Here is a 144,179-nt window from a genome sequence, read left to right on the forward strand (position 1 = left end):
ATTTATATATAATTTATATATGTTAGAAACAAATGTATATTATAAATATGTATTTATATTCACTTATATTTTATTTATAATGTACTTATTGAGGTATAATTGGCATAGAAAATTTAAAGTATAAATTTTCATAAATTTTGACTTATGTATACCCTTGGGAAAACCATCACTAGAATCAAGATAATGAATATATCCATCTCTCCCAAAGTTTTCTAATGCTCCCTTGTAACCTCTCACTCCTGTCCTTTCCTACCCATCCCAAAGCAATCACTTATCTATTTTCTGTCACTGCAACTGAGTTTACACTTTAAAGAGTATTATGTAAATAGAATTATAAAGTATTTAGTCCTTTTGATCTGACTTCTTTCACTCAGCAAAATCATTTTGAGATTCATCTATGTTGTTGTGTAATATCAATAGTTCATTCATTCCTATTGCTAACTAGGATTCCATTGTATAAGTGCATCACACTTTTTATCTGTTCACCTCTTGATGGACATTTGGGTTGTTTCCATTTTTTTACTTGTATAAACTACTATGGACATTTGTGGAATAGTCTTTGAAGCACATATACTTTCTTTGTTCTTAAGTTTGTATTATATGGCAGGATTACATAGTATATGTATGTTTAACACTTTAAGAACCTGCCAAACTGTTTTCCAATGTGGTTGTTCCATTTCACATTTCCAACATTTGATATGGTTGGTGTTCTAGTTTGCTAATGCTGCAGAATGCAAAACACCAGAGATGGCTAGGCTTTTATAAAATGGGGGTTTATTTCACTACACAATTACAGTCTTAAGGCCACAAAGCGTCCAAGGTAACACCTCAGCAATCGGGTACCTTCACCGGAGGATGGCCAATGGCGTCTGGAAAACCTCTGCTAGCTAGGAAGACAGCTGGCATCTGCTCCAAAGTTCTGGTTTCAAAATGGCTTTCTCCCAGGACGTTCCTTTCTAGCAAGCTTGCTTCTCTTCAAAACATCACTCCCAGCTGCACTCCGTTTCATCTCTGAGTCAGCATGTTTATATGGCTTCACTGATCAAGGCCCACCCTGAATGAGTGGGGTCACACCTCCATGGGAGTATCCCACCAAAGTCACCACCCACAGCTGGGTGGGGCACATTCCAAGCAAATCTAACCAGCACCAAAACGTCTGTCCCAAAAGACCACAAAGATAATGGCATTTGGGGGACACAATACATTCAAACCGGCACAGTTGGTCTATTTGACTTTTGCAATTATAACAGGTGTGCAGTGGTATCAGGATGTCATTCCATTAGTGACTAATGATATTGAACATCTTTTCACCTGCTTATTTGCTATGTGTATATATATATATATATATATATCTTGTGTAATGCCTATTCGAATCTTTGGCCCATTCTTGTGGTGGTACTAGGTTGTTTTTCTCTTATTAGTGAGTTTTGAGAGCTATCTTAGTTTCTTAGAGCTTCCATAACAAAGTACCACACACTGGGTAACTAAAACAACAGAAAATTCATTGTTTCATAGTTCTGGAGGCAGGAAGTGTGAAATCAAGGTGTCAGCAGGGCCATACTTCCTCTGAAGTTTGTGGGGAAGAATTTGTTCCCTGCCTCTCTTCTAGCTTCTGTCTGTGGCTTGCTGGCAATCCATGGTATTCTGTGTCTCAGTCGTCACATGGTATTCTTGCCTCTGTCTGCCTCTCTGTGTCCAAATTTTCACTTCTTATAAGGTCATAAGTCATATCAAATTAAGTACTCACTCAGCTACAGTGTTACCTCATTTTAAACTTGATTAATTCCATTGGTAACAACCTTATTTCCAAATAAATTCACATTCTGAGATACTACATATTAGGGATTTCAAAATATCTTTTTGAGACACAATTCAATCCAAAACAATAGCTCTTTATTTTGGATGTATGTCCTCTATGAGAAATATTGTTTGCAATTATATTTTTATACCTATTCCTTATCTTTTCATTCACCTAACAGCATGTTGAAGATCAGAAGTTTTAATTTTTGAAGTCCAACTTATCAATTTATTCTTTCATTCTTAAGTCCTTATTTTGCCATGTCTAAGATATATTTAACTTAACTCAATGCCACAATGACTTGCTAGGTTTTCTTCTAAAAGTTTTGTGGTTTTAATTCTCTATTTTAACTTTTTAAAATATGGAATACAGTCATATTAACTGTTTTAAGTACCCTGTGTACTAATTCTAAGATCTGGGTTTTTTGGGGGAGTTGCTATCTATTGATTAATCTCTTCATTATGGGACATATTTTTCTGCCTCCTTTCCTGATTGTTGTAATAGTTAACTGTCTCTCAAGGATCACTTTTTTTCATTGCCTAATGCTCTAATTACTGAGTATTTCAAGTAAATTATGAAATCAAGTCTTCCATACTTGCTATTCTTTTTCTATATTTTTTTTTGGGGGGGGGGGCTATTCTTGTTTCTATTGTATTCCAATTCTTATATCTTTGAATTTCTATACAAATTTGAGAATGAGATTCTCAATTTCTTTAACATCAGAAATGTTCCTGTCAGGTTTTGATTGACATTCCATTGTATCTATAGATCAGTTTGAGAAAATGAACATGCCAACAATATGGAATCATCATTTCTGTAAACTAATCTCTCAATTTATTTATGTATTTTAAAATTTCTCTTATAAACATTGCACTGTTTTCTGTAGTTTGCTTTTAACACTTCTTAAATTTCCATTTTAAAATTGTATTTTTCAGTTGCTTGTTGCTAGGATATAGAAAAAATTTATATATAATTTATATTAAACGTGTTACAACCTCTCTAAATTCACTTATTTGTTGTAATAATTACTTTGTAGATCCACTATGATTTTCTACATACAAAATCATGTTTCTATGAAACTAGATTGTTTTGTTCTCTTTTAAAAATATCTTTATTAAGATATAATTCACATACAATAACTCACCCCTTTAAAATGTACAATTCAATAGTCATATTATATTCGCAGTTGTGCAATCATCACTACCATCTATTTTTATAATATTTTCAGTACCATAAAAAGGAGCCCTGTACCTATTATCAATCATTCTTCATTCCCTACTACTCATACTGATCCCTAGGCAAACAAAAAAATTTCTGTCTCTAAAGATTTGCCTATTCTGGACATTTCATATTAATGGACTTATATAAGTTGTGGTATCTTCTGAGTGTCTTTTTTTCACTTAGAATATTGCTTTTAAGTTTTATCCTTTCATAGTATATATCATAATGTTATTCCCTTGTATTGTAAAATAATATTCCACTGTGTGAATGTACAGAATTTTGTTTCTCCATTCATTAGTTGATGGATATTTGAATTGTTTCCACTTTTTGCCTATTATGAATAATGTACAGTTTTGTACAAATTTTTGCATGGCTGTATGTTTTCATTTCTCTTCGAAGGTTTCATTTCACCTAGGAATGGAATTGTGGTCATATGGTACTTCTATTATTAACATTTTGATGAACTGCCAAATTGTTTTTCAAAGTGTACCATTTTATATTAACATCAGAAAGCAATGTCTGAAGGTTTCAATTTCTCCAGATTCCTGCTAACACTTGTTATTATCTGTCTTTTTTACCATAGCCATTCTAGAGGGTGTGAAGTTATATCTCATTGTTGTTTTTTTTCGCATTTTCCTAGTGACTGAAAATATTGAGCATGTTTTCATGTGCCTACTGGTTATTTATATATCTTCTTTGAAGAAATGTCTATATAAATCATAATATATATAATGTCTATATAAATCATAATATATATAATGTCTGTATAAATCATAATATATACAAACTGGCACACCATCTTAAATATCAAGTCTTCCAGTCAATAAACTTGAAATATTTCTCCATTTATTTCAAGCTTCTTTCGTTTCTTTCTATAATGCTTTTCAGTTTTCAGTCTACATATCTTACACTTATTTCATTAAATTGATTCCTAAGTATTTTATTATTTTGACACTAATATAAATGGAATTGTTTTCTTCTTTTCATTTATGAATTAGGCATTAATAGAATATAGAAATACAATTTATTTTTGCTTATTGATCGATCTTCCTACGTTGCTGAAATAATTCATTAGTTCTAATAGTTTTATTGTTGGATTAGGATTCTTTAGGATTTCCTATAAACAAGATCATGTCATCTGTAAATAGAGATATTACATCTTCCTTTCCAAACTTGATGTCTTTTATTTATTTTTCTTGCCTAATTAACCTGGCAAGAGCCTTCAGTACAATGGCAAGAGCAGCCATCCATCCTTATCTTGTGCCTGATTTTAGGGAAAGCACTTAATCTCTTATCATAAAGTGTAATGTTAGTTATGGGCTTTTAGATAGATGACTTTTATCAAATTGAAGAAATACCCTTTTCTTCCCATTTTATTGAGTGTTTTTACAATAAATTGTGTTGGATTTTTTTTTTTTCAAATGCTGTTGCTGTGCCTTTTGAGGTGATTATGTAGTTTTTGTCTTTTTTTCCTATTAATTTAGTAAATTATAATGCTAGCTTTTGGGATGTTAATTCAACCTTTCATTCTTGAGATTAATCTCACTTGGTCATTATGCATAATCTTCTAATTTTTTGCTGGATGTTATCGTAATGGCATAAAAAAATTATATTTGGTGCCTTGTCACCTTGCCTGGTCCAGTTACAAGGTCCCTTATCGAATGAACACCCCAACTAGCCCTGCACAGGGGGTAATGGTGACCAGTAAAGCCTACACCTCTATGTGGTTTGGATGATGGAACTGACCCTAGCTTCTCCAAACAACCCTTGTGGAACTTCTTCTCCAAACAGCCCTTTGCCACTTCTGCCCTTTTGTACCACACAATTAAAAAGCAGAGCAGGTACTTCCATATGGCTTGGATGAGAAGAAGTTGCCCTTAGCTTCTCCAAACAGCCCTTGCCACTTCTGCTTTTCATGCAGTATAGTTTGAAACTTCCAATCCTCAGTATCTGTAAGAAAGCGCTATACTTCCCCTCTGGGTCACTATAAAGGAAGAGCCTAGGACCCACATGTCCCTCTTCACCCCCTCCTCCACTGAAGCTTACAGGAGCATAGGTTAGGTAAAACCAGTGGACACTTCTACCACCCTCATTCCCTTTCTCCCCTTCCAGGGCCTTTGATGTAATAAAGCTGTACTTTCATGCATTCTCAGCAGACTGGCTATCTATGTTTGCACTTCATCACCCAAAGAACTTTCACATAGTTTACTAAACAGTTGTTTGTTAGTAATTTTTGGAAGATTTTGAGTGTATATTCATAAGAAATATTGGTTTGTTGTTTTATTACCTTGTGAAGGATGTCTTTGTCTGATTTGGGTATTAGGGTAATGTTAGCTTCATAGAATGAGTTGGGAGATATTCCCCTCTCATATTTATGGGAGAGTTTGGAAAGGATTGGAATGAATTATCCCTTAAACGTTTGTTTGAATTCACTAGTAAAATCATGTTGTCCTTGGATTTTCCTTGTGGGAAGTTTTGAAATTCCTCATTCAATCTCTGTACATATTTTTAGTCTATTCAGATTGTCTATTTTTGAGTTGGTTTAGGTAACCTGAGTCTTTCTAGGGGTTTGTCCATTTTAATCTACTTTACCTAATTTTTTGTCACTTAGTTGTTCAAAATATTTTCTTCTGATCATTTTTATTTCTGAAAAGTTGATAGAATTGCCTGTTTGTTCATTCTCAATTTTATTAATTTGACTCTTCTTTCTTTTATTCTTGGTCAGTCTTGCTAAAGACTTGTCAATTTTGTTGATCTTTCAAAAGACCTTACTTTGTGTTTTAGTGATTATCTCTATTTGTTTTTCTAGTTTCTACTTCATTCCTTTCCGGTAAAATATTTTTTTATTTCCTATCTTTTGCTTCCTTTGGATTTAGTTTTCTGTCCTTTTTCTACTTTTTAAGATAGAAGGTCAGGATATTGATGTGAGATCTTTACTTTTTAGATGTAGGTCTTTGCAACTAGAAATTTTCCTGTAAGCCTTGCTTTAGCTGTATCCTATAAATTTTGGTATGTTGTATTGCACTTTTATTCAATTCAAAGTATTTTCTATTCCTCTTGTGATTTCTTCTTTCATACATTTATGTAGAATGTGTTATTTAAGGTAGATTGTTTAATTTCCACCTATTTGTGTTTCCCAATTTTTCTTCTGCATTTGATTTCAAATTTAATTCCATTGTGATCAGAGAACACATTTTTGCATGATTTCAATCATTTTAAATTTAGTGAACCATTTATTATGCTCTAGCATATAATCCATCTTGGAAAACATATATGTATTAATAAAAATATAAAAATATAAAAGCAGATAATTTACAATGTAGCTGATTTAGGGGTAAAAGGAAGAATATAAAAAATAATGAAATGAGGAGGAGCTGAGATGGCAGCATAGAGAGGAGTGGAAGACTGTTAGTCCCCCCTGGAAAAAATCATAAATGACCAAAAAACTAGTAAATAAACTGGAATAACTGTGGGGAGACAAATGTGACTGTCCACTCATTATCAACCAACCTGAATTGGGAGCAATGCCTGAGATCACAGTATAAAATCTGTAAATAAAACCTGTGGACCTGTGCTGAAAGCCGAGAGCCGAGAGCCCCTCCCTCACAGAAGCCTCGCGGTGCTAGAGAGCAGCACTCTTCGAACAAGCTAGTGTACCTCAGCCAGCCCCAACTGGGGTTTTAATGTTAACTGAATACAGACAGCAAATCCTCAAGAAGCAGACAGAGGCTTTTGGTGATGACTGACCTTGAGAGTCAAGGGTCATATCTGTCTCAGGACAGGGAGCCCAGAGGATCGGGTGCTATCTCTGGCTAATGAGTGAATCTGGGAGCTTTCTGTCCCTTTCTCTCTCTGTGGAGAAAGCTTCAGCCATTTTCCGCCTGCAGCACTTTGCAGTAAAGAAAGCCTCAGCCATTTTAAAATCACAGCATTTAGACTGGCAGAGTGAGAGAAACAAAGAATTTATTAATATGAAGATGACATCTCTGGATGGGGCATAGCTTCCCAAGAGGAAAGGGAGTGGCTCAGCTCTACTGCCTGCCTTACAGGAACCAGACCCCAAAGCCTGGGGGAGAAGAGCCACAGGCCACATCCTCTTACACCAGTGGTGACAGGCTGACAGGTGCACGTGCCAGGCAGAAAAGCACAGGGTGTATCAATCTTCTAAGAAAAACCATCAGGGAAATATATTTCCTCCTTCTGTGACCTGAGCCTGTTCTCATCTAGGAGAACCTGATTGGGGTGGCCTAGGAGGGCAGAAGCCTAGACAACAGAAAACTACAACTTACACTAAGAAAAATAAAGTTATGGCCCAGTCAAAGGAACAAATGTACACTTCAACTGAGATACAGGAATTTAAACAACTAATGCTAAATCAATTCAAAAAGTTTATAGAAGATTTGGCAAAAGAGATAAAGTCTATGAAGAAAACAGTGGGTATACGTAAGGCAGAAATTGAAAGTTCAGAAAAAAACAACTAGCAGAATCTATGGAAATGAAAGGCACAACATAAGAGACAAAAGACACAATGGAAACATACAACAGCAGATCTCAAAAGGCAGAAGAAAACACTCAAGAACTGGAGAAAAAAACACCTGAAAGCCTACATGCAAAGGAGCAGATGGAGAAAAGAATGAAAAAATATGAGCAACATCTCTGGGAACTTAAGGATGAAACAAAGTACCAGAATGTACATATCATTGGTGTCCCAGAAGGAGAAACGAAGGGAAAGGGGGCAGAAGCAATAATAGAGGAAATAACAATGAAAATTTTCCATCTCTTATGAAAGACATAAAATTACAGATCGAAGAAGTGCAGCATACTCCAAACAGAATACATCTGAATAGGCCTATACCAAGACAATTAATAATTGCATTATCAAATGTCAGACAAAGAGAGAATCCTGAAAGCAGCAAGAGAAAAGCAATCCATCACATACAAAGGAAGCTTAATAAGGCTATGTGCAAATCTCTCAGCAGAAACCATGGAGGCAAGAAGAAAGTGGTGTGATATATTTAAGATACTGAAAGAGAAAAACCACCAACCAAGAATCCTATATCCAGGAAAGCTGTCCTTTAAATATGAGGGAGAGCTCAAAATATTTTCTGACGAACAGACAATGAGAGACTTTGTGAACAAGACACCCACCCTATAGAAAATACTAAAGGGAGCACTACAGAGTGATAGGAGAAGACAGGAGTGCGTGGTTTGGAACACAATTTTGGGAGATGGTAGCACAGCAATGTAAGTACACTGAACAAAGATAACTATGAATATGGTTGAGAGAGGAAGGTTGGGAGCATGTGAGACACCAGAAGAAAGGAGGAAAGATAGAGACTGGGACTATGTAGCTAGTGAAATCTAGAGTGTTCAAAAATTGTGATAAAATGTACAAATATGTTATTTTACAAAGGAGAACAAGCAAATGTCAACCTTGCAAGGTGTTAAAAATGGGGAGACATTGGGGGAGGGATGCAATCAGTGTAAACTAGAGACTGTAACTAACAGAATCATTGTATTATGCTTCCTTTAATGCAACAAAGATGATATACCAAGGCAAATGCAGATAAGAGTGGGGGATAAGGGAGGCGTATTAGACAGTTGACATTGGTGGCATTGTCTGACACTCTACTCTACTTTGATTTAAGGTTATTTTTCCTTTTGTTGCTTACTAGCTGTCTTTTTTTTTTTCCTGTCTTTTTTCTTTTTCTTTTCCCTCTCTACCGTCTTTGACTCTCCCTCCTGCCTTGTGGAAGAAATGTAGATGCCCTTATATAGATAGTGGTGAAGGTGGTGAACACATAAATGTATGACCATACAGAGAACCATCGATTGTTCACTTAGGATGGAATGTATGACATGTGAACAAAACCATCTTAAAAAAAAAATGGGTTGATGATGAAACCTCAAGGGCAATATGCTGAGTGAAATAAGCCAGACACATAAGGACAAATATTGCAGGGTCTCACTGATAGGAACTAATTATAATATGTAAACTAATAGACATGAAATATAAGTTACCAGGATATACAATGAGGCTAAAGAATGGGGAGCGGTTGCTTATTACAAGCAGAATGTTCAACTAGGATGAACTTAAATGTTTGGAAATGAACAGGGGTGTTGGTAGCAAGATGTGAGAATAACTAACAGCACCGAATGGTGTGTGAATGAGGTGGAAAGGGGAAGCTCAGGGTCATATATGTCACCAGAAGGAAAGTTGGAGGTCAAAAGATGGGAATGTATAAAACTGAATCCTATGGTGGGCAATGTCCACGATTAACTGTACAAATATTAGAAATCTCTTCCATGAACCAGAACAAATGTATGATGATACAATTAGAAGTTAATAATAAAGTGGCACATAGGAAAAAAATATATAACCATTGCAAACTATATACTACAGTTAGTAGTATTTCATTGTTCTTTCATAAACAGTAAGAAATGTACTATACCAATACTATGAGTCAACAATTGAGGGGGGTTGGTTAGGGATATGGGAGGAATCGAGCTTCCTTTCTTTTTTTTTTTTTTTCTTTTTTTGTCTTTGGCTTTACTTCTTGTCTGGAGTAATGAGAAGATTCTAAAAATTGAACAAAAATTATGCGTGATGATGGATGCAGAGCTGTATGAGAGTACCAGGGGCAACTGATTGTACACTATGGATCTTTGAATAATTGTATGGTATGTGAACAATCTCAATAAAAATTAAAAAAAAAGTAATAAAATAATGAAATGAATGTCTATAGTAGAGGAATGTAAGTAATATTGAAATGGACAGAACCATAGAATTTATGGTCTGACCAAACAGATTTAATTTAGTATCATTTCCAGATACAGAGCAGGTCATTATTGATCAAATGCATTGAACATTTTTGTTATAGTATCATTAAAAAATGCCTGTTGATTAGTTTTCTCATAATCAAGCTTAATTACACTACAGTACATCCAAATCAGTAACTAATTAGAAAAATGCATGTTTTTTGAGAAACATTTTTAAGCCCATATATTAAGAAGAAATAGGTTAATCTAAGGCATCTTTTTGAAATCATTTGTGCCCATTAAAAATGATATTAGAACTCTGCTCATCCAAAGGGCGCTACAACTCATGGGAAAAATCAAAATAAAAAGTGGGAACTTTACTTAGTGGACACAATGCCCTTTTTTTTTTTTTTTTTTTTTTTTTGCTATTTTTGCTATTTATACTAGTATGTATTATCATCCCAAAATAAAGAGAAATTTTCCCTACATATTAAGAACCCTGTAAAAAATCTCTACATTAATGTTTTAAAAAGAGATCCATTCTCTTGCATTTTTTAGAGAAATTAAGTTTGATTAATAAACTGAGAATACACAACATTGAACATACACTACTTTTAACATCCTATTCATAGATTTCAATTACTTGAGGAACTTCGTATTTTAAGAAATTTGAGTAGATTATTTTACATTTTTGGACAATATCTGCCTCTTGTGTGTCAGTATATACTGCTAGAAAAAAACCATAATGAGTAATTATACAAGACAATTTGGAACTCAGTTGATAAAAAGGTATTTTCACAAATATTTACCCTTTTATTAAGTTATTATTTTCCATATTATATGTGTTCGCGTATCTGAGTAATTAAATTTATGGTTAACCAACATTTAAAAGCAGAGTTTCTAATTTTTAATTCTCTGAAAGCTAACTATGGCATACATTCTTTCCACATTTTTCTTTTACTTTTCTTAAAACTGGAAATGTCCCCTTTCTACTGAATTTTAATAAGTTGCTAACACCGGGGATGCCAACTCCCTTTGTGAGACCATGTTTCTCAAACACAGAGGAGGCATAAATGTTTCTTCTTTGGGATGAATACAGAAAGCTATCACTATTGCTCTTAAATTACTTATACTCTTCTTTATATAAACTGCATTTTAAATTGCCAAAGAAGACATAAAGTCTTTCTTTCATTAAAAAAAAGATTTTATTTTTTTACTTCATAAAGTTAACAGCAAGGCTTCATTAAGCAATGTTAAAACAATCCATATAAGTTTATAACATCCCTCCCACATCCAAGCTTCCTTAAATAACCTTAAAAAGAGTGGATAAATATACTATTTTAGATCCTTGTAAATCTCAAAAATATGTTTAGAATTATTTAATACAAGTCATCTAAAGAATCCTTAATAAGACATTATAAATGCCTAATAAGCCCTAGGTGTTTTAAATGTTTTCTTAGATTTCATATTTGAGAAAAATAATTAAGTAAATTCCTTATGCCCCATAGGCCTTACAGGGAAGTATCCTAGAGAAAAGAAGGTTCAAAGGCAAAACATACATTGAAAGAAAATGTACTTGGAAATGCCACACATGCGCCCTGCTAAGGCTAGTTTAGCACTTATATGCTCAACATATATTGTGCCTTTCCCAGTATATTTCTAATGGGGGGGGGGGTATGGCCTAAATGCCTCAAAAGGAAGCATTTGGCATCAAAAACTTTTCCACTATTATATACTGATAATTCCTTTAAACCTACCAAGAGTTGGAGTAGCTATCAGGTAGTAAGCTAACTATCCTGACAATGCAGAAAAAGCATAAAACTTTAGAGTTTTCTCTATCATTCCTTAACAATTATAGAAGTTGTTTTTGTTTGCATGATAGAATTTGTAGGTTAGAATTTAAGCTATAGAGTCAATACATTTAAATATATCTAAAGACCTTTTGCCTCTTAGCCTTAAGGCCATTTGGATTATAAAGGCTTTGGAAGAGATATAACAAGTAGAGAAAGTAATTCAGTAGTATTGAATTCAAGTTTCTATGAAACAAGATATCTTCAGATATGCCATCAAGCATTCTGGAGGCCGCAGGAATGGCTTAAACCTCAGCATTCTCGAAAATTCAGAACAACTGCAGATTTATTACACTGCAGTTTACCAAAAATAGAGGAAAGAAGATTTATGTTGAGTTTAAGTCATTCTACTATTAGGATCTTTTATGTGTGTTGTTTCAAATAAGTTATTAATTACTCAACAAATATTTAATTAGTGGCAACTATGTGTTAAATATTAAGCTACATACTATTCCATATTGCTGATGTCTGCCCTTAAAGACTATACATCTTGGAAATGGGGTACAGATAAGCAAAGAGATGTTAGTAATATATAGTAGAAAGCATTATGATTGAGTTAACACCAAATGCATTGGGAAATACATACATGGAAACAGTTAATAACATTATTTTCCATAGAAAAGGCTAATGAATATATGATGTCTGAAGATATTCTTGATCATCACAAAATAAGAAGAACCCTGGTTGCATTATGAAATTTACATTTACTACAGTAAAAAAAAAAAAAATGTGTTCAAGAAGCTATATCCCCTAGTGTGCAGAAGAAGTTCAATAGAAGAATGTGTTCTCTATGAATGTTTCTTCAGAATGGACTTCAAGTTTCCCATGAGAATGATTTAATTTCAGGCATTCATTTTTATTACAATCTAATAAAATGTTTAGAGCACATTAGGGATCTTCCAGAAGAAAACATTGTAAATGCATGCAGTCATGAGACTCCGGAGCATGAATTTACATTTGTGTTTAGAGCATCATAGTAACACCTTGTTAGTTGGAGTAGAGTAATGAGAAAGTACAGAAATGACTCATTAAAAAATCTTTGCTAGCTTATGATCCCTGAGCTGGACCAAGGCTTCATAGTAACTCAAATAAGGAGACAAGCTGAGAGAATAAAATCACACATGGCACAAGGTAGCATAGGCAAATTGAATGCTAAAGAGTTTGTACTGTGAATCAGTGTCTTGTCTGTGAAGCAAGTGAATACCATAGCATTATTCATCACATTAAAATGATGTTGCAGGTTTGAATGTCATTGACTTTATAGTTTTGTTTGTTTTAAATTTGTAAATTTTTTAATATATAATCATATAAAGCTATAAATATGAAAATTTTATGTTACATATTTAAACATATTTTAATACAAAATACTTTATGTTATTCAAAAGCTTATCTTAAAACTCTGAGAACTGGGCACCAATGCAGCTGAAAATACTTCCAGAAAGGAAGTTTACTCTCAACTGCTGAAGATCAGTGTCCAATGTTCCCCCAAAATGGGTTGCAGAAGCATCTAGTTTCAGAAAATTTTGAAATGATGGAACCTCTCTGTATGAAACCATGCTTTGTACTGGAAATTGATTCTATGAATTTGACAAAACTCATAAAACTGTACAACATAAAGAGTGAATTTTACTGTGCAAATTTTTAAAAACATAACAGTTAATAAATAAGTGCAAAATTTTATAAGAGACCAATATAGGAACTAAGATTGCTGATATTGATCTCATACACGGCATAATTGGTGAAGGTTTAAATATTCTTTTTTTTTGATTCAATTTCTTTGAGATATATTCACAAACCATACAGTCATTTACAGTACCATTATATACTTGTGCATTCATCACCACAATCAATTTTGAACATTCTCACTACCAAACACAAAAAAGAGTAAGAATAAAAATTTAAGTAAAAAAGAACACGCAAAACATTCCATACTCCCCATTCCTCCCTATTATTCATTTAATTTTTGTCCTCATTTTTCTACTCATCTGTCCCTGGATAAAGGGAGTGTGAGCCACAAGGTTTTCACAATCACAAAGTCACACAGTGTAAGCTATATAGTTACACAATCGTCTTCAAGAATAAAGGCTACTGGGTTGCAGTTCAACAGTTTCAGGTATTTCCATCCAGCTATTCAAATACACTGAAAATTAAAAAGGGATATTTATTTAATGCATAAGAATAACCTCCAGAATGACCTCTCAACTCTATTTGAAATCTCTTAGCCACTGAAACATTATTTTTTTCATTTCTCTTCCCCCTTTTGGTCCAGGAAAGCTATCTCATGATGCAGGGCCAAGCTCATCCCCACAAGTCATGTCCTACATTGCCAGGGAGATTTATAGCCCGGGAGTCATGTCCCATTTAGGGGGGAGGGCAGTGAGTTTACTGGCAGCGTTGGCTTAGAGAGAGAGGCCACATCTGAGCAACTAAAGGGTTCTCTGGGGGTGACCCTTAGGCACAGTTTTAAGTAGGCTTAGCTTCTCCATTGCAGTAACAAACTTCATAAGGGCAAGCCCAAAGATCAAGGGTATGGCCTAAATTGATAGTCCCCAGTGCTTCTGAGAATATCAGGAATTCCCCAGATGGGGAAGTTTAATATTTCCACATTTTCTCCTAGTCCCTCAAGGGGGCTTTGCAAATGCATTTTTATTCTCTGCCCAAATTGCTCTGGGATCGAGGCTTCACACTAATCTGTACAAACCAACTAGATTTCACTCCCTATTCAAAGTTCCATGTATTTATGGTGTTTGAATAAACTAATCATACAAGTTAAATGATTATAGTGTGTTACAAAATATATAGATTTTGCACCATATAAACATCTCTTCCTTTGGTCTCACAGAGAAGTTGAAGTTTTAAAACACCATCAATATTGTCCTTCACCCTTTAGTCAGATTTACCTTGGTCCTAACAAAGTCCATTTCATTCATATCTCTAAGTCTGATCTCTTTTTCAAACTCTTTAACATTTGCTGCATGGGGTAATGCTGATATTCTTAGCTGCCAGACTCTCGCTCTGAATCTCAGTTGTCACACAGATACCCAAAATTCCAGGGACTGACCAAATTTTACACAAAGAGCTCAGCATCTCAGAATATTGAAATAGCTATTACAACTCAGGAATAGATGGAACTGCTATAAGAGCTTACAATCTATGAAACTTTACAGTAAGCCTTCCCCTGATAACCTATGCTCTCAGGTTCAATCCTCAGAGTTTGCACATTACAGTTATTCCATATTAGTGAGGCATTAGAATGTTTGTCCTTTCATTTCTGTTTTATTTCATGCAAAACACTATCCTCAATGTCCATTCACCTAGTTGTATACCTCCGAATTTCATTCCTTCTTTTAGCAGCTCAATATTGCATTGTATGTATACACCACAGTTCACAGTCTGTTCATCAGTCGATGTACCCTTAGGCCACCACCATCCACTGTGAATAGTAAATACTGCCACCATAACTCCCACTGGTCAAAGGTCCATTCATTTCCCTCTTCTCAGTTCTTCTAAGTATATACTGTGTAACAGGCTTGCAGAACCATATGGCAACCTTATGCTAAGCTTCCTGTGGAACCAACACACTGCCCTCCAAATGGGCTGTACCATTCTACTTCCCCCAAAATGGTGATTAGGTCCATCCCTTTCTCCAAATTTTGTCAAGCACTTGTATCCCTCTGTTGATTTTTTAGATTTTTTTTTTTCCAAACACCATATATTCCCTCCTAAGTAAACAATCAATGGTTCCCTGTATAATCACATAGTTAAGCATTCACCACCACTATCTATATGAAAACATTTCCTTTTTTTCCACAAAGAAAGAGGAGGAGGTGAAAAAAGAAAAAAAAAAAACAAAAAGAAATAAAAAAGGACATCTAAAAAGCAACAAAAGACAAAATAAAATTAAAATAAATATAATAAAAAGGTCAGACAACACCAGTGCCAAGAATCCTATACTCCTCCCTTATATGCTCCTCTTATAAACATTTAACTTCATTACATTGCCTTTGTTACAATTAATGGAAGCATATTCCAATGTTACTATTAACTATAGACTCCAGTTTCATTGATTTTATTTTTTCCGAAAACTATCCCATTTTTAGCATCTTGCAAAGTTGACAATCATTTATTCTCCCTCATGTAAAAACATTCTTATATTTGAACATCAAATACACATTTGACTATCTGTGGCCACTCTATGTTTCACTAAGTTGTACAATCCCAGTCTTTATTGTCTATCTTTCCTTCTGGTGTCTTACAAGCCCCTAACCTTCCTCTTTCCACCATACTCACAATCATCTTTGTTCACTGTTCTTACATTATTGTGCTACCATACCCAGTATTGGGCTATACATTTCTGGATCTCTACAGTCAATCCGGTTGAAAATTCTGTACTCCTTCAGCATCAAATTCTTGGTCTTTACACTCTTTCCATCTCCTGGTATCTTCATTTCTACACTCTTTTCTAAACTGCTCTCTCCTCTCTTTTCCTATCTGTCTATATCACTCCCTTTAGTATTTCTTGTAGAGGATGTATCCTTTTCATGAACTCTCTTTCTGTTTATCTGTAAATATTTTTAACTCTCCCTCATTTTTGAAGGACAGTTTTGCTGGATATAGGATTCTTTGTTGGCAGTTTTTCTCTTTCAGTATCTTGAATATATCATGTCACTTGCCTCCATGGTTTCTACTGAGAAATCCACATTTAATCTTATTGAGCTTCCCTTGTATGTGATGGATTGCTTTTCTCTTGCTGCTTTCAGAATTCTCTCTGTCTTTGACATCTGACAGTTGTATTAGTTAGTATCTTGGAGTAGGTCTATTTGGATCAATTCTGTTTGGGGTGTGCTGTGCTTCTTGGACCTCAATTTTATGTCTTTGATAAACGTTGGGAAATTTTCATTGCTTATTCCCTCTGTTATTATTTCTGCCCCTTTTCCCTTCTCTTCTCCTTCTGGGACATGTATAACACATATATTCATGTGCTTCATGTTGTCATTCAGTCCCCTGAGCCCCTGCTCACATTTTTCCATTATTTTCCCCATCTGCTCTTTTGTGTGTAGGTTTTCAGATGTCTGTCCTGTAATTCAGTAATCCTTTCTTCTGCCTCTCCAAGTCTGCTGTTGTATGTCTCCATTGTGGTTTTCATCTCTTCTATTGTGCCTTTTATTCACATAAGTTCTGCCATTTGTTTTTTCAAGCTTACAAATTCTTCCTTATGGTCACTCAGTGTCTTCTTTATATCCTTCATCCTTCATTGATTTGATTTAGAAGATTTGTTTGAACATCTTTAATTAGTTGCTCCAACTCTTGGATTTCAGTTGAGGTGTTACTTTGTTCCTTTGACTAGGCCATATCTTCATGTTTCTAGTGTGGCTTGTGATACCTTGCTGTCTAGGCATCTGATTTTCTTGATTAGTTTATTCTGGAAGTTGTTTTCTCTCTTTTGCCTTGGGTTTTCTTGTTGGTTTTCTTTGATCTGTATATTTCTTTGTCTCTTTCACTGACAAGTTGTCAGATTGGCTCTGCTCCACAGTATTTCCTGAAAATCAGGCACCCATCATGGCCTGCCATAGGGATGTGAGGTAGGCACTGGGCACACCAGCAAGTTCACTGTGTGTGGTTATATAGATCTGCTGGCTTCCAGTGGTGCTCTGTTTTCTGCCAGTCAGCAAGACCTGGGTTTGTTTTAGAGCCCTGCTTTGATAGTTGGGTTTTCCATATTTCTCAGCCAAAACCAGGGTGGATTTCTGTGCAGGGCATGTAGACCAGCTCCTGTGGTCCTAATAAAGGGTCTGAAGCATCTTTTTAAAAGGGTTTCTATTCCCTTGCACTTTCCGGATGGTCCAGCAGAGGGCGGTGTTCAGTAACTTAATCATCCTCAGAGGCTGTTTTCCTCCAAGCACAGGCTGCATCTATGCAGGTGAGCTGAAACTTGGGATTCCTATGCTCTCATTTTACTGGCCGAAATCTAGCTCAGTTTGGGGCTCCACCTGTGGCAGAGAACTCCATCAGCTGAAAGTACTCCAGCATTCCCAAGGCAAGGAAATGGCCACTAGCTGCTACTTCCCTCAAGGGTGGGGAAAGGGCTTTCAGGCCCAGGGCTGGAAATGTAGTCATTATGCATATTTTCTCAGTCTCTTTGTCCCTCACTGACCTGGGTCTTGAAATGTCCTCCCTTGTCCCCCTGGGTCTTCATAGAGTGGGAGTATTTCTCACTGCTATGAGAAAATTTTAAATCTGTGTTCCTGGTGGGGAGGATCCAATCTGCTGACTCTGTACCTTTCCTACATGGAGCCTGAGTAAGGGGGAAGGAGAGGACTGGCTGGTCTGAGACAGAAGATTCCTACCTGGTATTTCTTCTCTTTCTTCAATTTAGCATCTGCAGGATCCTTCTCCAGTCTATATCCTCCTCCAGAGTTTCAAACAATTCAGAATTGTCCTTTTTTTCATTGAGTCTCTGAGGAGTAGTTTTCAGTAGCTGTTTACATCACCATGTTGATGACCCCATTAATTTTTAACCAAATATTCTTAATGATTTTATTTTACTTTAAAGTCAGTTGTGTTTTAAGTTCTTAACCACAAACTGAATAAGTTACCAAGGAATACATTTTAACAAAAGACATTCAAGACCTTAATAGAGGTAAAGCTCTATAGAAAGACAGAAATGATAATTTATAGATTGAGAGAATCAAAATGAAAAGATGCCTAGATTGAGAGAATCAAAATGAAGAGATGCTCTTTTGCCTTAAATTGTTTTATGAATTAAATGTCTTTATTATAGTATTGTTAGTAGTAATATCATTATTGTTATTTGGAATCTGACAAGCTGATTCTAAAGTTTATATGGAAAAGGAATGCTCCTTATTAGCCAAGAGAAGAAAAACTATGTAGGGTGACTCATCCTATTAGTTTCACTTGACCAAGACAGCGTTAACTCCCCTTTATCTTGATGAAATTGGAAAGGCTTCTCCCTGACTCCAGGTTACCAGACTTTCTTCTCACCCAAGACATTAGCTCTCCAAACACCTGATATTCAGTCACCTCCTTCCTCAACGCTTATAAACTCCAGGTGGCTTGGCTTTATACACAACAAAAGAAAACATTCCAAACCAAGTGGTCCTAATTACCAACTCAGTAAATCACTCACCCATTCCAGTGATGAACCCCTCTTAAAGTCCTCTAGCACTTTTCCACTATCCCATTCCAAAATTTAAAAATCCCTAAAGCTCTTTGTCTCTCTCCACTAAGTTAAGTTCTAGTCTTTCTTTCCCTCTGCAACAGTCCTTAAAAAATTCTTCCATGCCTATTTAACATCATCGGGTCCTATTTTTTTTCTTTGACATATTGTGAGTTATCTATTTCTATTAACACATTCCCACAAAACCTAGCATCTTGTTCAAAAAGTATTAGGAATATTACCATGGTGACAGAAGAGTTATGACTCTACTGCAGGGCCCTATACTAGTCCACATCCCATACTCATGAACCCATTCTAAATATAATTTCTATATTTTCTGACATTATCTCACTCTGGGCACTTTCTCTGACCTCATCTTCTACTGTTCTCCACAGCCCTCTCTGTTCTTTAACAAAGCCACCAGGCAATCTCCTGCATCTGCGTTTGCTTTGCTTTGATTTCTGTATGGGAAGATTTTGCCCCAACATTCTTCTATGGAATTTCCTCATTGCATTCAGGTATTGTTTCAAACTCTCTCTTGAAGCTATCATATTTTAGTAGACTCTATCTCTTGTTCTCTTTATTTCTCCTCATAACATATGTGTCTATAGCTTCTGATTTTCCTTGTAAATTTATCTGTGGAACTTCTTTATAGCTTGGTTAAAGTTGTGATTTTTTTTCTCAATTTAAAATAAGAGTTAAAAGGAAATTAAGTACTGCCCTAGTATTCCAGATACTGGATTTTGCCCTTATTAAAACCATTTAAGTTAAAATACATGTCATGATGCCTTTGATTTCTACATGTGATTGTTATTGGCTTGCTTTCTGTTCTTTGTTTTCAAAATCCTGAGATAAAAAGTAAACAAAAAATGATTTTACATTCACTTTTACTACTCTTGAATTTGTATTTATATTAGCCATGCATATATGTTATTTTCTTTGTTCAATATTTTAAAAATAAAAATGGCTCCCAAAAATATAAATAATAATCTCTTCAAATTATTAGCTTGCCATTATTTACTAAAACTAATTTGGCCATTTTATCAGCAGGATACAGGCACCAAATATTTTAAAGACTGAATCCAAAATCAAATGATGCATTAAGTTTTTATAATAGAAAGTTTTATTTGCAGACAAGTTGCCCTGAGGTAAGTGAATAAGGAGCTGAATTTAACATATAGAACCTGTTTTAAATGAATTGCTGGATTCATTCACCCTTAGCCAATACTGATTGCAACCACTAAGTGATTCTGAAGCTAAACTGAAAATATCTAAACTCCTTACCAAGAAAAAAAAATAGGTATTGCTAAGTACAATAAAATGGCCACCTGCATTGGGTATTGCTGGGAGAAGGCCCCTTTCTGAGAAGGGGCATTTTCAGAAGAAAAAACAATTGACCTGCAGGGATTTTCTGAGAATGAAAACACAAGGTTGCTGCTGAACAACACCTGATGATAAAACTAGTTTTGATCTGGTAGCAAGGGCTTATGAGAATGGAAAAGCATACCACAGTTATCAATGTATATCTGCTCCCCATTTAGTAAGACTCCCCACATGTAAAGTGAAAACTTAATGTCAATCAGAACATTTCCTCACTTGCTTCCATATTCACGTATATGAACTTTCCCTTTCCAATCATGAATTGCTCAATAAAGCTGTGAGATCCTAAATGGCCTCAAAAGTTTTTCTTTTATTAGTATCCTGACTCTGACTATTGCACACTTTACAAATTGCTGTAACTTTAGATAATACATAATGGACTTTTTTGCACAGATACTTTTAATGTTAAAGATCTATTTTCTAGTCAATTACTGCATGATTATATCCACTTTTAATATCAAGTACATTTAAATGACCTTTTCTGCTGCATCATTGTCATGCAAAAGAGTTACAATTGCCATTTAAATGCAAAATAGTTTAACTTTGTTTTTTTAGAATATAGAACATTGATTTTAAATGGCAGGCAGCTAGGTTATTTCCATTCACAAGAGTGAAAATAGTGTGATGACTTTTTCCTATCCATAAGTAATTGCTATAATGCTTACATAAGTGCACAAAAGGAAGAATGAAATTTTTAAGCCAGATTAGTTTTAAAAATATGCCTAGTTCTGCAATGCTACATGATTTAAAATTTGGGTGGTGTTTTTAGACATAGGCAATGAATTGAAATAAGAAAAACTGAAACCTTAAAACAATTAAATATCCACTTAATATACTTTTGAAATAAATTGTGCATGTAAGTTTGTAATGGTAGACATCAATCTAAATTAAAAAAATTGATTATGAAAATTTTCACCATTTTTTTGGTTTAAAAAAATATAATTCACCTTTTGTTTGCACCATTATTAGGAAACATGGTTTTAAATGGATATTAAAAGATATAGAATTGCTTAAGGATATTGTGTTTGAACCTACCTGAGCATCCCAGATATCAGCTTTCTACTTGAGGATGAGTGCATTTTATTTCTTTGTTATTGCTATTGGCATTTTTCTGGGAAATATTTGGAATCTTCCCCAATTATTCTGCCAGAGCCTACTACTCTATCTGAGATCCCACCTTAACTAAATTATGAAAATATTCCCAGTGCTAGCCAGTTTTGCAATTAATGTTCTAGTTTCTAGGTAAAGTAATATCTTTTTTTTGCTTTCAAAAGTATTACATGGGAAAAGTGAAGGAAACCAAAAGGTGATAGCAACCCCTATTTATTTTGGAAATTTAAAGACAAGTAACATGTTCTTGATGTTCAAGACCATTCAACTATTTAGAAAGTAAAAAATAGAAGATATTACTTCTCAAAGAGAAAAATATTTCTATTACTGATTTAATTTGGTGGCATTAATAAATAATACCATAAAATTAGATTGACAATAAAAGACCTATTGAGTTTATTAGTTCTATATTATAAAATATTTGGTCATTACTTATGATTTCCTTAATTTTGTATAACCTATTCATATGCATCACTGAAATAATAAAGTTAGTGGTTACAGATGAAAAATGAAAAAGAGTAAACATGGAGGTTTATAAAAATTATATGTCTGTATGTATGTGCATGTGATAATCCATAATGTTTTGATACAGCCATTGGAAATTCAAATAATTTTTCATTGTTAACGAAAATATAAATCTCTATTAATTCTAGCAATGCACTGATGACTATCGTAAATCTTAATGGACCATTGAAGAACATTTACCCTTGTAAATCAATTTATAGTGTAATTTAAATATAAAATCAATTCCCCAAACTATTTATGCTTTGCTCATATAAATATAAATGGAGTCCATTTATCGTAAGAGTTTAAACATGCAGGGAAATTAGAAGATGAGATATTTTATGTATAGTCAAATGCAGTTAAATATTCATATTCTCATGTTTCTACAAATGTAGTGCCAACTTGAAAACTGAAAATTTTGTATAAAAATATATTTAAATGAGTCATTTTATAATTGTGTATTCTGTATTTGGTTACTTCACTATTTCCAAAGTTAGCTCACTGAGGCTGATGGTTTCCATTTTATTCATCTTCCCTAAATGAGCTTTCAGTTGTTTATGTTTTAACCTTTTTAGTCCTCCTGACTGTTGAAGCAAATACCATGCAGTGGATTGGCTTATACAACGGGAATATATTGGCGCACATTTTTGAATCTGAGGATAGCCAATAGCAAATGATAATTCTACATTTAACTTTGAGGAACCACTATATTGCTTTCCATAGTAGCTGCACCAATTTACATTCCCACCAACTGTGCACTAGAGTTCCAATTTCTCTGCATCCTTTACAACACTTGCCTTCTTTTTTTTTTAAGATAGTAGCCATCCTTGTGTGTGTGACATGTATCTGACTGTGATTTTAAAATGCATTTATCTGTTAACTAATTACATAGAGCATATTTTCATGTGTTTATTGGCAATTTGTATGTCTTCTATAGAGAAATGTCACTTCAAGTCCTTGGACCATTTTTAAATTTGGTTGCTTGTCTTTTGTTTTTGCATTGTAAAATTTCCTTATGTTTTCTGGATATTAAACCCATATCTGATATATGATTTGAAGCAATTCTCCCATTCTATAGGTTGTCTTTTTCACTTTCTTGATGATTTATTTCATTGCACAGTTTTAAATTTTTATGAAATCAAATGTATCTGTTGTTTGTTGCTCATGCTTTTGGTGTCATATCTAACAACTCACTGCTGAATCCCAGGACACATAGATTTGCCTCTATATTTCCTTCTAAGAGTTTTATATTTAGGTCCTTGGCCATTTTGATTTGATTTTTCTGTATGTTGTGAGGTGGGGATCTGACTTCATTTTTCTAAATATGGATATCCAATTTTCCCATCATTTTTTGAAGAGAGTATCTTTCCCTCTACAAGCACTTAGCAACCTTGTCAAAAATTAATTTACTGTATGTGTGTGAGTCTATTTCAGGACTTCCAACTATGTTCCACTGATCTATTTGTCTATTTTTATGCAAGTACCACACTGTTTTAATTACTGTGGCTTTGTGATGCAATTTGAAATTGGGGAGTGTGAGGCCTCCAACCCTGTTCTTTGTTCAAGATTCTTTTGGCTTTTTGAGGCTCCTTACAGTTCCATATAAAGTTAAGATTTGGCTTTTCCAGTTCTGAAAAAAGAGGCTGCTGAAATTTTAATAGGGATTGAATTGAATTTGTATATTGCTTTGGGTAATATTGACATAATAATACTAAATCTCCCAATCCATAAATATGGGATGTCTTGCCATTTATTTAGATGTTCTTTAATTTCTTTCAGAAGCATTTTGTAGTTTTCAGTATGTAATTCTTTCATATACTTAGTTAAATTTACTGCTAGACACTTTATTCTTTCATATGATATTCTAAATGGGATTGCTTTCTTAATTTTGTCTTAGAATTGTTCATTGCTAGTGTATAAGAACATAAACGTATTTTTGTGCCTGTTGATCTTGTCCCCTGCCACTTTGAAGAATTCATTCATTAGCTCCAATAGTTTTCTTATAGAAATTTGGGTTTTCTGTGTATAAGATTATATTATGATATTATTTCTTCCTTTCAGATTTGGATGTTTTTAGCCTAAGTGCTCTGGCAAGAACTTATAGTACAATACTGAATAGCACTGGGGAAAATGGGCATTCCTGATCTTAGAGGAAAAGTTTTAAGTCTTTCACCATTGAGTATGATGTTAGCTGTGGGTTTATTCATAAATGCCGTTTATCATGTTGAAAAGGTTCCCTTCTACTTCTATTTTTGTTAGTGTTTTTGTCAATAAACAGTACTGAATTTTGTTAAATACCTTTCTGCATCCTTCATTCTTTTTATGTGATATGTTACATTGATGGATTTTCCTATGTTGAACCACCCTTGCCTTGTATTCCTGGAAAGAATCGCACTTGGTCATAGTGTACAATCTTTTAATATGTAATTGGATTTGGTTTACTAGTATTTTGTTAAAGATTTTTGCGTCTATATTTATAAGGGTAACTGGACTATAATTGTCTTCTCTTGTGATGTCTTTACCAGGCTTTGGTTTCAGAGTAAGGCTGGCCTCATAGAATGAATTAGGAATGCTTTCTTCCTGTTGAATTCTTTGGAAGGGTTTGAGAAGGATTGGTATTAATTCTTTAAATATTTTTAGAATTCATAAGTGAAACCTCCTGATCCTAGACTTTTCTTTAGTGGAAGGAAGGTTTTTGATTAGTGTTTTAATCTCTGTACCTGTTATAGGGTTGCTGATATTTTCCATTTCTTCTTGAATCAATTTATGTAATTGAAGAATTTCTCAGCATTTTTCGATTTCTTCTAGATTATCTAGTTTGTTAGGATAAAATTGTTCATAATATTGCCTTATCATCCTTTTTATTTCTGTAAGATCAGTAGTAATATCACCATTTTCCTTTCTGACCTATTAATTATCTGCATCTTTCACTCTAGCTAAAGGTTTATCAATTTTACTGATCTTTACATAGAGGCAACTTTTTGTTTTTTTAATCTCAATTGTTTTTCTATTCTCTATTTCATTTATCTCCACTCCAATCTCAATGATATCCTTCCTTATGCCAACTTTGAATTTATATTGCCCTTCTTTTCCTAGTTCCACAAGATATAAAGTTAGGTTATTAATTTAAGGTCTTTTTTTCTTTTTAGTGTAGGCATTTATACTTGTAAAGTTCCCTATGAGTACTGACTTCATTGTATTCCATAAATTTTGGTATGCTTTGTCTTTGCTTTCATTTGTTTCTATTTTCTAATTTCCCTTTATGTAATTTCTTCTTTAACCGAATGATTGCTTAAGATTGTACTGTCTAATTTCCACATTTTTGTAAATTTTGCAGTTTCCCTTCTGTTATTGATTTCTAACTTCATTCCTTTGGGATCAGAGAGGTTACTTTTTTTAAATTTCAATACTGCTGCATGTAATTAGACTTCTCTTGTGCCCTAACGTATGGTCTATCTTAGAAAATGACTTGAGTGCACTTGAAAAGAAAATGTAGTCCATTATGTAGATCTATATATGTTAGATCTAGTTTGTTTATAGGGTTGTTGAGGTCCTCTATTCCCCTACTGATCTTCTTTTCAGAGGATCTATCTGGAATTCAAAATGGTGTATTGAAATCTCCAATTGTTACTGTAAACTTTCTATTTGTCCCTTCAATTCTGACCATTTTTTCTTCATGTATTTGGGTATTCTGTTGCTAGGTACATATATGTTTATAATTGTTAAATATTCTTGTTGCATTGATCCTTTTATTGATGTATAATGTCCTTGATTAAAGTCCACTTATCTGATATAAATACAGCCACCTCCAACCTCTTTTGATTTCTATTTACAGGAAATATATTTTTCAAACCTTTTACTTTCAACTTATTTGTACCTGTGAACCTAAGATGGGTCTCTTGCAAAAAGCATATGGTTGGTTGATCAGTTTTTTCAATTCTGCCAATTTCTGCCTTTTGGTTGGAGAATTTAATCCATTTACATTTAAGGAAATTACTGATCTTTTCTTCTGCTTCCTCCAATCTACTCTTGAACCCCTTATTGAATTTTTCACTTCAGTTATTATACTTTGCATTTCAGAATTTTCATTTGTTTCTTCATTGTTTCTCTCTCATTACTGAAATTCTTATTTTGTTCATAGATTGTTTTCCTGAGTTCCTTTAGCTCTTTGTCCATGTTTTCCTTCAGGTCATTGATCCTATTTATGAGAGTTTTTCTAAGAATTTGATTCATAATTTCACAGACTGCACTTTCCCATAATATTTTCCATAAATTTCTTTTATTTCTTGTGACCAATCTATACTTTCCTGTTCCCTTGTATGTTTTGTAATTTTCTGCTGGAAACTTGACATTCTGAGTATTATGCTGTGGTCACTCTGGAAATCTGGATTTTCCACTCTTCAGTCTTCCAAATTAAGAAAAAGAAGAATTTAAAAAAAGAAATGGAATAAAAATTTGATAAACAAAAGGAAGGAAATAAAGAGAGAAAAAAAGTTAAAAAAAAAAAAATGTATCCACAGACATAATACCCACAAAAACACAAGAAAATCAAGGAAAGAAAATAATGAAGCCCTGCCATTCTAAAACCTAGGTCAGAGTCCATGCTCATCCCTTTAGGGATCTAGCAGAACCAAAAACATAGAACAAAGAAAGAAAAAGAAGACAAACAAAACACAACCAAAAGACAAAAGAAAAGATATGCATTTGCTCTTTGTGTCTCTGTAAATGCTGCTTTAAGGCCAGAAGATGCTGTTTCTGAGAGAAACTGAAGTTAGCTGCAGTGGGCCATGAGGGATGTGCCAGATAATCAACACAGGAAAGAGACAAGAAACTAACCAATGAAAAAATGCACTGAATCTTTAAGTTCTATTAGAGGCTTGTGTGAGGCCAGAAGCTGCTGAGGAGGGGTGTGAAAACCAAGGCTAGAGTCTATGCTGTGCTCTCAGGGATCTGCCAGTCCAGGAAATGCCCACACAGAGGGCTGAAACTGAGATCAGCTTCTGTTCTGGTAGAATCCCTCAGACTGACTTTGACCCTCACCCCTAACTTTTAGAGTAGGAGCTTTCCTCTGTTAGCCACAGCCCCAGCTGGCTGCTCCCATAATTTGAGCCATTTTGCAATAGATAAAGCCATCTCCACAGCTGCTGCTGTGGGGCTGAACTGTGGGAGCTGAACACTGACTCATGCTTTCACTTACAAAAGCTGAACTCATGGCAGCCTCTTGCTTCTTCTGGCACTCTTGAAATTGTTTTCATCTAAATGTCCAATCTGGATCCAGGGTTGCCACCTAGTTAATTCTAGTCTTTTTGCCCAGCTCCTTCACTTTTTTAGTGGAAAGAGTAATTTGCAAAACCTTTCTCCTCCTCCATTATACACCTGTGTAACCAATTTTCTCCAAATTTTTCCATACATTTATTCAATTCCAATTAAAATTATGACCTAATTTTCAAGGAAATTGATAAGGTTATTCAAAACTTATTTGGAAATGAAAAGGCTAATAAAACTAGGACTTTTTTTAAGATGAAGAATAACTCTGTAGGGGGAAATTACCCTCTCAAATATCAAGGCTTGTTAAGAAGCCATATTAATTAAGGAAATATAGCACTGATATAAGTATATAGTAATAGACTAATGAAACACAGGCTAGAAACAGAACAGGTAGAATTGTTAAAGCAAATTAGTGAGTAAATTGTGGACAATTTAAAAGTGTTATAATTGGCTATTCATATTGAAAAACATAAAACTAAATCATTTTATATCATTCATAAAAATAAATTCTGATTTAAATTATGGAACAATCAACATGTCAAAAAAAACACACTTTTCCTTAGAGAATTTGCATCTAGCCACTAGCTTACACATTTAGGTTATCTGGGCCAATAGAATTTGGAATTGTGACTAGGTTGGAAGCAGCTGTCTAGATTATTATTCGATATTAATAGTAATATATGTGAATGAAGGTCCAAAGGACTGGATGCTTACATCCCTAAGATTTTCCTATTTTCTCTTTTCCTGAAGCATGTTGTTTAGTGCATCATGGAATTTAGAGCTTTTTGGATACTTAAACTGAAATTGTTTTTCCTTTGAGGTAATGTATATAGATTTCTATTTTTGGATTAATTCATTTATCATTCATAACATATCCCTTGTTTTGGTTTGGTAAAGTTAACAAAATTGAATATACCAAAAATGGTTGGCTTTTACAATGGGAATGTATTAACTTAGAAGTTTACAGTTTGTGGGCTCTCAAAAAATGTCCAAATTAAGGCATCAACAGGGCAATACCTTCTCTGAAGACTGACTACCAGTGAGCTTGAGCTCCTCTGTCAGATAGCAAGGTACATGGCAATGTCTGTTGGTCCTTCTGTCCCAGATTTTGTCGCTTCCAGCTTCTGGCTTCAGTGGTTCCTCTCAGCTTCTCTGGAGTTTTTTTGTTTGTTTGTTTGTTTGTTTTGTTTCCTGTAAGCTTCTCTTAATTTTGTTTCTTGTATTTTATCCTTTTATAAAGGACCCCAGTAAGAGGATTAAGACACACCTTGAATGGAGTGGGTCACATCTCAATTGAAATAACCTAATCAAAAGATCCCATCCACAATAGGTCTTCACTCACAGGAATGGATTAATCTAAGAGCATGCTTTTCTGGGGCCCATAAAGTCTCCAAACCATCACATTCCTCCCTTCTCAATAATATAGTCCAATAGGAAAAGCATCCCATAATGACACCAAGAAGAAGAACCAAAAACAAAACAAAACAAACAAATAAACAAAAAAATACTTCCCTGAAAATCAGTCCTATTTCTCCCAGGTTCTTTCAGGCTTTTTTTGATGCAATAGTGCAAATATTTTAGTAATAACTGCCTGCTTAGTAATATTTCTGTTTTAGGTCCTAACAATACATTAAATTTAATGTGTTCAAGACTGTAAATTACTCTTTCAATTGTTATGGCTTTCAGTATATTTTTTTAAATTCATTTTCTTTAAAATTTATATTATCAGAATAATTTCAAATAAAAATTAAAAATTAGATAAGTTTTGTAAAAGAAAATATTTCTTATCAAATCAGCTTCTTTTTATTTCTTCTCTGAGGTGTTATTTTCCATAAAATTTGACATACTCTGAATGATTGCTAAATAAAATGCAGAGTGCAACATCAGATTTGCATTATCTTTATTTTTAAGTGTTCCATTGATTAATTATTGTATATTTAATGATATTACTGGCATTACTCATAAACTTATCTAGTAAATCACATGTAAAATGCATTAAAGACTAAATTTATGAAATATCCAAATCTAGCCTGTGACTTATATTTTACTTTGCTAAAATTTAACTCAGGTGATATATTATAAGTAGTTCTTAGAATAAATGAAATCAGAATATTAAGGTGGACCCGCTACTTAGTGTAGAACAGCAATATTGTTTACATTTGTATAAACAACTTCAAAGGTCAATACATTACCCTTAAAAAAATGCCCGTAAATCTGTACAGTGTATCCATAATATGATTTCTGCATTTTTTTCATTTTTGATAACTTTATAAATCCCTTTTTCAAGATGAATAACAAGTGGAAATTATTGCTAATCAATATATTTAATTCATGTATATTGATCACCAATTATATGTGAAGTATTCTGCTAGGCTCTGGAGATAAAATTTTCATGTTGCAAAAGGGTGTATTTGCTAGATATTAATCAAGTGTTTGACATACATTTACTATTACAAATCATTGAGAGTGCAATGAGTGCAAACACTGTTATATATAATTGTGATGGGAAACTTATTTTTGGAAAGGATGGACAGATAATGGAACTCTGGCAAGGTGCCATTGAATTGGAGACATGAAGGCTGGAAATGAGTGGACCATGTATATTGTGAGGAAAAGAGCCTTATATACAAAGGGAATAGCATGTGCAGACTCTGAGATGGAGAATATTAAAGCATAGTCCAAGGACTGAAAAAGAAATTTTTAGCTTGAAACCCTGCAAATAGAAATGTTATACTAAACTATATTTTTATCCATTTATACATTCACTAATTAAATTAACATGTAACCAGTGGAGAAATTTTGTTTAATAAAAATAAATAAATACATACATAAATACGTAAGTAAGTAAGTAAGTAAATGAGTCTATTGGAGCCAACATTCTAAAGAAGGCAACCAACATTTAAGTTAACCCTACAATAATGATTTACATTGATGGTATGTAAAATTTTGAGCTTTCTTCTCAAGGAAAACAAATCAACAGAAATAAAAGTAAAACTGTATTAACTTTTTTGAATTATGATATATTTATATTTAATTTTTTATTGCTCTCGTGTTATACTTTTTCATTTATTTGTATTCATTACTTTTCACTGGTCAAAAGATGTTAGTTTTGTTATTGTTATTAAATCATCCATGTACAAATAATGAAGCTTAGGTCCAAGTCTTCTCACTTCTCACTCATGAAATCATAGTGAATAACCAGGAGAAAAGCATCAAAACAGGAAAAAAACTTTTTGGTAAAACTACTACAGAGCAAACCTCCCAGATCCCAAGTTACATGTAGGTGTGGACTGACAACTGACAACTGACAACATCAGAACATGCAAGGAGAGCCTCAATGTTGAGGCTGTACAGCAGAGGATAATGGAGAAGTGGACCAGACCCAGCAACAGCAGTAATCAGCTGGACATATCCACTCCCAGAATGCAGAGACCCTGAGTGGGTAAGGCTGCCAGTAAGACTGAAGTCGATCTTGACTCCTTCGTTAGGAGTAGGAAATATCTGTTGGAAGTGGGATATGGAACACAGAAGTGACAAATCTCAAAAAAAGTCACTCTTTGCTGCAAAGAAAGAGAGCACTTGGGAAGCAGGGCTCTACTCCATTATAGCAGTTTCAGATGAAGACCTTGTGAAACTCTCAGCCTGATATAGAGATACTCCTGAACCAGATTTTGTTGAGTGGCAAAAGAGATTTTTAAAAAAGTTCCTTATTTAAAATAATAAAAGACAGAGTCATGGGAACAGTGAAACCTAGAAAACTCTTGTGACTCCACTTTTCCTTCAACAGGACACTTCTGTTAATAGATAATCCAGGAAAACCCATCCTAGTCAATTACAAATAACAGGTAAAAAGCCGGTCCTCATACAAAGACCCTCTAAGAAAAATGTTTTTAAGAAGAGGCTCCGAACCTCCCTACCTATGAAAAAATATCATCAGAAAAATAAAACCACAAAATAGAAAAAAATTTAATGACATCACAAAAATAAAATGATGAATAAAAGGAATTTCAACTATGAAACAAAACTGCACACACGTACTGGCACAAACTCAATCTGGACACATGAATTCTGACTGACATTTTCAGTTAAAATTCAGGGTTCCATGAATTTTTCCTTAATATCTCTGTGTTACTTCTCTCTCTTTTTACTTCCATACTACCATAAAGTGTATAGATGTACAAGATCGCATGATAGCTAGTAGAAGACAAAATGCTACCACCAAGGGACGACATTTGCAGTAATAGATTGGTATTAATATTGAATATAAGAAAATTTAGATGAAAGGAAAAGATTTCAGTTTGGATAAAGGTGACAAAAGCGAATGAAGATGACAGGAACTGTGACAATTTCAAAAGAATACAAATAAATAATAATGAAAGGAGAGATGGAGAGAAGTTGTAAAGAACAATAAGCTTGCTGATTCCTATTCAGTAAAAGCTAGGAATCCCAGATGTTATTCAAAATGGAAAATCAATCCATTTAAATTTGTAGAGTACAAACCAAATCACTATTAAAAATAATGCTATGGGTTAAAATCAAGATATGAATAAGAGAAAGATGTGGATAAAGCTGAGAAGACAAGTTTATTTTATTATTATTTGTTGTAAAAATCAATAAATAGCATCCAAAGAAGGAGTAGCCCAAGTATATTGCACAATAACATGAGGCAAAAGAAACTGCTATACAAGAATAAATACTTACTATCAATAGGAAAACATTTTAAAAGGGGATTAAAACTGAGTTCCTAATAAAAACATTTGTATCTGTATAAAATATAAATGATGCTATAAAATTCTATAACTGAGACTTTGTCATGTTATCTCAGTAAATGTAAATTAACTAAGGCCAACTATTAAAAAACCAGGTTAGATCATAAAGGAGGGTCAAATTATGATAGATACAATAAACTCAACTAAAATTAACTGATTCAAAAATTAAATAACAAAATTCATTAAGTTAATAGGCAAAATATAAATCAGGACAAAAAAAGAAAATTTAGAGTCCTGGAAGACAATAGAGAGCCCCAAAACTGGGAAAATCAAGAAGTTTTTTAAGCTACTTAAGTAAATGGGGCTAAAACTATATTGACTTGGTTAGTACATTTTCTATAATTGATCTATTTCTGGCAGTTCTGCAAGCTAGTCAACTCTCAGATCTATCTGGGTCTTCATTTTTGTCCAATGGCTATAACTGAAAAAATATAAAATAAATGAAAAATATTTATTTGAACTGCAAATGTTCAAATTATCAATAAATATTAGAATACACATCATAAATGGCACATTGAAATTGGAACACATCTCTGTTGGAATATGGGGACTATATGCAGACAGCATGTGAATCACAATCTAAAGAAAAGAAAACCTGTTATCATGACTATTTTACAGTTTTTGCTACTCAGTCTATGTAAAAGCACTTTTTAATTACAGGCTACTCGAAATCTAGAGCTATTTTCTACAGAGTTCTAAAATATTGGGAAATTAAAAAGATTAGCCAAAGAAACAAAGTTTAAAATTATACTGTAAATACCCTGGTGCATCTCATTTAATTTTGTTTATATACTGTAGAGAATGTTATGAGATCCATTCTATTTTGATAATATTTTCCAGTTTTAAAATTTTTATTTTAGTCATTAAAATTAAATATATATAAAGCAAATATAATTTTATAAATGTACATAATTACCATGCAACCACAAGACAAAGCAATTAAAGGGTGTGGGACTCTGCATTTGTAAGTGCATATATAATGAGGGGTGGGAATATTAATAGCTCTACAGCTTGATTAGGGATTTGTAGTACCATTCAACTTTCCTGAGGAAGTTATGATTAATATACTCAGTATTTAAATGATAGAATACATTTGTATTGGTCATAATATTCTCTTCAAATTTTATGAGTTAGTATACAATTCAGTGAACTAAAAGAAGTGCTAATTATGTTTACTTATTTGGAGCAAGATACAAGAACTGAAAAATGAAAAGTCAAAATATGTGTAGTATTAGAATAACTGTATTTAAATTTGGCTCTAAGTACTATAAATGTGAATATAAATATAAATATATTTGATGTGCGCTCCTCCTCTTTAAGTTTCTGTGCACTTTTGGGTTGTTGACGTTTTAAAAAAAATTCTGTATTCTATAGGTATCTTATTCTCATTGGACTTAACTGCAGTAGACATAACTCTAAAGAAATGTTTAATTTTTGCTTGCATTCTAAATTTTTTATTATTATTGTTCTGTTCTACCAGAACATTTTACTGTAACACTTTACTGTTTAAATGGATTATCACATACTTTTTTTAATTTCAGCTTCATAATAAGCCTTGAATATATCTGCTTCTCAATGTTTTCCCCATATTTCGATATTATATTTATTTAATCTGTTAACTGTTGGATATTTCTGCATTTCTTTGTTTATTCTCTGACCATCTGTCACTCTTCCTTCTCATTTCCTACATCTCTTTCTGCTGTTCTTTTCTGTTTTCATATATGCCATAAACTCAATTTGCACTTGCTTCTCTTCCAATTATGTTGCATTCCTCCTGGGTTCTGTACATCTTTTGTGTCTTTGCATCTTGAGCAGTAATCATATATCAATATGCCTCTCAAGTTTATTAATCTTCTCACATTCTCAGGGTAATGATACTTTGGGAGATGATATAAGGAAGGTAAACCTCTGATAATGACTTTAAGTCACATGGGTACATTTAAATAACTTGTGAGAAAATAAATTTATTTAATGTTAATAATTACTTAAAAACAGGATTGAAATTAAAAACAACATTAAAGAATTTCAAAAGTTATAATTATGGCTTTGTTTAATTCACACAGAAAGTAAAGTATATATTACAAATATTGTAATCACTTTGCATACTAAACACTGCAACTAGAATAATATTCATACTTGGTAATATTGCCATTTTTAACTTATTATGTGAAACACAGACTCATTAAAGCTCTTCCTTCACAAAGTTATGCTTTTGGATTATAGAGTTGTCAATCAGAGTCATCTCTTCTCTGAATTGTCTCTAATTTTGTCCTCATAGATTCTAGTAATCCCATGATATTATTTTTCTGGATAATAAGAGATATTATGTCTACAAAATTATTAGCATATTTCTCCGTGCTATTATTAATATTTGAGAATGTGTTTTAGAATATAAAAAAATTCATATTTGATTTCATCCCTTTACCACCCTAAATAAGATATTTACACATTAAACATACTTGCAAGATAATATTTTTTTAAGGAAAAAAATTGATCAGTGTAGTGAACAATTATGGAATTTTTGCCACCAAGGTTTTTCTTTTGCTGATTTGAAATAAATATCAGAACTTTTATATTACTTACATTTATTACCTCATATTTGCTTCTTCTTGTCTTGTATTAACCTGTGATGTCAAAGGCGATATTACTTAAAATTTCAAGTTAATAAATAAATTAAAATTGAATGACATCAGTGAAATAATCTATCTTGAAAAATCATAGTGTTTGCCTTGTATTCTATCTTGATAGTGTGCAAAATTGTATACATATATACAAAATAAATATATAATTTGATTTATAGTATTTTTAGTCAGGAAATCCCATACTGTTATTTCAAGAAACTTCCAGGATATCATGGCTGTTAAACATGTTTCTTCCAATAAATTGTACTGATAGCCACAATCTTGAGTTGATATCTTGGAAAATAATATGCTTAAAGTGCATTTAAGATGATCAAACAGGGAATAATATAGATTAAATAGCACATGGATTGTGTTTATTTAAAATATGAGATGCTAACACTTATCTGATTCAGAGAAAGCTGGTACAAACAAAACATACTCAACATAATTATTACTTGCTGTGAATTAAGTAAATATGTTTGAGAATATGCATTATACTTATTGAAACTTTAGTACCAAGATTTGTTTTAGAGTCATGATTTAATAAATAAGGTCCAGTGTGGTGAGACACAAGGTATCTTAATTTTAGTCAATCAAGAACAAAATAATAAGAAAAAAACCCATACCCCATACCCCATATACCCCTCCCTTTTATTGGAGTAATTAAAATATTCTAAAATTGATTGTGGTGATGAATGCACAACTACATGATGATACTGTAAACCATTGATTGTACACTTTGGATTGATTATATGATATGTGGATATATCTCAATAAAAATGCTTGAAAAAAAGAACAAAACAAATTGTTAAAATGTTTTTTAAGACAGAGAAAAGTAATAGAATGAAATTTTTTTAAAGTGTCATTCAATTAGAAGAATTTGATTTTTAAAATTGTAGTGTGTATTTATTCTCCTGTTATTCTAGGATATCGTTATATCATTATTTACAAGCATTGAAGAATAAGGATATCACTCACATTGGCAACATCTTTATTACTTTGACATTTTTTCATATTCTAGTTAGTACTTTATTGACTTGGTAAAATAATGATTTGTATATCTATTGCTATAATTTTCCAGCACAAGACTGGAAATTGTTCTGTTAAAATCTGTATGTTATGATAATTTTTCAACACACGGAAGTGTCTTGTTCTAAGAGATGACATATCATTCTACTTCTAATTATAAAGATATTATGAGTTTAATATTAAAATAATAATAAAACATAATTGTTCCAGAATGGTGAACTGTTTTGGTGCATATAATGGAATATTGAGCAACTGCAAGAAGGAGTGAAGCTGTGAGACATGCTGTCCTAGTTTGCTAATGCTGCAGAATGCAAAACACCAGAGATGGACAGGCTTTTATAAAACGGGGGTTTATTTCACTACACAGTTACAGTCTTAAGGCCACAAAGCATCCAAGGTAACACCTCAGCAATCGGGTACCTTCACCAGAGGACGGCCAGTGGTGTCCGGAAAACCTCTGTTAGCTAGGAAGGCAGCTGGCGTCTGCTCCAAAGCTCCGGCCTCAAAACGGCTTTCTCCCAGGACGTTCCTTTCTAGCAAGCTTGCTTCTCTTCAAAACATCACTCCCAGCTGCACTCAGTCCAGTCTCTTTGAGTCAGCATGTTTTATATGGCTCTACTGATAAGGCCCACCCTGAATGGGTGGGGTCACACCTCCATAGGAGTATCCCACCGAAGTCACCACCCACAGCTGGGTGGGGCACATTCCAAGCAAATCTAACCAGCACCAAAATGTCTGTCCCACAAGACCACAAAGATAATGGCATTTGGGGGACACAATACATTCAAACTGGTACACATGCAGTGAGGTGAGTGGATCCTGTAGACAGCATTTTGAGGGAACTATGCCAGAAACAAAGGCAAACACCAGAATGCATCACAATTTGGACTAACTACAATGTGTAAACTCAGAATTGAATCTTAGAGCACAGCTTATCAGGGGAACACTTAATGTAATAATCCCTAGATTGTAAGCTCTTACAGTAGTCACATCCATTCCTGAATTCTAATGACTATCTCCAGATTCTGAGATGCTTATCTCTTTGTGTATAACCTGATTGATCCCTGGAACTTTGGGTATCTGAATGACACCTGAAACTCAGAGCTAGAACTCAGCAGATATGCACGTCAGTATTAGCATACATAGCAACTGTTAAAAAAGCTGAAAAAGAGTCCAGACTTCGATTGGATGTATGAATGAAGCAGATCTGATTAGGACTAGGGCAAATCAGGCCAAAGGGTAAAGGATGATACTGTGTTTTAAAACTTTGACTTCCATGTGAGACCAAGGGAAGAGATGTTTAGTTGCTGCAGGATCTATATTTCCTAACCAATTTAACTCACACAGTTTGTTCAAATGCCATAATTACATGGAACTTTTAATAGGAAGTAAGACCTGGTAGGTTTGTGTAGGTTAGTGTGAAATAGCGATGCATCCCAAAGTAATTTGGGCAGAGAATAAAAATATATATGCAGGGCCCCCCTGAGGAGCTGGGGGAAAATGTGGAGGTGTTGGACTTCTTCACCTGGATTCTTGCTGATGTTCTTACAAACATTGAGGACTGGCGGTTTGGTATGCCAAGCCCTGTATTTCAGGTCTTGCCCTTATGAAGATTGTTACTGCAAAGGAGAGGCTAAACCTGCTTACAATTTTGCCTGCATCTCCCCCTGAGTACCTCTTTTTCTTCAGATGTGGTCCTCTCTCTCTAGCTAAGCCAACTAGGCAGGTGAACTCACTGCCCTCCCCCCTACATGGGACCTGACTCCTAGGGGTGTAAATCTCGCTGGCAACACAGGATTTGACTCCCAAGAATGAATCTGGACCCAACATCATGGGATTGAGAATGTCTTCTTGACCAAAAGGGGGATGTGAAATGAAACAAAATAATTTTTCAGTGGCTGAGAGATTCCAAATGGAGTTGAGAGGTCACTCTGGTGGGCATTCTTATGCACTATGTAGATAACCCATTTTAGTTTCTATTGCGTTGGAGTAGCCAGAAATAAATACCTGAAACTATCAAAGTGCAACCAAGTAGCCTTCACTTTGAAGACGATTGTATAGCAATGTAGTTTGCAAGGGGTGACAGTGTGATTGTGAAAATGTTATGGATCATATTCCCTTTATCCAGTGTATGGATGGATGAGTAGAAAAATGGGGACAAAAGCTAAATGAAAAATAGGGTGGGAGGGGGGTTGATTTGGGTGTTCTTTTTTAATTTCATTTTTTATTCTTATTTTTACTTTTTCTGGTATAAGGAAAATGTTCAAAAATAGATTGGGGTGACAAATGCACAACTATATGATGGTACTGTGAACATTTGTACACCATGGATGATTGCATGATATATGAATATATCTCAATAAAACTGAATTAGAAAAAACTTGATTGTTCCACTTCAAGAAAAGATGGAGTAACAGGGACTGGAATTGCTCTCACAACTGAAGTATGCTAAAGAAATAAATAAAGAAAAATAGATAAAATATATAATACAACAGTTTTTGAGACACTGGACATCAGGAAATGAAAGGCAGTCAATCCCTGACAAGTAGTAAACAAATGATGAGAGTGCTAAGATTGCCCAAAGTTAATGCTTTGAATGAGTTTCCAGGCCATGCTGAAGAAGATTGGGAAACGAGGCTGTGCCCAGTAGATGCCCTGAGCAAAGGAATCAAAGCCAAGAACCTGGGTAAACCAAAGTGACTAGAGTTCACAAGCCATGGTAACAGAAAGGAGAAAACTGAGCAGGGGGAAAGCTCTGGCAATCTGCAGAGCGCATGTCTCAAGATAACCGCTGAATGCTGATCAGCACACATGTAGGTGAGGAAACTACTGGGAAACAGGGACAGAATGACCAACAGCATTAGATGTAACAGTGTCCAGTACTCAAACAAGGCAAAATATTTCTCCTGTTTCCGTGAGCTAGACTGAAGAATCACATGATTCATGAAGCATTAGATGGAATACACAGAAAAGTCTTGCTTCAGAGGTGGGGAGTATCTAATCCTGACTGAACACTGCTTTGGTCTTGCCTAATAAATCATAAAAACAAGACCTTAATGGATCAATTTGTTCCAATAAACAGAATTAGTCTTATAACAAAGTTCAGCAATATTTATATTAATATAAAAATACCTGCAACCAACATGGAAAATTCATGACTGGCATTCAATTAAAAATTATCAAGAATGCTAAGGAGCAGGAAAGTAGAGCTCATGATGTGGAGACATACCTATCAATTGAATTTGACCCAGAACAGATACAGATATTAGAACTCCCAAAGATGTTCAAAAGATTACTGTAACTGCAATCCATATGGTTTAAAAATTAAGGAGAGGCATGAAGTAAATAAAAAGAGAAAAATCCAACTTTCAAAGATGAAATTATAGATGTGAGATGAAAAATACAAACGATGTGATTAATAGATTATACTTTGCAGAAAAGCATTAGTGAACTTGAAAACAGCAATAGAATGATTCAAAATTATACAGGGAGTGAAAATGGAATTTAAATAAATAAAACAACAATAATCAGTGAAGTGTGGTAAAACTTTAAGAAACCTAATTTACATATAATTGGTGTCCAAGAAGGAAAAGAAGGAGAAGGAATAGTGAATTGAATTATGTTTCACAGTTTGGATATGTTCTAGGTCTTGGTCTACATTCTGTTTGGTGTGGACCTATTGTAATTAAGATCTCTTCAAAATTTTACTTAAGATGTGGCCTAACTGAATCAGTTTGGGCTTTAATAATGAATGCTGAAGTCCTATATAAGCTGAATGAGATTGGGAGAGAAGCCACTGTGAGAAGCCAGAAGCTGGAAGCCAAAGGAACCCAGAAGAGAAGGATGTTGCTGTGTACATTGCCAAGTGGAAGAAAAGCCAAGAACCAATGATCACCAGCAGCCATCCCCAGAACACCACAGTTATCTAGGAGAAGCATAGCTTTGCTCATGCCTCAGGTTTGGACTTCTACCCTCAAAACAAGGAGCCAATTTAAATTCCTGTTGTTTAAGCCAACCTATGGTATGGTATTTTTCTTAGCAGCTGGGAGACTAATACAAAAGGAGTGAGAGAAAATATATTAAAGTAAATAATGGATAGGTGTGTACCCAAAGAATTGAAAGTAGGTACTTGAAAAGACATTTGCACACCAATCTTCTTGGTAGCATTATTGACAATTGTAAAAAAATAGAAACAACCAAAGAATCCACCAACCAATGACGAATGGATAAACAAAATGCATACAATGACTTTGTATGCCTTATGGCTGGATAAGGAATGAAGTCCTAATACATAAGACAACAAAGGAATGAACTCCTGATACATGATACAATGTGGTTGAACCCTGAAGACATCATGTTGTGAGAAATAAGACACACAAAAGGACATATATTTTATGATCTCACTAATATGAAATAATTATAATAAGCAAGCACAGAGTTAGAATCTACAATATAGGCTACTGGGGGCTGGGTTGAGGGTAGAAAATGGTTAATTATGCCTTAAAATGAATAGAGTTCCTATTTGGAATGATGGAAAAGTTTTAGAAATGGATGGTAGTCATGGTAGCATAATATTGTGAACATAATTGACAGCATGGAAATATATATCTGACTGCTGAAAGGGGGAATGTTAGATTGTTTATAAGGTTAACAGAATAAAAATTTTTTAAGAATCTATGGAGGGAGGTGGGGCAAGATGGTGGAGTGGTGAGGTGTAGGTTTTAGTTACTTCTCCAGGGCAGTAGGGGGAAAGCCAGGAACTGCATGGACCAGACACCACAGAGCAATTTGACCTTGGGTATATTTCATACGACTCTCATGAATGCGTGGAAAGGCTGAGATCAGCAAAATCTGTAAGTTCTCATGGCCAGGGGACCTGTGCCTCTCCATGCCAGGCCCAGTCTCATGGGTGGAGGGGCCATCAGTGCTCAGAACCAGGAAGGAGAACTGCAGTTGCAGCTCTGACTGAAAACTCAGTCTGCTGATCAAAAATTCCAAACATAGATAGCCTGAGACCAGACACCAGAGAATCTGGGAGCAGTCAGCCCAATGGAGAAAAGATAGGGCTAGCAAAAACAGAAAAAAAAAAAAAAACAAACAAACAAAAAAAAAAAAAAATAAAAAAAACATAAAAACAAAAAAAAAAAAAAAAGTAAAACAAAACAAAAAAAAAAAAAAAACAGAGTCTTTTTGGAGTTCCAGTGAACATAAAATGGAGAAGGGCAGGGCTCAAACAGAACCAGGTGCATATGCAAATCCAGAGGGTAAGGACCCTTGTCGGAAGGGCCAGTTTCTCTGCTTCCTTGATTGTTCCTTAATGGCCCTAAACTCCTTGTCTCTTAGCATTTCAATAGCCCATTAGATCTGCAAGGATGGCCCTTCTTTTTCTTTTTTCTTTTTTTTTATCTTTTTCTCTTTTTCTAAAGCAATTACTGTAAGAAGCCCATTACAGAAAGCCTCAAAGACTTGCAATTTGAGGCCCAGCAGAGCTAAGGTAGGTCTGAGGGACAAAACAATAAGTCTAGTGGCTGAGAAAATTCACTAAACACCATAACTTCCCAAGAAAAGGGGGTGTCCCCTTACAGCCATCTTCCCGGTGGGCTGGGAATGCTCCTGCCTGGCACCAGTGCCACAGCCCAGAGCTGCCCCAAACAACCCAGTGTGATGGGAAGTGTTTCCAGCAACATGTGCACACACCACAATATCTGGCGTGGATGATAGCCTTTCATGCACCTGCAGCTAATTGTCCCAAAGCAGGGAAGGCAGAGGTGTGTGAAAAGGGGGAAATTAATGTGCTTCATTCACCATCCTATCAGCAGGCTGGGAACACCCCTACATAGCCCTATGGCCCAGAACTTCTCTTGGGGATGGTACTCACCTGTGACATAGCACAGTCTTCCCTCAGCAGAAGCCCTAGGAGGGGATGGCTTGGAAAAGGGACCCACTCTCAATCCCAAGGACCATATGCCAATACCAAGGACTTGTGGGTCAGCAGCAGAGACAAACTATGGTGAGACTGAACTGAAGGATTAGACTATTGCAACAGCTTTAAATCTCCAGGAACACCTGGGAGATTTGATTATTAAAGCCTCCCTCTCTCCCTAACTGCTCAGACAAATACCCCACATTCAGGGCGGGCAACACCAACTACACACACAAACTTGGTGCACCAATTGGACCCCCACAAGACTCAGACCCACACTTACCACAAAGACAAAGTTGGGGAGTATTGCCTTGAGGGGAATAGGTGGCTCATGGACGACACCTGCTGGTTAGTTAAAGTGTACTCCACCAAGCTGTAGATCTCACACATTAGAGAGAAGTGTTTGAATCTGCTTACATATCCTAAAAGAACCCTATCAAGTTAAATAAATGCCAAGAGGCCAAAAACAACAGAAAATTTTAAAGCATATGAAAAAACCAGAAGATATGGAGAACCCAAACCCAAACACCCAAGTCAAAAGATCAGAGGAGATGCAGTATTTGGAGCAATTAATCAAAGAACTAAAGACAAACAACAAGAGCATGGCACAGGATATAAAAGCATGAAGAAGACCCTAAAAGGAGCATAAAGAAGAAATCGCAAGAGTAAATAAAAAATAGATGATCTTATGGAAATAAAAGAAACTGTTGACCAAATTAAAAAGATTCTGGATACTCATAGTACAAGACTAGAGGAAGCTGAACAATGAATCAGTGACCTGGAAGGCGACAAAATGGAAAACGAAAGAACAAAAGAAAGAATGGGGAAAAAAATCAAAAAAATCAAAAAGGACTTCAGGGATAAAATAAAATGTCCAAATATAACTCACTGGTGTTCCAGAAGGGGAAGAAAAGAGTAAATATCTAGAAATAGTATTCAAAGAACTTGTTGGGGAAAAATTCCCAAACCTTCTAAACAACATAAATACACAAAGCATAAATGCCTAGTGAACTCCAAATAGAATAAATCCCAAATAAACCCACACCAAGACATATTCTGATCAGATTGTCAAATACTGAAGAGAAGGAGCAAGTTCTGAAAGCAGCAAGAGAAAAGCAATTCACCTCTTACAAAGGAAACAGCATAAGACTAAGACTAAGTAGTGAGTACTCCACAGCCACCATGGAGGCAAGAAGGCAGTGGTATGACATATATAAAATTCTGAGAGAGAAAAATTGCCAACCAAAAATTCTTTATCCAGCAAAGCCCTCCTTCATATTTGAGGAAGAGCTTAAATTTTTCACAAACAAATGCTGAGAGATTTTGTTAACAAGAGACCTGCACTACTTGAGATACTAAAGGGAGCCCTACTGAAAGAGAAAAGAAGAAAGGGGAGAAAGATATGGAGAAAGGTTCAGTACTAAAGAGATTCAGTATGGGTACATTAAAGGACATTAAGAGAGAAAGGGAAAAATATATCTGACAAACATAAACCAAAGGATAGGATGGCTGATTCAAGAAATGCCTTCACAGCAATAACATTGAATGTAAATGGATTAAACTCCCAAATTAAAAGATATGGATTGGCAGAATGATCAAAAAATATGAACCACCAATATGTTGCATACAAGAGACTCATCTTAGACACAGGGACACAAAGAAATTGAAAATGAAAGGATGGAAAAATATATATCAAGCAAGCTACTGCCAAAAGAAAGGAGGAGTAGCAATATTAATCTCAGAAAAAATAGACTTTAAATGTAAGGATGTTATGAGAGACAAAGAAGGCCACTACATACTAATGGAAGGGGCAATTCAACAAGAAGAAATAACAATCATAAATGTTTATGCACCCAATAAAGGTGCCACAAAATACATGAGACAAACACTGGCAAAACTAAAGGAAGCAATTGATGTTTCCACAATCATTGTGGGAGATTTCAACACATAATTCTCTCCTATAGATAGATCAACCAGACAGAAGACCAATAAGGAAATTGAAAACCTAAACAATCTGATAAATGAGTTTGATTTAACAGACATATATAGAATATTACATCCCAAATCACCAGGATGTACATTCTTCTCAATTGCTTATAGAACTTTCACCAGAATAGATCACATGCTGGGGCATAAAAGAAGCCTCAGTAAATTTTTTAAAAAAATATTGAAATTATTCAAAGCATACTCTCTGACCACAATGGAATACAATTAGAAGCCAATAAACATCAGAGACTTAGAAAATTCACAAATACCTGGAGGTTAAACAACACACTCCTAAACAATCAGTGAGTTAAAGAAGAAATAGTAAGAGAAATTGCTAAATATACAGAGAAGAATGAAAAGGAGAACACAACATATCAAACCATATGGGATGCAGCAAAAGTGGTACTGAGGGTTAAATTTGTAGCACTGAATGCATACATCAGAAAGGAAGAAAGAGCTAAAATCAAAGAACTAATGGAGCAACTGAAGAAGCTAGAAAATGAAGAGTAAACCAATCCTAAGACAAGTACAAGAAAAGAAAAGCAAGGATTAAAGTTTAAATAAATGACATAGAGAACCAAAAAACAATAAAGATAATAAATAACACCAAAAGTTGGTTCTTTGAGAAGATCAACAAGATTGACAAGCTCCTAGATAGACTGACAAAATCAAAAAGAGAGAAGATCCATTTAAACAAAATAATGAATGAGAAAGCTGACATTACTGCAGATCCTGAAGAAATTTCAAAAAAATTATAAGAGGTTACTATGAACAACTATATGCCAACAAACTGGATAATGTCAAGAAAGTGTACAATTTCTTGAAATATATGAACCACCTAGACTGATCAGAGAAGAAATAGAATACCTCAACCAACCAATCACAAGCAAGGAGATCCAATCAGTCATCAAGAACTTCTCACAAGTAAATGCCCAGAGCCAGATGGCTTCACAGGGGAATTATACCAAACTTTCCAAAAAGAACTGACTCCAATCCTACTTAAACTCTCTCAAAATATTGAAGAAAATGGAACACTGTCTAACACATTTTATGAAGCTAACATCAATCTAATACCAAAACCAGGCAAGGATGCCACAAAAAGGGAAAACTACAGGCCAATCTCCTAAATGATTATAGATGCAAAACTCTCAACAAAATACTTGCAAGTCAAATCCAAAAACACATTAAAAAAATCATACAGCATGACCAAGTGGGGTTCATTCCAGGCATGCATGGATGGTTCAACAGAAGAAAATCAATGTAATACAACACATTAAAGCATTTGACAAAATCCAACATCCCTTTTTGATAAAAACACTTTAAAGCATAGGAATTAAAGGAAACTTCCTCAATATGATAAAGAACATATATGAAAAAACCCACAGCCAGCATAATACTCAATGGTGAGACACTGAAAGCCTTCCCTCTAAGATCAGGAATGAGACAAGGATGTCCACTGTCACCACTGTTATTCAACATTGTGCAAGAAGACCTAGCCAGGGCAAGCTGGCAAGACAAGAAATAAAAGGCATCCAAATTGGAAAGGAAGAAGTAAAACTGTCATTATTTTCAGATGATATAATCTTATATCTGGAAAACCCTGAGAAATTGATGATACAGCTACTGGAGCTAATAAACAAATTTACCAAAGTAGCAGGATACAAGATTAATGCACATAAGTCAGCAATGTTTCTATATGCTGGAAATGAACAAAGTGAAGAGACACTCAAGAAAAAGATACAATTTTCAATAGCAACTAAATAAATCAAGTATCTAGGAATAAACTTAACCAAAGATGTAGAAGACCTATACAAACAAAACTACATAACTCTAGTAAAAGAAATAGAAAGGGACCTTAAAAGATGGAAAAATATTCCACATTCATGGATAGGAAGGCTAAATGTCATTAAGATGTCAATTCTACCCAGACTCATCTACAGGTTCAATGCAATCCCAATCAAAATTCCAACAACCTACTTTGCAGACTTGGAAAAGCTAGTTATCAAATTTATCTGGAGGGGGAAGATACCTCAAATTGCTAAAAACATTCTGAAAAAGAAAAACAAAGCAGGAGAACTTAAACTCCCTGACTTTGAAGCTTATTATAAAGCCCCAGTAGTCTAAAGAGCATGGTACTGGCACAAAGATAGACATATTGTTCAATGGAATTGAATTGAGAATTTAGAGATAGACCCCCAGATCTATGGCCAACTGATCTTTGATAAGAACCCAAAAGCCACTGAACTGGGACATAACAGTCTTTTCAACAAATGGGACTGGGAGAGTTGGATATCCGTATCTAAAAGAATGAAAGAGGACCCCTACCTCACACCCTACACAAAAATTAACTCAAAGTGGATCAAAGACCTCAATATAAAAGACAATACCATAAAACTGCTAGAAGATAATGTACAGAAACATCTTTAAGACCTTGTATTAGGCAGTCACTTCCTAGACCTTACACCCAAAGCACAAGCAACAAAAGAAAAAATAGATAAATGGGAACTCCTCGAGCTTAGAAGTTTCTGTATCTCAAAGGAATTTGTCAAAAAGGTGAAGAGGCAGCCTATTCAATGGGAAAAATATTTTGGAAACCATGTATCTTATAAAAGATTGATATCTTGCATATGTAAAGAAATCCTACAACTCAATGACAATAGTACAGACAGCCCAATTATAAAATGGGCAAAAGATGTGAAAAGACAGTTCTTCAAGAGAAACAAGAAACACATGAAAAAAAAATACAGCTTCACTATCTATTAGAGAGATGCAAATTAAGACCACAATGAGATACTATCTCACACCAATTAGAATGGCTGACATTAAACAAACAGGAAACTACAAATGCTGGAGAGGATGTGGAGAAATTGGAATTCTTATTCATTGTTGGTGGGACTGTATAATGGTTCAGCCACTCTGGAAGTCAGTCTGGCAGTTCCTGAGAAAACTAGATATCTAGAGTTAACCTTTGATCTAGCATTTGCACTTCTCAGTATATACCCAGAGGATCTGAACCAGTGACACGAACAGATATGTGCACCCCAATGTTCATAGCAGCATTATTCACAATTGCCAAGAAATGGAAACAACCCAAATGTCCTTCAACAGGTGAGTGGATAAACAAAATGTGGTGTATACAAATGATGGAATACTACCCGGCAGTAAGAAGGAACGATGTCATGAAACATATGACATGGATGAACCTTGAAGACTGAGTAAAATAATAATAATGCTGAGTGAAATAAGCCAGGCACAAAACGAGTAATATCATATGCTATGACTAATGTGAACATTGAAAAATGTAAAATAAATGGTTTATAATATAGAATGCAGGGGAACTAGCGATAGAGAGCAATTAATGCAGGCGAAAGATAACCCAATAAGAACAAATAAGCTATCGTGGGAAAATTTAGCATACTGGGAATGCCAGGAATGACTATGGATTATTGCTTTCTGGTGGGTATGGTAGGAACAAGTTCACAGAAATGTTGCTATATTAGATTATTTTCTTGGGGTAGAGTAGGAACATGTTGGAAGAAAAGTAGTTATTTTAGGTTAGTTGTCTTTTTCTTACTCCCTTGTTATGGTTTCTTTGAAATGTTTTTTTATTGTATGTTCTTTTAAAAAATTTTTTTGATATAGTTAATATTTAATTAAAAAAAGTTAATTAAAAAAATATGCAGAGCCCCCCTGAGGAGCTGGTGGAGAATGCAGGAGTGTTAGGCATCTCCACCTTGATGGTTGCTGATGTGCTCACAGATATAGGGGACTGGTGGTTTGATGGGTTTAGCCTTCTACCACAGAACTTGCCCTTGGGAAGACTGTTGCTGCAAAGGAGAAGCTAGGCTTGTCTATAATTGTGCCTAAGAGGCTCCTCCTGAATGCCTCTTTGTTGCTCAGATGTGTCCCTCTCTCTCTAGCTAAGCCAACTTGGCAGGTGAAATCACTGCCCTCCCCCTATGTGGGGTCTGACACCCAGGGGAGTAAATCTCCCTGTCAACATGGAATATTACTCTCAGGGAGGAATCTAGACCCGGCATCATGGGATGGAGAACATCTTCTTGATCAAAAGAGAGATGTGAAAGAAATGAAATAAGTTTCAATGGCAGAGAGATTCCAAAAGGAGCCTAGAGGTCACCCTGGTGGGCACTCTTATGCACAATATAGACAACCTTTTTTAGATTCTAATGAATTGGAATAGCTAGCAGTAAATACCTGAAACCATCAAACTACAACCCAGAATCCTTGAATCTTGAAGATGATGGTATAACAATGCAGCTTATGAGGGGTGACAATGTGATTGGGAAAGCCATGTGGATCATACTCCCCTTTGTCCAGTGTATGGATGGATGAGTAGAAAAATGGAGGCAAAAAAAAAAAAAGCACCCAGTGTTATTTCTTACTTTAGTTGTTCTTTTACACTTTAATTATTATTCTTATTGTCTTTGTGTGTATAGTAATGAAAATATTCAAAAATTAATTTTGGTGATGAACGCACAATGATAGAATGGTACTGTGAACAATTGAATGTATGCTTTGTATGACTGCATGGTATGTGAATGTATCTCAATAAAATTGAATTTAAAAAATCCATGGAAATGCCTACAATAACAATGAACCCTATGTTAAACCATGGATTATAATTAATAGTGAAATTATAAAAATGTGCTTTCATCAATTGTAACCAATATACCCTACCAGTGCAAGGTGGTATATAAGGTGGGCATCCTGTATTTTATGCATGATTGTTCTGAAAACCCAAAACCTCTCTAGTAAAAAAAAAAAAAAAAGAAAAGAAACAATGGGACAAAATTTTCCAATTTTGAAGAAAACTATAAGCAACATTTCCTGGAAGCTTGATGAACCCAAAATAAAGAAACATGAAGAAAAACTGTGATAAAGAAAAACTCTTAAAGGCAGCTGGAAGAAAAAAGTAACCATAACAAAGTTAAAGATGTCAGCATATTTCTCATAGAAAACAATGCAAGTTAAAGGAGAGTGTGGAGTGACAGCTTTTGAGTACTGAAGCACATATATACAAACACTTATGTTAAGAGTCAATATCTTTCAAAAATAAAGTGAAATAAAGAACTATTTTAGATATGCAAAATTTGGAACAATTCATTACCAGAACATCTAGTCTAGAAGAAATGTTAAGGGAAGTCCTTCAGGCATAGGAAAATGATACCAGATACAAAATTAAATGTAAAAAAAATGAATGAAGAGCACCATAGTCTGTATACATATGTGAAGATTTTTTGCATGCTATTTAAATATATTTAATATATAGTTGAATGATTAAAGAAAAATAATAACCTAAAATATAAATCCTCAAGTAACACGACAAAAGATAGTTTTAGCTAAAAAGCAAACAAATGGCATAAATGGAAATGTAAAATAAAATAAAATAATACTTAACTCAAAAGGAAATCATAAGAATGGGAAAAGTTGAACAAAGATGGAACAAACAAAATACAAGTGGAACTATGAGAGAAACAAATCAAATCCTATCAACAATCACACTTAATGCAAATGTTCTAAATATCCCACTTAGCAGGCAGAGATTATCAGATTGGATAAAAAAATGAAGATGTTGCCTGCAAGAAACATACTCTAAAAATAGAAAACACACATAACCATATGCACAAATAAATGAAAAGTGAAAGGACGGATAAAGTTATGCCATGTTGACCACAGTCAAAAGAAAACTAAGGTAGTTATTTTAATAACAGAAAATCTTGATTTCAGAGAAAGAATATAACCAGGGTAAAGAATTTCCTTTCATAATGAAAAGTGGTCAATTAATAAAGAGAATATAACATTACTAAACATTTTTATCTCTAATGAGAGAGTTTCAAAGTAAATGAAGCAAATACTGTTAGAATTTCAAGAAATACACAAACCCACAGTTGGAGATTTCAATATTCAATAAACCAATAAATAATAAAATAGTGCAAACTAAGCCAAAATTTTATTTTTGAGAGTAATAATAGAAATGATCAATCCTGAACAAAACTATTAAAAAATGAATAAAAGCATATATCAATATCAAGAAAGAAAAAGAGTACATTATAACAGAACTGACAGAAATTTTTAAAAAGGAAATTATGAGATTACTGTGAATAACTTTGAGCCAGACCATTTGAAAGTTATAAAGGCAAATTCCCTGAAAAATTCAACTTATGAAAATGAATACAAAAGGAAACAAAAATTGTTCATTGTTATATAACCATACAAGTAAGAAAATTTATAATTAAAAATCTTCTATGAATTCTAGGCCAACAAGATATACCACTGAATTATTTGAATTAAAATAATACCCATATTATAAAAACTATTCCAGAGAAAAGCAAAAGAAGGCATAATTCCCAACTCAAGTTATGAGGCAATATACTGTTGAATGTGACAAGAATGTTACAAAAAAGGGAAATTATGGGCCAGTCATACTTATGGCAACGTATTCAAAATTCCTTAACAACACACAAGCATATTGCATCCAGCATTTTATAAAAAAAATAATATATCACAATCAAATTTCATTTTTTCCAACAGTATAAGGCTGATTAGGTATTCAAAATCAAATGGGATTCACCATATTAGCAGAATAAAGGATAAAACCATATGGTCACTGAATAGATGCAGAAAAGGCATTTATATAATTCCTCATCTATAGATTATAAAAATTCTTACCAATTTGCAATACAAGAAAATTTTCTGCATCTCTTAGAGGGAACTTAAAAACAGAATGGATATCCTCCTTATTGTTGATATACAACTCTTTCCCCAGAAATCAGGAATGAGAAAAAGTCCAAGATAGCCAAATATATGCAATACTGTATCAGTGGTCTTATAAAAGGTACATATAATAAATGTAATTAGAAGAGGAAGGGAAGAATCATGCAAACATGATTGTATGCATCGAATTATTACATACATAATTATCTATAAGTATATGTTTAAAAAGCATATGTGAATTTAGGAAAGGCACGAATACAAGTAAAATACATCAAAATCAGTTGTACTTCTATATATCATAAGCATTTAGAAAATAAAATAAAATACCATTTACAACATAATACAAATTAAAATATTAAAATCTAAAGTCAACAAAAATGTGTAAGAGCTCTGTCCATAAATGTATAAAATATTATTAAAATAAAATTTTGAAGCATTAAATAAATGGGAGGAAATGCCAAGTTCATGAAGACTCAATATTGTAAAAACATCAGTTCCCCAGAAAAAAAAAAGAAATACTAAAAAGTCAATGAAATCCTAATCAAATCCCAGATATTTTTAAAGAACAGGCTCTTTAAAAATGTTTATATAGAGAGTGATTCAAAGTGCCAAGAAAGGCTATACATTAGTGAAACAAAAAAAAAAAAAAATGACTCAAATTTGGAGGTTTGCACTACCTAATTTCATTATTTAGGAAGAAACTACAGTAATTAAGACACTGAGTTGCTGGGACAAAGAAGGACAAATAGAACAACAGAAAAGTGGAAAAATCCTCAATCAAGACCCATACTTATGCAATGATGTTATTGATGACTAAAAGATGAGTCTCAGGTGTCATGGGGGTAGGAGATTTTTTAAATTAGCAAATTAGAGATCCAAATTGGAAAAAAAGAATGAATGTTGACTTAATATTGAATTTGAAAATGCACAAAACAGAGTAGAGAACATATTTTCATGATATTTATCTGACAAGGAAAAATAATGTTCCTTTAAACATATGCTTCTGGGTCCTTTGTATATCCATTAAAAAAAAAAAGTGAACTCTAACCTTAACTCTTACCACACTGTATATAACAAAATATATTCCAGATGGACTGTCTATTCCACTTTTAAAGATAAGGCAATAATTATAATGCAATTAGAAGATAATGCAGGATGATATTTTCATGACTTTGGGGTAGGCAAATATTTAATAAACTTTGCCATAGGCAACAGTTTTTAATCATAAAAAGATTGATTAAATAGATTACATTAAAATTAGAAACTGTTATCAAAGGTTATTTTTTGGAAAGGACAGTAAAACACAACATGGGAGGAAATAATAGTAACACGTAAAACAAATAAAAATGTCATATTCACAATATCTACATAATTTCTAATAACAAATAAAAAGCTGGAAACTCAGCTGGATAATAACAAAAGACCTTAGTGGGTCTTTGAACTTATGAAAAGTTGTTCAACTATATCATTCATCAAGGAAATGCAAATTACAACTAAATTAAACAAGATTACACATGCATGGAGATAATTAAATAGCCTAGCATTCTCATATACTACTCAAGAGAGTACAACTGGTACAAAAAGGAGAATCTCTTAAAGCATAGCATATGTATAACATTATCCAGCAATTACCCTCTCGATAATGAACCTAACAGCAATGCTACATATGTGCACCAAAAAACATGTAAAAGAATGTCCATAACTGTATCATTCATAGTACCCAATTTGGAAGAAAAACAAGTACCTACCAATAGCAGGATAGTGTATCTATACAATAGAATAACATAAAGTATAATAAATGAATAAACTACTGGTAAGATGAAAGAACAAGTTTAAGTCTCACAAATATGATAAGAGAAAAAATCAGGTGCAGAATTTTATCTTCTCTATGACTCCCTTTATAAAACACTCATAGTGACAACATAATCCATTTTATTAGAATTCATGATAGTGTTTATTTTTTAGAATAATATGGGTAGCAACTTGGAGGAAGCACATAGCATCCTCTGGATTATTGATATGCTCTATTCCTTTGCTTGCCTGAGTTACAGTCCTTGTTCAATTTGTGAGAATTCATAATCTTTGTACATTTGCTATATAAATATATGATATTCTTCAGTATAAAATTTATTCATAAATATAGAAAATCCAAAAGAGAGGATGAAATAAATTATTAGCATGTAAAATGCTGAAGGTCAGGAAAAATATCACTTGTATTTTTATATAACAGAAACAGTTTTTCAGAAAACTGTTGTATGACATGTGTAAGAGCAGCAAGAAATATCAAAAACCTAGGTTTAAAACAAGAATTGATTATTCCTTTCAAGATCATTCTGTTTCTAATAGTTTATTTTAAATATATGGGTTTTATCAATGTGTCCTTAGTCCACATGATGCCTGGAAATATAAATACTTAAGAAAAAGATTTTTGGCGGGGATGGAAAGCAGAAGAGACAATATGAAAAGTTTTCATTTTGCATGTTCAATTAGCACCCACATCTAGATAGGAAGACATCTACATGTGAAGACTTACTGTGATCTCACCACAAGGCCATTTTTGCTGAGAAAATTAGGGAGGAGATAAATGAAGTGTGTCAAGTGAAAGATATTTAAGACATCTATACAGAAAACAATGAAATATGATAGATATGAAATAAACTCCTAAATAAATTAATGTAAAAGACTCAATATTGTAAAAATGTCAAGTTTCCAAAAATTTATAAATAATTAATTGCATCATAATAAAAATGACAGCAGATTTTTAGTGGGAATTAGAAAAGCTGACTTCAAAATATATATGGAAATCCAGGGTGTTGGGATGTAAGATAGCAAAATAATGCTAAACGTAAGTATTAAGATATCTTAAATGGCATAAATTAAATGTGTAATATAACTTAAAGTTGGAAGTTTCAGTTATTTGGAAAATACATCTACATTAACTATTCTTATTGCTTTACATGCTTACAGTGCTTGATATGTGAGGTGATGGCTACTTTCCTAACAGTCTTTAGTATTAGAAACAATCCCATGATTCTATTTTTTCTGTGGTGTCAATCACCAAATTTACCTAGAACACAGAGTTCCTATAAGAGAGGCAGTTTTTGCTGCATGTACTAAAGCTAGACTTGACAGCGCTTTGACAATTTAAAACAAAAAAAGAATGGATATTTAAAGAATAGTAGTTTATGTCTTTTCTCATGCTTAAATAAAATAGCAAAATACTGGCTCTCAGTCTAAGTTGTAGTGATATTCTAAAAAGCTCAGTAATTATTGTGACTCTGATTGATGAACTCTTCTTCTTCTCTGACATCAGGATATAGCATTGTTCACTTAAAGCTTATTAAACTATTTCTTATGTTATCTCTTCCTATCCTAGAATGTCAGCCCACATATATTATTTACATGAAGCAGAGTGAACTTTAAGTAGGGAGATTACAATGGAGGGAAATGAGAAAGTCATTATTCTCAGTTTTACCCCATACTGTTGTTAAAGGTTATATAGGCAGTGATCTTTCTTTTTCTCACCTTTTAAAGCTTTTTTTTTTTCTTATTTTTTCTTTCTGACTGGCTGTCATTCTTTTTCATCTCCCATAATATCCATATAATTCTACTTATTTTCTATGTTGTGGGAAGGAACTGGTTGAGTTATTTTAAATGATTTATAATCTTCATGTCATAAGCTAGACATTCAAATAACTTATAATGAATAAGACATTGTATTCCATACTACTTCCTTCTATTCTTTTTCTCAAATGTGGTTCAGATGAACTAAAGTCTATAATTGTGGAAATATTTGCCTGGAGAATTTGAATGCCAAGTTTCAAGCTAGGATATCTTAAATCATTAAACAATGACAATTGCAATGAAAATGCTAACAGACCTTTGACTGAACAGTAGAAAAGATAAAGATACAATTAAAGATAGTCTTTCCCAACAATCATATGCTTATCAGCAAAATGTTTCCATAACAGCCCTTCAAATTAGATGACTGAGATGAGATATGTTTAAATACCAAAGGGAATAAAAACAGTGCTTGTTATTTAAACATCAATTTATGATTTCTGAGGAAATATTTAAACTGAAACTTATAAATATGAAACATTCCAATGTATTGCTATCTTAAATTTTTTTCATAAATAGAAAAGACAGCAGTATAATCTAGAACCTTAAAAATTATTAAGTGTAATAATTGGTATTGCCAGTAATCACTGCATTTATTTGTCCTTCAACATCTTTGATAAGTTTTGTGGGCAATTTGGAAAATTTTTTAAAGACAAGAATTTTCAAAATTCAGCCACTGATACTTCCTTCTTGAAACTCTTCCTGTACTAACAATGGAAGGCAGTGAGTTTTAGTGGAAAGAACAAAGGCCTTGAATTAAAGCAGATCTATTTGTTTTTCTATTCACTAATTGTGTAAGTAGGGAAAAGGCACTTAATAACTCTAAAATTCAGTTTCATTATTTTTATAAAGAAATAAACAAAAAATACAGATATTTAGGAAAGCCTCTAGAATAAATATAAGTTCTTCTGTTCTCCTTTCCTTTAGTTTCCCTCAAATGCATTCTCTTAACTTCTCCACAACTACTCCTACCTCTCACATTCACAGATTTTCATTGTGAATTTACCAAAGATAGCACATGTCTTTCTGATTTGCTAGGTCCTTTCATTTTAAGATCTTCAAGTATTACAGGTAGGAAAAATATATGTTTAGTCCTGATCAAACTTTTGAACCCTTGTGGCAAATACTGAGTCACATGTTTTTTGATTGTATCATCTTTACCTCAATTTCCTAAATATTTACTCAACTGGCTTGAAAACTAATGTCCACACAAAAAGGTGACATGAATGTTTATAGCAGCTCTTTTCATAATTGTGAAAAGCTAGAAGCAACCAATATGTCCTCTAATAGGTGAACAGAAAAATTTATTGTGGTATATCCATGAGTCCACACTGATATAAATGAAAGACTAAATAAATAAATAAATGGGGGAAAATGGATAAATCTGCCATGAAGAAAGGACCCAAATAATTTATGCAGATACTTTCCTTGAAGGAGGTGGAGCATAAGTCCACACTCCTTAAGGGCGGACTGTGAAAAACTACTTGTTCTAGTTTGCTAATGCTGCCAGAATGCAAAACATCAGAAATGGATTGGCTTTTATGAAGTGAGGTTTATTTGGTTACACAGTTAAAGTCTTAAGGTCATAAAGTGTCCAAGGTAACACATCAACAATTGGGTAATTTCACTGATGGATGGCCAATGGTGTCTGGAAAACCTCTGTTACCTGGGAAGGCATGTGGCTGGCATCTGCTCCAAGTTCTGGTTTCAAAATGGCTTTCTCCCAGGAAGTTCCTCTCTAGGCCACACCTCCTCTTCAAAATGTCACTCTTAGTTGCTCTTGGGGCATTTGTCCTCTCTTAGCTTCTCTGGAGCCAAAGTCTGCTTTCAAGGGCCATCTTAAAACTGTCTCTTATCTGCAGCTCCTGTGCTTTCTTCAAAGTGTTCCTCTTGGCTGTAGCAAGCTTGCTCCTTCTGTCTGAGCTCATACAGGGCTCCAGTGAACTAATTCAGACCCACCCTGAATGGGTGGGGTCACACCTCCATGGAAATTATCCAATTAGAGTTCTCACCCACAGTTGAGTGAGTCACATCTCCATGGAAACACTCAAAGAATTACAATCTAATCAAAACTGATAGGCCTGCCCACACAAGATTACATCAAAGATAATGGTGTTTTGGGTGACATAATACATTCAAACCAGCAAATTACTTCTTTCCAAAGAGCACAGTATAGAAATAGGGGAAAGTGAGTAATTTTATGGTATAGAAACCTGACAAACACTGTTTCAGCTGGGTGATGAAAGTTAACATTAATACTGCAAAGTCATGCTAATAGCACTTACCTGTGAATGCTATGACTAGAAAGATATTTTACATCTATTGTCTCCCTCCAGAAAACTGATAAGTACAAGTTAACCATGAGAAAAAGACCAGATAAATCCTGATTGAGAGACATTCTACAAAATACCTGACCAGTATATCTCAAAATTTCAAAGTCATCAAAAACAGAGAAAGGTCTAAGAAACTATCCCAGCCAAGAGGAGTTTAAGGACACATGACAACTAAAAGTAATATGGTATGCTGAATGTGATCCTGGAGCAGAATAAGGACACTGGGTTAAAATTAAGGAAATCTGAATACAGTGTGCACTTTAGTCAGTCAGTTAAAGAATACAGCTCTGGAATTTGGTAGGATCAAAAGATATTGCTAAAATCTCTCAAATATTAGAATAAAGATCACTTGGTGAGAAACATGATGAAAAGTTAATATTCATAGATGGTGCATCCCAGGAACTCCATTATGCACCTAATTCCATTTTCAGAAAACAACAACAACCATCAAACAGGGAGAATGGAGAAATGCACACTAAAAGAAATAATAGAAGAGAATTGCTTTGAAAGTTCTTCATATATAACAGAGCCTCTAGGTGCCCAATCAGTGAATGAAAAGCAATAAATACTTAAACATGGATGAAATTTAAAGCAATTCCAGAATTCTAAGGGATAAAAGCAAAGATCACATCATTTTGATGAAGAAGTAAAACTGAAGATCATCCCTAAAGATATCAGAATCATACCAGCATCAGACTTCTCATCCTCAACACTAAAAACTAGAGGCAATGCAGAAATGCCTTCAAAACACTAATGAAAAAATAAAAAAACAAAATGCAAAAACAAATGGACTTTAAAATAACTAACTTAATATATAAATAGTGTTAATGTAAGCAAGAAAATGTAACTTTGAAAAAATAAAATTGTAAATTATAAAAATGATTATTCAGTTGTAGTTTAAGATTCATGGTTAACCCAGGTATTGCTACAAGTTCTTTAAAGAGCTGACATTTGGTTACAATGACTCAGGAAATTACTCTTCCCTTTTGCTTAGCTCAGGTTTGAGGCAAATTTCTTTGCATTCTTTTCATGCTGAGAGCTTTCAGAGGTGTGCTTCTAGTGGACATCCCAACACGGGCAGTTCACAGGCCTTGACTTCAGTGTATGTTTGTCTAAAAACTAAAGCCCTTATTTACCTGGTTCAACAAAGGCCCTCAGGATAAAAGTGACTTCAGTGTTCTTTTGCCTTTCTGCTCTGAGTTCCTGCTTCTTGTTAGAATTTGACTTTGACTTCTTATTTTTCCTTTATTTGTTGCTTTTAAGGATATGTATTTTTAAATAGTTTATCCAGAATTTTTATTTGTTTTCAGTGAGAGGATTAGTTCAAATAACCTAGATAGGCATATTACCAGAAGTTAAGTAATCTACAAATATAAAAAAGTTACTTTCAACTATTAAATTTTCAGAAGTATAGAGGGAGTTAGAGGTAAATATATTAGACACATTAAAACCTAGCTCACTTCACATCCCTCCATCCCTATCCCCATTATTATTTTTATATTATCTGATTTACATGGGGACTGAGGAGCCAAATTGACTATGTTCACAAGGTTCAAATGGTGATTTTATAATTAAAATTCCTGTGTGGCAAACTTAAAAACTGAATGGCTGTTGATTTTCAGACATTTTAACTGATATTTGAATGCCACCTAATCTACATCACTTATTACAGAATCAAAATAAAACTGAAAAATGTTGCCTTCCCCCTTTCAAAATAAAAAAAAAAAAGATGAGAAGGGGCAGGCTGCTAAATAATATTCTGGTTTTATGAAAAGACAATAAAGGATGCATATAATTATAGACAATGTCAGCAATTAAATAAATTTGAAGGTAAAATGGGAGGAAGTCAAAGGAGTTCTTTTTGGATGGGTCCTATTTGTTCGAATGGTATCCAATTATAAACAGTTTGAAGAAGGGCTTAATGTAGAATTACAATTGAGGAAAATTGAAAATATAGCAGTTAAAGAGGTATGAAAAGATTTACAAGCAACAGTTAGGGCCAAGCTAGAATGTACATCAGGGAATTATAGTAAGCCCAATACATAGATATGTGTGTTTTGTTTTTTTTTTTCAGTAGCTTGAGAAAAGGGGTGGAAATTTATATGGGTTAGATTACTTGTGATTGCTGTGATTTGGCAGACCCTGAGTGATGAAAAGGTAAGATGACAAACATTTCAAATAATGGAGAAAGAGTAAATAAAGTGATGAAGTGATGGCTTATGGAGTTAAGCTGAAAGTTAAGTCAGAAGAGATTTTGCAAATATGCATTGATTGCAGTCATTTTTAAACTGCAGAGGTGATATATTTGTATATCATGTTTATTGGGTAAGAAAATGAGAGTGAACCTTATATGCACTTATTAAGTATCTGTTGATTGACTATTTTAACTCATGAAGTAATGACACATACCAATAAATTAAATTAGTGATTCATTATTCTCAAAATTTTAACTAGCTTTCCTATTTTTCTGTTATACCAAATTTATACTATAAATTTTAGGTTTCAGTTCATTGCTACTGTTGAATTTTAATGTAAAATGATTTTACTTGTTCCCCATTCAATTATCAGCACTTTGGAAATGGATGATTAAACATGATGAAAAAAGTCCTGACTGGTCACATCACTAATTGTCTTTCATGTTATGAAACATATACTTAACCCAAGTGTTTGGTTTATTAAAGCTGATGAAATGCAATATACCAGAAATGAACTGGCTTTTAACAATGGAGATTTATTAGCTCACAAATTTACAATTCCAAGGCCAAAAAAATGTCCCAATTAAGGCATCAGTAGGATGATACCTTCTCTAAAGACCAGTTACCAGTGAGCTTGGGGTCCTCTGACAGATAGCAAGGCACAGGGTGATGTCTTCTGTCCTTCTCTCCTAGGTTTCATTGCTTCAGCTTCTGGCTTCTCCATCTGTGGCGTTTTCTCTCAACTTCTCTGGATGTTTCTCTCTTAGCTTCAAAAGGTCTTTTCTCCCTTTTAGCTTCTGTTTTGTTTTTCTGTCTTTTATCCTCTTATAAAGAACTCCATTAAGACAATTTAGACCCACCTTGAATGAGGTGGGTCACTTCTCAATTGAAATAACCTAATCAAATATCCCAGTTACAGTAGATCTGCACCCACAAGAATGGATTAAGTAACATGGTCTTTTCTGGGGTATATAAGAACTTCAAACAATCACACCAAGTTGCTATTGGGTTCACCAAAAGCATGATTTTACTCAGTGATTTTGCTTGCATTTGCTTAAAAAGTGGATGCAAGGGACAAATTGGTATTCTTGAGTGAGGAACTCCTTCCAGCCTGATTTATTTCTAAAAACTCAAATATCCTCAAGACTAATTTTGCCATTATATCACATTAGTACTAATTGAAGAGACTCATATTTAGGGTTGTCTTTTTTATAGGTGGAACATAATTTAAATTCCAAGAAATACAGACTGTCATTGCTTCTTATTTTAAATTTAATTGCTGGAAAATTATACTAATACATTTTAAAGTAATTGAAACTTTACAGCTAAAAACTCTAAAACTTGTGAAGAATAATCCTTATCAAAAAGCGACTGTTAAGAACCTGGTTGTATTAGATACTGCACGAAATCACAAATAGAAATAATGGTGTGAATTTTGGCTTTTGCTTTCCAAGAGCCTTCAGAATTACCCCTACTGGAGACATATGTGCTGGACATATAAAAAAGAGAAATATATCTTTAATGCAAAATATTACAGCAAACTATTAAAAAATCACACATGCACACATATAATTCTCTAGAGTCTCCTTTTATAACAGCATTTCTATTTACTTCCTTCCTTCCCCAGTCCTCATTCCTTTATGAGCATCTGAAATAGCCTTCTTAAAAATGTTTACTCTATCCTAATGGAACTCTTAGAGATGTGAATCAATGCTGAGTTTACAAACTATATTGCATTACTGGGCTATCTAAGGATTTGACTATTTTTATATTTCACTTACTAACTTACAGAAGTTCATTACAGAAGTAATTAGATATAGCCAAAAGCCAGTCATGACAACAGAAATAAATCATGGACACATGACAGGTGGTAGTGGAATATTCAGAGATACCTTTGGAATTAACTCAGTATAAAGATGACAATGGTGATAAATGTTCCAAAAATAAAGATCACTTTCTAGATTTCATGTTGCTGTTCAGGCTTGAATTATAATTGAAAGATCCACTTTCTATTATATTAAAGGAACATTTAAATGAAGATTTTTAACTAAAATTGAATATGATATGTAGTATGCACTTTTCCAGAAATATTATCCACAGCAGCAGCAAAATTTTTAATTCAATTTTACTGAGATATAGTCACATACCATGCAGTCATACAAAGTGTACAATCAGTTGTTCACAGTACCATTATATAGTTGTATGCTCATCACCAAAATTAATTTTTGAACATTTTCATTACCACCCACTCAAAAATAGTGAGAATAAAAATTAAAGAGAAAAAGAACAATTAAAGTAAAAAAGAATACTAAGTGCCCCCTTTTTTTTGCCCCTAGTTTTCTATTCATCCATCCCTACACTGGACAAAGGGGAGTGTGATCCACATGGCTTTCCCAATCACATTGTCACCCCTCATAAGCTGCATTGTGATACAATCGTCTTCAAGATTCTAGGGTACTGGGTTGTAGTTTGATAATTTCAGGTATTTACTGCTAGCTATTCCAATTCATTAGAACCTAAGAAGGGTTGTCTGTATTGTGCATAAGAGTGCCCACCAGAGTGACCTCTTGGCTCCTTTTTTGGAATCTCTCTGCCACTGAAGCTTATTTCATTTCATTTCACATCCCCCTTTTGGTCAAGAAGATGTTCTCCATCCCATGATGCCAGGTCTAGATTCCTCCTTGGGAGTCATATTCCACGTTACCAGGGAGATTCACTCCCCTGGGTGTCAGATCCCATGTAGGGGGGAGGGCAGTGATTTCACCTGCCAAGTTGGCTTAGCTAGAGAGAGAGGGCCACATCTGAGCAACAAAGAGACATTCAGGAGGAGACTCTTTGGCACAAAGCGGCAGCAAATTTTTCTAGTCATTTTTATTATCATCTACAAAATCAGCGAGCAATGTTTATGCGGTGCATATGATAAGGAAAGCTAAAAAATATTTTGTTTAAATTCAGTGGAAGATGTAATTACTTTCCAGATCACACATGAATGACCCTATTGTGGTGGTTTGAAGCTGTATGCACCCAAGAAAAACATATTCTTAAATCTAATCCATTCCTATGTGTGCAAAACCATTGTAAGTAGGACCTTTTGATAAAGTTACTTCAGTTAGGGTGTGTTCCAACTCAACCAAGATGGGTCTTAATCCTCTTACTGGAGTCCTATATTAGAGAATGAAATTCACACAGAGGGAAAGAAACCCATGGAAGCAAGAAGCTGAAATAAATGAAAACTGGAAGAGAAGGGAGAGACCAGCAAATGCCACCATGTGCCTTGTCATGTGTCAGAGGAGCCAAGGATTTCCAGCAGCTGGTCTTTGGGAAGAAAACATCACCTTGATTATACCTTGATTTGGAAATTTTTTCAGCCACAAATTTTAAGCTAATAAATTCTCATTGTTTAAGTTGAACCATTTCATGGCATTTGCTGGAGCAGCCTAAGAAACTAAAACACCTATTAATCTAGATTAGAAGACATTTACATAATAAGAGTTCCTTTCCTGAAAATAATGTGGCATGAAAACACTGCATATAAACTATGCAAATATTAATTTAAAATAATAGTTAATTTGAAAGATTCGTAAGTCTGTCATGTTATAATAGTGCTACTGTTAAAAATAAACATCACAAGATCAGCATAATAGATTGAAGTTTACTTTTACATTTGTATTCCACAAGGGCTCCCTAGACCCATGATAGTTTAGGTGCTAGCAGAATTTTCATAAACTTCAGCATTTAATAATTCTCTTTGGGAAAAAAATCTGCAAAAGTCTGTTTTTTTTTTTTTTTTGAGGATTGAAAATGTTTTATTACAAACCAGCAAATGCTCCTCTCTGATATTAGATCACAATATTTTTGTACAAATTCCTATTATAAGCATTTTTAATGCAATTATATTGAGTTACATTCACACACCAAATAATCCATCCAAAGTATACCATCAGTGGTTCACAGTATCATCATATAGTTGTGCATTCATCACCACAATGAATAGTAGAACATTTTCATTACTCCAGTCTTATGAGCATTTTTAACACTATAGTTCCTAATACAACCAAATTTCCAAAATTTTATAAACCACTGAAATATGTTACTGTGCTAGTTTGAAGCTCTATGTACCCCAGAAAATGCCCTGTTCTTTTAATCCATTCCTGTGAGTACAGACCTATTGTGGTTGTAAGCTTTTGGTTAGGGTTTTTCAATTGAGATGTGACCCACCCAATTCAAGGTGGGTCTTAATCCTTTACTGGAGTCCTTTATAAGGGTAAAAGACAGAAAAAGCTGAGAGAGTTCAGAAACACCCACAGAGAGTGGAGAGAGAAAAGCCCCAGAGATGCTAAGAGAAGATCCACAGAAGCTCAAGAGAGGAGGTCACTGGAACCAGGAACTGAAAGTAATGAAACTTGGGGGTGAAGGACCAGCAGACGCTGGTCATGTGCCTTGTTATCTGATGGAGAAACCCCTTGAAACTTTTGATGGTAAGTAAATATCCTTTCTTTAATTATGAAAATTGTGGGTTTACAGAACAATCATGCATATAAAGTACAGGATTCCCACATATCACCCCACCACCAACACCCTGCTATGATGTGGAAAAATTGTTACAATTAATGACAGCATATTTTTATAATGTACTATTAATTGAAGTCCATGGTTTAACTTAGGGTTCACTGTGTAGTGTAGTCCATGGATTTTTAAAAATTGTATTCTGTTACCATACATACAATATAAAATTTCCTCTTTTAATCATATTCAGATATATATTTCAATGCTGTTGAGTTCATAATGTTGTGCTACCATCACCACCCTCCATTACCAAAACATTTCTATCAGTCTAAATACAAACCCTGTAAATTGAAGCCTTAATTTCCATTACCTACCCCCCACCCCATCCCATGGTAACTTGTAGTCTAGACTCTGACTCTAGGAGTTTGTTTATTCTAATTGTTTCAAAACAGTAAGATTATATAATATTTGTCTTTTTATGGCTCGGTTATTTCACTCAATATGATGTATTCAAGGTTTATCCATGTTGTCCCATGTATCAGGACTTCATTCCTTTTTACAACTGAATGATACTTCATTGTAAGTATATACCCCATTTTGTTTACCCATTCATTGGTTGATGGACATTTGGATTGCTTCTATCTTTTGAAAATTGTGAATAATACTGCCATGAATATCAGTGTGCAAATATTTATTGATTCCCTGCTTTCAATTATTTTGGGTAAACCCTAGTAACAGGATTGCCAGGCCAAATGGAAGTTTAATACTTAGCTTTCTGAGGAACCATCAAACTATCTTCCATAGCAGCTGCACTATTTTACATTGTCAACAGCAATGAACTTTGTTTTTTCCTGTTTCTCTGCATTGCTTTGAACACTTATTATTTTCTGTTATTTTTGTTGCAGTCATTCTAATGGGTGGGAAATAGTAACTCATTGTGGTTTTGGTTTACATTTCCATGATGGCTAATGATGTTCAACATCTTTTAACGTGCTTTTTGGCTATTTTTATAGCTTCTTCAGAGAGATGTCTGTTCAAGTCTTTTGTCCATTTTTTAATTGGGTAGTGTGTCTTTTTCCTGTTAAGCTGAAGGATTTCCTTATATATTCTGGATATTAAACATCTATTGGATATGTGGTTTCCAAATATTTTCTTCAGTTGAGTAGTTTGCCTTTTCACTATCATGATAAAGTCCTTTAATGTACAAAAGTATTTAATTTTGATGAGGTACCATTTTTTTCTTATCTTTTGTTTCTTGTATTTTGGTGTAGTCTGGGAAACCACTACATAATGGAAGGTACTGAAGATACTTTCCTGTATTTTCTTCAAGGAGTTTGATAGTTCTACCTCTTATATTAAAGTCTTTGATCCATTTTTTAAATTAAATTCAGTTTTATTGAGTATATTCACATACCATACAGTCATCATAGTGTGCAATCAACTGTTCACAGTACCATCATATAGTTTTGCATTCATCACCCCAATCTATTTTTGAACATTTTCCTTATACCAGAAAGAATTAGAATAAGAATAAAAAACAAAAGTAAAAACCAACACCCAAATCATTCTCCCCATCCCACCGTATTTTTCATTTAGTTTTTGCCCCCATTTTTCTACTCATCCATCCATACACTGAATAAAGGAAGTGTGATCCACAAGTTTTTCACAATCCCACTGTCACTCCTCGTAAGCTACATTGTTATACAATCGTCTTCAAGTGTCAAGGCTACTGGGTTGCAGTTTGATAGTTTCAGATATTTACTTCTAGCTATTGCAATACGTTAAAACCTAAAGAGGGTTATCTATATAGTGTGTAAGAATGTCCACAAGAGTAACCTCTTGACTCCATTTGGAATCTCTCAGCCACCGAAGCTTCACTTCGTTTCATCTGGCATCCCCCTTTGGTCAAGAAAGTGTTCTCAATCCCATGATTCTGGGTTCAGACTCATCCCCGGGAGTCATATCCTGTGTTGCTAGGGAGATTTACACCCCTGGGAGTCAAGTTCCATGTAGGGGGGAGAGCAGTGAGTTCACCTGCCAAGGTGGCTTAGTTAGAGAGAGAGGGCCACATCTGAGCAACAAAGAGGCACTCAGGGACAGACTCTTAGGCACAATTATAAGCAGGTTTAGCCTCTCTTGTGCAGTAATGAGCTTCATAAGGGCAGGACCCAAGATAGAGGGCTCGGCATACCAAGCCATCAGTCCTCAATATTTGTGAGAACATCAGCAATAATCCAGGTGAGGAAGTCCAACACTTCTGCATTTTCCCCCACCTCCTCAGGGGATCCCTACACATATATTTTTATTCTACACCTAAATTATTTGGGATGTGTTGCTATTTCACATTCACTATACAAACCTACCATATCTCACTCCCTATTCAAAGTTCCATGTAATTGTGGTGTTTGAACAAACTGACTATACAAGTTATATTGTTTAGAAAATATAGATCCTGCACCAAATAAACATCTCTTCCTTTTTCTCACATGGAAATTAAAATTTTAATACACAGTCAGTTTTAACCTTTACTCTTTGGCCCTATTTGCCCTAGTCTTAACCAAGTCTGCTTCATTCATATCTCTTATTGAAGTCTGGGCTCTTTTTCAGCTTTTTTTTTTCAACAGTTGTATACAGTAATACTAACATTCATATCTGCCAAGTTCTAGCTCTGAGATTTAGGTGTCACACAGACACCCAGAGTTCCAGAGACCAATTAGGTTACACACAAAGGGATCGACATCTCAGAGTTTGGAGATAGCCATTACAATTCAGGAATAGATTTAACTGCTGTAAGTGCTTACAATTTAGGGACCATGACAATAACCATTTCCCTATTAGGCTGTGCTCTAAGATTCAATTCAGAGTTTACACATTGTAGTTAGTCCATACTGGTGAGGCATTATAGTGTTTGCCTTTGTTTCTGGCATACTTCACTCAAGATGCTGCCTACAGGATCCACTCACCTCATTGTGTGTCTCACAGCTTCACTTCTCGTAGTTGCTCAATATTCCATTGTATGCATACACCATAGCTCACCATTCTGTTCTTCAGTCCATATACCCTTAGGCCACCTCCACCTGTTACAAATTATGAATACTGCCTCCATAAACACCAGTGTGCAAATGTCCATTCTTGTCTCTGCTCTTGGATCTTCTAATTACATACCCATAATGAGGTTGCAGGACATTATGGCCCCCACATATTTAGCGTCTTGTGGAACCACCTCACTGACCCCCAGAAAAGCTACACTGTTTTTCCTCCTTATCAACAGTAACTAGGTACCTCCCTTGCTCTGTGTTTTTTCCAGCACTTTTACCCCATTTATATTTTTTTCCTATAATTATATAGAGATATATTCATATACCATACAATTATTCACAGTGTACAGTCAGTTGTTCATGGTATCATCATATAATTGTGCATTTATTACCACAGTCAGCACTTGAACATATTGATTACTACAAAAGTTTTTTTTAGCAAATAATAAAAAAGATAATAGAAAGAAAAAGAAAAGTCATACAATACAATATAATAGTAAGGACAGAAAATGATACCACTAGTAAGGATCCCATATCCCTCCCTTATGTCTCCCTCTCATACACAATTAGCTTTGATATATTGCCTTTGTTGCATTTATTGGAAGCATATTACAATATTACTGTTAACCATAGACTCCAGTTTGCTGTGATTATTTCTTTCCCAAATACTATCCCTTTTTTAACACTCTGCATGGTTGACATTCATTTGTTCTCCCACATGTAAAAATATTTTTATAATTGTACATTTAGTAACAGTCATTGGCCACTCCAGTTTTTGTCAAATTATACAGTCCCAGTCTCTGTCATGTATCTTTACCTCTGGTGTCATACATTCCCCCATCCCACCTTATTCATCTTTACGCACAGATATCTTTGTTCAATATACTTACAATATTGTATTAGCATCACACAGTTTTATACTATTTCTGGATCTATACAATCAATCCTGCTGAACATTCTGTAGTCCTTCAGTATCAAATGCCCAATCTCTACCCTCTTTCAATCTCCTAGTAGCCTGTGTTATCAGCTTTTAAGTCTCAAAGTTTGCTCATTAATCTTAGTTCATATTAGTGAAACCACACAGTATTTGTCCTTTTGTTTCTGGCTAACTTCACTCAATATAATGTCCTCAAGGTTCATGCAAGTTATTACAGGTTCCATGTCTTTGTTCTGTCTTGTAGCAGCATAACATTCCATCATGTGTATATACCACAATTTGTTTATCCACTCATCCATTGATGGGCATTTGGGCTGTTTCCATCTCTTGGCAATTGTGAATAATGCTGTAATAAACATCAGTTCACAAATGTCCATTTGTGTCTTAATTTTCAGTTCCTTTGAGCATATACCTGGTAATGGAATAGCTGGGTGCTATCACAAATCTATACTTAGCTTCCTGAGGAACCTCCACACTGTCTTCCAGAGTGGTTGCACCATTCTACATTCCCACCAGCAGTGAATAACTGCCCTCTTTCTCCACATCATCTCTAGCAGTTCTAATTTCCTGTTTTTTGGATAATGGCCATTCTGGTAGGTGTGACAGGATATCTCATTGTGGTTTTGATTTGCATTTCCCTAATAGCCAGTGAAGTTAATCATTTCCTCATGTATTTGAGCCACTTGTATTTTCTCTTCAGAAAAGTGTCTGTGGATGTCTTTTGCCCATTTTTTAATTGGGTTGTTTGTCTTTCTGTTGTTGAGTTGTAGGATCACTTTATATACTTGGGATATTAAGCCCTTATCTGATATGTGGTTTCCAAATATTGTCTCCCATTGTGTAGGCTGCCTTTTTACTTTCCTAACAAATTCCTTTGATATACAAAAGTGTTTGATTTTGAGGTGATCCCATTTGTCTATTTGTTCTTTGGTTGCTCATACTTTCGGTGTAAGGTCTAGGAAACCACCTCCTATCACAAGATCATTAAGAAATTGCCCTACATTTTCTTCTAAGAGTCTTATGGTCTTAGTGCTAATGGTTAGGTCTTTGATCTATTTTGAGTTAATTTTTGTATAAGGTATGAGATAGGAGTCCTCTTTCATTCTTTTGGAAATGGATATCCAGTTCTCCAAACACCATTAATTGAAGAGGCTGCTCTGTTCCAGTTGCTATTGCTTGGCAGCCTTGTCAAAGATCAATTGTCCATAGATGCAAGAGTCTATTTCTGAACACTCAATTTGATTCCATTGGTCAATATCTCTATCCTTATGCCAGTACCATGCTGTTTTGAGCACTGTAGCTTTGTAATATGCTTCAAAGCCAGGTAGTGTGAGATCTCCCACCTCATTCCTCTTTCTCAAAATATTTTTGGCTATTCGCAGCACCCTGCCCTTCCAAATATGTTTGGTTATTGATTGGGATTTTAACTGGTATTGCATTGAATCTATAAATCAATTAAGTAGAGTCAACATCTTAATTATATTTAGTCTTCCAATCCATGAACACAGTATGTTCTTCCATTTTTTCAGGTCCTATTCTATTTCTTTTAGTACTTTCTTGTAGTTTTCTTTGTATAGGTCTTTTGTGGCCTTTGTTAAGTTTTTTCCTAAATACTTGATTCTTTTGGTTGCTATTGTAAATGTTTTTTTTTTTTTTATTTCTTCCTCTTCTTGCACATTACTTGTGTATAAGAATGCTACAGATTTTTGCATGTTGATCTTGTAGCCTGCCACTTTGCTGTATTTACTGATCAGCTCTAATAGCTTTGCTCTAGATTTTTCTGGACTTTCTACTTATAGAATCATGTTATCTGCAAACAGTGACAGTTTTACTTCTTCCTTTCTAATTTGGGTGCCTTTTATTTCTTTTTCTTCACTAATTGCTCTAGCGAGAACTTCCAACACAATGTTGAATAACAATGGTGACAGTGGGCATCCCTGTCTTGTTCCCTGATCTTAGAGGGAAAGCTTTCAGTCTCTCCTCATTGAGTACAATGTTAGCTGTGGGTTCTTAATATATTGCCTTTTTCATATTTAGAAAATCCCCATCTATTCATATCCTTTGAAGTGCTTTCATCAAGAAAGGATGTTGAATTTTGTCAAATGCCTTTTCCACATCGGTTGAGATGATTATGTGGTTCTCTGCTTTGATTTATTGATGTGGTGTATTACATTAGTTGATTTTCTTGCGTTGAACCAGGCTTGCATACCTGGAATAAACCTCACCTGGTTGTGGTGTATAATTCTTTTAATGTGCTGCTGGATTCAATTTGTGAGCATTTTGTTGAGGATTTTTGCATCTATATTCATTTAAGAGATTGGTCTATAATTTTCTTTTTTTGTAGTATGTTTGTCTGATTTGGGTATTAGGGTGATGTTGGCTTCATAGAATGAGTTGGGTAGCTTTCGCTTCTCTTCAATTGTTTTGAAGAGTTTGAATAGGATTGGTATTAATTCTTTCTTAATTGGTTGGTAAAATTCACATGTGAAGCCATCTGGTCCTGGGCTTTTCTTTTTAGGGAGCTTTTTGATGACTGACTCAATCTCTTTACTTGTTATTGGTTTGTTGAGGTCATCTGTTTCTTCTCAGGTCAATGTTGGTTGTTTATGCTTTTCTAGGAAGTTTTCCATTTTGGTTAAATTGTCTAATTTATTAGCATATAGCTGTGCATAGTATCTTCTCATTACCTACTTTATTTCTTCAGGGTCAGTAGTTATGTTTCTTTTCCCATTTCTGACTGCATTTGTTTGCATCCACTCTCTTTTGTTTGTTTGCTTTCTTGTTTGTTTGTTTTTTTGTTAGCCTAGCTAGGGGTCCATCAATTTTGGTTTTATTCTCAAAGAACCATGTTCTGGTTTTGTTGATTCTATTGTTTTTCTATTCTCAGTTTCATTTATTTCTTCTCTAATCTTTGTTATTTCTTTCCTTCTGTTTACTTTGGGGTTATTTTGCTGTTCTTTCTCTAGTTCCTCCAGGTGGACAGTTAATTGCTCAAGTTTTTCTCTCTCTTCTGTTTTAATATAAGCATTTAGGGCTATAAATTTTCCTCTCAGCACTGTCTTTGCTGTGTCCTATAAGTTTTCATATGTTGTGTTTCCATTGTCATTTGCCTTGAGGTATTTACTAATTTATCTTTCAATTTCTTCCTTTGCTCACTGGTTTTCTAAGAATGTGTTGTTTAGTCTCCATATGTTTGTGAATTTGACAATCTTCTGCCTTTTATTTATTTCCAACTTGATTCCATTATGATCTGAGAAAATGTTTTTTATAATATCAATATTCTTAAGTTTGTTGAGACTTGCTTTGTGACCCAACATTTGGCCTATCCTAGAGGATGGTCCATGAGCACTTGAGAAAAATGTGTATCCTGCTGTTGTGGGGTGTAGTGTTCTATAAATGTCTGTCAAGTCTAGTTCATTTGCCATACAATTCTACATCTCTGTTTCCTTATTGAACATGTTCAATCCATTGATAAGATTGGTATATTGAAGTCTCCACTATTATTTTACAGTTATCTACTTCTCCTTTCAGTGTTCTTAGTGTTTGACTCATGACTTTTGGCTTGGTGCATAAATATTTATGAGTGTTATGTTTTCTTGATGAATTGACCCTTTTATTAATATATAGTGTCCTTCTTTGTCTCTTTTAATTGTTTTAGTTTTGAAGTCTAATTTGGCTGATATTAATATAGCCACTCCCACTTTCTTCTGATTGATGCTTGCATGAAATATCTTTTTCCAACCTTTCACTTTCAGCCTATTTTGTCCTTATGTCTAAAGTGAGTTTCTTATAGACAGCATATAGAGGGGTCCTTTTTTTAATCCATTCTGCCAGTCTGCGTTTTTTTATTGGGGAGTTTAATCCATTTACATTTAGTGTTATTATTGTAAGAGCAGTACTTCTTCTATCATTTTATCTTCTGGATTTTATATGTCATGTCTTATTTTTTCTTCTCTCTCTTTTTAACTTTCCTGATAATATTCATTTCTACACTATTCTCCAAACCTCTTTCTTCTGTCTTTTCCTATCAGCCTGTAGCACTCCCTTTAGTATTTCTCATAGTGCCAGTTTTCTTATTCACAAACTCTCTGTGTCTGTTTGTCTGAAAATATTTTAATCTATCCCTCACTTCTGAAGGACAGTTTTGCTGGATATTGAATTCTTGGTTGGCAGTTCTCTTTTAGTATCTTAAATATATCATACCACTGTCTTCTCACCTCCATGGTTTCTTTGGAGAAATCTGTACAAAGTCTTATCAAGCTTCCCTTGTATGTGATGGATTGCTTTTCTCTTGCTGCTTTCAGAATTCTCTCTTTGTCTTTGACATTGGACAATCTGATCAGTAAGTGTCTTGGAGTAGGTCTATTGGGGTCTGTTCTGTTTGGGGTGTGCTGTACTTTTTGAATCTGTAATTTTTAGTCTTTCACAAGAGTTGCAAAATTTTCAGTGATTATTTCTTCTATTATTCTTTCTGCCCCCTTTCCCTCTCTTCTCCTTCTGGGACACCCATAACATGTATATTTGTGCACTTCATGTTGTCACTGAGCTCCCTAAGACCCTGCTTGTATTTTTCCATTCTTTACACCATCTTCTCTTTTTTTTGTATGAATTCAAATATGTGGTCTTCCAAGTCACTTATCCTTTCTTCTGCCTGTTCAAATCTACTGTTGTATACCTCCATTGTCTTTTTCATCTCCTCCATTATGCCCTTCATTCCCACAAGTTCTGCCATTTGTTTTTTCAAGTTATGAATTCTTTATGGTCATGCAGTGTATTCCTTATATCCTTCATCTCTTTTGCTATATCTTCCCTCAATTCATTGACTTTGTTTTTGAATTGGTTTAGGAGATTTGTTTGAACATCTTTAATTAGTTCTTCCTTCAGTTCATTGAATTGATTTAGCGTTAGTTGTCTCAACTTCTGTATCTCAGTTGAGCTATTAGTTTGTTCCTTTGGCTGGTTCATATTTCCATGTTTCCTAGTGTGCCCCATTATCTTGAGCTGTCTAGGTATCTGACTTTCTTGATTAGCTTATTCTGGAGCTCATTTTCACTATTTTACCTAGGATTTTCTTGTTGGTTGGCTTTGTTTTCTAACCTTTAGTGTTTAGATCAGCTTATTCTAGGCCTGTAACTTAGGTTCTATTTAGTTGATTGGAGTTTTTCACCTCTTGTTTTTCTGTTTTTTGCCCTACCTCTATGTAGCCTTTTTGTGTGAGGGTCTTCAGAGATATGGTAAACCCCAGTCAGGTTTTCCCAGTCCAGAGAGACCCAGGTTTCAGGAGGAGGATATGGAGTTTCCTTGAGAATGTGGTCTTTGATCCATTTTGAGTTGATGTTTGTATATGTTTTTTTCCAAACAAAAATCCAGTTTTCCCAATGCCATTTGTTGAAGACACTATTCTTTCCCAATTGGGAAGCCTCTGTCAGCTTGTCAAAAATCAGTTGGCCATAAATTTAAGAGCGATTTATTTATTCCATTCATCTATGTATCTATACTTTTGCTAGTACCAGGCAGACAATTAGAAATGAGGAGCCGATAATCCCGTGTAGTCTGTGGAACCCTGTGGCTACAAAGAAGGTTGAGCCATACACTCAATATTTAAGATCATGATTAAGGTTTGTAATAATATTTAAGACTGTCAAAGTGGCTGAATTCTCCAGTGAAGGCATGTAGACCTGGGATTTTCTTTCTGGTGTTTTTAAAATTACTAGTTCATCCTCTTTACTTGTTATAGATTTTCTATTTCTTCTTCTGGCAGTCTCAGTAGTTTACATTTTTCTAGGAATTTGTCCATTTATTCCAAGTTGTCTAATATGTTGGCATACATATGTTCATAGTATTCCTGTATAATACTTTTTATTCCAGTAAATTTGATAATAATGTCCCTTCTTTAATTCCAATTCTATTAATTTGATTCTTCTTTCTTTTTTTCTTGTTCAATCTAGCAAAAGGTTTGTAAGTCTATAAATGTTTTCAAGTTATCAGCATTTGGTTTTATTGATTTTTCTGTTGATTTTCTATTTTTTATTTCACTTATTTCTATTCTAATCACTATTATACCCTTCCTTATTCTTGCTTAAAGTTTACTTTGTTTTTCTTTTTCCAGTGTCTTAAGGTAAAAAGTTACATTATTGATTTGAGATTTTCCCCCTTTCTTAAAATAGGTATTTGCAGCTATACATTTCCCTTTAAACACTAGTTTAGCTGCATCCAGTATACTCTGGCAGGTTGGGTATTAATTTTGTTTCATCTTAAAGTATTTTATAATTCTTTTATGGTTTATTCTTTAATCTATTTGGTTATTTAGGGGAGTTTTTTGCTTTATTTCCACATATTTATAATTTTCTCAGATTTTTCCATGCTATAGATTTCTAATTTCATTCTATGTGATGGAAGATATTTTGCATTATTTATATCCTTTTAAATTTATTTAGGTTTGTTTTATGGCCTAGGTTATGTCTATCCCAAAGAATATTTCCTGTGCATTTGAAAAGAATACATATTCTGTTGTTGAATGGATTGTTTTATAGATGTCTGTTAAGTCTAGTTGGTTTATAGTGTTATTCAAAGCTTATATCCCCTTGCTTATCTTCTTCCTAGTTGTTTATCCATCATTGATTGAAAGTGGGATATTGAAGTCTCTGACTATAATTGTTGAATTTCCTATATCCCCCTTAATTTCTGTCAGTTTTTACTTCATGCATTTTGATGCTCTTTTGTTAGGTGCATATATGTTTTTAATTGCTCATCTTCAGGATGAATTCACACTTTTATCATTTTTATATACCTATTAGCATTTATTATTTTATAAATCATAAATTTATTACAAAATACATTTTTGTTATCATCTTCACCTCTTAACATTTGTTGTTTTAAAGTCTACTTCATCTGATATTATTATACTCACTCCAACTTTCTTGAGGTTGCTGAATGCATTGGACCACATTATGGAGGGGACAGTGATTTGTTCTAACTGGAAGAGATGCATATTCCAGATATGGGTTTTCCTTCCCTGTATGTAATGCTTCTGCCCAAACTACCATCTGTGGACTTACAGAATGCCTTATTGTGCCAGTTTGAATATATTGTGTCCCCAAAACACCATTATTTTTGATGTAGTCTTGTGGGGCAGATGTTTTGGTGCTGATTATATTTGCTTGGAATGTGCCCCACCCAGCTGTGGGTGATGACTCTGATGAGATATTCCCATGGAGGTATGGCCCCACCATTCAGGGTGGGCCTTGATCAGTGGAGCCATATAAATGAGCTGACTCAAAGAGAAGGAATGGAGTGTAGCTGTGAGTGACATTTTGAAGAGGAGCAAGCTTGCTAGAGAGGAACATCCTGGGAGAAAGCCATTTTGAAAACAGAACTTTGGAGCAGACGCCAGCCACATGCCTTCCCAGCTAACAGAGGTTTTCCAGACACCATTGGCCATCCTCCAGTGAAGGTACCTGATTACTGATGTGTTACCTTGGACACTTTATGGCCTTAAGACTGTAACTGTGTAGCCAAATAAACCCCCTTTTTATAAAAGACAATCCATCTCTGGTGTTTTGCATTCTGCAGAATTAGCAAACTAGAACACTTATTCACCACTATGGTATTCACCATTATGGCATTGCTTCTGATCAAGGAATCCACTTCACAGTAAATGAAGTGTGGGAATTGGCACATGCTCAAAGAATTCACTGGTATTACCTTGTTCCCCATCATCCTGAAGCAGCTGGGTTTATAGAATGGTGGAATGGACTTTTGAAGACTCAGTTATTTTGCCACCTAGTTGGCAATACCTTGCAGGGCAGGGACAATGTTCTCCAGGAGGTTATGTATTCTCTACCAGTGTCCACTCTATGGCGCTATTTCTCCCAAGGTCAGGATTCAAATGTCCAGGAATTAAGGGGTAGAAATGGAAGTGGCACCATGCACTATTACCCCCAGTGATCCATTAGTAAAATTTTTGCTTCTTGTCCCTGCAACATTAAGCTCTGCTTGTCTACAGGTCTTAGTTCCAAAAGGAGGAATGTTTCCACTAGGAGACACAACAATGATTCCATTGAACTGGAAGTTACAATTGCCACCTGGCCATTTCAGGCTCCTCGTGCCCCTGAATCAAGAGGAAAAGAAGGAAATTCTGTACTGGCTGGGGTGATTGATCTATCAAGGGTGCATTTGTCAGGTTTCTCTAGGGAAACTTAACCAACAGGAGATATCTGTAAAGATAAGAAGTTATAAAAGTGTCTCATACAACTGTGGAGATACATGAGACCAAATTCCATAGGGCAGGCAGCAAGCTGGCAACTCTGATGAAGGTTTTTGATGAACTCCTCAGGAGAGTCTGGCTGGCTGAAGAAGTGAAAGTTCTTTCCCTTCTCTCTTAAAACTCTTCAACTCATTGGGTTACATCCAGCTGATTGAATTCTCTTATTGTGGAACACACTCCCTTCATTGATGTAATCAGCCACAGATACAGTCAACTGACTGATGACTTAATAAACCATCATTCTGGTTTATAAACCAGCCACAAATATCCTTGCAGTAGGTTAGGTCAGCCAGTGCTTGCTTGACCAGACACCTGAGCACCATCACCTGGCTAAGTTAACACATGAACCTAACCATCACAAAGGAGAAATAAGACTGCAACTACACAGTGGAGTTAAAGAAGAGTTTGCCTGGAATACAGGGAGATCTTCTAGGGTGTCTCTTAGTACTACCATGCCCTGTGATTAAAGTCAATGGAAAACTGTGACAACCCAATCCGGTCAGGAATACCAATGATCCAGAAACTTCAGGAATGAAGGTTTGGGTCACCCCACCAGGCAAAGAACCAGTCAGCTGAGGTGCTTGCTGATAGTAAAGTGAACATGGGATGGATAGTGGAAGAAGGTAGGTGAAAAATGGTGAAAAATATGAACTGTGACCATGTGACCAGCTACAGAAACAAGGACTGAAATGATTATGAAAATTTCTTCCTTGTCTTGATATTAGTTTTTTTGTATATGTACATAAAGCAATTGTCTTTCCTTTATTCCCTATCTTATCCCCTTATCATCTGACATGAGTTGTATTAGCATCATGCAGTAGTATTTAAGTTATATGATATCAAGCTTATAAGTGAATGTTTCCCAAATGTTTGCACCCTATTTTGGGGAGATTTAGTTCATATCCTGTTGTATTGGAACAATTGAGTATTGTTAGGGAAAAATATGACATTGTTTTTATTCAGAGATTAACTGTCATTTAAGGAGATGTTTATGGCTGCCAAGTTGACAAGGGGTGGACTTTGATGCTTAAGTTCATGTGTCAGCTTGGCTAGGTGATGGTGTTCAGTTGTTTGGTCAAGTAAGCACTGGCCTGATTGCTACTGTGAGGACATTTCATGGACTTTATTCATCAGTAAATTGACTGCATCTATGATTAATCACATCTACAATCAACTCAGGAGATGCCTTCAACAATGAGAATCCAATCAGTCAAAGGCTATAAAAAGAGAAGTAATGATTACAGCTGTCAGAGGAGAGAATTTCCATCTTTACTTCAGCCAGCCAGTTTCTCCTGGGGGATTCATGGAAAACATTCATTGAAATTCCCAACTTGCAGCTTGCCCTACAGAATTTGGATTTGTACATCCCCAAAGTCATGTGAGACAATTTTTATAAAAATCTTTTAATATGTACAGATATCTCCCATTCATTCTATTTCCCTAGAGAACCCTGACTAACACAGCTGGTAACCTATACTCTACTTTCTATCTCTATGAGTTTGCATATTCTCTGGTGTTTACTTGTGTTTACCGTGGGACTTAACTGTAATAGCTTTAATCTCTAACAATCTCATTTACTTTGATACCAACTTAAAAAATTCAATAGTAACATAAATGATGTTCCTATACTCCTCATTCTCCACTGTTTTGTTCTTTTTACAACTTACATATGTATACATTAAGAGTTCAAAGCTATTCTTTTAAAATTACATTTTATACCTTTGCCTTTTAGCTCCAATAGGAAGTAAAAAGTAGAGATACAAAACAAAAATGCAACAGTACTGGCATTTATCTTTACATGTCATTATCTTTCCTGAGGATCTTTATTTCTTCATGTAACTTCACTCAATTGCCTAATGTCCTTTCCTTTCAACTTGCAGGACTTTCTTTAGCATTTCTTGTAAGGTCAATCTTTTGGTGACAAAGTCCCTCCACATTTGTTTCTATGGAAATTTCTCAAATCTTCCCTCATTTTTAAAAGACATTTTATTGGATACAGAATTCTTGGTTGGCATTTTTTTTCACTACAGCACTTTAAATATGTCTCTCCATGGTTTCCAATGAGAAATTGCCACTTAATTTTATTCAGGGTCCCTTGTTTGTGACATGTTGCTTCTCTTATATGGTTTTCATAATTTTCTCTGTATCTTTGGCATTCAACCATTTGATAACTCTGGGTATATCGGGGTTCATCTTGTTTGGAGTTCATTGAGCATTGTAGATTTCTATATTCATATCCTTCAGCCATTTTGGAAGTTTTTAGCAATTATTTCTTTGAATATTCTCTCTGCCCCTTTCTGTCTTTCTTCTCATTCTGTGCATCCCACAATGTGTATGTTGGTAAACTTGATGGTGTCTCACAGGTTCCTCAGGCTCTGTTCACATGTCTTCATTCTTTCTTCTTTCTGGTCTTCAAGCTGGGTGATTTTAATTGTCTTATCTTCAAGTTCACTGATTCTATCTTTTGCTGGCTCCAGTTTACTGTTGAACACCTCTCAGGAGTTTTTAATTTCTTTTACTGTGGTCATCAGCTTTGTTTCTTCTTAATTTCCATCTCTATATTGATATTCTGGTTGTGTTCACCTTTCATTTTCCTAATTTCTTTTAGTTCTTTCTTCATGTTTTCCTTGTGCACTTAGAGCATATTTAGGACTATTTTTTAAAGTCTTTGGAATGCCCTAGGTCTGATGCTCCTCATTAATGGTTTCTGATGCTTTAATATTCTTCCTGCCTGGACCATCACTTCCTGTTTCTTTGTATGTTTTGTAATCTTATTTGAAACCTGGACATTTTAATGTGCTGTTACCGTAATTTAGACTCAGAAGCATCTGTTCCTTAACTTTGTATCCATCTAGTGTTATGATCAAGCTTTCCTTGAGTGTCAGGGGGTAACAGAGAAAACAAAAGTAGGGGGGAAAAAGCACCAATCCTAGACTTTGCAGATTGACTTGTGTAAGTGCTCTCCTTCAGGGCTTATCCATAAAATAAATTTGGAGAATAGCTCCAGGTCAAAGGACAGGCAGGCCTACTTGATCCTTTCTGTGCATTTCCCTTCTCTTGCATGTGTGTCCCTAGGAATTCCCTCATTATGTGGATTCAAATGCCCCCTCTTCCTTAAGAAACAGTTTCCTCATGGTCCCAGCAGTGAACTATATGTCCTTTGCCTGAGGCAGCACAACTTAACTGCTCTCCCATAGCATTCTAAAGGAGAGCTTGTTGAGCAACCACCTGCCTACAGGGTAACTTCTGGGATGACTTCCTCAGGCTACTACCAGATAGATTGGGCCAGACTCACATGCTCCCAGTTTGTGCACAAGGCTTGCCTTGCTTCCTCCAGAATCCAGACCAAGGATCCACATTGGGTGTTTGGGCCAAGTCCACATTGAGCTGATGAATGCATAAGGGAGGGGTCAGCCAGGGCACCATAAGATCATACTGTTTTTAAGTATTTTTATGTATACATTGATGCAATTAATGTTGTCCCATATTTCTGTGAGGCTCTGTTCATTTTTCTTCCTCTTTTTTCTCTGTTCTTTGGATTGCATAATCTCTACTGATCCATCTTTAAGTTTGCTAATTCTTTCTTCTACCAGTTCAGATCCATTGTTGAATCCACTGGTGATTTTTTTTTTTTTTTCATATCTGTCATCATTCTTTTCAAATTGAAAATTTCTAATTTTTTAAAAAGATAATGTCAATATCTTTAATTATATTCTCTATTTTATGTAACATTATCATCACATTCCCTATACTTCCATATGCCTCATTTCATTTGGTTATTTGACACATTCATAATGGCTACTTTGAAGTCTTTGTCTATTAAATCTGACAGCTGGTCACTTTACAGACAGTTTCTGTTTTTTGCTCTTTTTCTGGTTTATGGATCATTCATCCCTGTTTCTTTGCATGTCTCAGAATTAGATAATATATTGTAGCAACTCTGGGTACCCCCATAAACCCACACCCACATCCACCCACTCTGGGGCTTGCTATTGTTATTTGCTTGCTTACTTGTTCAGTGAATGGTTGAATTATTTTAGTCTTTTCCATTCCTTATCCAGTAGGGTGAAATCTCTGACATCACTCCATGGGGGAGCACAGTCTTGGTTATATCTACAGCCATCCAGAGATAACAATGATTTAGGCAGGGCTCTCTTTGACTCTCTATTTCTCTGACCACAATGACCTGTTAAGCTCCAGCTAATTACCACCTGATTGCTCTATTGTTTCAACAACTCTCTGAGGCATAAATTGCTTCATAGCCTAATCTAATCAAACTGGGGCTTATGAAAGGACAGATCCCAAGATCAGCGTTTGAGATTAGTTCTGATTCCAGAAGGGATCTTCCCAGCTGTCTCTTTCACATTTTCTCCTTTGGCAATACATTCTAGCCCAAATCTCCAATGACTATCAAATCCCTCATAATGGCCTTTCTTCAAAATTTCCTTTTATTTTTTATAGACTTCCCTTAGGCTCAAACATCTCCATACTCTGTTGCAAATGAAATCAGTTCCTTTGGAAAGATTTGGAACTTTGTTATACAAGCTGCTTCTCTCCCCTAAGCAAATTTCATGGTTCTGGTGCTGTGGGTGGGGAACAATAGCCCATTTCTCTCTAAGTGAAAGCCTGTAGCAGCCCCAGTTCTCCTCAACTTGTCTCTCTCTTGCAATGAAACTTTGGCCTCATGAGCCTTGGCAAGGGCAATTAAGATGCCAGTATTTTCAGTGTTGTTGTGCCCTAGGCAGTCTCTGTCTCATGAATAAGGACTGGAAGAAGAGAGTACCCACCTCTCAGCCACACTAACCCAGAACTGCCTCAGCAATAGATAACTGGGAGTGGGATGAGAAATGCTGACACCCTGCCCTTCCTAGGGAGAGAACACTCACAAGGGGAGTTTGGGGAGTGGGACCCTGTGTTCTTACCTTTATCTTGTGTAGCAGAATTGTATTGCCCTGATAAGCTTAGGGGTGAGGGGTGGCGTTGATCTTGATTCAAATATCACAGACTCACTGCTTTTTGAGTTTTAGTAGATTATGTTGAATAAATGTATGTTTACTTGCTGTATGTTCTTAGGGCCATTTCCAGAGACTGTCAATGTTTTTATTTTTATAATTTCCATCTGGTTCACTGGGGAATGGTTTGACAGAGTTCCTTTTGTGCCATGAAGGAAGAGGAACTCCTGGCAACTCACTTTTATTATATTTTACTAAAGAACTAGCCCATGGAAGACAGAAAAATGTAACACATCCTTTGTCACAAATACTTTAGGAAGTATTGCTTGAGAGAGTTGTAATCTTTAGGTAGGACTTTTAAATTGTGTATTCAGGCAAAAATTATTTTGAGATGTATGAAGGAATTAGCTATATCAATCAAAGAAAGGGTCAATTGAATTATATTACTGTGGTGGTTTGCAGCTCTGTGTACCCCAGAAAAAAACATTTTCTTAAATTTAGTCTATTCTTATGGGTATAAACCCATTGTAAGTAGGGCATTTTGATAAGGTACTTCAGTAGAATTAAGGATGTGCCTTAATTCTATTACTAGAGTTCTTTATAAACAGAATAAAATTCAGACAAAGAGAGAAAAAGTTACAGGAAGCAATAAACTACATCAGTGGAACCCAAAAGAGAAGGGAGAGACCAGAAGATGCCGCCATGTACCTTAACATGTGACAGAAAAGCCCAGGATTGCTGGCAGCCAGCCCCAAAACACCACAGTCTTTGGGGAGAAAACATTACCTTGGTGGTGCCTTGGTTTGAAAATTTCCCTGGCTTCAAAACTGAGTGAATAAATCTCCATTGTTTAAGCCAGACCATTTCATGATGTTTGCTTAAACAACCCGGGCACTAAGGCAATAACTTTCTTCAGCATTATTATTATCATTATTATTATTATTATCATCATATATTTTGTTCAGTCAGAATTCCTGACTAAATTCTACTTGTAAAAACAATGTGGTTATAATAAATTATTTTCAGCTATAAAAGGAAGGACAGAAAAGTAGACATGACAGAACATCTGGATTTTAGTCTTAGCTTTGTCTCTCACTGACTATATGACCTTTGAGGGAAATTCATTACATTTTTGTTCTTTACATTGTTCTACCATTGTGATTAGGACCTTTTGAAGATGTTATTTTTGGTTGTGGCCCAACTGAATGAGGGTGGGTGTTAATCCAGATTACTGGAGGCCATATTTATATTTCTCTCTTTAGAGAAAACCACAGGAAGGAGCCAGAAGCTACAAGTCAGTGGGAAACCAAAAGAGAAATAGGAGGATATTGCCATATTATGGGAGGCAGAAATATAAGCCCAGGAACCCCCAGGATTGCTGCCACACAGCACCAGAATGCTACAGATTTGCGGGATACAGCAACTCTTGCCAATAATGTGATTTGGGGCTTCTTCTAGGATCAAAACCATAAGCCAATAAATTCTCATTGTTTAAGCTAACCTAAGTGCAGTATTTGTGGTAGTGGCTCTGGAAAACTATTAAAGTCCTCTTGGTGGATTGTATGTGCCTTTTATGGTAAGCATTGGTATTCTGTTAATATTTATATACTGTACTCCATTACATCAAAATTATTTACTCCTTTGACTCTTGCCCCATAAATATTAATCTTATGAGAACAGAGATTATGTTTTGTGAAGATCTAAAATAATATCTTTTACATAATAGACAATCAATTCAAAGATTTTAAAGTTACCTGAATTGACATTTTGTCAACTATAATCACATTTTCTAAAGTCTTCTTCTTATCATCATTTATTATTGTTAAGAAATAGTTCTATCTACTATGCTTTGTCTTTTCAACTTCTTCAAAAATTGAGTAACTTTAAACTTTGGCCCTTTTTTTTTTTAGCTACAGACTCTTTCAGTTTTTCCTAAGTCACAAAACTAGACTTTTCTATTAAAAATTACTATTTGACTGTGATTTGGGCAGAGGCTGTAATTTCCCAACTTGCAAATAAATTGAAAAGACAGATACAGAAAGGACAAAGAAACAGTCCAGAAGGTTATTCAACTAGGACTTGAAGTGGAAGTATTATGTTGATAGGTCAACATGTTGTAGGGATCAAGTGAAGCAGAATTTAAATTTTGCTGTTTAGGAAATTCAATGCAGACAATAAAGTCAATGTTGATCATCCACTCTTTCTTCAGTTTTCACTAATGAATAAAAAACATTTTATACAAGTATATAGTGTTCAGTGGATGATTAAGTGAAAATGTTCTGATTGGGTAGTAATTTGTAGTGTATTTTTTTTAAATGTCAAGGTAAAAATGTTTACATTTATGCTTTAGTACGTAAGTGTATCCATTTGTCTGTGTTGGATTAAATACAGAACTATTTCCCAGGCATAATTTATACCTTCCCACAATTATTTCATTAACTCAAATTCATGAGGTGATTCAGCAGCCATATATTGAGGTAAATGCCCTTATTCCATGCATTGATTTCCTTAAGAGGACCAGTACTCCCTTCTTAACTGTAAAAGCTTTGTGATATTCCCCTAGTTTATGATGAAACTATCTCCTTTTCATATTTTCAGAGAAATTGTAGATCTCCAATACCACAGTTACTAATCCTTATTAAAAGTTATAAAGTAATATCACTGGAAGATTGCTAAAATATGGTTTAAATTTTATCTTATGTGTTTATAATTTCAGCATTGCAAACTAAAAGGTATGAATCACTTTCTTCCCTTGTGAGATGGCTTTCATGGAACTATACTTGGATGTTATATATTAGCTAACATTGTGGCAATTAGTTGAATAACATTGTACTTATAGGGCATGTGCTACCATGTCCATTCTTTGCTATATTACAATGCATCTTTATGAGGCACTGTAAGAAACTGTTTCCTTACTGTAGAAGACAACATTCTCCTGACAACTCCTGTTTTTGTTCATCCTATTGACTGGAAGAGTAGAATCTTATATCTGATTAAATTTGACTCTGCTTTTAGGAAAGTCAGCCAAATTTGTGGCCCACTTCCAACTTTTACATACGAATTTAAGTATTCCATCTGATTTTATTTTCTTCTCCTGAATTCCTCCACATCTTTATAATTGAAGATATTTTAATGTATGCACTTTGTTTAAGTTTTTCAAATAATTATTAAATTGAAATGGTTACTCTAAGTATTTGAAACTATACTATTATTTCAAATATCCAGAGAACACCATTCCTATAAATTCAAAGTTATGCTGAGAAGAAGCTGCCAGAGAGCAAGAGTAAAAGAAGGAGATTGCCGATGGGTCTCTAAATTCTGCTCTCCCTGTATGTCCTTTAAAAACCTTACTAATCAAGAAGGTGCTATGACGAATAAAGAAAGAACATTGATTTCCTTTCTTCAATTAGACTGATTAAGAAAGGCAATTTGGCTTTAGCCAGATTAACTGGGTTTGGAGCCTGTCTCTGCTAACTGTGAAATGTCTGGCACGTTACCTGACCTTCCTGTATCTTGATGTTTAACTCCTTATTGTTAGAATAATACCAAGACTGAGGGTTTTATGAAGATTAAATTTGTTTATATGTGTATACAGCACATTGAATAGTTCTTGAAGTGAGGTAAGTACTAAGTAAATGTCAGTTTTTAATATTGTTGGTTAAAAGATACCTGAAATAATTACAATGTAGTTTGTCAGCATCCAAGTTCCTGCTAAATTGTTGATAGCAAGTATATATACCATTGAGATCCTAGATAAAAGGAATATTATGAATTCATGCAATGATCATTTCAATTTGTACTAAGTAAAAATTTGGGTAGAAGCAATTTTTTCTACCACCTTATATTTAAAACTTTATAACAGACCCTGCATATTAATTCATTTTAAATTAGTTTTTAAAAAGTGGAAGAATTTTGAATATTTATGCTAAAATAGCTTAACTTTTGAGCATGCCCTTGTTTTCTGTTTTTATAAATTAGTGAATTTTTAAGTGAGTGGATCAAGTTTGGTTATTGATTTTGTTTCTGTTATCTTTGAACAAGAGCTAACATATGAAATTATAACTATATATAATATATATGTTAGTATGCTATATGAAATGATATATTTTAGGTGTTAAAATAATTATTAAATCAGCTGGTTTTGATTTTATAATAATGTCTTTTTCTTTCAAATGTTGATCAGAAAATTTTTATCATAGTAGCAGCATTAGTGAATAGTAAAAGTCTCAATGACTGTTTATATCCATGTGATTTGGCTCTCAGCATGTTAATGATTCCTTAAAGAAATGCAAAACAATTTAAATATAATATGGAAAGTACTTATCATAAAATCCAGTAATGAAAGCTCCATGAAGTTTAATCCTCCTTTAATTTTATGTGTTTTACTCTGTAATTTTTAAGGCACTTGATTAGATTCAGGACCAAAAAAAAGGCTTATTGAAATAAATATAATGACTCACATTGAATAATTTCCTTTTCTCCAAATAAGCCATGGTAATTGAAAACTGTGACTTCAGGGGTTAAGTTTAACCATCTTTAAAATGATCTTTTCATTGTTGACTATTCAAATGAGATCCTATTTGGAGCAGTCATCCTTTCAAAGGCCTTTGACACATACTGCTAGGTTTCATATCCACATCCCCAATTCATTCATTTGTGTCCATAATTTTTCTGTCAGAATGAAGTTCATGGTCAGACTGGTCTTTCTGAGGCCATTCTGAGTGGGACAAGAGGTTAGTATCCAACACCTTGGTGTCTGATTTTCACAAGTAACACAGCTGAACTCTGTAAGAGGATGTAACTATTCCAAGTATCTGAAAATTAAGCCAACATCAACCTCCTTTTCTAGAGCAAAGCACATTTAATAGGTGTTAAAAAATTGAAAAGGAGGTCAAAGAGGTTCATGGAATGGTTAAGGCTAGGGACACATTCTGAGGCAAAGCTGCTTTTGCTAGGAGAGCTGTGCTCTGCTCTAAGGTCCCCTTCTGTGAGCAGGTTGACAGCTGGCTCAGTTACACTTGGCCACATAGCTGCCCAGGAGTCCGGCTGCCTGTTTCTGGGAATGTGGTCAGCAAGAGGACTGATGAGACTTCAGTTAATCAAATTTCACACAGGCCAGTAATTTTGATTCTGCAACTCCTAAGCAAAATCCTGCCAAGTCCATTTTATGTAAGTTCGGAACTGTGATCTTAAAAGCTGCTGCAGCTGCCTCCTCAGACAAAGGTTTTCTAGTGGTGAGGTCTTGGACATAGGCCTTTGTTATTAATTTTTTTTCAATTTAATTACAGATAGGCCTTTGTTATTAGTTTTTCAAGCAATAGAGAACATATCAGAACTGTAGGGACAAGTGTTATTTATATTTCTGATGATTCAAGCAACCTCTGGTAATAAGCAAAAAGAATCAAGAATCATAGTAGGACAAGCAGGCCTTTAACAAGATAATTATCTCCTTATTTTACCTTTATGTCAGGTAAAAGCCAAATGATTCCTTCAATACAGGAATTCTCCCTTCACAGTGTGGCCCACAGTCCAAGGGCAAGTGTTAGGTATTTTAATAGATGGTTGGGAATGGCACTATTTGCTGATGATGGAATAATTCATGGAAAACCACATATCCTTGGATGTGTATTAAGCCTGTGTAAAAACACGTATCTCCCAAAATGACAGGCTCTGCCTGACCAACATTTTAGGAAATATGCCCAAACAGCCAAATTAAAACACAAAAGAAAATTTTTCCTTTTCCTTTCCCAATACCAGTCCCATGGCTTTCCTCTGTATCAACTCTCACTAAGCAGCAGAACATAACTCTCTTTATTGGCCCTCATATATTGCCCCTTCAGTCCCTCTTCCTCATTCCTTCCAAAGTAATCTTTCTAAAACATTAATTTGAGTGATGAAATACTCTTGTGCTTAAAATCATTAGATGGTTCACCATTTGTCCCTGATTTTCCTGTGCATAACCTTCAATAGGTCCACAATTGGTTTCAACCACCTTTCCCAGCATAGTCTTTACCATTTATATCTCAACTCTAAAAATGTCCTCTCATCAGGTGACAAAAAAAAAAAAAAAAAATCACTAGTTCTCTGCGTTTAGTCTCTACTCTGTTCTTTCACTCTTGTTCCTGCTTCATTTGAATGAAATGTCTCCCTAATCCTCTTTTCTGCCATTCAACTTTCTAGTTAGCATTTGACTTCACGGCTAAATTAGTTCCTTCTGCATTTATTCAATTCCACTGCAATTATTGTATTCAACCATACTCATAAATTTATTTCTGGAGCTCCCTCTATTTTCCGAGAGTTCTTTGAGAGAAGAGTCCACTTTGAGAGGGGACCATGTTTTAGTCTTTTTCATCATTATGAACTAGAACACAGCCAAGAATATTGTTTATAATCTTCTTATATCTACTAAATCAATAAATGAGATATATATTTTTAGAAAGAGAAGCAATTTAAAACTTAATAGTATGTCACAAATATTGATTGTTCCTAGTCTTTATTAGAAACTTTCATTACATGATCATTCAGAAAATACTATATAGGTAGTATTACAATGTTTTATACATCTCTACATGTTTGAGGTTGATATTGAGGAAGATTAAATGATTTCAAAAAAATGGTCTTCAGTGTTCAATGCCAAAAGCACAATGATATACTAGGTGATCAAGCAATAAAAAACATATGTTATTAATCTATAAATCAGAATCCTTTTAATGAGGTTATGCTACTGACTTAAGCAATCATGATTATAAAAACACATTAAAAATATAACCATTTAGAAATTATATTCCTTATCTTTTGAATTCCCAGTGCCTATTGTTGCTTTAAGATGTTAAAATTTCAGTACCATATGAATTTATTTTAATTAAGCTATGAAAAGATAACATACTGTATTTCAGGGTGGGGTATAGGAGATTGTATATGTTAATAAAATATTAGCACAAAATTTAATAAAAATTAGGCATCTATGCCACATCATTCATGTTTGTAGATTCTATTATTCTTGTTCTAGGGAAAATTAGGAAAATGATAACTATAGTACACCCATATAATGTGTGATTATTTGATGTCAACAGACATAATCACTTTTTGATCCATGTTCAGGAATTTGGCAGTATAGTGAATTGCTTGCAAATATGACTGCAATTCTTTATTCCCCCCTCTGTCTATCTCTTGTGCTATGTAACTTGTCAGCTTTTCCCATCAGTTGGTTGACTCTATTCCCCATCTGTTGAATGTGACTGGCTTCATTTTTGTTTTGATCCACATCATGCAGAAAGAAAGCTATGTTAGTTCTGAGCCTAGGCTTCAAAAAGTCTCCAGTGTTTCTTCTCTCTAAATCCTGGCCATTGCCATATAACAAGGCCGTGCTAGCCTGCTCGATGGTAAGAGACAAGTATCCCAGTCACCATAGTTGATGGGCAACCAACAACCAGACACAAGAATGAAGTCATTCTACAAGAGTCAACCCCCAACCAACCTGCCATAAATCTATGAAGAATCCCAGCTGGACTCAGCTGATCCTCAGCCAAATCAGCAGAACTGCCAAAATAACCTGTAGCATAATAAATAACATTTGTTTTAATCCACTGAGTTTTGGGTGGTTCTTCATATGGCAAAAGAAATCTGATTCAAACCATATCCAGATTGGAAAGATTCTTTCATACGGAAACTGTTCAACTCATGTGTTTTGTTTTGTTTTATACTGTTTGTTTTGTTTTTGACAAGGATTCCCAATCTTTTTTCTACAACCTGGATATAATAAGATCATCCATGGAGACTTGGTAAATACAGATTTGTTAGCTTGATTTCAAGAAATTGTGAGTCAGTAACTGGGATACAGCCCAGAAATCTTTTTGAATTTTTAAAATTCAAATATCCCTGATGATTCTTATCATAGTAAGACTTCAGAAGTTATATTCTTTAGTAGTACATATATAAATTTTCCAGCTTTATTCAAGTATAAAATGCATAAAATAAAATTCACCCATTTTAAGTTTAAATTTTGATGAATATGTATCCCTGACTATCACAAAATTCAAGACATAGAACAGTTCCATCACCATGATAAATTTACCATGAAACTCACAATATTTAAGATGTAACAGTTCCATTGGGGTATAACATCTCTTCTTGCCCCTGTGCAGTTGATCTCCTTCTCCTGGTCCCTAACCCTGGGCAGCCACTGATCTTCCATCTGTCTGCTAGCCTACTGTCTTTTCTTGAATTTCATGTAAATGGAATCATATGATACGCATATGTAGTTTTTTTTGCATTTGGCAACTTTCCTATTGCATGTTTTTGAGGTTCAGCCATATTGTGTGGAATGAGGTTTCTTTCCCTTTCATTGCTGAGCAGTATTCTGTGGCACATGCATAACACAGTTTGTATATCCACTCACCAAATGATGGTAGATTTTTATCTATTATGAATAATACTGCTATGAATGTTCACATATACATCGAATGGTATATGTTCTTATATCTCTTGGTAAATTCCTAACCATGCAATTGCTGGACATATGAAAAATATTATGTTTAACTTTAAAAGCAACTTCCACACTCTTATGGATGCAATGGCTTCATTTTGTTTTTGCATTAGCAACATATGAGAGTCACAGTTGTTTTAATTCCTGTCCAACCCTTGGTATCATCAATAATTTTAACCTTAACCTAGCTAGTGGGTATGTAGTTGCATCTCATTATCGTTTTGATTCACAATTTTCTGATGACCAGTTATGTTGAGTATATATTCATTTTGATAATTTATACATCTACATATTTATTCAAATTTGTTTTTGAAATGAATTGTTTGTCTTATTAAGTAATGAGTTCTTTTTATATACTGGATATAACACTTTTTCACATGTTTTACAAATATTTTCTTTTAGTCCTTTGCTTACATTTTTTATTTTCTTAACACTGCCCTTAACAAGTTTTTAATTTTAATGAACTCCATTCATATATTTTTCTTTTATGGACTCATACTTTTTGAGTCTTGTTGGATAAATTCTTAACTCTTGCCACAAAAACTCATTTTCCTATATTTTCTTCTAGAAGTTTAATACTTTGCTCTTACATTTGTATCTATGATACATTTGAATTTATTTTTGTGTATGATGTGACTTAAAGTCTGGGTTCATTTTGTTCTTTCATATAGTTACCCACTTGTTCCAGTACCATTTTTGAAAAGACTATCTTTTCTGCATTAAATTACTTTCACACCTTGGTGAATACTTTGATTTTAAAAATCTCCAACTAAAATTATGAAATGTTCTATTTCTTCCGTTAATTCTGTCAACTTTTTTTCCTTATGTTTTGAAGCTATGTTTTAATATCAATAACGCATATGACCGCTACTCTGCCCTGAGGAATTGACTCTATTATTCTTATGAAATATCCCTCTTTATTCCTGGCAATACCCATTGTCTAGAGATCTATTTTATCAGATATTAAAGTAGTCACTCTATTATTATGTTTATTGTTTGCATTACCTACCTTTTACAAGCAATTGGCCTTCTGCTTATCTGCTCTTTATTAAGTTTATCTCTTGTAGATAATATATAGTTATTTATTTTGTACGCTGTCTCCAAAATCTCTGCCTTTTAATTTGTTTTAATACATTGATATATAATGACAACTTTCATATGTTTATCTAACAGTTAATAAATTAATAACTTATCTACCACCTTATTAAATATTTTCTACTTGCCTCCTCCAGTTTTTGTTCCTCTGTTCTATCATCTCAATGCTTTTTTAATTGCATTATTTTTAGGATTGTTTTGATTCTCCTATTGTTTTGGTAACTATAATTCTTTGCATTCATTTTATAATTGTTGCTCTAAGATTTAATATATCCTTAAATTATCTTAGTCCATTTACATTTATAATACCTTAATGTAAAATAAAGAAACTATTTAATCATGTAGATATATATTCATCACCCTGTTCTTTATATCATAGCTGTAATATGTACAATATTTATATGCATTATAAACCCCACATAGCAATGCTATATTTCTAAACAGTTGTATACGTTACATAGCAATTCAGTGGATGAAAGTAAAAAGAAAATAAAAATGTTTTTTATTTTGCTTTTACCAAACATTACTCTATTTGTCATCTTATTCTAAACAAATGAATTTATGTCTGTCATTATTTCCTTCAGCCTGGAGAATTGGAGAATTTCCTTTAGATTTTTGTACTCCAGAATTTTCATTTTTTTAATCTGAAAATATTTTTATTTCACTGTAATTCTTGAAGATTATTTTCACAAGATACAAAATTCTTGTCACAATTTTTTTGTCTGTTTTTTTGTTTTTCTCTTTCAGCATTTTAAAGATGCTATTTAACCTTTTTTTTGGCTTCCATGCCTTCTCATTGAAAGTAAACCATTAATTTCATCATTGCACACTTGTACATAACGAGTTGTTTTTCACTTCAGACTTTAAGATTTTTTATTTATTTTTGGCTTCCAACATTGGAATATGATGCATCTCAATGTGGGCTTTTATGTGTTCATTCTGCTTGGGGTTTATAATTGAGCATCTTGTGCCTATAAAATCTGTCTTTAATTATATTTGGGGAATTGTTCATTGTTTCTTCCAAAACATTTTTTCCAATTCCTGTCTCCTTTCCTCTCTTTCTGGGATTTCAGTTTAGGTTCATTTGGAATTATATAACAGGTCCACAGTTCTCATATTTTCAGTATTTATTCTCGCTCTTCTTCAGATTGCATTATTCTATTGATTTGTCTCTGAGTTCACTTATTCATTCCTCTGGTACATCCATTCAGCTATTAAGGCCATCCAGTGAATACCAGTTATTTTAATTTTTAGTTCTAGAATTTCTGTGTTTTTAAATTATTTTTATTCTTTCTTGAGAATTCTGGCACACACACGCATGCACAAATTTATTTATTTATAAAATAAATTTCATCTATAATTTGTTTTACTTAATTTAACATAGATATAAGATTCTCTTTAAAGTACTTTTCTGCTGAATTCAATATTGGGTTCAGAATATGAGAATCACTCTTGGTTGATTTTTATTTCTCTCAAGAATGTGTATAATTTTCTTGATTCTTCATGTGTTATTAATTGGGGTTATTTTATGGACATTATGAATTTTAAATTGTGGATTTTCTAGATTCTGTTTACTCTTCCGTTAAATATTATGCCTTGTTTTATCAGGTAGTTTTCTTAGCTGTACTTTAACAGAAAACTCTGTTACTTGGGCAGCAGCTTCAGTAACAGTTCAGATCTTCTGCCTTCATCATAGCTGCTTTGAGTCTATTGCACATTTGTTTGATTCTGGTATCAGTCAGAAAAGTGGATGGATAGAATATGGGGATCCCAGCTCTGGCTTTATCCCTTCTCTAATATCTAATTCCCCCATTCTCTTCAGTAGCCAGTTTCCCAGCTTCTGTTTCCCCTTCCCCAGGCCAGAAAGAGTGTTGGTTTGTATTTTTCTACTGGTATCCCCATCTCCTCACATGTGTCCTGTGAGTGGCACATAAGCAAGGCTCAAAACTGCAAAAAAATGGGAATTTATTTCATGCAGCTCTCCCTCTCCCTCTTGTATTCTTGGAGCATGTACTCCCTACCACAGTCTGTCAGCCCCTGTTCACTCTCTTGTGACTTCAGGTAATTGCATTTTGCTTTATGTCCAGATTTTATGGTTGTTTTTATGAGGATAGTCATCCAGTAGAATCTTATTCCACCATTATCAGAAGTGGAAAGTCAGTAATCCAATTTTTAATGGTGTACCAGTTCTTAAGCTCTTTTCTCAGCCTCAAATCTATCTTTCTGTAATCTGCTTTGAGATACTGGAGCTATGACTGCAAATGACATTTCTCTTTTGCCAGGTTACTTCTTGTTGGGTTCAACAAATAGGGAGCAGTAGAGGGAGAATAGATGGTTTGAGTAGGGAAGAAAGGACATGACTCTTCATATTTAGTGATACTGAAAAATAATGTTAGTATTGTTTGGGAGTATCCATGACACTTAGTTCTATTCTCTACTTTTTTATTTTTTGACCTCACAAAATCAATTTCTTCAGGTCTCTTGAGAGATTTCTGCACAAATTAATTAGGGAACCCCTCTCAGACTTTGCTTCATAGCAACATGTGACTAACACATCCTCCAAGCTGCTGAGATACTTTCAGAGTGTCAAGCTTTCATTCACAGTCTTTTCCTCTAGGTTTTAACAATCCCAGTCCTCCTTCCTCCTGTCTCATATAGTCCTAGAGCTGCTTCTGCAATTGCTTTCTTGGTGTCAGCATATTAATATAAATTTTTAATCCTTCAATAACAGTTTAACAAATTTATTTTATTCAATTCTGTCTTTTAAAATAGTGTTTCTCAAAGGCATCAAAAGCACTTGGTAACTTCTGCTCATATGGTCTCTATCATTATGTTATTAATATAATGTACAATTGTGTTTTTTTGTGTGATGTGAAGTTGATTATGATAACTGCAGAGTAGATTGTAGCAGAGAGCAAGAAAGTTGACATGGCCCTGGAATAATACCATATTGGTTACCTCAAGTAAAAGGAAATTGCTTCTGGTAGTCATTTAAAATTTGTATATCAAGGAGGCGGAGCTAAGATGGCAGCATAGAGAGGAGTAGAAGACTGTTAGTCCCCCCCTGGAACAATTCAAAAATGACGAAAAAACTAGTTAATATCCTGGAATAACAGTGGGGAGACAAATATGACTGTCCACTCATCATCCACCAACCTGAATTGGGAGGAATGCCCGAGATCACAGCATAAAATCTGTAAGTAAAACTGCGGACCTGCACTGAGAGCCAAGAGCCAAGAGCTGAGACCCCTCCCTCATGGAAGCCATGCGGTGCACTCTCTAAGCCAAGCTCCAAGGGAGGTTTTAATGTTAAATGCTCAATACAGACAGCGAATCCTCAACAAGCAGACAGAGGCTTTTGGTGACAACTGACCTTGGGAGAGTCAGGGAACATATCTGTCTCAGGATGGGGAGCCCAGAGGATCGGGTGCTATTTCTGGCTGACGGGTGAACCTGGGAGTTTTCTGTCCCTTTCTCTCTCTGTGGAGAAAACCTCAGTGGTTCTCAGCCCACAGTGCTTTGCAGTAAAGACAGCCTCCACCATTTTAAAATCAAAACACTTTGATCAGCACAGTCACAGAAACAAAGAACTTATTGATAGGCAGATGACATCTCTGGAGGGGGCATAGCTTCCTAAGAAGAAAGGGAGGGGCCCAGCTCTACTGCCCATCTTTCAGTCTTTCTGGAACCAGATCCCAAAGCCTGGGGGAGGAGAGCCACAGGCCACACCCTTTTACACAGGCAGTGACAGGCTGACAGGTGGATTTGCCGAGCAGAAAAGCACAGGTGTCTCAATCCTCTAAGAAAAGCCATCAGGGAAACCAGATACTGAAATATTACCTCCTTCTGTGACCTGAACCTGTTCTCATCTGGGAAAACCTGATTGGGGTGGCCTAGGAGTTCAGATGCCTAGACAACAGAAAACTACAAACTTCACTAAGAAAAAAGAAGCTATGACCCAGTCAAAGGAACAAATGTACACTTCAACTGAGATACAGGAATTTAAACAACTAATGTGAAATCAATTCAAAAAGTTTAGAGAATATTTCACAAAAGAGATAGAGACTGTAAAGAAAACACTGGGTAAATATAAGGCAGAAATTGAAAGTTCAAAAAAACAACCAGTAGAATATATGGAAATGAAAGGCATAACACAAGAGATGAAAGACACAATGGAAACATACAACAGCAGATCTCAAGAGGCAGAAGAAGAAAACACTCAGGAACTGGAGAACAAAACACCTGAAAGCCAACATGCAAAGGAACAGACAGAGAAAAGAATGAAAAAATATGAGTGACATCTCCAGGAACTTAAAGATGAAACAAAGTACAAGAATCTACGTATAATTGGTGTCCAAGAAGGAGAAGAGAAGGGAAAAGGGGCAGAGGCAAAAATAGAGGAAATAATCAATGAAAATTTCCCATCTCTTATGAAAGACATAAAATTACAGATCCAAGAAGCACAGCATACTCCAAACAGAATAGATCTGAATAGGCCTACGCCAAGACACTTAATAATCAGATTATTAAATGTCAAAGAGAAAGAGAGAATCCTAAAAGCAGCAAGAGAAAAGCAAACCATCACATACAAAGGAAGCTTAATAAGACTATGTGCAGATCTCTCAGCAGAAACCATGGAGGCAAGAAGAAGTGGTGTGATATATTTAAGATAGTGAAAGAGAAAAACTGCCATCCAATAATCCTATACCCAGCAAAGCTGTCCTTCAAATATGAGGGAGAGCTGAAAATATTTTCTGACAAACAGACAATGAGAGACTTTGTGAACAAGACCCGCCCTACAGGAAATACTAAAGGGAGCACTACAGAGTGATAGGAGAAGACAGGAGTGTGTGGTTTGAAACACAATTTGGGGAGATGGTAACCCAGCAATGTAAGTATACTAAGCAAAGATAGCTATGTATCTGGTTGAGAGAGGAAGGTTGGGAGCATGTGAGGCACCAGAAGAAAGGAGGAAAGATAAAGACTGGGACTGTGTAGCTTGGTGAAATCCAGAGTGTTCAGCAATTGTGATAAAATGTACAAATATGTTCTTTTACAAGGGAGAACAAGCAAATGTCAACCTTGCAAGGTGTTAAAAATGAGGAGGCATTGGGGGAGGGATGCAATCAATATAAACTAGGGACTGTAACTAACAGAATCATTGTATCATGCTTCCTTTAATGTAACAAAGGTGATATACCAAGGTAAATGCAGATAAGAGGGGGTATAGGGAAGGCATGTTAGACACTTGACATTGGTGGTGTTGTCTGACTCTTTACGCTATTTTGATTTAAGGTTACTTTTCCTTTTGGTACTTCCTAGCTGTCATTTTTTTCCTGTTTCTTTTCCCTCTCTACCTTCTTTGATGTTCCCTCCTGCCTTGTGGAAGAAACGTAGATGCCCTTATATAAATAGTGGTAAGGGTGGTGAATACGTAAAGATGTGACCATACAGAGAACCATTGATTGTTTACTTAGGATGGAATGTATGGTGTGTGAACAAAACCATCTTAAAAAAAAATGGGTTGATGTCAAAACCTCAAGGGCAATATACTGAGTGAAATTAGCCAGACACATAAGGACAAATATTGCAGGGTCTCCCTGATAAGAACTAATTATAATATGTAAACTCATAGACATGAAATATAAGGTACCAACATACAGGATGAGGCTTAAGATTGGGGAGTGGTTCCTTAGTTTGAGCAGAATGTTCAACTAGGATGAACTTAAATGTTTGGAAATGAACAGAGGTTTCAGTAGCAAGATGTGAGAATAATTAACAGTGCCAAATGGTGCGTGAATGAGGTGGAAAGGGGAAGCTCAGAGTCATATATGTCACCAGAAGGAAAGTTGGAGGTCAAAAGATGGGAATGTATAAAACTGAATCCTATGGTGGGCAATGTCCATGATTAACTGTACAAATATTAGAAAACTCTTCCATGAACCAGAACAAATGCATGACAATACAACTAGAAGTAAATAATAGAGGGGCATATAGGGAAAAAATATATACCTATTGCAAACTATATACTACAGTTTTTAGTATTTCAACATTCTTTTCATAAACAGTAACAAATGTACTATACCAACACTACGAGTCAACAATTGAGGGGGGTTGGTTAGGGATATGGGAGGGTTTGAGTTTCCTTTTCTTTTTCTTTCTTTCTTTCTTTTCGTTTTCCATCTTTCACTTTATTTCTTGTCTGGAGTAATGAAAAGGTTCTAAAAATTGAACAAAAATTAAGTATGTTGATGGATGCACAGCTGTATGAGGGTACCAGGGGCAACTGATTGTACACTTTGGATCTTTGGATAATTGTATGGTATCTGAACAATCCCAATAAAAATTAAAAAAAAAAAATTTGTATATCGAAATGCAACAATGACATTTTCCAGATCAGTAGCTGAATACAAGTTTTCAGGAGCTCTGTTGCTTTGTTCCCCAATAGGGAATAGCAGCTGCAATTCATTAAGTTTATAATAGTCCACAGAAATTTCTAAACTCTCATCAACCTTTTTCCCTAGGCCATAGGGATGAATTAAATCAGCATTAAATAGTTATTCTACCCCTGATATTTTAAGTACTTTTTTGGATGACCTAATCTGTACACCTCTGAACAATTAAGGAGTAAGACTTGATCACGTACCTTTGTACACATGTTAATGAGACACTTTTTGGCAAACATACTGATGGTATGTGCCAGAAGGAGACTTCTTATCCATGGATTAATTTTAGCCAGATGTACTTGGCTGGTCTAGGATTGCTGAAGATAAACAAATGTAGAATTTGTTTATTTGTGGGGCATGGCTTCCTGGAAAATTTATTGGAGTATGAAATAGAGATTTTTTCATCACTAAATCAGTGTCCTTTGGTGTAAGTGATATGATTGCATGTTTCACTTGAAATGATATGTTAAAAACAGGGCCAGAATGCATCCTCATGCAGTAAAAAAGTGCCTGAGGAGTGGTGTTGGCAATCTGGGATTAATTCCTTCTTCATTTTTGCCTTGAAAGCAAAAGCATCCTTGACATTATTTTTGAAGCTCTATACGGTAAAAGATTTGATTTTTGTGAGTTTGATTGTTGATTGGACATTTTGTATTACCCCATAAACCATTAAACATTATGAAGCAAAGCTATATATGATAATATGAAATATCTATGAGATATAATTTTAAAGGAAAACATGAATGTTTGAAAAACTGGGAATTGTATGTCCTCTTTTCCTGAGAAATAGATTGAATGCATATGAATATGCTCATGAATATTTAGATAGTTTGGTGTCATGAAGTTTCATAATTATATATCTGTTGACAACAGCTAGTCCATGGTGCATGGGAACTTCGTTTGCTTTGTGTAGGATTTTGCTGTAGGGGAAATTTAAAAATATATTTATAATTAAATAACTAATAATTATAAAACAACAACAACAGCAAAGCTCTCCATGTTAGGCTAATGCTTTGCCACTGTATGAGACAATGAAAAAACTTCATATTTTCTTCTGTTCAACTATATTTTACTATTGGAACCAATCTTAATATACTAAAGATTTCTGGATAACATTTCTCTTTAACTTACCTATCAGAATACACTGACAATTTCTGCTATTTTTCCTCCTGAAAACTAAATTCTCTCCAGGCCTCAACACCTTCACTGTGTCAACTCAGTGTCAGAGTCTTTATAGAAATAATCAACAAGAAATAAATGTTGCAACAGAGAAATAGCTCACATCCTTATTTCTTCTTCTGAACACCTTCGTTATTCAGCTGAAATTTAGTATTTTGTATCTATTAAGCTACTGGTCACAAGTTATTTAATATAAAATATATTCCTTAACCACTGTTAATAAATTGTGTCAAATATGATAGAAAATCTTTGTTTCCTATATCTTGTGTATTATAATCATGATACAGTTAACTATGCTAACATAGTAGATACTGAAATTCAGCACTTATATCTCCCAAATGTCATTATGCACATGTGCAACAAACAGAAGAATTAAAATAAAAAAGTAAAGGTGGTTAAGCTTTATCTCTTTAAATACACATGTGAAAAGATCGAAAAATAAATGTTTGAAAGTATAATATTCAAATAGAGGTCTAAAGCGGAGTGCGTAATTCCTACACTCTCATTAATGTGACTGAGAACTGTGCAAAAGAAGGTATGTTCCCATACATAGAATTGCTGTGGAACTCGGGCTCATCACGCCATCCCAGTGGGCTTACTAATGGGTAAACTCCAGCTGCCAGTCAGGTGAAGAATTACTAATCAATCATTTATAAAACTTAAAATTGGCTGCTTCAAAAAAGAAGACAGGTAATCATTAATTCTCATCAACCAACTTACTGTTGCTTGGTTTTACTAGAAAAGCGCATACAAGGGAGAAGGCAAAATTATTCTTCTCTCTTGTTATGATAAAAAAATAATCTGTATGCTAGTCCAACCTGGAAATAAATGTCAGTATCAAGCATTATTTGCCCTTGCATTTTCTATAAATATCTCTAGGCATGAGAATTTCAAGAATGATTATGATTGAAATGCTACTACAATAAGAGAATATATAGAAATATATAAATACTGGTCATTGTTAAAGGCCTAATACTTTGTGGAATCAGCTATTTTTTTTTCTTTCTCTATAAATGAAATAGTTACTGAGCAAGCAAAGCATGCATAGCTTTTGTTGTTTAGATTTAAGTGTGTTTTAGGAATGGTCATAGCATATGGCATTGATAGATGAAAAAGAAAATTGACATTTCATGTCAACTTCTTCTATCCAAACCAGGGCTGTCTTAAGTGAGTTTAGATAACTACCTAATTAGTCACCATTAAAGAGCTGTAAGCTCTAAAAAAATTGACTTTATATTGTCTTACTTTAGGAACTTTGTTTTATAAGAAAGGTTAAAACTCACTAAAATATTGTAAAGGCAGTTATATCATTGTTTTGAAGTTTTTTTTATCCTGATATGATTCAAGTTATTTCATAACAAAATTATTTGGGCAATCTCTCTTATTTAATCACTGTTAATAGAAAAGAAAAACTCTCTGACAGTTTGTATTCATTATTGCTGAAATTCTGTATTTCCTGTTGGACATAGTTGGTAGTAGAAGGCCTTGCTTTCCCTACCCACCCACACTATTTCTGTGATTAAATTTTACCACAACAAGGATTATGGTTGGAATAAGAAAGACCCAATATTTTCATAATTTACATACATGCATATATACCAAGTTACTTTAGTTTATCAGGTTCAATTAAACTATTTATCATCAGCCACGTGGATTTATTTTTCAAAAAGGAAAACAATGAAACAAGAAACATTTATTTCTACTTTGTTCCCTTTTATGTTGTGGCACTTGCCATATTTTTTATTCATTTAATTTTGTTCAAGACAGTAGTTTTCTTTATAAGCATATAACATCTGTTAAACATTTAGGATTTTGGTACATATTGAGAAAGAATAAAGTGGAGGATTTATTGAACATCTTCCACGTACCAGTGTCTTTATTAGGCATTATACAAAGTTTTAGAACTTATATAGGACATAACCTCTATTCAAAATCTTCTGGGGGAATTAAAATATTTTTTGGAAACTAAAAAGCTATGTTTATCACGGTTGAACTAGACTGTATATATGGAGGTCCTATTATATTATTGTTTCTGTTTAATGTCCTCTTTTGTAAAAATATTTGTTTAAACCACACAAAATCAATGAGAAATATAGTTAGCAAACAATTCCTAAAATTATAAGGTCTTATATGTGTGGAAACATGTGAACATATACAGACAAATGTTAAATACCAGTGAATTCCACAAGTTCTTTCTAAAAACAAATGCAAAAAAAAAAAAAAAAAAAAAAAAAACCTCTGGTATGATATATGTCTATTTGCTTGCAATGATAGCTTGCCTTAAAGTGACAATATGTGGCTTTACAAATGGAATAAATCAGTCAATATGCCACTTCTAAAAATTTATTTATTCATGATTTTGTTAATAAAAATAAAAAAAAACCAAAAACTAAAACTATTGGCTTAAATTTATAATTCTTGATTTTTACTTCCTGTTATTCTAGAACTGTACTGTACCACATATAGCTAGTTTAATTTAAACTTAAGTAAATGAAATTAAATTTAATTTAAAATGTTGATTCTCAGTAACAATAGCAATATTTTATGTGTTCAATAGTCACATGTGGCTAGTGGCTACCACTTGGATCAAGGAAGATATTGAACTTTTTAATCATTGCAGAAAATCCTACCAGAGAGCACTTTTGTCAAATAACTTAGTCTGATATATGTAAGTTAAATACAATGAGTAAAACTGGTATGAAAATAAATTTGCATACATTCACATATTACTCATGATAGTTACTTACTGCTTGATTTATATGCACTTGATTTATATGCATTTCTTTATATGCACTTTGAGATTTTCCAAATTTGCATTACTTGTAGTATATCAGAACTATGCAGAATTGTTACTCATTATGTGAGTCCAGAGACTATAAATGCATTTACATTTTAACCTATTCTATGCTGACTCCTAATTTTTAGTAAGTTCCTGCATATTCCCTTGATTATTTTCCTTTCTGAATAGTTGCTTTACAGTTTCACAATGTGAAGTTAAACAGATCTTCCTAAGTTATTTTTACTCATTTTTTGTTGTAGACTTATAGAAGGTTCTGTTCTGAGCTGAGGTCTTTCTCAGAAGGTCTAAAATTGTGAAGTTCTCTGAAGTCTTTCTTTTGGAGGAACTTGACAGGGAAATTTGTTCTTTTGAGAGATTGGGCTAAGGAATGCTACAGAGTAGGTTAAGCAGTTCATTCAGAATCAGAGGCTTAGGCTAAAGTCTGCATGAAACCTTTCACTAGCTAAAGGACACTGCAAATTGATCATCTCTTCTGGTTTTATTTTCCTTATCTCTAATTTGGGCATATTAAATATGCTTTTTACTCATATTTTTGTTACATGAATACAATTATATAATGCATTAATATGAGTAGTTTGTATTCTTGAAAGTCTGAAAAGTATCAGTTATTTGAATCTACGTTCATATGCATATTGATCCATCTCACTATCTTTATTGTAGATTTGTTTTAAAATTCATATAACTTTTCTCTGCCTAAACATAAAATAACGATGTGACAGACAAATAGGCTCAGTTCCTCCAAAATGTGTGCTTTTCTTAAATTTCATAAATACATCTTCATCATGAACGACTATCAACCAATAACTCATTTGGTGCTGTTAATGGATTACTTAGACAATTTAGTCAAAAAGTTCAATTAGCTGTACATGAAGTCAGTTTAACAGTAATATTCAATACTTTACTTGATTTCCATTCTTTTGCTTCAAGAAACCTTATGAATGGAAGAGATTATTTAGCAAGGATTTCCTAGTATTGGAAATATTTTTATAATTATAGAAAGCTTAAACACTGTGATATGAAATGTGATCTGAAAATTATAACACCTTTCCTGCAATGGTCCACTATTATTTGTTAAAAATAAGGATTTCCACTAACCAAAATGTGAAAAATTTCATTTACCACTAATCTAAAAACTATTGTCTAGTGCCTATTATGTAGTTGACCCCATGTTCAGTGCTGGAAATAGAAAGATGAGTAGAAAAAATGAGTAGAAAAAGTACTTTTCCTGCAGGGGCTGGCTTTGGATGGAGATGTATATTTGTGTCTCTGTGTGTTGGGGTTGGGTGGAATCAATTAAAGAACAGTTATAACAGTTTGGCATGCATTAACCATTCTTATTTTAGACTACAAGCACCATAAGCCTCAGTGTACTGAAATTTTTTGAGGCAATATTGTGACTAATGTTCACTTGGAGGCTGGTGGTGAGTAGCAGGTTCTTGAAATAACCATTTAAGAGCATTCCATCTTAGTGCACATGATCTCAATTAGTAATCAAGGCACAATAATTATCATAAATTTACATAAAGAGAATGTCATATAATAGTGATAAAATCTGAAGAGAAATGAAAGAAAGTAGGTGAAAACATTTGCAAATTATTGAATTGTTCTTGTTCTCATGAATGTCAAGGTTCAATTGCATTGATTCTCACCTTAAGGTTTTTTGGTATAAGGGAGTGCTTAAGTGTCTTGGCAGATCATTTCCCCCAAAGTATACATGCCAACTCCCATCTTTTATCATCCAACCCTAGAGGATATTAGGATCTTGATGATTAAAGGATTGGTGAAATACTTTGAACACCGAGCAAGAAATACTGAATATTTGAGCTAAAGTAAAGTCAAAGGGAATGGAAAAGATAAAATCACTTAGTATTGACTAAGGATTGTCAGTGAATATGACGTGGGAAATACGAGGAAAGGGAGAACATTATGACACCTAGGTTTTTGGTTTAAACAAGTGACTGTTATTTAACAGATTGAAAAAATTGGGAGAAATAAGTTATTTAGAGAATCTAGGTAAAGCAAAGGATACTTTTTAGACAATTTAAGTTAGAAACATTATTAGCTACCAACTAGAGAGATTGAGATGAAAAGTTCTTGTCTGCCACCCAGTCAAAAGTCCTGAAGCATAAGGACACTTTCAGCATATAAGTTCTATTTTTGGCCTTTTTAGCAGGAGTGAGGTCATAACAGAGAATGGGAGGAGGAAGTGATGTCATGCTAGAATCTACATAAACTCAACTCCCAGGAGCACAATGCCTGAAGGATGCCGGAGTTCAGAAACTCACAGCAGTATGTTAAGACACTTTTGCTGAGGCTCATGGTGTCCCCTGGTAACAATGTGGTAAACCCCTCTACCTGTCAGAATGCTTTACTCTGCTTAACTCCTGATGCCATTCAGAACTTAAGAGGAAGGGTCTGGAATTTGCAAAAGTGTTTTTACCAATTATTGTGGAGACAGGCATATTTTAAATTCTTAGAATCACCTTTTTATAAATGTGGGCTGGGGAAAAAAAGATCTCTTCATGAAAATGATGTGTTATAGCAATTTAAATAAGCTAGAGGATTACAGTGGAAGAACTTCAGCAGAAGGAGAAGATAGGAAATAAATGTAGTCAAATGTTACCAAATTTTATTTGTTAGTTTTTTAAAGCCCATGCTGAGAAAGGGAATAAATTTGAAGGAAATAACTGAAGCTCAAAATAAATGACCTAAGGAATATAAATGCCAGCTCACCACAGATTTGTATTTTTGATTCTTCATTTTCTAATCAGAGTACATTTTGAACATATATACTCCATTTTATTTAGATACAGGTTGATGAAGTTAAGAAATGCAAATAAGAAGGAATTGTTTCAGATCTTGTCTCCATTGCCTACCAGAAAACTTACTCAGTATTTTAGTATAAAAGCAAGAATACATGGCTCACTTCAATAGGATTTGGCATGCATATTTAGCATGGAATAGAGGGATGGGGAATGATGTTACTTAAAAAATTTTACACTTCAGATTTTGAAAAAAACCTAACCTATTCCAGGATCTTAATGTTATATGTGAAGAAAGATTCAGATACATTAAGTAAATTTCCAAGATCATAAGTTTAGCTACTGGAAAAATAGAGGCTAAAACCCAAGTTACCTGACATCTGATATTTATTCTATATTACCTTTTACATTTTATCTGTAGGTTGGTTGAACTCAAATTCTACAAAATTCTTGTAAGGATGCCAATTTGCCATAACTTCTGCAAAAATGTACTTTCCGTATTTTCTAGCGACATTGGTCCAAGTTAGTTTATGTTTAATGGCCAAAGTTTCCAAATAAAATTAAAGTTTAGGCCCTTTTATACTTTATTTGAGAACATCCTAGTTATGCTTTACTTTGATTTAGGATTTGTGGAGACAGGTAGTTTTACTTTTCATACTTGATTAATGGGGGAATACAGGAAAGAAAGAAAGAGGAAATTTGTATTAAATATTTGCTAAACATCCAATTATAGGTCAGGTGCTATTCCCAAAGGGGTAAGTATACCAACCTTTTGACTTAGAGGAGAATTGGACTGGAAAGCCATGTTCATGACTATGATGTGCAGAAGAAAAGAGAACTTGATGGACAATCAGTAGCATCCATCATTCAATTACAATAGGATAATATATCATCTTTGCCGTATGGCTGTTTAAAGTTGAATAAAAGGTCATGTGAAGTTTAGCACGTGGATCAACAAAGTACACAATTAAGTTTCAAGTTTTGCTCTTCCTCTGTATCACCATACACCCTACACCTTGTGTGGTGTGTGTACGTGTATGTAGAGAGAGAAAAAGGAAATACAAGATTTTTAATCAGAATTTAGCTCATGCAACTTGGGGATGGACAAATTCAAATGTAGGACAGTCTGCAAGCTGGGGACTCTAAAGAAGATTTTTCCATGAATTTCTCAGGAGAAACTGACTGGCTAAAACAGAGATGGAAATCCTCTCTTTCTATTGCTGAAATAATCAACTGTCCCTTTAAGACTTTCAACTGATTAGATGAGACTTCTTTCATTATTGAAGGTAATCTTCTTAGTTGAATTTGACTTACTCAGGCAAACATGTAATCAACTTACTGATGATTTAAATCCATGAAATATCCTTACAGTAACAATTGGACAAGTGTTTGTTTGACCAACAACTAGACACCATAACCTGGTCAAGCTAACATATGAACTTAACCATCACACCTTGCTTGTAAGATTAATTTCAGGGCATTCTACATGTTTGCTTTTTGTCCCTTTTAGTATGTGAACACTTTGAGAAGGCTAAGGATTATTTTATCCATTATTGTTTACCCATTTCCTGACTCATAGCAAACTGGCAATTAACAGTTATGTTTAGAATGGAAAAAAAATGCTGAAAAACAAGATGGGATTATCTGAATATTCAGAATAGATATGAGAAAAACACCTAATAAAAAACCCTGAAATCCTTCAACAAATAGAAATCTTATAGAAGAGAGGAGCAAAAAAAGAAGACCTAAAGTTATAACCAGTTATAGAAATGTGAAACTACAAATATATATAATGAAACTAAAGGGAAAGAATTTTCAGGAAGGAAATCCTAGTTAACAGTTAAAATGTTGTTGAGAGGTAGAGAAAATTGGAAAATTGATCTCTGATAAGTGCCCATTGAACTGAAGCAAATTGTTAATTCCAATATGGAGGGATTTATTCATTTGAAAAAGTAGCGTACCAGTTTACATACATTATGTCCCCCAGAAAAAGCCATGTTCTTTGATGCAGTCATATGGGGGCAGATGCATTAGCATTAAATTGGAACCTTTGGATTAAGTTGTTTCCATGGAGATGTGACCCACCCAACTGTAGGTGATAACTCTGATTGGATAATTTCAGCATGGGCCTTGATTATTTTTCTAGAGCCCTGTATAAGAGCTCTGACAGGAGGAGCCTGCTGCTGCAGCTGAGAGACACATTTTGAAGACAGAGGTTGGAAGCTGACACTGACATTTTGGGGAACACCATTTTGAAATGCAACCTGAGAGCAAGCAGACACCAGCCACATGCCTTCCCAGCTAACAGAGGTTTTTCAGATGCCATTGGCCATCCTTCAGTGAAGGTGTCCTGTTGTTGATGCCTTACCTTGGACACTTTATGGCCTTAAGACTGTAACTTTGTAACCAAATAAACCCCCTTTATAAAAGCATATCCATTTCTGATATTTTGCAAAATGGCAACATTAGCAAACTGGAACAAGTAGTTTCACCACAGGCATGGAATTATCATTATATTGGTGTGGAATTAACAATCTCATGAATAGATATAAAATGGTATTATTGCCCCAAACAACTTTGGGAAAATAAAGTGTTTGAAGATTATACATGAGAGAAAGATTCTATGAGGAATAACAACAACAACAAAAAAGGCTAAAAATTAAGAGAAAATCAAAACAAGATGTTCCTGTGGAAACCAGTGTAAGAGAAAATTTCAGGGAGGAGCATATGTTCACCAATTCTTACACCACAAAGAGATCAAGTAATATGAGGAAGGAAGGATATTCACTGGGTTTGGCAGCTAGACTTTGAAAAAAGCATTCATTGTAACTAGTAATTTTAAATTGTGAAAGAGCAAGGAGCACACACATACTCATACACATACACTAAACAGACCTAAATGAGCTTCATCAGCAGACATGTGTACCGCCAAGTTTATTCTATGTCTGAATGCCCACAAAGAGACAGCAAGACCTGAGAAAGAAGTATCTTAGTTTGCAGAGTGTGTCAAGATCACAGTCAACCCACATAAGTTCTGAAATAAAATTATAAGAATTTTCCAATGTTTGGGCTAATGGGATATCTTAGATTTTGTATTTGAACCACAGTTTATGCAGCATTTGGAGACCTATTAATTCTCCTCTCCTCTTTTATATTATGGACATAAATTCTATTTCCATATATGTACAGTAGTAGTTAAGTTTACCTCTGTGGAACATTTCCCTTTAATCCACACCACTGCACAAAATTGTGAGAACTGAGAAGACCTGTATTAACATAATATAACTGTTAGCACTAGGAAATTCTTGCCCAAGAAGTTGAGACAGTAAACCAACAAATAACTTCACTATTTACTTCAGGAAATTCTTACAACCAATATATCCAAGCAGAAGTTTACTCATTTGGGAAAACAGCTCTCTTATCATCATGACAGTGTTCATCAAGATTTACATCAAGATGCTCACCTCACTGTGTTTACCAGTCCTAAATTATTAGATGAGTTTAATACAGCCCTAAAACTCTCCTTGAAACATCTCCCTTAACCAATTGGGCCCAAACCTCTAACTCCTATAAACAACCTTTCCTAAGTCTTTTTGAGAAACTACTAGGACTGCCAAGTGATGTTTTCTCTTGCTAAGGTAATATTATAAACTCCTTTTTGCGTGACCAAAGGAAGGTTTGCTAATGTCTGTGTTGAGCAGTTGACAAGATTGATGGTATATTATATTATTAATCACCACAATCTATTCTTAACATTGTTAAATAAGATGCAGAGAGCATTAAAAAAAAATTATCTATATACAATTTTAATTTAGGACATCATAAAAATGTTGTAGATTATCAATAATGATAGATATTGCATACTCTTATAGTAAATTATGTTCCAAAGATTAAAAAAACTTGGCATAAACAAATCTTATTTTTCTTTAATAAATCATATAAAATTATATATTTTAATATACCAAATTTTGTACATGTTTTTATTTAGGGCCTCCCTGTTATCATACTTTGAGGAGATATTATTCCTTTTCCAGATTATTAAAAATACACACTCACTTGAGTGCGAATCAGAACTTTAATAACGGAAATAAAGCTATTTAGGATAGATCATGAACTATTAGTAATTATCCTATACTTTTTAGAGAAATTTATGCTGTCTATGTTTGTGAAACACAGTATTTAAGAGATGTAGTTACCATTTAAAATGAACAGATATCTACATGTATACATAGGCAAATATTTATAATCTCATATACCTCTGTGCATATAAATATACGTACAACACATTTTACCTATATTTTTCTATCTCAAACTATGATTCTACCTATATGTTTAGATATATTAATTAAAAATATAAGCCAATTTCAGTATATTTTGAGGATCTGATATGATTATAGAATAAATGACATGACATTATAACATAAATTGTTGTTTATACCATGAGATTTTATTTAGTAATACATGTTGCTATTACGTCTACCATTCTTTCTGGTATACCACATATGCTTAGATGACCTTGAATGTGAGAAACAAACTGAAAAGTAAAGCCTGTCATGTTTAGTTTCACAGCCATATAAAAATGTAATCAAATGTCAGAAAAGCAACTTGTACACTAATAGTACCAAGTTCTAATAAAGTGTTTGGAGTGAAATGTTAAATTATTGGATCCTGATTTTGATCACATTTCATTTTTCCCTTGAGAGATTTGATAGAACCATAGGACATGGTCATATTTTATGAGCCCAAAACCTATTTTTTATTTTATTTTAAAATTTCCATTCATTTTGTCTTTTTGTGAAATAAACTTATAAAACCATGAAAAAAGCCCAGAATTGGGATATTTTAAGGATTCTATTTTGTATAATTTTATTTTTAATTAATAGTGGACTATTAATATAAACAGTAGCCTAATGCATAGGCTACATAACAGAAAACCCATGCTTTGTCACAGAAAGACCACATCCAAGAGACTTGTTTATAATAAAGGCAATTAATTGAGAGGAAATACAGGAAACTTTGTGTACTACAAATGAGACAAGAGATATTCTTCTATTTCTAGTTTAACATATTAATATTCAATGTAGTTCATAAACAGTGATTTATAAATTAAAATATTAGAAAGTTACTTGTAATAACAAGCATGAAAATTTTAGAATCCAGATGATAATTTTTGTATTTCTCTTTTATTTCCATGTTACAGTGGCTCTAGTTTTACTTCTTTGCACAGTAGGCTACTGATAAATACTCATTAAATAAATTATAAAATTTAATTAATAAAAAATTAAAAAATACCATGGGAATTATTATTTTTTTAAAACCAATCAATGGAATTGACCATATTTTCAAATAAAGGAGAAACATCTTTCAATTATTTCACTAAATGTAGATAAGTAATTTTGATAATACTAAACCACAGTTTGGGAATGCATGCTTATATTGTAAAGCTATATAAAAATGTACCAAACTGATATCCAAAAAATCAATGTCAATTTTTAGCACTGTAAGAAGAGGGCTTATAGTTAGAAGAAATCATGGGAGAATAAAGCTTTACACTTCTGTTTTATGCATTTTTCTGTTTGTTAGTTAATTTTTCTGTTAATGTTAAATTTCACATTTAAAAAGTTTAAACATATGTCAACCAATATTTTGAATATTAATTGTAGCTATTTAGTTTTAGAAATATAACAAGTTAAATGGTATTATATATCTTGTTCATATTGCTTTGAAAATTATACAATAAACACACTTGAAAACATAATTTACATGAGATACACAGTCAAATAATATCCTCCAAAGTAAAAAAAGTATTTTTTTCAACCCTCAAATTCTGTAGATATAAAAAAGGATGTGATTGTAGAAAATTGTACTTTATTCTCAGTGTAATTATATATTAATTAAATGTAGAAATTTTGGAAATCCATACATTTTAATGACAAATAAACCATATGGAAAACTGAAAATAACATACATATGAAAGTAACAAATATGTAAGATTTTAAACATGGAAATTCCTATGGTTTTTTTCATCAGCTACTTATGTTGCTTATGCTTCTTTCTATGGATAAAATAACAGTTCATTGTAATAAATATAGCTGGCAGAGTCAAACTTATGTCCATGAGAAATTACTAAATTCAGGAATTTAATTTGCTTAAAATACAATGCCAAATTTAAAGATTCAGTCTTATCTGATAGGATTATACAAAGCATCAAGCTTATTGCACATTGCCAGTGTGTTTGAAAAAATCATTTATTATCTGATATAAATAAAATATGAAGTATTTAGAGGAATATTCAAATTATATTTAACAAGGATTTGGAAAATAATAATAATAAAAAAATTCTTTCCTGACAAAGACCAGAGAAAGGGTAATATTGCCTCTCCAAAGTCTTTACTCTTCCCATTGGTTTGAATCAATTTCTAACTTTGCTCTTCTTACATTTTTAAAATAAACTTCATTTTTAGATAAGCTTTAGGTTTACAAAAAAATTGCACAGAAAATACCTACCCTCCATACAGAATTTCTCCTATTATTAATATCTTTCATTAATGTGGTATATTTGTTACAATTGATGAATATTGGTAATTATTTTTAACTGAAGTCCATAGTTTACATTAAGTTTCACTCTTTGTGTTGTACAGGTGTATAGGTTTTGACAAATGCATAATGTCATATAGTCAGCATTATAATATCATAGAGAATATTTTTACTGCCTTTAAAAAGCCCTATGATCCCCCAATGGATCCCCCCTTCCCCACCTCTCCTGAACCTCTGGTAACCACTGATAATTTTACTATCTCTATAGTTTTTCCTTTTCCAGAATGTCATAGAATTAGAGTTATACAGAACGTAGCTTTTACACACTGGCTTCTTTTACTTAGCAATGTGGATTTAAAGTTCCACCATATCTAACTGTGGTTTGATAGCTCATTTTTTATTGCTGAATAATATTTCATTGTATGAATGCACCATAGCAGAAGGACATGTTGTTTATTTCCAGTTTTTTCAGTTAATAAATAGAACTGCTATAAACATTCATGCAGGTTTCTGCCTGGACATACTTTTTCAATTCATTTGAGTAAGTACCTAGCAGCGCTCAATTTCTCAATTATATGTTAAGACTGTATTTAGCTTTGTGAAAGGCTGCCAGGCTGTCTTCCAAAGTGGATGTACCATTTTGCATTCTCATCAGCAATGAATGAGAGTTCCTGTTGCTTCACAGCCTAAACAGCATTTGGTGTTTTCAGTGTTTCAGATTTTACTCATTCTAATAGGTGTGAAGTGGTATCTCATTTTTGTTTTAACTTCAAATACTCTAATGATATATAAGGATGAGCTTTTTTCATATGCTTATTTGTCATCTGTATATCTTCCTTGAAAGTGTTCAGATCTTTTTCCCATTTTGTAATTAGGTTGTTTGCTTTCTTATTATTTAGGAGTTCTTTGTATATTTTGGATACAAATCCTTAAATAAATACGTTTTGCAAATATTCTTCTCCTAGTATGTGGCTCATCTATTTGTTCTCTTAACTGTGTGTTTTGCAGAGTGGAAATTTTAAATTTTAATGAAGTCCAATTTATCATTTTCTTTCATGGATTTACTTTTGATTTTGTATCTAAAACAGTCATTACCAAACCCAAGGACCCTAGATTTTCTCCTTTTATCTTCTAGAAGTTGTAGTTTTGCATTTTCCATTGTGACCCATTTTGAGTTAATTTTTGAAGGTATAAAGTCTGTGTCTAGATGCTTTTTTTTTTTTTTTTTGATGCCCACTTATTCCAGCATATTTATTTAAAATACTGTCTTTTTCCATTGAGTTGCCTTGGCTCCTTTCTCAAAGACAACTCCTTTACTTTTTTTATATTCTTTATTATACCATTTACATAATCAACATTTTGATGAATTTGCTTTAGTATTTTCTTAAGTTTTCTGATAAAATTTAAGCTCCTTGTAGGCAAAATGAGTTTATTTTTAGTTTGCACCCTTATTGCCTAGTAATGCCAAGGTACACTAATTAACAAACTATTGTTATTTTTGTTTTAAACCCATTTTTCTATTCTCTATTCTCTGCTTTACAATGATTCTGTTGCTAAGAATATGTTAACTATATATGTTTATGCTTTGCTAGAGGGTTACATGTTAGGCTCTACCAAGAGGGTTTGGTAGAGTGAGATTCGAAGCTGGAAAAAGGGATTTTCTTGTTCCTGTTTGTTTCCTATATGGATTCCTATTCTTAGTCCTTTATATGGCTAGACAGGTTTGCTGACTTCTTGTTTTTGGTAGATATAATAATGCCCTCCCCAAAAGATGTCAGTATCTTAATTCCTAAAATTTTGAATATATTACCTTACTTAGTAAAAGGGAATTTGCACATTGATTAAGTCAAGGATCCTGAGATAGTTTTAATCAGATGTGCTTGTCAAGTCAGAATGATAGGAATCACATTAGAAATATGATATGTATCATAAGGAAAAGATTAAAGATGATGTGGTGGTTTGGGGTTGTATGTATTCCAGAAAAACATCTGCTTAAACTTAATCCATTCCTGTGATGTGAACCCATTGTAAGTAGGATTTTATGATGAGATTACTTCGATTAAGGTATGGCCCACCTCTATCAGAATAGACCTTAATCCTATTACTGAAGTCCTTTCTAAGCAGAATGAAACTTAGAGAGAGAAAGCCATAAAGGGAGCAGCCAGAAGCTGATGGAACCTGAAGAGAAGGGAGAGACCAGGAGATGCCACCATGTGTCTTGCCACGTGACAAACTAAGAATGAACGCTCACTGGCAGCCATCTGCAGAATGCCACATTCTTCAGGGAGAAAGCATAGCCTTGATGGTGCCTGGATTTGGACTTCTATTTTAACGCCAAAACCATGAGCTAAATTTCCATTAAGTTATCCCTCTGCATGGTATTTGTTTGAGCAGACTATGAAACTAAAACCGGTGATTAAATCAGAGCCTATTTATTTTATAAGAAAGCTCATAAATTTCATGAAACAAAAAGTATTTACCACTATTGTGGTAGATTGAATTGTGTATCCCAACTAAAACATGTTCTTAGTCTTAATCTGCCTTCCTGTAGGTGTTGAAACCATTTGAAACAGAACCTTTTGAAGATGTTATTTTTTCTTAATGTGGGGTCAACTGAATCAGGATGGACCAGGGAATCCCAAGGTTTGCAGCAGCCAGCACTAGAATGCTACAGACACTGAGAGAAAACAAGCCTTGCTGATAATCTTCATTTTGTTCTTCTTCTAGCCTCAAATTAGTCAATAAATTCCTGTTGTTAAGCCCAAACCAGTTTGTGGTATTTGTGATAGCAGCTCTGGAAAACAAAGACAACCATGCAGGAGACACTTAGGACACTCAGGATGAAAGAGAAATATGAAAATGGAACTCATGGTATGAGCAAGCAGTCAACAATAGTGAATCTCCGGAAACCATCATTGCCTTGTCCTCTCTTTTACTTTATTCTTCTCCTCTTCATGTAGATGTTATTAAAATTCACCAATTCAAGGAGCGATTCTGAAGCAGTCCTATTTAATGATCAATTGGAACTTCCTACATCTACAAAAATATTTTATTATTTAGTTGTTTTCACTCTTAAAAATGACATGCATTGCAGAATCTGATTTTACTATAAAAACTTTACACAAATATTTATATAAAGCCTCACAGAACATTTAGAGTTTAATATTAAGTGTTTTGGTTCTGTTTTCAGGTAAACCCACTTATTATATTGAAGTTAATATAACATTCATATAAGCAAAATTCATCCCAGGACAGATACCATAGATATGTGCTAAAATGGCTTTCAAAAAAATTCTCATATTCTTGGGAGTTAATTTATCATTCCCTGAAACAGGATTATGTAATATGTCTTTAAAATATGTATTTCTGATACTCCATTTAGAATTAGGATAAGCATTTTGCTATATAAAAATGAATAAAAATGAATAATTGGGAATGTAATTCAGAATTTTTATTCTGCATATTTCTGGGTTTGGGCTATATTGTGGGATTTTTTTCTCCCTCTTCTTTTTTTTCTCATTAGCCCACACTATATATTTAAGTGACAGCATGTAATCAAGCTGGAAAATTATGAAATCACTGTAAAGAGTATGACTGCTTTAGAGAAAATGTTTGTAAAAATTGGAGTAATGTGCTGTTTTACCCAACAGGAAATGAGATGGCTCTTTCTATTTTAGAAATGCCTAATCAGGTGTTACTATTCATATTTAATGTTCCTGTTGACTCTAAGGCAAGCCATGAATGCATTTAATGTGTTTATTTATAAGGTTCACAACTTGTTTTTATTTCTTTCATTTCAACTGATATCTTAGAAGTCACATTTTATGGACTCTTGTATAGTAAATATCTCACATGTACTTAACAATTAATAACAATTTAAGTCATTTTTCTTCTCATTATTTTTGGTGACAAATGTTCATATCAGAACATAAAACAACAAAAATCATTAAAATTATTGTTGACTAAAAGTAGTTGCTTTTTGAAAGAAACAGCTGGCTTTAAATGTGATTCAGAAAGGTCAGTTAAGAAATATCTATTTTTGATACAGAGCATTAGCCAAGCATTTTGTTACAAAAATAACATTTTGATGGGTAATTTGTGATAGATAATTTTTATCCTGTTCTTGATTCTGCTTGCCTCCCAAATCCTATCTTACCTAAAAACAAAAATACAGAAAACGTTTTGACTGTTTTTGAATGCTGAAACAATTTATTTTCTGGACTTAGTTATGTACTTGGTTATATGGATCATACAGTTGCATTGACTACCTTCAATGAAATGTAGATGTCTAGTATTTATGAGCTTGTGGAGATCCTTCCCCTGGAATCTGTGATGGGCCAGTGCCTCGCTTTATTCAACTGAATGCCGCAGAAGCGTTTCTGTGCCAATACTAGACCTAAGCCTTAAGCATGCCAGGCTGCTTCCTTTGTTCTCCATATATGATGTTCACCCAGCCTGCTGGAGCTTCTATGTGGAAAGCCCATGTTAGAGAGTGCATTGAGACAGTTGCCTCGTAACTACTTGGAGTGAAAGGGACATCCAGCTCTCTGAGCTGAAATAAGCCCACAGCCAATTTGCCAATTAAATTCAGCCACTCAGGATAACCACCAGCAACACCCACATAAGAACTACCAGCTGATCTCTCTCCAGATTAAAAGAATCAGAGAAATAAGAACATTGTTTTTAATAAGCCAATGTGTTTTAAGTTGTTTTATTACATAGTAAACATTGACCAAAACAGAAGTTACCACCAAAAATTGAGTTCTGCTACAACAAACATGTGCTCTTAACTTTAACATCAGGCCCTTAAGAGATTTCAGAGAATCGAGAAGTCATTCTGGAGTTATTCTTATTCATTATATACATATTCCTTTTTCATTTCTAGTGTATTGGAATAGCTAGAAGGAAATGCCTGAATCTATTGAACTGTAATCCAGTAGATTTGATTCTTGATGATTGTATAACTATGTAGCTTTTATCATGTGACCAAGTGATTGTGAAAACCATGTGACTGACATTCTCTTTACTCAGTGAATGGACAGATGAGTAATAAAATAAAGACCAAATATAGGTGTATATATATATATATATATATATATATATATATATATATATATATAGTGGATGGGATAAGGGGTAAGGGATGTTTTGAGTGTTCTTTTTCATTCTTTATTTTGAGGTACTGAAAATGTTCTAAAATTGATTGTGCTGTTAAATGTAAAACTATATGATGATACTGTGAGCCATTGAATGTGTCCTTTGGATGGATTATATGGTATGTGAATATATCTCAATAAAATTGCATTAAAAAGCCCTAAATTAAAAAAGGGAGAGACCAGTAGATGCCACCATGTGTCTTGCCATGTGGCAAACTAAGAACAAAGGCTCACTGGCAGCCAACTGTAGAATGCCACATTCTTCAGGTGGAAAGCATAGCCTTGATGATGACTTGATTTGGACTTCTATTTTAACGTCAAAACCATGAGCTAAATTTCCATTGTTTAAGCTATCCCTCTTCATGGTATTTGTTTGAGCAGACTATGAAACTAAAACAGGTGAGTAAATCAGAGCTTATTTGTTTTATAAGAAAGCTCATAAATTTCATGGAACAAAAAGTATTTACTACTACTTTGTACTCTGGATGGATTATAGTGTGTGTGAATGTATCTCAATAAAATTGCATTAAAAAGCCCTAAATTAAAATAAATAAATAAATAAGGATGAGGCCATAATAGCCTCAAAGAAATTGCTAGTTAAAGCTAGAAAGCAAGAAAGAAATTGCTATTGGAGGCTGGAGAAAAGGTGACCTGAGTTATATACTGGCATAAAATTAGTGATGTGATCTTCTGAGCCAACAGGGACATTAATAAAGGCATTAATAAATTTGTAGACCTGGATAAGCAGATTTTCAGGAAGATTGTTAAAGTACCACACAATTTTTTTCAGCCACATCTGATTAAGTGTGGGAGGAGAGAAATGAACTATAAAAGGAAATACTTAGTTTTAAAACAGAATATAAAAGAAACATAAAGTAGACAAGACCTGCTTTGTTGGAAAATAAAATGACTTCTCATCCACAGTATCTCTCAGTAAATAACTCTCCAATAAAAAATGGCCACAAGAAAAAGATCACATAAAGGCACTAACATAAAAATATGGTCTCTTGGTCAAAGTGCTATAAGATCCTTTGTTAACATGTCAGAAATATTTAAAGTGGTGCCCCATAGACCCTACTGGTGAGACAAAATTTTGAAGTATCTTGACATGTTTTCATAAGTGTTCTTATGAATCAATGGGTGTTGACCAGTAACACCCTGACTAGCAGACTACAGTAGAGAGGGGACTGTCTCAGAGACTTGTGACAGTTTTTTTTTTTTTTTTTCCTTTTTAATTCGTATAATGGAGTTGATTATAATTAAATACATAAGAATCATACAATGTTTTTAAAGTAAGTCATCACTTGGACTATATAGGATAGAACAATTTCAAAATTTTAAGAAGATTTTGGATTCCAAAAGTTATAGAGTCAGGACACAGAAGAAAGTCTTAGTTGCAAGCAAGGGGAATTTTATGGAAAATGAAGAATGATTTAGAGGGAAGAACTTAGAACACAGAGGATATAGTCAAGCAGAACTAAGTATTAATCAAGGACCTGTGACTGGCTGGATTCTGAGTTGCTACAGACTTTGACTACCATGTGAGTTCTGTTTGTTCATTTTTCTTATGAAAGTGTCCTTTGCATGTACCCTATCTCTCTTTACCCACTGTATCTTGGCTGTGTGGAGCACAGATAACTTGTCTTTTTCTTTCACAGATCTTCAGATTTTAAAATGCTGTCCTGAAGATCCTCACCCACTCTTGTACTTGAATTAGATGATGATATCCTGCATCTCAAACTTAAGTGTGATCCTATAAATCATGGGATGAGACATTTGAATGCCTTAGGGTATTTTAGTCCCTCAGCTGCTATGAAAAATGCCACAATGGTTGGCTTAAAAAAATGGGAATTTATTGTCTCAATTTCAGAGACTGGAAGGCTTTCTCTCCCAGAGTTGGTAGTGTTCTGGTGGGCTGGCAATCTTTGGTGTTCCTTGTCATTCCCATCATGTGGCAATGTCCTCTCCCTTCTCTTCCAGCTTCCAGCTGATTTCCAGCTTGTGGCTCCTCCTGTGGCTTCCTCTCTTATCTATTTCTGACTGTCTTCTGCTTTATAATTTCTAAATTTCTTCTGAGTCCAATAATTAGGATTTAAGCCCAACTGCATTCAGCTGGGCCACACCTTAACTAAAATAACATCTTCAATAGATTCTGTTTACAGTGGTTTCACACACACAGAAATGTGGATCAAGATTAAGAATGTGTTTTTTTTTCCTCTTCCTAGGGAACATATTTCAACCTACCACTTAAAGGATGAGTATATTTTGCATGTGGTAAGGATGTGAATCACTCAGGTCAAAAGGGAAGACTCTGGTTCTTTGTTATATTAGTGGTCTCATATGTTCAAGCCTTTCTTAGTACCTTCCCTGGAAATATCAGCTGGGCCCACGACTTATTTTAACCAATGAAATGCATTGGAAGGAACACTTGCCAATACTAGATTTAAGCCTTAATGAAGCCTAGCAGGTTTTGTTATTGTTATTTGCACCCTTGGGACCCTTAAACCACCACATAAGAAACTGAGCCACTCTTCTTGAGAAACTACATGGAGAGGGCACAAGAAGAGACATAGGACCTGATCCTACATGGAAAGAAATAGAGAAAACCACAGCTTCCCAGTTAAGCTTTCATGATTTAGAGAGAAGTTCATCACACCAGCTAACCCCAGCCTCCAGCTAAACAATGACTAAATGGAACCATAGAAGTGACCATCATCAGGGACAGCAGAAGGAATTTTCAGCTGAATCTGGTCTAACTTGATAGTTAGCCATTAAGTATCAGGATGCTTTGTTACACATCAATATATAAAAAGATAGTTCCAATTATGAAACTACAGTATAAGTGAAATCCAGATTCTACACCTTCCCATTTTCTCATTCAAATATTATTTACAGCTCCACCCTTTGGTATGAAGCACTTATTCTAATGACTGTGTATACCAAGTCCTTACTCACTATATACTGCTATCCCTGAAAATATGATAAATCACAATATTTTAATATGTATCCTTTCAAGCAACATTGAATTTTACAAGAACACACTTAACGATTAAAAACACTCAGATGGAATTACCTTCCAAAAGTGGAATTTTAGGCACCACTCCATCAAGCATGGCAGCAGAGGTCCACTTAGTAAGCCTCACCTTGATTAATTGTGCAGATTCACCTGTCTGAATCTTTCTTTAACTTTGTATCCTTAGGAGCCCAATTTCATTATTAAATCTTGTGCTTGAATCTTTTTAATCACAAATTGCATGTGAGTGTCTAATTAATGTGTCTGTCTATTAATGTAGGCAGAAAATACAAATTTCTGACAGAGAGGAATATTTTATTAGCTTCCTAATATGAGGTTTTTTTGTGTCTCTGTGTGTTTTACCAAAGATGACATGATTTTTAACTTCTTTTGCTGTTAGTTGTACAACAAAGGTAAATTACATTAAGTGATAGTTCATGAGGCTATAAAAGACCAATCTACACTTTACCACATCATTGATCAGAATAAATTTTATTAGAGTTAGGATACTTCCTCACTTGGGTAGTTTTAGATTTGTAATTCATTAAAAGAAGTTCATATTTTTGAAGCACATTTCAAGATGCCACAAAAAGCATGATAACTATGTTAAGCTAATATTGACTGGTTGCCTAAGGAATATGTTTTATCTACCATATTTCTAAATCAAATATATAGGATTATATTGAATGTGAGAATGTTTCTCCTCCCCCCACTCTACTCTACATCTAGCAATTTCTTACTTGGACTGGTGCCAAGCCTCTAACCTCTAGAATGTGATAGACTTTTGAAAGGTAAATAAATCAGGATGCATTAATTATGAAATAAAAAAGGAAAGTACTATGTGTGCTTCAAAAGCAAAAATTTCACAAAATTTTCGTATATATATATATATATATATATATATATATATATATATATACATATACACACACACTTTGACATAACTGCTTGTAGCCATAACCTGATATCAAAAGTATTTGTGTTTCATATGCCATGTATATCGTTCATGACCTACAATCATATTATTTTACAAAAATATATATAGATGTTAATATCTATGATTGTGTTGAGATTTAAACTATATAGCCATTATATACTCAATATTTTTATTTCTTTCTAGCTTCTGTTCCAGAGCATAACATTTTTTTTATCTCCCTCCCAAATTCTATGAGGTCACCTTAATTAGTGCTGAATTTCTCTGTCATTGACAACAGTAATAATTGTAGGACACTGTCTATTTAAAAATCAAAGAATAAGATCGATTGCCATTTTCTACTTCATATACAAATCAATGACAAACTGAACTCAGCCAGGAAATAAATAAAAGAAGTAAGGTGGCAAATGTACCTTGAATTAATTATCTACCAACACGATGCCAAAATAGAGGTAAATTCAATATGAATATTTTCAGCATTCTTTCTATAAATTAATAAGGAAATGTAAGAAAATTTGAAAAAATCTCTTTTAATATAAAATCTGAGTGGAGATTATGACCAATAAAAGTATAATAGTTATAATTCTATCCAAACTATTTACCCCTCTCTGTCCCTTAATTAAAAAAAAAAAATCCAGAATCCAATGATTTGATTCCAAATATTATTAAAAAATAGCTATTTTTTCTAATAATATATAAAAATATATTTTATAAATAATACACAAGGAAGAAAACCCATATTCCTAAGTATCTGCAAATGGGTTCAGAACTGCAGTGATGAGGGGTATAGCTTTAAGGAGAAAAAGCAGTCATTTTAGCTGAAATATATTTAAGAATCAAAGCACAGCCCCTTGTTTTCCTTTTATCAGGTCCCTGTTTAGTCATGCATATTGATGTCAGTCATAGGTTTGTTCTAATTCATGCCTATTTTCTTCTTCTGAATGTTTAACAGCAACATAGATGGTTCTACACTTATATTTTCTTAAGATTTGATTTCTCTATAAAAACAGCAATAATTTAATAATAATAATACCACCAACAGCAATAGCTGCCATTTGTTAGGCACTTACTTGTGCCAGACACAGTGTAAATTGCTTTAAACATACTGTTTGTTTGTTTCCAATTTTATGACATTCTGGAAAAGGCAAACCTATAGAGATAGTAAATAGATCATTGGTTGCCAGGTTTGGGGGCAAGGTTTGACTAGGTGAAGCATAGGCAATTTTTAGGATGCTGAAACTTTTATGTATGGCACTGTAATGGTGGATATAGGAAATTATGGATTTTACAAAAAACATAGAATTTGCAAGTTTAAAAATAGATTTAGGAGGTTGAGGAATCCCAGGAAGGAATGCAGACTGCAATAAGAAAATCTGAATGTGTTACCAATATATGAAACAAACTTAGAGAAGGGGATGGAGGGAAAAGGAATTCAGCATCTTTGGAAATAAAACTAAAAGTAAAAGGAACTGCATGTAAACACTCTACTTTGTGCTGGTTTGGATGTATTATGTCCCCCAAAATGCCATGTTCTTTGATGCAATCTTGTGTGGGCAGACATATCAGTATTGATTAGGTTGGAATTCTTGGAGTGTTTCCATGGAGATGTGAGTCAATCAACTGTGGGGGAGACCTTTGGTTGGATAATTTCCATGGAGGTGTTACCCCATCCATTCAAGGTGAGTCTCAGTTGAATCACCGGAGTCCCATAAAAGTGTTCACAGACAAAAGGAGGTGCTGCAGCCAAGAGAGACACTTTGAAGAATGCCAGCCAAGAGAGACACTTTGAAGAATGCACAAGAGCTGAGAGCAGAGCTGGAACACCACCTGGGATCAGCAGATGCCAGCCACATGCCTTCCCAGCTAACAGAGGTTTTCCAGATGCCTTTGCCCTTCCTTTGGTGAAGGTATACTTGTGTTGATGCCTTAATTTGGACATTTTCATGGCCTTCAAACTGTTACTTTGTAACCAAATAAACCCCCTTTGTAAAAGCCAATCCATTTCTGGTATTTTGCATAACAGCATTAGCAAACCAGAACAAGTATGATTAAAAATTCTGATATGCTATCCATACAGACTAGAATTGAACAATTAAGTATAGGGATGATGGATTGTGATGGCCAAGTTTTTCACTGTTGGAGTGGCAATTCACAGATGAACAAGGGATGGAGACTAGAATGACCCATGTGTTAGTGAATTAGAGTTGGAGACATCAGTATAAGCTCATGTTTAACTTGACACACACACACACACACACACACACACACACACACACACACACAGATGGTTATATATAGAAATATAGATATGGCTATATATCTATATATATGGGTTAGTATGCAAAAATTTGTTTCTTGCTTTGTCAGCTGAGAGGACCTAGAATCAACCACATCCCAGAAGTGAGGAGCTCATCTGGCACCCAGATCTTGGTTTCTAATTACATTCTCCACTTACAGGAACTGGGACTCCTTGGACAAAAGGCTGATTGTAGGACTGGGGCAGAAAATTTGCAAGATGTGTCTGGAGAATCTTATAGAGCCAAAAAGTAAAGAAGTGCTCAAACATTTTTTAAAACAACTCAATCATTGGTGTACAGTAAAGGCACCAGGAGCCAAATGAAAGAGATCCCCATGGTGAAAGCTGGAACAATTTGGGCAAGAAAATAAAGTATAATTGGATTATAGCCTGAGGTATAACATAAATATGCATGAGTCTATTCTACTACAAATAAATGACTGAATAAATGAATACATAGGGGAGAAGAGACAAATCTCCCTTGCATAAGAATTCTAAATTATTTCTATAGACACTTTGCCTTCCAGGAGTTGGAGCATATATCCCTACCACTTCTGTGTGGGTTATGCATATTGACCTCATTCCAAATATCACAGAACACAGAGAGGGAAAAAGAGTAACTTTACAGAGGAGAAACCTAGCAAACATGATGTAAGCTAGGTGATCAAGGTGAATATCCACAGTGATGATTCATGATCATAGCATGTACCCTTTTTATATGATGTGTTGCAATTAGGGCACTTTACCATTGTGATCTTCCTTCCCTAAAGCCATAACCCAAGTGTAATCATGAGAAAAATATCAGACAATTTCCACTAGAGAGGCATCCTACAAAATACTTCACTAAGGCTCTTCAAAACTGTCAAGGCCATCAAAAACAAGGAAAGTCTGATGAACTGTCACAGCCAAGAGGAGAGCCTAAGCAGATATCACAACTAAATGTAGGGTGGTATCCTGGATGATCTTAGAACATAAAAAGAAACTAGGTAAAAACTAAAGAAATCTGATTAAACTACATGTTCATTAATTGTAACAAAAGTACATATTTATATAGATGTTAATGATAATAGAAAGTGGGAAGGATGTAGATGGGAACACTGTATAATCTCAATTTTTCTGTAAATCTAAAACTTTTTAATAATGTAGTCTTTTAAAAATATTTATACATGTGCATACATATACATATATGTATTTCAAAGAGTATTATCAGTCTTAGACAATCTTAGCAAAATTTAAAGGCAAGCCACAGACCGATAGAAAATATTTCAATACATATATCTGATAAGCAAGTTGTATACAGGATATATAAATGAACTCTAAAAATGCAACAATGTGTAAACAACCAACCAAATTGGAGAATGGGTTAATGATTTGAAACATTTCACAAACTAAGATGTAAGGACATGGAAATAGTGCTCAACATTCTTTGTCATTAAGGAAATGCAAATTTAAATAATAAGCAGTTAACAGTATGTATCTAATATAATGTCTACAGTTAAAAAGATTAACATCAAATGTTGACAAATATGTGGAAGAAGAAAATTCTCATGTTCTGCTTCTGGGAATGTAAAATGGTACAATCACTTCGGCAAAGAGTTTGCCATTTCTTAAAATGTTAAATATTCATTTACTATATAATCCAACCATCTTGCTCATAGGAACTTACCCACAAGAAAAATAAGCATATGTCCATATGAACATTTGTACATGTATGTTCGTAGCAGTTTTATTCCTAATAACTAAGAATAGTAAAAAACTAAAATCTCCATCAAGAAGTCAGTGGAAAACAAATTGTTGTATATCGATACAATGGGATACTCCTCAGTAATAAAAATATTGATGCAGGCTACAACATGGATGTGGATGAATCTCAAAATATTTATGCAGCATCAAACTAGACAGATAAGAAAGAATTTTGGAGATTCTACTTATAAAGCCTACTATCCCCATGGGTCCTCTTTCCCTCCATTGTTTCTGCTTTCACTAGGCTCCACTAACACTGTTCTTTTCCTCTGAGCCAGGGGTTGTACTAGTTTCCTAGTGTTGCTAGTCTTTGGGTGCCTTAGCCAATATCACTTATTAATTCTCTTTCCCTACAAACAAGGGAATTTATCTCTCTTTGAGGAATCCTTTTATTAAAGTCTTCAAAGATTTGACTTAATTTCTGTTTCCTATTGGACTTCTGACTAATAAACTGTTGTTTCTCAGAAAATTTATAGCGCTTCTCATCATTGGAGATAACTACTTTTTGCTATATTTATAGTTAATATATCCTCCTGTTTATTGCTGCCTTTCGCATTTCACAGTAACATTTTGTTTGTTTACTAAAATTTAAATAAGGATTCATATTAATTAAATTAAATGTCAATATACTTTGTTCCATATACAATAGATGTTAAATATTTATAAATTTCATCTAAACCTTCTATTTTTAATGTGACTTTATTAACTTTTATACTTGGTCTACCTTTGAAGAAATGGTAAAAAGTCATATTTATATCATATTTTTATATTTAACTCTCAAGTAAATCCCTTTCTCTCCATTCCCAGGGCTCTTGACTTAAGTCTGGTCCATATCATTGTTTCCTGGAGTTTCACTCCTTTATAGTGATTTGGATTCTGGGAAACATAATGTATGTAAAAACAAAGACATTTCTGATTTGCAGAAACTTGGGAAATTTAAGTAACCTCAACCAATCAAATGTCATTGAGGAGACAATGCATTTCCTCCTGCCTTTCTCAAATTTGTGTTTCTTCTTTTTTTTTGTTTTTTTTTTATTATTATTAAATTCAGTTTTATTGAAATACATTCACACACCATACAGTCATCCATGGTATACAATCCACTGTCCACAGTATGATAACATAGTTATGCGTTCATCACAACAATCTATCTCTGAACATTTTCCTTACATCAGAAAGAACCAGAACAAGAATAAAAAATAAAAGTGAAAGAAGAACACCCAAATCATCCCCCCATCCCACCCCATTTGTCCTTTAGTTTTTATCCCCATTTTTCTACTCATCCATACACTAGATAAAGGGGGTGTGATCCACAAGGTCTTCACAATCACACTGTCACCCCTTGTAATCTACATTATTATATAATTGTCTTCAGGAGTCCAGACTGCTGGGTTGGAGTTTGGTAGTTTCAGGTATTTACTTCTAGCTATTCCAATGCATTAAAACCTAAGAGGTGTTATCTATATAGTGTATAAGAATGTCCACCAGAGTGACCTCTCGACTCCATTTGAAATCTCTCAGCCACTGAAACTGTTTCGTCTCATTTTGCATCCCCCTTTTGGTCAAGAAGATACTCTCAGTCCCATGATCCCGGGTTCACATTCATCCCCGGGAGTCATATTCTGCATTGCCAGGGTGATTTACAACCCTGGGAGTCGCGTCCCACGTAAGGGGGAGGGCAGTGAGTTCACCTGTCGAGATGGCTCAGTTGGAGAGAGAGAGGACCACATCTGAGCAAAAAAGAGGTACTCAGGGGGAGACTCAGGCACAATTACATGCAAGTTTAGACTCTCCTTTGCAGTAACGAGCTTCATAAGGGCAATTCCCATGATTGAGGGCTCAGCACATCAAACTGCCAGTCCCAATGTTTGTGACAACATCAACACCAGTCCAGGTGAGGATGTCCAATGCATCCGCTCCTTCCCCCAGATCCTCGGGGCTGGGGAGGGGGAGGCTGTAAATATGTTTTTTATTATCTGCCCAAATTACTCTGGGATGTGTCACTATTTCACTCCAGCCTATACTAACCTACCGTATCTCACTTCCTATTCAAAGTTCCATGCAATTGTGGTGTTTGAACAAATTGACTGTAGAGTTGTACTGTTTAGAAAATTTAGATCCTCTACCAAATAGATAACTCTTCCCTTGGTCTCATATGGAAGTTGAAGTTTTAAAACACAATCAGTTTCAACCTTTACCCTTTGGCCTGGCTTGCTCTGGTCTTAACCAGACCTGCTTCATTCATATCACTAATTGAAGTCTGGGCTATTTTTCAGTTTTGTTTTTTTTTTTTTGACAGTGGCTGTATGCACTAATACTGACATTCATATCTGCCGAGCTCTAGCTCTGAGTTTCAGGTGTCTCAGAGATATGCATTGTTCCAGAGACGGATCAGGTTACACATTAGGGGATCAGCATCTCAAAATTTAGAGATAGGCATTACAATTCAGGGATAGAGTTAACTTCTGTAAGAGCTTACAATCTAGGGACTATTACAATTATTATGTCCACATTAGGCTATGTTCTAAGATTCAATTCTGAGTTTACACATTATAGTTAGTCCATGTTGGTGAGGCATCATCCCTCTCACCATGTTTTCTCCAACATTTTTACTCCTATATATATATTTTCCTACAATTTTATAGAGTTATATTCACATACCATACATTTATCCACAGTGTACAATCAGTTGTTCATGATATCATCATAAAGTTGTACATTTATCACCACAATCAGCACTTGAACATATTAATTACTACAAGAAAAATTGTTTCTTTTTTTAGCAATAAGAAAAAAATGTTAAAAAGAAAAATAACATGTCATACAATACAATATACTAGTAAGGACAGCAAATAACACCACTACCAAGAATCCCGTATTCCTCCCCTATATCCCCCTCTCATATACATTTATCATTGGCATATTGCCTTTGTTACATTTAATGGAGGTATATTACAATGTTACTGTTGACCATAGACTCCAGTTTGCTTTGATTATGTTTTTCCTGAATGCCAACCCCTTTTCAACTCTCTACATGGTTGACATTCATTTGCCTTCCCACATGCAAAAACATTTTTATATTTGTATATTTAGTAACAGTCATTGGCCACTCCAGTTTTTGCCACATTATACAGTCCCAGTCTTTATCATCTATCTTACTTCTGGTGTCATATATTCTCCTATCCCACCTCTTTCAGCTTTACTCACAGACATCTTTGTTCAGTGTACTTTCAATACAGTGCTACCATCACACAGTATTATGCTATCTATTTCTGGATCTATGCAATCAATCCTTAACATTCTGTAGTCCTTCAGCATCAAATGGCTGGTCTCTGCCCTCTTTCTATCTCCTGGTCACCTGTGTTGTCAGTTTTTAACTCCCAAAGTTTCTTCATTAATGTCTGTTCATATTAGTGAGACCATACAGAATGTCCTTTTGTTTCTGGCTAACTTCACTCAACATAATGTCCTCAGGTTTCATCCACATTATTATATGATCCATGACTTTGCTCTGTCTTACAGCTGCATAATATTCCATCATGTGTATATACCACAGTGTGTTTATCCACTCGTCCTTTGATGGACATTTGGGCTGATTCCATCTCTTGGCAATTGTGAATAATGCTGCAATAAACATTGGTTTACAAATGTCTGTTTGTGTCTTAAGTTTCAGTTCCTCTGAGTATATACCTAGCAATGGAATAGCTGGGTCATATGGCAAATCTATATTTAGCTTCCTGAGGAACCGCCACACTGTCTTACAGAGTGGTTGCACCATTCTACATTCCCACCAACAATGAATAAGTGTGCCTCTTTCTCCACATCCTCTCCAGCACTTGTCATTTTCTGTTTTCTGGATAATGGCCATTGTGGTAGGTGTGAGATGATATCTCATTGTGGTTTTGATTTGCATTTCCTTAATAGCCAGTGAAGTTGAGCATTTTTTCATATGTTTTTGAGCCATTTGTATTTCCTCTTCAGAAAAATGTCTTCTCATGTCTTTTGCCCATTTTTTAATTGGATTGTTTGTCCTTCTGTTATTGAAATGCAGGATTCTTTTATATATTCGGGATAGTAAACCCCTATCTGATATGTGGTTTCCAAATATCATCTCCCATTGTGTAGGTTGCCTTTTTACTTTTCTGACAAAGTCCTTTGATGTACAAAAGTGTTTAATTTTGAGGAGATCCCATTTGTCTATTTCTTCTTTGGTTGCTCGCACCTTGGGTGTGAGGTCTAAGAAACCACCTCCTATCACAAGATCTCTAAGATATTGCTCTACATATTCTTCTAAGAGTTTTATGGTCTTGATGCTAATGTTTAGGTCTTTGAACCACTTTGAGTTAATTTTGGTATAAGGTGTGAGATGGACATCCTCTTTCATTCTTTTGGAAATGGATATCCAGTTCTCCAAACACCATTTATTGAAAAGTCTGCTCTTTCCCAGTTGCTTTGGCTTCACTGCCTTATCAAAGATCAGTTGTCCTTAGGTGCAAGGGTCTACTTCTGAACACTCAATTCGATTCCATTGATCAGTGTATCTGTCCTTATGCCAGTACCATGCTGTTTTGAGCACTGTAGCTTTGTAATATGCTTCAAAGTCAGGTAGTGTGAGACCTCCCACTTCATTCCTCTTTCTCAAGATATTTTTGGCTATTCGGGGCAACTTACCCTTCCAAATAAATTTAGTTATTGGTTTTTCTATTTCTGTAAAGTAAGTTATTGGGATTTGAATTGGTATTGCATTCAATCTGTAAATCAGTTTAGGTAAAATTGCCATGTTAACTATATTTAGTCTTCCAATCCATGAACATGGTATGTTCTTCCATTTTTTTTAGGTCTTGTTCAATTTCTTTTAGCAGTTTCTTATAGTTTTCTGTGTAAAGTTCTTTTGTGTCCTTGGTTAAGTTTATTTCTAAATACTTGATTCTTTTGGTTGCTATTGTAAATGGGATTTTTTTTTCTTGATTTCCTCCTCTTGTTGCACATTACTTGTGTATAGGAACACTACAGATTTTTGCATGTTGATCTTGTAGCCTGCTACTTTGCTATATTCATTGACTAATTCTAGTAGCTTTGCTGTAGATTTTTCTGGATTTCCTACATATAGAATCATGTCATCTGCAAATAGTGAAAGTTTTGCTTCTTCCTCTCCAATTTGGATGCCTTTTATTTCTTTTTCTTGCCTAATTGCTCTAGCTAGAACTTCCAGCACAATATTGAATAACAATGGTGATAGTGGGCATCCCTGTCTTGTTCCTGATCTTAGAGGAAAAGCTTTCAGTCTCTCCCCATTGAGTGTGATGTTAGCTGTGGGTTTTTCATATATTGCCTTTATCATATTAAAAAGTTCCCTTCTATTCCTATCCTTTGAAGTGTTTTCATCAGGAAAGGATGTTGAATTTTGTTAAATGCTTTTTCTACATCAATCGAGATGATCATGTGGTTCTTATGCTTTGATTTATTGATGTGGTGTATTACATTAATTGATTTTCTTGTGTTGAACCAGCCTTGCATACCTGGAATAAATCCCACCTGGTCGTGGTGTATAATTCTTTTAATGTGCTGCTGGATTCGATTTGCGAGTATTTTGTTGAGGATTTTTGCATCTATATTCATTAAAGAAATTGGTCTATAATTTTCTTTTTTTTTTGTAGTATCTTTGTCCGGTTTTGGTTTTAGGGTGATGTTGGCTTCATAGAAAGAGTTAGGTAGCTTTCCCTTTTCTTCAATTTTTTTGAAGAGTTTGAGCAGGATTGGTACTAATTCGCTCTTGAATGCTTGGTAGAATTCACATGTGAAACCATCTGGTCCTGGGCTTTTCCTTTTGGGGAGATTTTTGATGGCTGACTCAATTTCTTTACTTGCGATTGGTTTGTTGAGGTCATCTATTTCTTCTTGGGTTAACGTTGGTTGTTTATGCTTTTCTAGGAAGTTGTCCATTTCATCTAAGTTGTCTAGTTTATTAGCATATAGTTGCTTGTAGTATCTTCTCATTATCTCCTTAATTTCTGCAGGGCCGGTAGTTATATTTCCTTTCCCATTTCTGATTGCATTTATCTGCATCTGCTCTCTCTTTTTTTTTTTGTTAGTCTAGCTAGTGGTCCATTGATTTTATTGATTTTATCAAAGAACCATCTTCTGGTTTTGTTGATTCTCTCTATTGTTTTCCTGTTCTCAATTGCATTTATTTCTGCTCTAATCTTTGTTATTTCTTCCCTTCTGCTTGCTTTGGGGTTAGTTTGCTGTTCTTTCTCTAATTCCTCCAGGTGAGCAATTAACTCTTCAATTTTTGCCCTCTCTTTTAGTATAGGCATTTAGGGCAATAAATTTTTCTCTCAGCATCGCCTTTGCTGCATCCCATAAGTTTTGATAAGTTGTGTTTTCATTGTCATTTGCCTCGAGGTATTTACTAATTTCTCTTGTAATTTCTTCCTTTACCCACTGGTTTTCTAAGAGGGTGTTGTTTAGCCTCCATATGTTTGTGAATTTTATGACCTTCTGCCTTTTATTTATTTCCAACTTCATTCCATTATGGTCTGAGAAAGTGTTTTGTATAACATGAATATTTTTAAATTTGTTGAGACTCGCTTTGTGACCCAACATGTGGTCTATCCTAGAGAATGTTCCATGAGCACATGAGAAAAAAGTGTATCCTGCTGTTGTTGGATGTAGTGTTCTATAAATGTCTGTTAAGTCTAGTTCATTTATCATAGAATTCAATATCTGTTTCTTTAGTGATCCTCTGTCTAGATATTCTATCCATTGATGAGAGTGATGTGTTGAAGTCTCCAACTATTATTGTAGAGTTATCTATTTCTCCTTTCAGTGATCACAGTGTTTGCTTCATGAATTTTGGGTCATTCTGGCTTTGTGCATAAATATTTATGATTGTTATGTTTTCTTGATGAATTGACCCTTTTATTAATATATACTGTCCTTCTTTGTCTCTTTTAATTGTTTCACTTTTGAAGTCTAACTTGTCTGATATTAATATAGCTTCTCCCGCTTTTTTCTGGTTGTTGTTTGCATGAAATACCTTTTTCCAACCTTTCACTTTCAGTCTATTTTTGTCCTTGTGTCTAAAGTGAGTTCCTTGTAGACAGCATATAGATGGGTCCTGTTTTTTAATCCATTCTGCCAGTCTGTGTCTTTTTATTGGGGAGTTTAATCCATTTACATTTAGTGTTATTGCTGTAAGGGCAGTACTTTCTATTACCATTTTGTTTTTTGGAATTTATATGTCATATCTTATTTTTTCCTCTCCTTTTACCTTTCCTGATAATCTTCATTTCTGCACTCTTCTCCAGCTCTCTCTCTCCTGTCTTTTCCTATCAGCCTGTAGCACTGCCTTTAGTATTTCTTGTAGTGCCAGTCTCTTATTCACAAACTCTCTCAGTGTCTGTTTGTCTGAAAATGTTTTAATCTCTCCCTCATTTTTGAAGGAAAGTTTTGCTGGATATAGAATTCTTGGTTGGCAGTTTTTCTCTTTCCGTATCTTAAATATATCATGCCACTGTCTTCTTGCCTCCATGGTTTCTGCAGAGAAATCTGTACATAGTCTTATTGACCTTCCCTTGTATGTGATGGATCACTTTTCTCTTGCTGCTTTCAGAATCCTCTCTTTATCTTTGAGATTGGACAATCTGATCAGTAAGTGTCTCGGAGTAGGTCTATTGGGATCTATTCTATTTGGGGTATGTCGTACTTCTTGAATCTCTAATTTTCTGTCTTTTATAAGAGTTGGGAAATTTTCAGTGAATATGTCTTCTATTACTCTTTCTGCCCCCTTTCCCCTCTCTTCTCCTTCTGGGATACCCATAACATGTATATTTGTGTGTTTCATGTTGTCACTCAGCTCCCTAAGACCCTGCTCATATTTTTCCATTTTTTTCACCATCTGTTCTTTTGTGTGTATGAATTTGAATGACCTGTCTTCCAGTTCACTGATCCTTTCTTCTGCCTGTTCAAATCTACTGTTGTGTCCCTCCATTGTGTTTTTCATCACCTCCATGTGGCCTTCATTCCCATGAGTTCTTCCATTTGTTTTTTTAAGTTTATGAATTCTTCTTTATGGTCATCCAGTGTCTTCTTTATATCCTTCAGCTCTTTTGCTATATCTTCCTTCATTTCATCGAATTTATTTAGCATTAGTTGCCTCCACTCCTGTATCTCAGCTGAGCTATTAGTTTGTTCCTTTGGCTGGTCCATGTTTTTGTGTTTCCTGGTATGGCTTGTTATCTTAAGTTGTCTAGGCATCTGATTTTCTTGATTAGTTTATTTTGGAGCTTGTTTTCTGTCTTTTACCTAGTGGTTTTCTTGTTGGTTGGCTTTGTTCTCTGGCCTCTGTTATTCAGTTCAACTTATTCTAGACCTCTAACTTAGGTTCTATTCAATTGATCAGAATTTTTCCCCTCTTGTTTTTTCTGTTTCTTGCTCTGCCTCTATGTAACCTTTTTGTGAGTGGGTCTCCTCAGATATGGTCCACCCTAGTCAGATTTTCCCAGTCTAGTGAGGCCCAGGTCTCACTGGTAGGGTATGGAGTTTTCCTGAGAATGAGACCCTCCTATGAGGCTTTTAGAATTGGTGCTTTTCCTCTCCTGTCCAGCAGGTGGCGCTTGCCAGCCCGCAGCTCCCCCACCAGTGTAAGGAGGTATGGAGACTTTAGTTCTCCTGGTGACTCTGATCCTGTAGGGGGCATGGCTGACTGAAGCCGGAATCTGAATTCCAGCCCCTGAGGTCTGAGTTCCCAAAAGGAGGACTGCCAGTTGAGCTGGACCTCCCTCCACTCTCCCAATCCTCAGAAGTCCAGTTGTATCTCAGGAGCACTATTCCCTTCTCCCCTCTCCTCTTTGGGACCTCTCCAGGTAGATTCCTTGGTCAGCCTGAGTTGCCAATTAAAGATGGGGGTGGAGACCTTTAGTAGTGAATACGGAACTCAAAGACACTATGGGTACTCTGTCTCCCCACAAGCCCAGCCTAGTCCCTCAACCTGGGCTTTCTGATAGAAAATAACCACATATATTACTTTTAGATTAAAAAAAAAAAAATAGAAAAGAAAAACAAGAAAAAGAAAAAAGGAAAAAAAAAAGAGTCTCTTTTAAAAGTCTTTCCCTATCCTGGAAGTTTTGTCAGTGTCAGATTAGAGCATTTAAAGATATGCTTTGGGCTATTGTCTGATGATTACTCTCCAACAGCTTCAGTTCCACCCCTGCCAGGGGCTATTGAAATGCAAAAAAAGGTAAGGAAACAGTGAGAAGCCAGAAGGGACAAAATGTAGGGAAAAAAAATGGCTTTTTTGGAGTCTGGGAATAGGTGCCTGCTTTTACGTGCCCCCACTTCTCGGAGCCCAGCCCTTCTTTAGTACCCCAGCTCCTAAAATTAATTAATTAATTTTTTAATTAATTCTGCAGTTGAGGCTGAGTTGAGCCTCCCTTCTTGCCCTCAGCAGATTGCTGTTTTTGGTCCCCCCCCCCTTTCAGGGAGCCGGCAGCAAGACAGTCTGTGAGGTCTGGGTGGGGAGGGGCGCCAGACCCCTGGTCCACAGAACTTACAATTTTCGCTGCGATCTCAGCTTTTTCTCCAATTCCAAACTTGTTTCCGATGTGTGACTGGTTACTGGAGACCCTGAAAACACTGTTTCATATAGTTCTTGGGTGATTGCCAGCTGCTTGCATGATTTCCTTTGTTGTGTTTCTTCTTATCTCTCTTCTTCCTTTTTCACTATGTTGCATCCACCACTCATTTAAATAAAAATTTGCACAATCTTCTATTCATTTTGGTTCTCTGCTCTCCATACATCATAAAGATCTAAATTTCAGAGCAATGATTCAGAGGAATTGATGATGATCCTGAAACTAGGATTATTACCACCGCCCCTTGTCCCAAGAACCTACTAGTTTCTCCTTGTGAGTTGTTGACATATTGAGACTCTTCATTCATAAACCCTGGCATAACAATGTTTGACCAGACTAGTCAGTGGTTTGATTTTTCCCAAATGTCCAGATTCAACAGGCCTGAGGCAAATAAATAGAATTGCACAGATTATAATTTTAAGAAAACTGAAAATGCAAAATTGCCTAAAATGAAAAAGAAGTGAGGGTGTTTACCATACAGTTGTGACTGCTGATGCTTAATCAGAGACTCTGAGCTATTACATCAACCCAAGCTATTGCAATATAATTAATGCCTTCAGTGAGTATGGTATTTGGTTACGTCTGGATTTTGACATTCTGAAGAATGTGTTTTCAAAACTTTAACCCTGCAATTCACCAGCTGAGTTATCTTGAACAAATTATTTTATTTCTCTGAACTTATTCCTTATCTGTAAAAGAGGATAACAATTTTCACACTTTAAAAATTTAGTATAAAATTATAGCTATGTTTCCCTACTGAACTGCCTACATGAATTGAATATTTCAACTATTCCAATGTATTAGACATAGTGATACAGCATTTATTTCTTCTAATTATAAGTCCTACTAGACTGGGTCTGCATCTAGTTGTAGTTTGCATTTCCAGTCTCCATCACATAATGGGTACATAACGAACATATGGTTACATCATGAAATCAGTAACTTTGTAGAATGATTTTAATTTGTTCAGTCTCTTAATACCTGTCAGTTTCTTATTTTAATATTGACAGATCAGTTGATAATATTTCATGGTGAAAATCTTCTATCTCTATATCCCTTTCTCTCTCTAATTTATTACATTTAATTACACTTGATTTAAATTATTGTTATATAGTTTATTTCTGATATTTAAAATTTATGTTTGAATAATTTTTGCATATTTGGTCTTTTGTCTAGTACTGTGTAGGCTTCGCAAAAACTGTATATACAAGGGCTTTCCATCTTCTTTCCTACTTTCAATCCTACTTATTGTCTTTTAATTTTTTTTCTTGAGAAAGTGATATTGCACACTTTTTCTCCATAGGACTATTGTCATCCAGTTTATTTATTGTTTCATTTTCTTAGAATTTCCATTCTTCTGGGGGCAGACCTTGACATCCAATACTTATTTGGAATAATTGCTTTCAAAATTGATTCCCAATAATCATTTAGGGATATTTTAAAAAATCAGAATCTTTCATGCATCTCACAGCTTCCTTTTCCTTGGTGTTTCTCCTTCTCATTTTGAAATATGGGGATGTGCCTAGATGTATATGTGAGTGTTTGTGTGTGCCGATTGTGTAGGTATATAAAATTTATATGCATATAAATTTATATATATATAAATTTTTGAAGCTATATGTACCCCAGAACATGTTCATAAATCTAATCCATTCCTGTGGGTGTGAACCCATTTTAAGTAGGAACTTATGATAAGGTTACTTCAGTTAGGGTATGGCTCAGCCCAATCAGGATGGGTCTTATAAGCAGGATGCAGTCCTTTATAAGCAGAATGAAATACAGACACACAGCGAAAGTCACAGGAAGCAAGAAGGTGAGCATTGAAGAACCTGTAAGAGAAAGGAGAGACCAGGAGACAACACCATATTACTTGCCATGTGACAAGCTAATGACAAAGGATCTCCAGCGCTGGCCCCACAACACCAGTCTTTGGGAAGAAAGTATTGCCTTGATGATGCCTTGATTTGGACTTTCTTTTAGCCTTAAAACCATGAGCAAAGAAATTACCATTGATTAACCAGAACCATTTCATGGTAATTTCTTGAACAGCCGAGGAAACTAAAACATGCAAATAAAATGAATGGCATATATGGCTGATTTCACAGGAAAAAGGCTCATGAATGAGCTGTAATAAGAAAAGAGTGTGGCTTTATTGTCAGCAGTTATGAAGGTAGTATTTAGTTTGAGGACCATTAATTTGGAAAAAAATCATGGTTTTTATCATGGTGCACATGCAACCATGCTAGAGGTTATTTTTCTAAATGGTGTGTTTATTTTATTTCTTTAGACAGGAGTCATAAGGTTTTGTTCTTCCTATGGTTCTCAGGGTTGGGGAGAATTTAGATTGTGTTGAGGGCCAACTTCTAGTTATTGCACAGAAGGACATTCAAATAGCCCTCTTTTCTGTCTGCCCTTTCTTCTTTTTGCCTCTATCCCCTTTATCCTGCTGAAAACTGAAACCAACAAAACGTATGCCTTAAATGATTCTCGGAGAAAGCCTTATGACCCTAAGTCAAAAAATATGGAGACTAAGCAAAAACTTAGAAACAATAACTTAGGTTCCTGCTCAAGGAAAACTTGCTCCTAAAAGATAGAGCTGTGAGTCAATTAAAGGCTTTCTTATCAAAACCAAAACTGCTCATCAAGACTGATTTTAAGACTCTAGTCTCACTTTGCCCAGCAATCCAATTTTACTGTGACATGAACTCTACCCAAATCTAACCAGCTCCCTACTTTGCCAGCTCCACACTAAAAGTACCTAGTACATAACCTGAAACCCAATAAATATTTGTTCTTGATTTCTTCATTTTTAAACACTTTAACAGAATATCAACATGACATTATCCCCTTGCTAGAGTATGCCTAATAAATTTAGTTTCATTCAATCCAGTAGATTTTTTTCTGATTGTCTTTTGGGTTGTTGGTTGAACCCATAAACTCTTGAGAATAGAGCCTGCAGGGAAACTATCAACAGTATCAGCTATTCTATTCAGAGTAGTCTTCTTACATGTATCTCCTGGAAATCACTTCCTTATTTATTCACTACTAAATTCAGTCCTTTTTCATTATGCAAAATATTCTGTTAAAGTTTTATGTTGTTATTGCAGTTTTCCCTTACTGACCCTCTGATTTCTTCACAGTTACAGTTTTTCCACTCAACCTAGCTTTATTGAAACTTTGAAATGGCGGTGAAGAAAACATTTATACTTACCTTCCATTTGAATCAAAATTTGACATTTTTTTAATTTATCCTCAGAATCTTTAGAATATTTTAATGATTTTTATTTTTTATGATAACAGTGATTGTTGTTGTTTTCTCATCCATAACAAAGAAAACTATGCAGAGGTACACTGATGAAATTCAGGTAAAGTGTAAATAGCCCTTAAACTCTTGACCAAGAAAGTATATTATTTTTGAAAAGTCACATTCAGGTTAACTCTGTGGACAGGTATTTTTGTACAGCTCATTTCAACTCCGGATGTCAAGCATGAATGAATGAACGAATTTATTAAATTAAATTTCTTTAAGATATTATTCTCAGCCAGGCAATGAAAAGAAATGAAACCCACAGCTTTTTATGTTATTTCCAACATGTTTTTCTAATCAGCAATGCTGTAATGAAAACCTTTGCATTTAAATATTTTAGCATAACACTGCTGTATTCTATTGGTTCTTTTAAAAATAATTCTATCTCTTTATTGATATTCTCTATCTGGTGAGAGATCATTATCATACATGCCTTTAATTATTTAGACGTGGTTTCCTTTTTCTTTTGTTCATATTTAAAATATCCATTTAAAGTCTTTGTCTAGTTTTTGCCCTCACAGGAACAGTTTCTATTAGATGTTTTTGTGAATTTTTCCCCCTATGTTTGGGCCATACTTTCCTGATCTTTGTATGTCTTCTAATTTTTTTTTGTTGAAGATTGGACATTTTAGATAATATAATGTGGCAACCTTGGAAATTAGATATCTCCCCTACCCATAATTTGCTATAGTTATTGCTGCTGTGTTGTGTTGTTGTATCTCGCTGCTGCTGTTTGTTTGTTCAGTGATCTTCCTAGACTAATTTTGTAAAATCTGTATTCCCTGTAGTGTACAGCCACTGAAATCACTGCTTGTTTAGGTTGGTGGCCAAGTAATGATAACTCAGAATTTTGCTTAAACACCATAGTTAAATCTTCCAATCTTTGCTAAGTGTTCTGTGTGTGTTGGGACATACTTTCAGCATGCAGCGTAAGAGTCTATCTTAGCCTGGTCTTCTTGCTTTATTTGGGACCTCAAGTCAGTCTGACATGAGAGATTGGTATTTTCTTAGGTCTTTCCTGGCATGTGCACAGCCTTGTACATATATGCAGCCTTCTGGATTCCCAGGAATATGTTGGAAAATTTTAAAGCTCCCTATGGATATCTCGTTCACCAGATCTTCCTTTATGTTTTTGGCCAGGCTCTTGTTTGACCTAACTGGTGTCACAGTCTCAAGTAGATATGATGTTAAACAATTGCCACTGCTTATTTTTGGTAAGTACCCTGGGGATAGAGGTTTTTCAATGGAGCTGAAGCCCAATTATATCAAATAATGACATCATCCTGGGAATGGGCTTCTCCAGAGAGCTGTGAGTCAGATCAAACAGTGACAATGCTCTGGCTAGGATTTTTGGAGGAACTCCAAACACAGTCTACCTCTTTTACATGCAAGGCTATTGTTCTTTATAGCTACTGTGTTGTAAGGCTGCTGGTTTGCAAGTCTACCACAGAGCTGGGAGAAGGGGAGAAGAGACGGACAAGTTAAAATGCCATAAACACTGCTATTCTTACCAAAGTCAGCAGTTTTTCCTGTGTAAATACTCCTCAAATGGTTGAAAGCCTTCGGTTAATTTCTAGAGTTCTGAAAAAGTAGATTTTGACAATATTTGCCAGTGTTCTTATTACATTTCTGAAAGAGTAGATTTGTGGAAGTCCTTACTCTGCCATTCTGCAAGTTCTGCCAACACTACATCATGCTTAGAATAATTTTCTAGAAGGGTAATCATTTTGTATGAGCATCTCTTTATGTTTTGCTAAATGGATTTATAAGAGGCTATAAAATTAATATTCCCACTAGAAGAGCATAAGAGTGATCATCTTGTGCCACCCAGAAAGATTTGCATATTTTCCTATATTTGTCAGTTTGACAGGCCAGAAACTAAACTCATTGTTTGATTTCACATTTCTGTTTTTTTAATTAAATTTTTTTGAGATTGTTCAGATACCATACAACTATCCAAAGATCCAAAGTGTACAATCAATTGCCCATGGCACCACCATACAGCTGTGCATCCATCAACACAATTATTTTTTTTTTCAATTTTTAGAACATTTTCACTACTCCAGAAAAGAAACAAAGACAAAAAAAAAAAAAGGAAACTCACATCCTCCCATACCCCTAACCATGCCCCCCCCCCTCCATTACTGATTCATAGTTTTGGTATAGTACATTGGTTACTGTTGATGAAAGAATATTAAAATACTACTAACTATAGTATATAGTTTGAAATAGGTATATATTTTTCCCTATATGCCTCTTTATTATTAACCTCTAGTTATAGTGACATACATTTGTTCAAGTTCATGAGAGAGATTTCTAATATTTGTATAGTTAATCAAGGACATTGTCCACCACAAGATTCACTGTTTTATACATTCTCATCTTTTAACCTCCAACTTTCTTTCTGGTGACATGTGTGACTCAGCTTCCAACTTTCTTTCTGGTGACATGTGTGACTCAGCTTACCCTTTCCACCACCTTCATACACCTTTAAGCCACTGTTAGTTATTCTCATTACATGCTACCATCACCCCTGTCCATTTCCAAACATATAAGTTCACCCTAGTTGAACATTCTGTTCATAATAAGCAACCACTCCCCATTCTTTAGCCTCATTCTATAACCTGGTAACTTATATTTCATGTCTATGAGTTTACATATTATAATTAGTTCATATCAGTGAGACCCTGCAATATTTGCCTTTATGTATCTTATTTCACTCAATATAGTATCCTCAAGATTTCTTCATCAACCCATTCCTTTTAAGATGGTTTTGTTCAAACACTATACATTCCGTCCTAAGTAAACAATCATTGGTTCCCCATATAGTCACATATTTATGTACTGAACACCATTGCCACTCTCTGTATAAGGACATTTCTTCCACAAAGACAGAGGAAGAGTCAAAGAAGGCAGAGAGGCAAAAGAAAAAACAAGAGAAAGAGAGACAGACAAACAAGCAAACAAAAAAACTTGATAGCTAGAAGGTGACAAAAGGAAAGATAGCATTAACCTAAAGTAGAATAAAGAGTCAGACAACATCACCAATGCCTGCAGTCCCATACCCTTCCCTTATTCTTCACCCCCCATATGCATTTAGCTTTGGTGTATTGTGTTTGTTACATTAAAGGAAGCATAATGCGATGTTTCTGTTAATTCTAGCCTCTAGTTTGCATTGATTGTATTTTCCCCCCAATCCCACCCTGTTTTGAACACCTTGCAATGTTGGCATTCATTTGTTCTACCTCATGTAAAAACATATTTGTACCTTTTATTACAATCATTGCACATCTTAGGTTTCCCTGAGTTACACAGTCCCAGTCTTTATCCTGCATCTTTTGTTCTGGTGTCCCACATGATCCCAGCCTTCCTCTTTCAACCATATTCACAGTCATCTTTGTTCAGTGTACTTACATTGCTGTGCTAGTATCTCCCAAAATTGTTTTCCAAACCTCTCACTCCTGTCTTTCCTTTCTGTCTTCAGTGCTTCCCTTAGTGTTTCCTGTAGAACAGGTTTCTCGTTCACAAACTCGGTCATTGTCTGTTTGTCAGAGAATGTTTTAAGCTTTCCCTGAAAGATAAACTGAAGGATAGTTTTGCCAGATATAGGATTCTTGTTTGGTGGTTTTTCTCTTTCAGTATCTTAAATATATCAACCCACTTCCTTTTTGCCTCTATGGTTTCTATTGAGAAATCCACACATAGACTTATCAAGCTTCCTTTCTATGTGATAGATTGTTTCTCTCTTGCTGCTTTCAGGATCCTCTCTTTATCTTTGATGTTTGATAATCTGATTATTAAGTGTCTTGGTGTAGGCATATTCAGATCTATTCTGTTTGGGATATGCTGCGCTTCTTGGATCCGTAATTTTATGTCTTTCATAAGAGACGGGAAATTTTCATTGATTATTTCCTCTATTATTGCTTCTGCCCCTTTTCCCTTCTCTTCTCCTTCTGGGACACCAATGACACATAAATTCTTGCTTTTCATTTTGTCTTTATGTTCCCGGAGATGATCCTCATATCTTTCCATTCTTTTCTCTATCTGTTCTTGTGTGTAGGCTTTCAGGTGCCTTGTTCTCCAGTTCCTGAGTGTTTTCTTCTGCCTCTTGAGATCTACTGTTGTGTGTTTCCAGTGTGTCTTTCATCTCTTGTGTTGTGCCTTTCATTTCCATAGATTCCGCCAGTTGGTTTTTTGAACTTCCAATTTCTACCTTATGTACATCCTGTGTTTTCATTATATGGTTCAACTCTTTTGCCATATCTTCCCTAAACTTTTTGAATTCAGTTATTATTAGTTGTTTCAATTCCTGCATCACAGTTGAGGTGCAAGTTTGTTCCCCTGACCGGGCTATAACCTCATTTTTCTTTGTGTGGGTTGTAGTTTTCTGTTGTCTAATCATGGTTTCCTTGGTTACCCCAATCAGGCCTCCCCAGACCAGAATGGGCTAAGGTTCCGAAAAGAAGAAATATTTAGTATCTGGTTTCCCTGAGGGTGTGTCTTAGAAAATTGGTACACCCTCTGATGCCTCTGGTCACTGCTTTTCTGCCCAGCAGGTGGCACCTGTTAGCCTATAATTCTTGACTGGCGTAATTTCTGAATGAAAGGAAGGTAGTAGAGCTGGGTCCCACCCCTTTCCTCTTAGAGAAGATAGATGCCCTAGGGGGAGGTCATTAGCATGTCAGTGGTCTTTCTCTGCCTGTGCCACACCTGTCTGCGTCACAGAACTAGGAACCAAAAATGACTGAGGCTTTCTCCACTGAGTCAAAAAAGGAGCAGAGCTAGTCTGAGGCGACCCTCCGGCTCTCCAGCGTCAGTCATCACCCAAAGCCTCTGTCTACTTGTTGGGGATTCGTACCTCATAGTAAGCAGTTCACACTTGCTAATTAGTACCCCAGTTTGAGCTCAGCTGAGCTATATTCACTTGCTGGGAGAAAGTTTCTCTCTGGCACCATGAGGCTTTGCACCTTGGGCTGTTGGGGAAGGGTCTCCCAATTTGGATCTGCAGTTTTTACTTAACAGATTTTATGCTGTGATGTCGGGCATTCCTCCCAATTCAGGTTGGTATATGATGAGTGGACGGACTCATTTGTCCCCCAGCAGTTATTCCAGATTATATACTAGTTGTTTCTGTTTTTTTCTAGTTGTTCCAGGGGGGCTACTTAGCTTCCACTCCTCTCTATGCTGCCATCTTAGATCCTCCCCTCACATTTCTTTTGAATTCATGATATAATATATATATGTATCATGTTTTTATGGCCTGCTTAGTTGATGCAGGCAAACATTTAGGCTACTCATGTATGTAATGAGTTATAAGAGCATTTTTAGAAGGACTTGGCCAGTCAGAAAGTGTGCTTTGCCTTCAAGAATGATATGAAACCCAGATGTACCTATACCTTGAAAGCTATCTTTATGAGTCACTGCAAATCAGGAAGATCAAATAATTTAGTCCTGTCAAATTTTGTTTCATTTATGTGCACTCACACTTAGAGTAATTTTTTGGTAGTGTCCTGCATGTTTCTATTCTATATTCTCTTTCTTTCACTTTTAAATTGGTTGTAATGTTTTTCCTAAAAGAAAGAATATTCAAAAGGGTGGCTAAATAAATTTCTAACAGAGAAAATTGGAAGGTGTATTTGGATAGAGATAGGCTGTGGAGAGGGAAACAAGAACAAAAGCCACTTTAAGGATGTTAAGGAATTGTTTTCCAAAAGTAGGGCAGTTTTCTGTTTATTCTAATATTTCTAAAGTTTTCCAAAAGTCAAATACACACACACACACACACACACACACACATATACTTTTTTTCTATGAAGTTAAGTCATAAATGGATGCATAGCATTTACAATTATACTTCTGGACCTATTATCAACTTCCCATATAATTCTGAGATTGTCTCTTGTCTCTTCTATTCCAGTTTATTTCATTGTAAAATGTGAACAGAATTAATAGATTTACTTACGATATACAAATAAATAAAGGTGATTGGACACTTAGAATTTTGGATTATATAAAAACTTGAATTTCTGCCCTAGGGTTGAAAAGTAGGCTCTTTATAATTGTTAACCAAATGGGTTGGGAGCAATGTGTAATTGTAATTCTTGTGTATATATGTACTCCCTGGGGTAAGGCAAAGTTTTGGGAAGTCTTTAACTCATTGCTATTAGAATGTCATTACCTTGCTTTTTTAAAAAAATGAAATTTTTACCTCTCCAAGTGTTTTGAAGTGACATTCTTTGAGCCCATTTTCATGTATTTTGAAGGGATTTCATGGCAATGCCTAAAGTAACTTGGTTTTGTGAGGAAACTGTTTTTTAGAGTTGAATGTTAATGTGTCACTCATGTTCTTAATTTTAAATGTTTCAGAACTGCAATGAGCTATAGAACAAATGGAGAAATTAAGTCTATTCTCCATGATACCTCATTTACCCTTTTAAATACATAATATATATTTTTAATGTTGAAAGTAGGGTATGAAGATTAATGCTATAATATGGTGGGTCAAACCTAGGATTCAAGTGCTTATTTTTTCATTACAAACGTCAATTTAGGGCCATATTTTTCTTCAATTAGTTCCTGAATAAATTTCAGTCATTATTCCTTTTTCATTTCACATCTACTCTTTCAATTACCTTTGTACTCAGTGTTTCTCACACTTATCCTACTCAACATATTTCACTAAGTAAAATTTCTATGCATTTACTATTCAATCTTCCCAATTTACTATTTCCTATCCAGGCTCTCTCACTCATCAATAGAGTTTAATTTTCTATTTATTGTTATCATTTTTCTTTTCATTTTAAATAATTATTACTCTTTCAAATTCAATTCAACAGTGACAGTTTTAATGATTTTTATTTCAGAAAATTCAAGCAGTGATCTGGATCTAAGATACAGAAAAGCTACTGAAAAAGGTTAGAGAATTACTTTCCAAACTTTAGGAAAATTTTTTGTTAATTCTAAGATTTTTGTTTCAAAATACTAGAAAGACAGATTCATTGCATTGTTGTTTTTGTTGTTGTTGTTTTAAAGAAAGATAAGGCATAATTACAAGCCAAGATTTTTCAGTTATATATCTGCATATATAAACATCTCCTCTATAATTCCTGCATGCCAAGATGAGATATACAACACACTGGCAAATGCATTTTTCTGAGTATTTGTGTGTGTTGGTGGGGTGCCAGATGGGAAGGGGTAGTTGCCAAAGATAGTGAATATATATACACACACACACACACACACACATATAATGTGTGTGTGCGTGTGTGCATGTGTGTGGTTTTCTTGAGTGGCATTTCTTATACCATAGTTTTGCTATGAGGTTTTTATTGCATCAAGGAATGTTCCAGTCTGCTAAAGCTGCCAGAATGAAAAATACCAGAAATGGATTGGCTTTTACAGTGGTGGGTTATTAGGTTACAAATTTACATTTCTAAGGCCATGAAAATGTGCCAATTAAGGCATCAATAGGACAAAAACTCATCTGAAGAAAGTCTTATGGTATCTGGAGTTCCTCTGTCACATGGGAAGGGACATGGCTGGTGTCTGCCAGGCCCCTCCCAAGGTTAGCTTCTGGTTTCTGTTGCTTCTCCAAAATGTCTCAGGTCTTCTGTCTTAGCTTCTCTCTCTCAGCTCTTGTGTATTCTTGCTTGTTTCCCCAGGGTATTTCTCTCTAAGCATCTGTGGGTCCTCTCTTAGCTTCCCTGGGGCAAACTCTGGATTTCAGCTCTTAGCTTCTCTGCTGTTTTGGTCTCAACAGCTGTCTCCAAAATGTCTCTGGGCATTTTCTCTCTAAGCATCTTGGTCTGTGTCAGCTCTCTTAAAGATTCCAGTAAACTAATTAAGACCCATCTTGAATATGCAGGGTCACATCTCCATGGAAATAATCTGTTCAAAAGGTTCCACCCACAATTGGGTGGTCCATATCTCCATGGAAAGAACCTAATCAAAAAATTCCACCCACAATAGGTCTGCCCCCATTTGTCAGTTTGAAGTTGTTCTGGACCCCAGAAGAGCCATGATCTTTTGATCCAATATTATGGGGTGGGGCCTTTTGATTGAATGTTTACATGGAGATGTGATACATACAACTGTGGGTGAGACCTTTGACTAAATTATTTCCATGGAGGTGTGAACTTGCCCATTCAGGGTGGGTCTTGATTAGTTTGCTGGAGTCCTTCAAAGAGATCTCACACAGGGAGCAGAGAGACAAAATTCCCTGGGATATGCTAAGCCAGGACCCACAGAAACTGAGAGAGCCGACATACCAGATGCTTGGAAATGCAGACATAAAGACATTTGGAGATGCTGAACTAAAAGATAAAGCCCAGAGTTTGCCCCAGAGAAGCTGAGAGGACCCCCAGACACAGAGAGAGACACCCTGGGAGAGCAAGCAAGGATGCACAGGTGCTGAGAGAGAGCAGCTAAGAGAGAAAGAAGCCCAGAGACACTTTTGGAGAAACCAGAACCCAGAGCAAAGGACTAGCAGATGCTAGCCACATGCTTTCCCAGCTGAGACAGGTGTTCTGGATGCTTTCGGCCTTCCTTCAGTGAAGGTATCCTCTTGTTGATGCCTCAGTTTGGACACTTTTATGATCCCTTAGAACTATAAATTTGTAACCTAATAAATCCCCCTTATAAAAGCCAATCCATTTCTGGTATTTTGCATAATGGCAGCTTTAGCAAACCAGAACACCCCACAAGATTGGATTAAAAGAACATAGTCTTTTCTGGGGCACAAACAGATTAAAACAAGCACAGGGGTATAATCTGTCTGGGTATATAATAAGATGTTAAAGCCTGTGTTTTTGAGT

The sequence above is a fragment of the Choloepus didactylus genome, chromosome 7 (genome assembly GCF_015220235.1).
Source record: "Choloepus didactylus isolate mChoDid1 chromosome 7, mChoDid1.pri, whole genome shotgun sequence".
In the NCBI taxonomy this organism is placed as follows: Eukaryota; Metazoa; Chordata; class Mammalia; order Pilosa; family Megalonychidae; genus Choloepus; species Choloepus didactylus.